We start from the raw sequence: 142,879 nt of genomic DNA, 5'->3' as shown, positions 1-142,879 counted from the left end.
TCCCCACCTCTCCTCCTCAAGGTACGTGCTCCAAGTCTTGGCCCTGGAGGGGGCCTCCAGATGCACACTCCCTGTGGCCGTGGACTTCTCATGTTTTCAGAACAAACATGCCACAGCCCACAGAGAGGCAGAAGGGTTATGTACAGACCCATGCAGATAGAGACGTCAGCAATGAGGGGTCCTGTGCCACTTAATGATCTGGACCCCAGGATCCGTCCAAGACGTGCTTACTGGGACACAGCCCCTCCCCTGGCCAACCCTGACCTAGTTCCTCTGGGCCTCTTCCCACCAGACCTCAGCCTTGGGTTTCAAGGTCCATCAGCAAAGCCAGGTGCAGCAAGAGCCCATGGAGAGGGGCTGCCCCAGAAGAGCCCTTTATATCTGATCAAGTCCCTCATCCCCCTCCCCATGTGCTGCCGGATGCCCCCAGCGAGTCCTGGTGGGGTGGTTTGGCCAAATGCCTGTCACCCTGATGTCTCGTTAGTGATTTCCCATCTGCTGATCCCAGCTCCTTGGATGCAAACCCCACTTGCCCAGCCAGTTGGTGCAGACATGGAGTAAACTCTGCTTTTAACACTCTGACTGCACCTGGCTCTGCAAATGCCATGATGCTTTTGTTCAGAAGCCTGGAGGCTCAGGGGTTTGAAAAAGTCCTCTGCCCCCAGCTGGGTGCCCGATGCTTCAGCTCAGACTGGACTCTAACTCCCCTAGAGTTGGTGCAGGCTCCAGGCTAGGGGCAGGACCCTGCCGCAGGCACCAGCTGTCTGTGCACCCCACTTTTACCCCAGCTGACTATACATTCAGAGTCTCACAACCCCCAGGCTGAGACATTTGCCTAGACAACCCTCAGAACTGGGGAAGACAGTGTCCTTGCGATTCCAGGAGCAGGTGCTGGGAGCCTGAGCACCGAGCCTCTGTCCTGTGGCTGGGGAGCACCACCAACCTGCAAGCTCTGAGCTGCTCAGGTCCTACAAGCTTGCACTGCTGGCAACACTGGGAAATCGCTGTGTGTGGTGATGGACTGTGGGGCAGGTCCGGCCCTCAGCCTGGGACTGGCCTTCCCTGCAGTGGTGGGGACCTTGGGCATCTCATCACATACTGCAGGCTTGCTCTCACTCAGGAAATCACCAGGCTCCCAAGGCCGTGCACCTGGAACCAGGGCTGGGACCACAGGTGGCTCACCTCGCAGGGCCTGGGAGAGGCTGGTGAAGGTGGATCGGGAGCACTAATCCTTCCCCTCCTCCAGTTTGTTCTCCCCCTCCCTCCTTTCATGATGCTTTTTAAAAGTCAACTGCCCCAGTTGAGAGGTGAACCGAAATGGATTTATGGAAACTTTTTAGTGGGCCACTAGTTTAATTCAGCATGGTCTGAAACAGTTTGTGAGAATTTAAACTGCCTTAATAGAGAAGAAATCTCCAGAAAAGTGGGGTGTCCCAGCCCCTTGCTTTACACACATGAAATGGAGATAACAGTAGTCTTGCCTCACTGTCATGGGCTGAGCTTTGTTCCCAAATCCACATGCGGAAGCCCTGGCCCCCAGACCCCAGAACATGACTGGGTTTGGGGATAGGGTTTTGGCAGGCATGATAAGGTACAGTGAAGTCATGTGGCTGTTCCCTAATCCCATGTGACTGGGTCCTCAAAAGAGGAGATGAGGACACAGACGCACAGAGAGACGACCACATGAGGACACGAGAGACATGTCTACACGCCCAGGAGAGGCCTTAGGAGGTCCTACTCTGCCACACTGAGACCCGGGCGTCCAGGCCCAGGACTGCTCAGTGCCTGTGGTTTAAGCTACTGGGCAGCAGCGCTTTGTTAAGGCAGCCTGTAAAATAATAGGAAATAGGTAACATTGATGTCTGCCCACCCCATTCCTAGCACAGAGCTCCTGAGTGCCTTGGAATTTCCTGGGTGAAAGGGGCATCTTTTGTTCTAATGAGGTGACTCTGGGTGGGCTCCTGGCTGGGCTGGTCACCAAGAAGACCCTGATTAGAAACTTGGAAATTTCCACCCTGTCCCATCCTCTAGGAAGGGGAGAAGGGCTGGGGATGCAGTTAGTGATGGATGGTGCCTGTGTGAAGAAGCCTCCATGAAATCCCTGAAATGCAGGTTTGCAGAGCTTCCAACCAGTGAGCATGTCCAGGCCCCAGAAGGTGGTACACACAGCTCCCTGGACAGGAGTGCCTGCACGCAAGGCCTTTCTGTTCTCTCCCTGTGTGTCTCTTCACGTTGTTCATTCACACCCTTTAAAATATCCTTCATAATAAAACCAGTAATAGCAGGTCCACTGTTTTCCTGGGTTCTCTGAACTTCTCTAGCAAATTATTGAACCGACTTGGGGGGGTCTCATGGGAGCCCCAGATTTGTAGCTGAGTTGGACAGAAGCTGTGGGTAACTGGGGGGCCCACTCGTTGCATTTGGCATCTGAAGGGGGAGGTCTTGTGGGACTGAGCCCTTCACCCCTGCTGTCAGTGCTGACCCCTGGTAGGCGGTGTTGGAATGAATGAAGTTGCAGGACACCCAGCTGGTGTGGGGGGTCAGGGTGGGGAATGTGCATACCTGTGTCTGGAGTGTGTTTAAACAAAGGATACACAGTGGGCTGTCCCTCCTGCAGCCCAAGCAGACAAGTACTAACAGGCCAGGTGAGCCACGTGGCGTGCTGCTTGCCCTCTGCACATCATGCTGCTACAGGTGGTGCCACTGGCCCTTCTCTAAGAGACAGTGACAGGGCAGTGACGAGGTCCCGAGTGGTTGGTAAGCACCACCATGTGAAGGCAGGTCGCAAGGGAGTCCTGACATCCAGTCTTGCCCCAGACATGGGGGTAGAGAGCCAGCTGCCTCTCTATCAAGAAGGATCAGAGGGCAGAAGCTTCAGCGAGGCTGACTTTGTTCCCCTCTAAGAACACTTTCTGATAAATAGGGATGCTCTTGAGAAGCGCCCGGGTGGGGTGGTGCCCCCTTGAAAGAGGATTCAGCAGAATTTTGTGACCATCCAGACAGCAGGCTGTAGGGAGGGCTCTGCAGCAGTGTGGGTCCTGCATTCCATGTGGACATTGTCACCTGAGGGCCTGTGATGTTACACCCACAGCCCTCCCTTCGCTCTGAGCAGACTTGGAGGTGCGGCTCACAGCAGCTCATGTCACAGGAGATCATAGAGTTTTTGAGGACATGTTATATTTCTATATGCGTTCAACTTATTTTTGTTCTCTCCTTTGGCCCTCAGGGGTTTTTTCAGGTTCAGTATTACATATACTTTTAATCTGTAAGTTTTCCTGACAGCCACAAGCTCCCTGGATTCCATGAACACTAAAGGACTTGCCTGCAACGCCATGCCCCGCACTTAAAGGTTTCCTTTGTTTCTGGGTCCTTCCTCTGGGTGGCATTCTTCCTGAAGGAAGAATACATGAGCTCACATTTTAATGTGATTAAAGCAGCGCAATGCTGCTGGCAGTTTCTTTGAGTCAAGACTAGAAGGAGTCTCAGTAAAAAGTGGATGTGAGTGAGGGTTTTGTGCTTTGAGTTTTGGCCATTGATGAGCTGGTTGGTATTTTCTGAGCCTGTCCATGTCATTATGGCTCATCCCACCCCTTCCTAGCAACCTAAATGGGAAACTTGTCTCCTGTTTCCCATCTCCCATTTTACCTTGAATTTCCTCTCCTCTGAGCGAGGATGTTGGTCATCGATCCTCAACTGTGGGCAGAACTCTTAGGTCTGCAAGGTGGCCTGGCGGCTTTGGCAGAGTGAACAGACCAGCAGCAATATTCCGGGGACCTGGTCCTGCCCATTTCCTTCCTTTCTGGCCCACTTCTGTGATTTACAGGCTATTAATCATGTGTCTCCATATCAATGTGATTTATTCTGAGTCTATCCAGGCATGCTCGGCTACTTAGGTCACTTCTTTTGTTATTCGCAGACCTTCTCTCCAAAATGCAAATAAAACCTTCCCAAATTTCTCCCCATCCCCACACATGCTGCCTTTCCTCCTGTGTTTAAGGAGGAGGGTATACATTTATAGCTTTGCTTGTCTATTTTCTCTGCTGCTTTATCGATATGTCATCACACCAGCAAATCATCAATGTATTGATCAAATGACTACTTCTTTATGTAACACGGAAAATCAGTCCATGCCTCTATCATTACTGTTCTTTCTCAAAAATGTTTTTGGTCATCTCATTTACTTATGTCTCCATAAGCTTTCAGAAGGCCTTGCCCACAGCTCAAAAAAAAAAGTATCTCATTGTAATTTTCTTTGAAAATTCATTAAACTTTCACAAGAAACATATCCATAGAACTCATGTGGGAAAGATGGTTGATATATTGGATTATGTTGGGGCAGCTGGCTAGCCATATTAGAAAGCTGGGATCCTTGCTTACTCACATCAAAATAAATTTCATAAGGATAAAGTTTCAAGTGTGAAAAAATCAAACAAAACTGAAAAGTGGGTGGAGCTCTGGTTCTGCCTGTGTCTCCCACTGTGTCCCACTGTGACAGGACCTGGGCTGAGCACCTGGGGCAGGGACATGAGACCCTGAGAAGCAGATGATGGTGGGTGAATTGGGGACTGGACAAGAGTCTGAAGTACCATCAAGCCAGGGTTAGGGTCCTGGTCTCTCCTGCCTCTGTGTAGACCCAGGAATGGGCACCATTGTGCAGAGAGCCTCAAGGAAGCCCTGAAGCTCTGGCTCAGAGAGCAAGAAAAGACAGAGCAGTGGAGGGATATTCCTCTTTTCTCTGCTGGCCCATGTTTGAGACCCCAGTAAGTCCCCCAACAGCAGAGGCAGTGCTGGGGATGGCAGCAGGCATCCAGGTGACTAAAATGCTGAGGAGGAAACTTCTTCCTGACAGGAGCAGCTGACAGCCAGGAGGACAGGGCAAACTCCTCCTGTTTCTTGTCTCTTGGTGGCCTTCCACCACTTGGCCCTGCTGTAGGTGCTGTCCCAGAAGGCACAGTGTGGAGCAGGGTAGGCAGGGCAGGCAGGGCACCAGGGCCAATGAAAGGACCCACAGGGATCAGAAAATGCAGGGAGATCATGGGAAAGAGGGAGGAAGCCATACAACTGATTGTGAGCTTCATGAACCTCTGACTCCAAGCAACACTTGAAGAATTTGAGGCCTGAGTGAGAGGCTACACCACCATCAGGCCACATGTGCCCCTGGATGGCACCCAGGGGGCATATCTGGACAGGGCTGCAGAGGCTTGGAAGATAGAGTAGATCTGAGATCACAACTCACAGATGGTGGGTTGGAACTTGCAGCCTGAGTTTGACCTAACCCCACACATTCAGAGTATAACCCCAAATTACTCAGCACCCAAAGAACCAGAAAATCATCAGTTTGCCTAGGAAAAGACAATCAACAGAAGTCAATGCCACGAGGACAGTAATGATAGGATTATCAAAAACTTTAAAGCTATCATTATAAGAGTGCTCTATGAAGTAACAGCAAACACTCTTAAAACAAATGGAAGGATTGAAAGCCTTGGAAAATTAATAGTAAATATGGAGAAGACCTAAACGGAAAGTGTAAACCTCAAAAATACAATGGCCAAAACAAAAGAGTACACTGGCAGCAGTGTGTAGACAGAGGAGCCAGTCTCTGACACTAAAGAAGAAAGGACTGAACAGGAATGCCATGCCACGCCATGGTGACTTGTGGAGCAAGGCTGCAAGGTCTGGTGTTGGTGTTGTGGGGCTCCCAGAGGCAGGAAGAAAGAGAGTGGAGCAGAAAATAGATATGAAGACTTCAGGGCTGAAAACTCCCCAAAGTTGACAAAAGACTTCAACTTACAGATTTAAGAAGCAAATCTTGTCTTACTCCAGATGTTAAAAGGAACCCCTCAATATGTTGCCATAAAGTGTTAGATGATCATTTTACATGGATTATTCTTTACTATGTCCAGTAATTCCTTTAATCTATTACTCGCTTCATCAAATTTTTAAAAATTAGGGATGGATATTGAATTTTATTTCTGTTACTTGTTTTGAATGGACTCAGGTACATGGAACACAATTCCAAATATTCTTCATCTTTAAAAGATAAAGTGATTCTTTTTATCTCAATGGGAGGGGAAAGAAGGAAGAAATGAGATGTAGGTGGGATAGGGAAGGGGACTATATTTCCAGGAACAATTTTTTTTTTACAAGTTCAGGTACAATTTTATTATTTTTTAAAAGGAGAAGGTATCAACAAATAGGGTCAAGAGCTGTATTTATGTCACAAAGCTTACTTTACAAATGAGTTTTCTTATCCATGTATAATTATATAGAGACTATTATAGTTAGGTCACTGAAATGGAGTATTTACTCAAGTAACTAATGAAAATTCAAAAGTATGTATATGTCTAGTTTTATTTGTTTGGTTTTGTGTGTATCATATTCCATTTTTGTATTGAACTATAGTGTTCCTAGAGTATAAGGATGGATAATCAAAAAAAAATAAAAGCTTGACACTTGGAAGATTGATTTACATGAGAGGTTTAACATTGGCTTTTTATAGATTCCATAAGATACCCCTTTCTGATAATGACTAGATAAATGATGAAAAGTGTCAGTTAAGGTATATGATTTTACTTCGTGCCATAAAATATTTAGCTATAATAAAGAGAGATAATATAAACTCTTCTCAGTGTGTTATGGTAAATTAAATTAAATATTTAATTGTAGTAATTGTGTAAATGTGTCTATTAATGTGTTTGTAGGAGATACTTTCAGGAACTATAATCAGTCAAACTTCTGCAGATCAAATCTACATAGCTGAACAATCACATCCTTTATTTCAACAGTGAATTCAAATGATACACAATCTTTTTACAAATACTTCCAAGAGATAAAATTTTAGGGACCAAGATTTTGCTACACTATCACTTGATTTGGTGGACAGTGTAGCTTTTAAACATTTTCTAATTCTTCCCTCTTTTGTGTGTTTACTTGTTTTTTGTGTCAACTCCTGGTGTCTCTGAAAGGACGAGTGTCAAGGGTCAAATGCTGAGTGGTTCCTGCACTTATCATTTCCCCCACTTATATCATTTTGGTATTGTTGGTTTTTATCTTAGTTACTTGAAAATCTATATAAATGAGCTTCCTTCCTTAACTGTCCTTTCATGTCTGTGGCAAGAATAACTTTTCCCCCATATTGAGAAGGAAATGTTAGAGTTTATATGGCTGTGTGTATAATAAAAATGTCAAAAAACACATTTCTCAAGTTAGTTTCATATTTTACAACCACCCATCTATGTTTTAATGGTCATTTGGCTGTCTGGAATCAGTATCTCAGCCCATTTGAAAATGTTTAGGCCTCGGTAAAATTGCTCTGCTGTTCTTCCTCAAATGGTTCAAATGGAGCAATCATTGTCAAGGTGATCTGGGACCTTGCTACAGTGCAGATTCTGGTTCTGGAGGTCTGGAACAGCTCCAAAATTTGAATTTCTTATAACTCCTCCACATGATGCTGATGCTCCTAGTCTGCTGACCATGATTTTGGTAGTGGAGCTACAGCCAAATGATTCATACACTTACACTTAGTTTCATGGCATTGTTACTGGTGAACCCTTACTGGATTCTAGTACTTCAGCTCTGGGACTCATTACTCTTAAATGACTGATTTCTGGTCTTCAGGAAGAGGGCTGAAAGTCAAGCTCAGCACCGGGCCAGCTCCCAGGGCCGCGGGCGCAGCAGGCGTGGACTGTAGCCCGGCGCCGAGGACCCAAACTCCTGGTCCGCCTCAGAGCCAGGCCAGCCAACCCACCGGCCTCGAAGCAACGCCCCGCAGACCCAGGCTCCCGGCTCACTCCGGTGCCGCACAGGCCCAGGCCATCAAACATCCAGGCCAACTACGAGGCCCCGGATGCAGGCTGACTCCTGGGATCCCAGGTTCCACATCCACCCAGCCAGGTGGCTCCGGTCTCCAGGAACAATTTTGAAAAAATTTCTCATGATAAGCTTTGTGCATAAGCTTGGTAAAGTCCATCTACCTACTGCTAAGAGCACATATGAGAAAATAGGCAAGAAATGGACATTTTCCTTTTGAAAAGTTTTGAAACCAAAGAACAACTTATATGACAATCTGTAAAGAATTGAAGTAATTGAAAATCCTTTCATAAAAATGATTAAGTTGCATAACCTGCATATTCTTACAAATTCAAAAGGTAATAAGTAATAAGCAATATTAGCCATCATGTCTAGTTGTTTCTCTGCCAACTATTTTTAGTGCAGGTACAAGTTAGGCACATTCCAAAAATAACCCCAGAGGAAAAGCATAACTCTGGAAAGTTCGGTATATGGTGCAAGAGAAGGCTGACAGCAGGGACGAGCCCTTCATCAGACCAGTGTGCCTGCCTTGACTTTACTGCTCCTCTGCTGTCCACAGTGGGTGAGGGAGGACAAATGTGGTGAGCTCACCTGAGTGCTGGATTGCACTGATCAGGTCACCCCCCACACCGCTCCTGGGAGAGCTAGGTGGGTCAGTCCTGGCCCCTGGGCCAGGGCCTGCAGGGGGATGTGCTGTGCCTTAATCAGCTGGGGCGGCCACAGCAGAACCACAGACTGGGGCTTAAACACAGACCGTGTTCCTCAGGGCTCTGCAGGCCAGACATCTGAGATCAGCGTGCTGGCAGGGGCAGGCTCTTCCTGGCTTGCCGAGGACTACCTTCTCATATGCTCACAGGGCAGGGAGCGAGCGAACTCTGTTCGCCTCCTCTTCTTGTAAGGGCACCAATCCCAGCATGGGAGCCCACCCACTATCCCTGCTGACCCTGGTCACCTCCCAAAGGCCCCATTTCTTAAGATACTATATGCTATTAGGGTTTAACATACAAATTCAGTCCATAACGCAGTACAAGCCCGGATAAAGTTCCATGGGAGTATGGGGGTTGCCTGCACCTCTGAGCCCGGCACTGGGGCACCTGGATACCTGCCCAAGGTGCTGCAGTCTCTACTGTGTACCTGGACTTGTCAGAGGGCTGGCCTCTGTGTGCCCACAGGCTTCTTTATAGCTCCGCCATCCTTGTGGGGGCCCTATTGTACCTGGTGAGACCTTTAGTCAAATAATCCAGACCTGGAACCCACTGGCTAAGTCTGTGGTCATGCCACATGGACACCAGTAGTTGGTTAGATTCCTAGGCTGCCAGAGCAAGCGGCCAAGGCTTGGTGGCTAACAGAAGCATGCTCTCTCACAGACTCTGAGGCCACAAGTGTGGCATCAAGGTGAGGGCAGGGCCACTGCAGGGCCTCTGCAGTCCCTCCTGCCTCTTCTCTTGGCTAGCGCTTCCAGGCATCCCTGGGCTTGGGACAGTGTTTCTCCTGTCTCTGCCTCTGTCTTCACATGGCCTCTGCCTGTGTCTCTAAGTGTCCTCTCTTCTTCTTATAAGTGTAATAGAAGCAGGCAAACCTGGGTCCACTCCCCTGACATGCAGCAAAGCCAAACCCTGACATCAGGATATAGGAAAACAAAGTCAGTATTTATGACAGGGCACCAAGCAAGGACTTGGTGACCCTGGACATGAGCCATCTGTTCTCCTTGCTTGGCACCCTGATTTTGTTTGGTTCAGTGACAAATGGACACCAGTTCTTGGATTTGGGGCCCACCCTAAATCCAGGGTGGCCTCATTTTGAGAACCTTAGCTAATTATATCTGCAAAGACCCTGTTTCCAAACATGGTCCTGTTCTGAGGTTGGACACGGATTCTGGGGGACACCATCAGACTGGCTGCTCAGTGTGGAACATCAGCCATGGTGGCACCCTTTCTTACCCCTTTTCCTCAGGCTTCTGTCTGCCTGGCTTGCTAGCTGGGCACCGGTCAGGAGTCCTGGCATCCAGGCGTCAGGGTTCGTGTGCCCCTTTCCCCACCAGTCTGTCTCCCCTCTTCCAGCTCTGCCAGGAAGGATTGCAGCATCTTCCTGGGCCTGAGCCACCCTGCCAGGGGCCTCTTGGCCCATTTGCTACCTGAGCACTATTCCTGCAAAGAGGCCCTTGAGCTGATCTTGGGTCCCAGGAGGGAGGGAGGGAGGGTCTGTGGGAGCCAGTGTGCCGTACTGAAGTCATGTCTGGGAAGAGGCCACATGGCCTCAGGAGCACTCAGGAAGCTCACCTGCCAGACAGTGGAAGCTGGATTTTTCTGAGAAGCCCTGTGGAGGCATGGTCCCTGACAGCGGTGTGTGAGCAGCAGGTGCAGCGGGAGGCCTGAGGGTGATGAGGGAATGTGGGCTCATGGAGCAGGGTGTGAGTCCACCAGCCAGGTTACTGGCTGTCCTGGCTGTCTCCACATTCCCTGTGGGGGTGGTGGTAGCCCCCCAGCTCTGTACCTCAGCCAGGTGAGACCCTGAGGGGTCCTGCAGGTTAGAACCCCCGTGACAGGACTACTGTCCCCATGAGTCCTGCTCAGGCCTGCCCCCACAAGGGTGTTCACCCCGAGAGTACAGCCAGAAAGCTTCCTACACGGGACCTCACCTCCGAGACCACTTCTGGGTGGGCCAGCAGGCCTGCAGCAGGGCCTGGCCATGATGCCTTCTCCCGGCCAGGTCCTGGGGACTGAACCAGCATTGGTGGAACATGAATCACCCAGCAAGTGGAAAGGATGGGGCTGCTATCTCTTGGGGGAGCTCTGGGAGGGCAGCTGGATATCTGTGGTGGAGCCCAGGAGGAGGGGAGACCCCTCCGCATTAGCTGAGAGTGAAGCACCATGGGTCAGTGCTTCTCCTTCCAGGTTGCAACAGCCACCCGTTTCCTTTGTTCACCATGGTTTGCAAAATGGAGGCAGGAGACGGCTGAGTGTACCAGGAAGCTGTTAGACTGCATGCAGGTGGTCACAGATCAGAGACCAAGGAAAGCAAGCACAAAATGCAACGTGGGGTGTCAGAAACGACACACTTAATTGCTCCAGAAAGTGCTGTAAGCATCAGAACTATATTTGGACTCGAATGGCTTATTGGCAAAATATTGCTGTAGATGCTGAGGGGGCTGAGTTGGGGGGCCTGCTTGCTCAGGTTCCAGAGACTCTGAGTTTGATGCAATGTAAGTTTTGCAAAATATAACATTTTTTTAAAAGGTTTTGAGCTATAGTATGAGCCATTTATGGTTGTGAGGACTGCATTTTTCTTTTCAAAAGGAGTACTTTCTAATGACTGGAAAAATAGACATGGTTTCTGGAAGCCAGCAAAGGAAAACACTGTTGCCCACACTCCATGCCATTATTTAATTTACCCTTCACACTGAAACCCAAAAATTAAATAATTTTCCTTCTCCTTTCAAAATAAATCAGGCATCACAGAGAGCCAGTGAAGAAAATTGATTCCATCATGGCTAATGAGAATAAAACACTGCACTTGAGAGCCATAGGATTTTCAAGGCTCAATTGCAAACATCTTGAAGGATATTGCAGTTAATGCCCTCTTCTCTGAGAGTTCCCAATCACTCTCCAAGCACAGCCCTCAGACTTTACTTCCTGACCCCAAGACTGGCCACAGTCAGCTGGACTGCAGAGCAATACATGACAAAACTAAATTTTGGTTTTCTCTGCTGTGTTTAGGGAGAGGAGGCCAGAAGAAACCAGGCAACAATCTTACAAAATGGAAATGTTTATTCTGGGCTGTGTGGTCCTTCCTGGCCTAGCTTGTACTTGGAGAAGCAATGATTCAGATCAGAGGTTCCCAGATGCCACAGGACACAGAGGGTGAGTCTCTGGGCTTATCCCCAGGTTTCTGATTCAGCAGACCCAGGGTGCGGCCCTAGAATTGGTATTTCTAGTAATTTTCCTGCTGTTCCTGGTCTGGGGACCACAGCTTAGACATATTTGATGAAGCTTCCATTCAAACATGGCAGTAAACATGATTAGCACAACAGTGTGTCTGGAGCAGGGTACATGCCAGGAGGGAATGGAGAGATAAAGAAGTCAGAACCTAACATAGAGAAAAGTGGAAATGGGGGGGGCCCCAGAGTGGGTGTAAGAGCAAGCTGCCCTCAGATGCTTCTGGCAACTAAGAAAGTACTAAAACAAAGGAAGACAAAGCTTTTTCCTTTCATTTTCTTTTCTACTATGTTTCCTCCTGGAAGTTTATAGTTTTACATTTTATATTAAGCCTGTGATCTATTTTGAACTAATTTTTATAAGGTGTGCGGTGTGAGACAAGTCCAGGCTCACATTTTTGCCTGGATGGGCGCCACTCCAGCAGCATTTGCGATTTATTGAAAGCCCTCTCCTGCCTCCATTGGACTGCCTTTACATCTTTCTCAGGAATGACTAGCTGTCTGGAGTGAGTCTATTTCTAGCTCACTAACCTCCGAGTCTGTCTCTGCTGATACCCTAGTTTTCATTACCATAGCTGATCAGGTAGAGGGATTCCTCTCACTCTATTCTGCTCTATTAAAGCTGTTTGATCTACTCCAGTTTTCTTTGCCTTTCCATGTAAATTTTAGAATAGTCTTGTGCAAATCTGCAAAATCTCTTGCTTGGGTTTGAATACAAGTGCAGGAAACCTGTGTATCAATTTGGGAAGGAAGAGCATCTGCACCGTAGCAGGGTTGCCAGCCCAAAATGCTGGAGGTCTCCCCATTTACTCAGATCACCTTTCAAAAGCATGCTGTTTTCAACATACATGTTCTGCACATGTTTTGTTATATTTATACACAAATACCTCATTTATTGAGCAATTATAAGCAGGGTTGCAGTTTTGATTTTTCTTTCCTTGTGTTTGCAGAAAGAATACAATCTATTTTGCATATTCATCTTGCATCCTATGACCTGGTTGAACTCACTTATTAGTTCTAGAAGTTCTTCCGTGTGGAATCATTGGGATTTCCTAGACAGACAACCATGCCATCTGCAAATAAGGACAGGTTTATTTCTTCTGTTCCAATTTCTTTGCCTTCTCCTTCCCTTTTGCACTGGGTGGAGCACAGGTGGGAAACTGACCCCCTGACTTGGTTTCCACCTTAGGGGATTGTTCCTTATTTCACCAGGTACAATGGGTTTTGGCTGAAGGTTTCCTTGAGTCCTTATCAGGTTCAGGAAGCTCCCCTCTTCCTAGCTGTGTGCGGTTTTTTTCTTTTTTTTGAGTTTTTATCAGGAGTATTGAATGTTATCAAATGCTTTTTCTGCATCAATGTATATTATCTTGCGGTTTTTGTTCAAAAGCTTATTAACATGGTGATTGTATTGATTGATCTCTTGAATACTGAACCATCCCTGGAAGCCTGAATTTAACACTACTTGGTCACAGTGTATATGTCTTAAACTGTAAATGCTAGTATTTGATAATATTTTGTTAATACTTTGTCAAGGATTTTTGCATCTGTACCCATGAGGGTTATTGGTTCATTTTTTGTTTTTCACACAGTGTTCATCTGATTTTGGTATCTGAGCAATTCTGACCTCATAATAGAAACTGGGAAGAGTTTATCTTATTCCTTCTTCAAAACCCAAATCCCATGTCGCTTCGTCAGGGAAGCCTGACTCAGCTGGTCCGTTTTGCAGACTTCTAAGAGTATGAGGACTGGCATGTGTCTCCACCATGTTAATTGAGCCCCTCTGGGAAACGGTCAGGCCATCGCTGAGAGAGCAATGAGCTTCTGCATGCAGTTTGAGAATGGGCTGGCACACCTGATTTTAAACTGGTTTGGCCCCAGGGCAACCCTGGGCTCAGCGCCTGGTCAGGATGAGGTCGGGGTGCCGTGTGGTCATTGGTCCTGTCTGAGTGCTGCAAAGGGGACCTTCCCGGCAGAGGAGGGCTGGCGAAGGAGAGAAGGAGCAGACTGGGGCTCTAAGGAGTGCAGTCCTTGGCCTGCTGTCTTGGGTCCCCAGCTCTGGCCACTGTTGGCCACCCTGGGAAGTCCACCAGGCAGAGGCTGGACCTGCTGGGCTTGACTGGAGTTGGAGGTGTTCCAAGAAGGGGTGCTCTGTCATAGGTGGGGGGACTCTGCCCAGGGAGAACCTGCTCACCACACCGTAGAGGCTCTTGGTGTCCCAGGAAGGTGGGCTGTGAGGTGGCTGCAGGCCTGTGGGCTGAGGACGAGGCTGGCCTGGCTCTCAGACTGTCTGCCGGTCTTCTCCATCATTTGGGAAACCTCGACAGCTCTTCAGAGGGTATTTGGGGCTCACTTTAGGGAACAAATCCCTCTTCATTGTAACTTCCAGAGACCATCTCATAAGCAGACTTGCTCAGGCCCATGTTCTGGGCTGTAGGTAGTTTTCCCTTTAGTATAAGTAAGGATTCTCATTCTACCTTTTATTTATGTGTTGTTCACAAAGCCCTGCCTCAGTGAGGCAGGTTTAATGATTGCTCCACTTTCCAGCTGAGGCTTAGGAGAGATGACAGACCAAGCTATGAATCGTTGCTGAGAATGTCAGAGTGGGGCATGGGGCACTGGGACTTTCCAAGCCACAAGCAGAATTCTGTGTTATAACCAGGGGTTCAGACAAATATCAACACTGGAGTTCAGGGGCTATTAACTCAAAGTGCTAATTCCTGGACTCCAAATTACTCTGCCTGATTCCCCAGGCAGCTGGGGCCCCGAGAGCCCACAGAGCCAACCCAGTCAGTCACCCAGCACAGGTGTGTAACCAGGCGGTCATCTCTGCGCTGGTGTCCAGGGAACGGCGGTGAGGCCAAGGACACGTGTATGTGCTGCACTCCACTGGCACCTGCAGTGACAGGATGGGAGCCGGGGTCAGCCTCTCGCCCACCCCAGGGGAATGGTGGGTAAATGCAGTGGAGGCTCCATCGCCATCTGCGCACAGGGCTCCGGGCTGCACCTGCCCCTAGAGGGATGGGCAACTGCAATTCTTGCCCTTGGGGGTCTCCCTGCCTTGTGGAATGTGGACATTGCTCCCCTGTGGGAGCAGTCCAGTAGGAAGGTGTACAGAGAATATTAAAGGAGTATTTACTGAGTTCTGAGCACCTCCCTGGTGCCAGGAGTAAAACTCAGTTCCTCCTGACAGCCTTGAGATAGGCTACTATGACTCCCACTTTAAAGATGGACAAACAGGCCCAGAGAGGTCAGTCAGCTTGCTCAAGGTCATTCAGCTTTAAGAGTTGAAGGAGGACCTTGGACCTTGGAAGTTATAAGTACTTTGGGAGCAGAGTTTGGTGGCTTTGAGCTGGGGCCAGAGGACAGTGCTCGCTTCACCAGGGCAGGAGGCTTATCATGGGTAGGACTTCCCAAGGCCGAGTTTATGAGCGACAGCTGGAAGGCTGAGCTGGCATGCCCAGGAGCAAGGCACTTCCAGGAACTAAGCCCCTCGTGCTGGCTGGGCCTGGGCCTGGGGCTGGGGCAGTGGGAGGTCAGACCCAAAGGCAGGGGGAGCCCAGAGTACCTGAGACCCCTTGGATCTGCACAGAGGGTATTAGGAAGCCCTGGGCAGTGTTAAAGACGGAGAGACACACTCAATTTCCATTCAGGAAATTCAGCTTGGCCGGCATGGAGGAGGAAAGAGGAGAGAGGCCACGCAGGACACTGCTGTGAGCTGGCACCTGTGAGAGGCGACTAGGAGGCTCTGGTGGGGAGGAGAGGAGTGGGTGTGGGCAGGAGCTTCTGGGGTGAGAGCACAGATAAGTAGATCTACCAAACTAAGACCAAAAGCCCAAAACAAAAAACAAGAGCAGAAAAACCACAGCAAGGATAAAGCAGGGTGACTTTAAAGAGAAACGCAGTGGGGATTTCCATTCTGCCCAGACTGAGCTTGCGATGGTTTGGCCCTAACCAGGTGGAGGCCTTAGATGGGGGCGGAGGTGCCACGGAGAGGGCTGCAGCTCTTGTCATCCTGCTGCGGATTTGTTCCATGTTTCTGGTGATCCCTCTATGAAGACCTAGGAAATAGACACAGGAATGAACAGACCAGGACAGAAGCCATAGATCTGGTCACCTGGTTCTGGGGTGTGGGCTCCAGGAGGAGTGGCAGTGACGTCTCTCACACTCTAGACATGGCTGCATTATCTGGGCACTGGGAGCCCCAGGGTGGGGGCTGTTGTGGTGGGACGGCCAGGCTGTCATTTTATTGCTTGAAGCTGGTCTGGGATGTGCAGGGGGCTATCGGGACATTAGCCCCGAAGGACCTGGTGACTAACTGGTGTCAAGAGGGAAGCCAGGCAGTATTGCCTCTGGTGGGTGTGAAGCAGTGAACAGATGTCTCATCTGCTTCCAGCCATAGAACACACAGGCTCGGAGTGGCCTTCTACCTTAGAACAGGATATATCAGGGCCCTTGAGATCATGTAGTTTCAAACAGACATTGGAAAACAGAAATAGATCATTGGTTTCAAAGTAAAGTCTTGCTAAAATAGCCATTACTTTTGGGCAAGTATTATCTGGGGTGAAAGGGAGCCTGTGGGGTGCTGGAAATGCCCAATATCTTGATTGGTTGGTAGTTATGAGGGCTTACAGATCAGTAAGAATTAGTCCAATGTATTCTCAACGTCTGCATGTTTTACTGTATTCAAGCTGTTATTGGGCAGAATTGAAATTTACATATTGAAGTCCTAATCCCAAACCTCCTAATGTGACCTTATCTGGAAGGAGAATTGCTTGATGCACATGTAATTAGTTAATATGAGATCATCCTGGAGTATGTGGCCCTTAATCCAGTAGGACTGGCCTTCATATTGAAAGGGAAAATTTGGGCACAGATATCTACACAGGGAGCATAGTGCCACGTCAAGACTGGAGGGACACTGTCACAAGCCTGGGCACCCAGCAGCTGGAGAGAGGCCTGAAACAGAGCCCTCCACTCCCCAAATCCTCAGGGGGACCAGCCCAGCTCACACCTTGATCTCAGACATCCAGCCTCCAGACCGTGAGAGCATAAAGGTCTGTTGTTTAAGCCACCCAGCCTGCGGCACTTTATTATGTCACCCTAGCAGACTAATGAGTAATACAATTAGCAGACAATGAGTAATACACATTAAAAGAAAAAAGGAGGAAAAAGCATGTTCATCTCAATTGACACAGAAGGGCATTTGACAAGCCCAACACCCATTCATGATAAAAACACTCAAAAAACTAGGAATAAAAGGAAACTTCCTGAGTATGATAAAGGACACCGATGACAAACCCACAGAGGACGTCACACTTCATGGTGGAAGGCTGTTGCTTTGCTAAGATCAGGAACAGGATACGACATAAGCTGTCTCCACTTTTGTTCAACACTGTGCTGCAGGTTCTAACCAAGACAATAGGCAAGAAAGAAACAAATATACCCGGATCAGCAAGAAAGAAGTAAAACTCTCTTTGTAGGTGAAGTGATCTTGTATATAGATAATCCTAAGGAAAGAATTCATAAAATCAAGTCAACAGGGCTAATTACAAGTTGGGCGAGTTCACAGGATACAAGATCAGCATACACAAATCAGTTTAAATAAATGGCTATATCCCATGTCTGTGGATTGGAAATCATAATATTAAGATGACAATACTCCCTAAATTATCTACATATTTGATGTAATCCCTAGTAAAATTCCAATGGTCATTCTTTGTTATTGCAGAAATTGACAAACTTATCTGAAAGTTTGCATGGAAATGCAAGGAACCCAACTATCCCATATAATCTTGAAAAAGAAGAAAAAGTTGCAAGACTTACATTTTGATTTCAAAAACTCAAAGCTGCAGTAATCAGGGCAGTGTGGTACTGGCACAGAGTTAGGCATACAGCTCAGGGGACTAGAATCAGAGTCTGGAGATAAACACTCACAATATGACCAGCTGATTTCTGCAACCATGTCAAGGCAATCCCATGGAGGAAGGACAGTCTTTTCAACAAAGGGTGCCAGAAGGACTGGATGTCCACAGGCAGAAGAATGAATTTGGAGCCTTACCTCATACATCATACACAAAAATCAAATTAAGTATCTTTGATGTAGAGTTTAAACTGTAAAACTTTTAGAATAAAACACAGATGTAAATATTTGTGGTGTTGAATTAAGCAATAGTTTCTTAGTTATAACAGCTACAGCACAAGCAATCAAAGAAAAAATAGGTAATTTGGACCAAATCAAAAGTAAAACTTATATGCCTAAAAGGACATTATTAAGAGAGTAAAAAGAAAATCCACAGAATGGGAGAAATTATTTGCAAATCAAATATCTGATCATTGTCTAACATGCAGAATATGTAAAAAGCTCTTAATACTCAACAATTAAAAAAAAACAACTAAAAAAGATTTAAATTGACATTTCTCCAAAGAATGTACACAAATGGCTAATAAGCCCATGCAAAGATGCTCAGCAACATCAGCCATCAGGGAAATGCAAATCAATACCCCAGTGAGATGCCACCCCTCACTCACTAGAATGGATATAATACAAAAAGACAGATAATTGCAGTTGTTGATGAAGGTATGGAGAAACTGAAACCCTTGTTTATTGCTGGTGGGAATGCGGAATGGTGAACTCACTTTGGAAAACACTTAGGCCATCTCCCGCAAAGTCAAACCAGAGAACTCTGCCTTTCCATTCCCAGTTATATACCCAAGAGAATGGAAAACTAGGTGGACACAAGAAGTCATACAAAAATCATCACAGCTTTATCCATAGTAGCCCACCCACGTGTCCATCAACAGATAGATAACGGAAATGTTATATCCAGATGATGGAATATTATTTAGGCATTAAAAGAAATGAGGTTCAGACACATGCTACAGTAGGGGTGAATTTTGGAAATCTTCTGCAAAATGAAGGAAACCAGATACAAAAGGCCACATAATATATGATTAAATTTCTTTGAAATGCCCATAACAGGCAAATCCTTAGAAAGTAGATTGCTTATTGCTAGGTGCTGGGAGTGAGAGCAGATAGGTGCTGGGTTTTTCTTTGGGGTGATGAAAATATTGTGGAATTAGATAGTGGTGATTGTACAGCCTTGCAAATATATGAAAAATCACTCAGTTGTAAAGTGGTGAATTTTATGGTATGAATTATATCTCAAAGTAAAGACAAAGTTTAATTAACAGATACATAGCAAACCAGAAAACTATTTGCAGCACTATTTGTTAATGTTTTAACAAAAATTAATATCCTTAAAATATACAAAAATCTATTGAAATCCAACTGAAAATACTGCTAGAGAAATCAGTAAAGGACACAAAAGGACAGCCAACCACCTCACATAAAACAAAAAAGAAATGTAATGGACAAGAAATAGAAGGGTGTCTGTCTCACTGGGAAATTGGTTTAAATGAAAAGGGGATACACTGAAGATATTCTTACAGTTCTCTGTGTTTATTACATTTTCTGCACTGTGTATTCATTTTCTATTTTTGAATCAGAAAACTTAGTTTAAAAGACACACAATGGTAAGCTAAGGACTTGGGGCCTCAGATCAGGAGCTGAAGTGTCAGCCAGAGGGAGGGGCTTGGATTTGCCCATTTCGTGGAGGACACTGCCTGTCAGGTGCTTGGCGGAGGAGGATCCTTTCAACCTTATAATAGTTTACTAACCTGCATTCATAGAGGGAGAACTGAGGCTCTGAATTCATGGATGCAACTAACCAAGGCCACACAGCTGATGACCAGAAAAGCCCCGGGAATGCAGATCACCAGTTCGCGTGCTGCTTCTGCCCCAGGAAGCCCCAGGAACTCTTCCCTTAGTGCCCACAATACAATCCTGGAAATGGAGATCCTCAGCAGCAGCCCTGTGTCCAGCTGTCACAGAAGCACCTGGGCTGAGGGGAGGGTCTCATCCCCAGGCTGCTGGAGGAAGGTCTCAGGTGTAGCGGGATGGAGCTCATCACTCCACCAGGAAGTGAAGGCGAAGATGGGGACTGCAGCCCATCAGTGGGGGAGCCCAGGAGAGCTTGGGGAGGAGAGGCCTTGCCTCAGAACCCAGGAAGGTTGGGCAGAGGACCCAGGGCATCCACACCAGCCGGGAGCAGTAGGAAGCAGACATGGTACATGGTACTGCAGCCAAGGTTGAGATGGCAAGGAGACAGCCAATGTGCAGCAGCTGGGCTTCCAGGGGGTGGGAGAACCCTGGCGGTGGGTGGGGGGTATGGCTTCTGGAGAACCCTGCTCCTTAGGATATGTGTGCACGCACGTGTGCATGTATGTGATCTGTGTGTGTGTGCATGCCTGTGGGGAATATGTGTGCATGTGCACATTTGTGTGCCTGTGTGTGTGCATGTATGTCTGCCTGCCTGCATGTGTGTGTTCATGTGTATGTGTGTGTGTATGCCTGTCACAGAAGCACCTGGGCCAAGGGAAGGCCTGCATTGGGTGTGTGTGCTTGTATGGGTATGCATGCATGTACCTGTGTGTGCATGTGTGTCCCCATGTGTATATCTGTGTATGTGTGTGTATGCATGCACCAGTCAGAATGTGCATGAGGGGGTGGTGTGTGTCACTGCCAGCCCCACAGGGGAACATGGGTCTCTCCTGTCTAGGTAGCCAGGGCCATTCTGCTCCTCTGAGCCTCAACTTCCTGACCCCAAAGTGGAGCCCACAGTCTGTCTTCCTGGAATGACTGATTGTGAATCTCTGGGTCAGGGGGCCACCCGAAAGGTGCTTTCCCAGTGAAGGACCCACAGAGCCCCTTCTTGGCACTACGGGCTCTGCCCCGGAGGCAGGTCCTCTTTGTACTGCCAGCGCAGACAGGCTGAGCACACAGGGTACCACCCCAGCACTGGGCTTCTCAGTTCTCCAGATTAAAAAGGGGCCAGTGCAGGGGTGAGAGCCAGGACCTGGATGGAGCAGGGCTGCTGGGTGGATCCCAGGTTCCTGCTGCGGGATCGTGGGCCAGCTCTGTGCCTCGGTGTCCCCACCTTCCCCTACCTCCAGCATCACTGTGAGGATTACAGGAGCTAAGATACATCAATGCTTACAGCAAGGCCTGGCACACAGTGAGGGCTCTAAATACCAGCCACTTATTTATACTTCCTGTAAGAAATACGGAAATGGGCATAGAAACTGCATCTTCAGGACATGGAGCTAATGCGTTGAGCCACAATGAATGCACACTTTTGGCTTTTACTTTAACACAAGTGCTTGAGGTCCCTTGTGGGACTAATAATTTCATGACTCTGGAGGCACTGAGGGCTTTTTGTCTTTATATGAAGGTACCAAGCAGGCATTATGGGGGGCGTGGTGCTAAAATGCCACTGAAACCCCATGCATCCTGGGTCTCTTCACAGTTAAAGCTCAATGAAATTAATCATCAGTCTTACAGTGACCACAGGCACTTAGCCAACAGGAAGACTCTTCCTCCTGTTTTCAAGTCCAGCTGTGCTGGTTTACGAGTGTAAATTAGAGTCCTTTGATGGATGCAGGCATGTGGACTGGGTCAGCACGGTGAAGGTTCTGGGCTTGATTTGCTGGCGACCCACTCAGAGTGAGAGTAAGCACAGGCACCACCTGGAACTTTAAACGGAAGGTTTCTGCTTCTATACTGAGGTAGATAGATATGGAACAGATTGTGTTGGTCAAATAAAATTGTCAATTTCTATTCCTGTCGTGATACTAGAAAATGCAAATCTTAATGACTTAAAAGCATGTTTCCAGTTTTTCAATCAGATTTTAGTCTTTTTACTCTAATAATCTGAAGGAGGAAACAGAGAAGTTTGGGTCCTTTGGGCAGAAAGACATGTTCTTAGGCAGTACCTCCTAACGAATGCAGCAGGGCCCAGACCAGCCAGCACCCGTGGGGCCCTGTGAAGCGTGAACATTCTCCAGACCTACTAACCCAGAAGCTGGGAGGGGGGGTCAGAGCAGCCCTCCAGGGGATTCCCATGCCACTGAATTACAGCACAGAATGTGGGGTGGTACTCCCAACTGCATAATTTGGCAAAATGCACACACACATATACACACATGCACAAACATAGTTTGAGGCTCTCTCTGTGATTTCAGAAAAAGCGGTAAGCAGATTCTGTCTGAATGACAGACAGCTTGAACTTCTCTGCAGCTCAGTTTCTTTTCCTGACCTTACAAAATAGGATTAAAAAAAAATGTGTATGTTCATACCTAAACAATGCATAACTTCAATTTGCTTGTTTTCAAGTTTTATGCCAATAGTATCGTTTTTCCAAGTCACACTTATTGTTGTGTGCAACTCTGATGTGTTTACTGTTGTTTCATGATATTTCATTGTGTGGCTGTGTCCCAAGTTATTTTTTCCTTCTTCTGTAATTGGACCCAGGTTGTTACCTATGTTCTGTTATTGCAGACACTAGCTCTGAACTTTTCATTCTCGTCTTTGGTGCATATGTACAAGACCCTCTCCAGGCTTTTAAACCCTAGGAGGGCCAGTTCTGGGTCACAGGGCATGTGAACATTTAAGTGTACAAGACAACATCACATTGTCTCCTGGACTTAATTGGACTGACTCTCTTGCTGCTTCTGTGCTGTGCTCCTGTCCATGCTTTGGTGTTTGCCACCTGAGATGTTGGACAGTTTTCAAAGTGATTTCCAACAGGAGTGTGGTCATCTTTCCTTCCTTTTCCAGCGCTTAAGCTTTTAGGTTTTAGGACTTATTTGCCAATCATGTGTGTCTATGCTTTTTCCCCATTTTCAGGGCACAGGTCTTTTCCTGGTATGTGGGAAAAGATCTTTCTCTTCATTTTACCTTTTTAAATATTTATGGTGTCCTTGATGAAAAGAAACTTTAAATTCTGGTGTTATCATATTTATTCAGTGAGCTCTTGCTTTGGTATCTTGTTGAAGTAATCCCTCCCTGCCTCAAGGTCATAATGGGAATGTCCTGAATTTTCTTAAAAAAGAAGTAAAAAAGGGATAAAGATGACATTGCCCTTCATTTTTGTCCTATTCGTGAAAACGGGAGTGTTGGGTGGTGTGAAGTAAGGATCCAGTTTCCTATTTCCTAGCCTTAGGTATAGAATGTCAGTCATTTTCCCAGAAAATGAACATTGAGTGTTGAGTTTTCTTACCATGAACATGGTATATCTTTCCATTACTCTGGTTCTCCTTGGCAATTTCCATAAAGTTTCATAGTTTAGTTCCTCATTTGTTAGATTAATTCCCAGGTGACTTATAATTTTTGCTGTTATAAACATGGTTACTTGGAAAGATCCTGTCTCTGTTTCAGGGGCATAAATCTGCTGTTAAGTGTTGATCTTGACCTTATAGCCAGTCATACTGTTAAATACCTCTTGCTTCTAACAATTTAGGCATAGATTTTTCTGATTTTTCTATGTAGAATATTGCATAACATTCAGATAATAATAGTTTGGCTTCTTACAGTTTTCCAGTACTTAAGCTTCTCGGTTTTTAGAGTTGTATGTTATTTATTATACTTTGCATGGATTTTTAGTAAATTATGAATATAAGGTGTAAGAGTGGGATACCTTGTCTTATTACTGATTTATAAAGAAAATATTTCTAAGTTTTTATCATAAAAAATAATGTTTTCTGAAGATTTTTGATAGACACATTGTCAGGTTGAGAAGTTTCCTTCCATTTGCACTTAATTAGATTGATCATGAATGTGTGATGGATTTTACCAAATGCTTACTGAATCAATTAGGGTGATAATGTGCTTTACCCCTTATTAATCTATTAATTTGGAGAATGATTTTTCTAGTGCCAACAAAATATAGTAGCTCATAAAAGAAACTGGAGTTCTCTCTCTTTTTCTATTCTCTGAGAGAGGTTGTATGATTCTGGGAAGATCTACTCCTCAAAATTTTGGTAGAGTTGAACACAAAATCCCCTGGGCCTGCTGTGTACTTAATTAACTACTGGCCTAATTTTTCTTTCTTTTTTTTCCCAATTTAATTTTTTCAATTTTGGTGTCATTAATCTACAAATACATGAGGAACATTATGTTTACTAGACTCCCTCCATCACCAAGTCCCACCCACATACCCCATTACAGTCTCTGTCCATCAGTGTAGTAAGATGTTATAGAGTCACTACTTGTCTTCTCTGTGTTGTACAGCCCTTCCCATGCCCCCCCACATTATACATGCTAATCATAATGCCCCCTTTCTCCCCGCCTTATCCCTCCCTTCCCACCCATCCTCCCCAGTTCCTTTCTCTTTGGTAACTGTTAGTCCATTCTTGGGTTCTGTGAGTCCACTGCTGTTTTGCTCCTTCAGTTTTTTCTTTGTTCTTATACTCCACAGATGAATGAAATCATTTGATACTTGTCTTTCTCCGCCTGGCATATTTCACTGAGCATAACACCCTCTAGCTCCACCCATGTTGTTGCAAATGGTAGGATTTGTTTTCTTCTTTTGGCTGAATAATATTCCATTGTGTATATGTACCACATCTTCTTTATCCATTCATCTACTGATGGACACTTAGGTTGCTTCCAATTCTTGACTATTGTAAATAGTGCTGTGATAAACATAGGGGTGCATCTGTCTTTTCCAAACTGGGCTGCTGCATTCTTAGGGTAAATTCCTAGAAATGGAATTCTTGGGTCAAATGGTATTTCTATTTTTAGTTTTTTGAGGAACCTCCATACTGCTTTCCACAATGGTTGAACTAATTTACACTCCCACCAGCAGTGTAGGAGGGTTCCCCTTTCTCCACAACCTTGCCAACATGTGTTGTTGTTTATCTTTTGGATGGTGGTGATTCTTACTGGTATGAGGTGATATCTCATTGTGGTTTTAATTTGCATTTCTCTGATGACTAGCAATGTGGAGCATCTTTTAATGTGTCTGCTGGCCATCTGAATTTCTTCTTTGAAGAAGTCTCTGTTCAGCTCCTCTGACCATTTTTTTATTGGATTATTTGCTTTTTGTTTGTTCAGATGTGTGAGCTCTTTATATATTTTGGATGTCAACCCTTTACCGGATCTGTCATTTACGAATATATTCTCCCATACTGTAGGATGCCTTTTTGTTCTATTGGTGGTGTCCTTTGCTGTACAGAAGATTTTCAGCTTGATATAGTGCCACTTGGTCATTTTTGCTTTTGTTTTCCTTGCCAGGGAGATATGCTCATGAAGAAGTTGTTCATGTTTATGTCAAAGAGATTTTTGCCTATGTTTTTTTCTGAGAGTTTCATGGTTTTGTGACTTACATTCAGGTCTTTGATCCATTTTGAATTTACTTTTGTGTATGGGGTTAGACAATGATCCAGTTTCATTCTCTTACATGTAGCTGTCCAGTTTTGCCACCACCAGCTGTTGAAGAGGCTGTCATTTCCCCATTGTATGTCCATGGCTCTTTTATTGTATATGAATTTACCATATGTGTTTGGGTTAATATCTGGACTCTCTATCCTGTTCCACTGGTCTGTGGGTCTGTTCTTGTGCCAGTACAAAATTGTCTTGATTATTGTGGCTTTGTAGTAGAGTTTGAAGTTGAGAAGTGAGATCCCCCCTGCTTTATTCTTCCTTCTCAGGATTGCTTTGGCTATTTGGGATCTTTTGTGGTTCCATATGAATTTTAAAACTATTTGTTCCAGTTCATTGAATAATGCTGTTGGTATTTTGTTAGGGATTGCATTGAATCTGTAGATTGCTTTAGGCAGGATGGTCATTTTGACCATATTAATTCTTCCTAGCCAAAAGCATGGGATGAGTTTCCATTTGTTAGTATCCTCTTTAATTTCTCTTAAGAGTGTTTTGTAGTTTTCAGGATATAGGTCTTTCACTTCCTTGGTTAGGTTTATTCCTAGGTATTTTATTCTTTTTGATGCAATTGTGAATGGAATTGTTTTCCTGATTTCTCTTTCTGCTAGTTCATCATTAGTGTATAGGAAAGCAACAGATTTCTGTGTATTAATCTTGTATCGTGCAACTTTGATGAATTCAGATATTTCTTCTAGTAGTTTTGGAGTGGAGTCTTTAGGGTTTTCTATGTACAATATCATGTCATCAGAAAATAGTGACAGTTTGACTTCTTCTTTACCAATCTGGATGCCTTGTATTTCTTAGTTTTGTCTATTTGCTGTGGCTAGGACCTCCAGTACTATGTTGAATAACAGTGGGGAGAGTGGGCATCCCTGTCTTGTTCCCGATCTCAGAGGAAAAGCTTTCAGCTTCTCACTGTTCAGTATGATGTTGGCTGTGGGTTTATCATATATGGCCTTTATTATGTTGAGGTACTTGCCTTCTATACCCATTTTCTTGAGAGTTTTTATCATGAATGGATGTTGAATTTTGTCGAATGCTTTTTCAGCATCTATGGAGATGATCATGTGGTTTTTGTCCTTTTTGTTGATGTGGTGGATGATGTTGATGGATTTTAGAATTTTGTACCATCCTTGCATCCCTGAAATGAATCCCACTTGATCATGGTATGATCTTATTGATGTATTTTTGAATTCGGTTTGCTAATATTTTGTTGAGTATTTTTGCATCTATGTTCATCAGGGATATTGGTCTGTAATTTTATTTTTTGGTGGGGTCTTTGCATGGTTTTGGTATTAGTGGCCTAACTCTTTTAAAAGACACTACTGGAAATTTTCATTTCCTCTTGTGATTTTATCCCTAATTTATACTTTTCCAGGATCAATTTATACATGCTTTCAGATACAGTGGCACAAATTTATTAATGCTATCATCTTAATTTTCTTTAAATTGCCATTTCTTTTACATTCCTAATATTATACTTAGGACAATCCATCTCTACAAAGGATTGTCAATTTTCATTAATCTTTTTAAAGAATCCATTTGGTTTTGTTGATTCTTATGTGCCGGGAGCCATGCTACTCAGGCTGTGTAGCAAAGCTCAAGCTGGAAGAAGACCCCCACAAAGCAGGGGCCTTCGCAGCTGGCTCCCCCTATTACCCACCTTGATTTTGCTTTTTCTATTATACTATTGGCTTCACTTTTACCTGCATTTTTGCTAAGGGTTAACTAACCTTTGCTAAGCAGTGTGGAAAGGATGAAAACATAAGTTTCTCAGGAGCTTTCCAGGACAGTGCTCCTGAAGAATGGAACACGCAGGGGCCAAATGGCAATCTTGGCATAAAGTACCAAAACCTACTGTTAGTTAGTCAAACATTGACCACCCCATTTCCACTGAGAATGCCCCCCTTGTTTACAATGCTAGTGAAAGTAGTGATGGAAAGTTTTCTAGAAAGAGAGTTATGAGAGAATGTTGAATGGAATAACCCTGTTGACACTTAATTAAATATCTCATGTTTTCTTCCCTCTACTACTTCTATAGTTTTTTTTCTTCTTTCTTAATTACAGCCATTTACTAAACTTGGTGCCTTATATGTGAGATTACCAAATACCATAATTTTCCAGGAAGTAAAGATACCTCAAAACAAGTGCTGGGCATAGAAGCCACGGAGCATAAATCTGCAAAGAAGTGAAAAACTAACCTTTTCAAAGAATACTACTTCTCTCTCACTTACCAGCTTTACATCTCCATGTATGGCCCTGTAAGATGGCTGGTTAGCCAGAGACGGGTAAGATTCCTCAAGGGAGGAACAACCTAAGACAGGCACAGTCGCAGGGGGGCCATCAGGTGAGAAAATGGGGGTAACAGAGGTGAGGCTTAGAACCTCATCCCCCCAGTTTTGAGAGAAATTGTCTACACCCATGGATGTTTCGTTGCCCTTGTTCAGCTTGGATTAATACCTAGTCTATAGGCACAGACCTGATCATCTACACTTGCCTTCTTACAGCAGTAAATCATGCTTTCTATCTGTATCTTGCATCTACCTACCACTTCAGCATTTTATTAGAAATGTAAAGGAGAAATATGAGATTCATATATAAAGTATAAAAATCAAATGAATAATCATACATCATATTTGACTTGATTGTTTATAGTTTAAGGTTTGTAGTTAAAACAGAAACAGTTTCTATGATATGAATACTCTTGCATTGTTCACCATGTAAGAACTTGTTTAGTCCCTGCAGTAGTGGAGTCATGGAGACCTATGTAGCATATGTCAGAGAGATTTTGGTATCCACACAAACGAAAGAGAAATGTAGATAAGAAGGGGAAATGTAGTTTGCTGCCTACTGTCCCCTGTAAAGGGGTGTATAATGAAGATATGAGTTTATGATTTTAGATTGATTATAAATTTATTAAAGCTGCTAAGAATATTTTTGTGGGAAAGAATCCTAGCTAACTGTGGCACTAGGTGACCTGTATTTCACCCTGAGCTGATAGACTCCATAGTCGCTGCTACATACAGCACGCTCCTATGGTCACATGCACTACTTAGAAACTGCGTTGCATAGAAACATAAAACACAATAGAGTCCATGTTGATAGGAAAAGTTTGGTCAAGGAATAGAAAAACAATCACCTGTCTAACACTTGACCAACCTTGAATAGATTAGAAAGAAAAAGAAAAGAAAAAAGCTTGCCTATACTTATTAATCAACTGTCTATACTGATTAATCATCAGAATAATAAAAAATAATCATATCCTTGTGCAAAATGGTATAAATAAAGCTGTCATCGTCACTTTGTTGAGAGACCACCTCCAACTGACTCCGTGTCCTGTCTCTCCACACGCTGACTCCATCCTGCACCTTCAGGCATCCCACCCCTAGGCTGGAGCTGGACTCCTGCACTTATGTTTGAATATTCATTTTATATTTATTGTAGACTTTACTCACAATATCTTCATATGATACTTGAGTTTATTCTATAGGTCTTTATCAAACCTCTTACCTTGGGTTCTTAGCTTTTTATTTTCAGTCTCTCTTCTTCCTATTGAAGTATCTGGGGCTATAAAATGTCACCTTAAATACTGTGCCCATTGTATCTCTGGAATTTGATAATGTAGTATTTTTATATTGTCCATTTTTAATAACTTATAATTTTTCTGTTATTATTTCACTTTGAGTCATGAGTTTTTAGACATTTAAGAACATTTTAACAATATTTTTCTATTCACACATATTTTAATTTTATTGTAGCTGGATGCCTGGTCTATATGGATCCCTGGTCTACATGGGTCTTTGGGTCTATATGGGTCTTTGGGATGTTTGCAATTTGATCTAGTACTGAATTTTTGTAAATGTTGCTTATGTTCCTAGAAGAATATATGCTGAATAAAACAAGTTTGTTAATGGTGGTGTTCAAATTTCATTTATCTTCACTAACTTTTTGTCAGCTTGGTCTATTAACAATTGAAAGAGGTAGGTTGAAATCAACCCCTCTGATGATGTTTGTCAATTTCTTCTTGTAGTTCTACCAATTCTTGAAGTATATATTTGGGGTCCATTTTTTGCATGCAGGTTTAGAATTATTATATTGTGTGGACTCAGTGTTTGTGTCCTCCCCTAAATTCATATGTTTAAATCTCACCCATGAGGTCATTGCATTAGAAGATGGGCCTTTGGGAGGTGTTTAGGTCCTGAGGTGATTAGGTATGGGAGTTCAGAGTCCTAGTAAGGCCCCAGAGAGTCAGTTTGGTGATTCCCACAATGTGAGGGCACACAAGATGAGAAGAGTGTCTGCAGAACCTGCTGTGTTGGTTCTTGACCTTGGGCATCCTGGCTCAGACATGAGAACTAGTGTCTGCAGTCCTTGTGCTTTGCTGCTGCAGGCTAAGCTGACCCTATTTCCTGATAATGGAAGCTGCTGCCATCATGTTGTGATCTTCTCTGCCCTTGGTACACTTTCTATATTGAAGATTGTCCTGCTTGGTGTTGACGGAGTTGCCCCACCTTCTCTGGCCAGTGTTGGCGTCCTTTCCTGTTTTCTGACCCTCAGCTCTGCATGTCTCTACTCATTAGCTATTGTGCATATAAATTGCTCAGCTTTGTTCATATGCCTCATGTCTGTCTTTGCCGCTGCCACACGGTCCTGTTGTCGGGCAGCTGCATCTGGGGAGGTCTTCCCCTGTGCACTAGGTGAAACCTCAACCTGGATGGGCGGGGGGGTTCTTGACTCTTATCACAAAGAATTTTCAAACAGTTCAGATGAATGTAGGTAAGAAAGGAATTCATTAAAGAGAAAGTAGTAGTGGATGGCAACAGCTGTGCAGGCAGTAGAGCGCAAGGAAGAACAGAGGGAGGAAAGGGAATCTTTTCTGAACTCCTGGTCAGCATAGGGAAGATCCCTCATCAACTCCTGAAGTGAGGGTCACATGGTGTCCAGTGCTTGCTTGAATCTGCATGGTGTGGGTACTAAGCCCCTACCGCTCCAGTATTTGGAGGAGCTGCAGAGCACTGGATGGTGAGATTATGTTCTGAGAACTTCCCAAGGCAAAGAAAGGATATTTTCAGGCAAGCTACTAAAGAGCATGACTGAGTCCTGTCCAGGTCACCCATGCTATGGAAACTTGCAAGCCCAAACCAGAGATCTCAGTAGCCATTTCCTACTTGTCTGAAGTAGGACACAGAGAGAAGACTTGTGATTAAGTCTAGAAAATTGAATGAAATAGTGAAGTAACAAATATGCTGGGAAAAGGGTCTCTTATTAACCTCCCAAGGGGCTTGGAAGAGCACAGAGACAAAACACACTAAGTTGAGCAGCAAGAAGTCTTTATTTAAGCAAAGTATACACTCAGAGAATGGGGAGTGTGGGCAGCCTCAGAGATGAAGCATACTTAAAGGTTTATAATTCTGTCTTTTAAGGCTTTCAAGGATGGGGCAAAGGAAAGGGGCAGGGGTAGGCTTGACATGTAGTTTTGTGATGTCTGTCTCTGATGAGAGATGTTATATCATCACCCAGACTCTGTCCTGTAGATAGTCTATAAGGTAAACTTAACACAAGGAATTTCTAGATTCTGCTCTTCTCCAAGATAGTGGTTACACTGAAGCAGGGGGGACACATCATTTAGGACTGTTGGCTCTGCTTTAACATACAGTTGGTTATTGGTTGCTTACCATAAAATATGTTAGGAATCTTACTGTCCAACTCCCTGGTTTTTAAAATGGAATCTTAACCTTAAGATGGAGTCCCTCATGTTCTTACTATACTATTTATATCTCAACATTTATTCTTCATAGGCTGGAAAAATTAACCATGCTACTTGTCCCAAGTCCCTATTCTACCTCAGTTCCAATCATTTTCCTGGGTTCCTTCTTTTCCTCCTGGAGCACGTCCTCAGAAGTGCCATCATTATAGGAACAAGGTAGAATTCTCTTGGTCTTTCATTTCCAGGAAATGTCTTGATTTTACCCTTTTTCATGACTGTTTATTCTGCAAATCACAGAGTTCTAGGTTTAAAGGTTTTTTCTTTTCAGTCCTTCAAAATTGTAATCCCCCTTTTTCATTGCTCTTGGAAAAGTCTGTGCTCTGGGACCCGCAGTTCTCTGTAACAGCCGATTTTCCCTCTGGCTGCTTTTAAGACACCGTGTTTGCAACAGCCTCTAATGCCTGCTCACCATTGTAAACACAACTTTAATTCCTTCAATAATATATTCTTCCCCAGTTCATCCCCTATATATGATCATTACAACCTCTCCGGTCCTGGAGGGTCTAATCTATGTTTTTCTTGCACTGTCACTCTAATTTACCTCCTGGCATCTGGGCTGAACTTCTTTCTTCTCTCTTCCTTTTTCTAACATTTGATATGAAAACTTTCAAATGTGGAAAAGTGGAAAGCATTTTATTTGATTGAACACTTGGCAAATGCTGTGGCCATGGCATTCCACCCTGGAAGACTCAGCTGCCAGGTCCGGAGCTCAGGGTACTCCCACCTGCCATCATGACACCCTCTTCTTGCCAACCATCCACAAAGTGATTCCCACATGTCACTGAGACTCAGGCTTCTCTGCATTTCCCCCACTGTCCCCACAGGCTCTTCTATGGAATTTTCAAAACTGAGATCCAATCAAGGTCCATGTATTGCAATTGATTATGAGTCTCTTTTGCTCTAGAATAGTTCTCAGACCTTTTTCTAGAAAAGCTTTTCCTCTCACATGGTTTCCCACATGGGGTAGTCCAGGCAGGCTCTAATGACCCCTGCACCACTGAATGCCATCTGGGTCTGAGGTGACTCAGGGTTGTCTCTTTCTTCCAGCCATCTTGAGGAAGAAAGGTAAAGTGGAAGACAGCCCCTCCTCTGAAGGCAGCAGCTCAGGTGCTCTGCCCCTGCCCTTCAGGGCAATTGTGGGGGTCTCCCCAGCACTCCCACAGTGGTCAGATCACCCCACCTTCACCGAAGGGAGGGACCAGACCGTCAGAGCTCCCCTGAGGGAAGTGGCCTGGTGAGGTCTCACCTGGATTGGTGGAGCACTTGTTCTGGAAAGGGGTCAAGGTGGACACTAGAGCACGGGTGTGTGCAAGGCCAGGAGCTGAGCTCCCTGGGCTTTCACAAAGTGAACCTTGTCCCCACCCCAGGAACGCCTGCCAAAATCACTGTGTAGTACTCTGGAGTGCCTGGCCTGCCCGGCGTGCTTACAGGTGTAGGTGTGAGCACAGGTGTGCATGCAGGTATGGGCACAGGTGTGCGGGCAGATGTGCATGCAGGCATAGGCAGAGGTGTGTATGCAGGTGTGGGTACAGGGCTGCACACTGCCGTCCACAGGGACCGGGTCACACCTGTTGCACCCACAAGCTGTTCTGGTACTGCAGGCTCACGGCATGCATCCTGCTTTCAGTGCCCTCTGGGGACACTGGCGCCCCCTGGAATTGTGTGTCTTTCTTCCATGGTGACTTTCTATCATGCCACTGCTTCTTCCTGGGAGCTTTAATCAGGGTGTGATTGTTAAGACTCTACTCCCTGCCTGCAGGTAAGAGAAAACAGGACTGTCTGTGGAGAGAAGATAGGCTTGCTGGCAGTGCCCAGACCAAAGATAATGTGCAGGCAGCCATGCATTATCCGGACTCCCCCATAGAGCCCGAAGCCCTCCTTATGTGCCTTCCTGCCGGGCACCATCTCCATCCAGCAGGCCGAGAGGGGCACTCAACAATCGGGAACCAGACAAATGCAAGAACTGTTTTGTTGCTCTCTTGTTTATAAGTCTGTTTCACCGCAAAAGAGATTTATTACAATTGACACTTTCCTTTGGCCAAAGGCCTTCGCTCTGTGTTATGATTATTCATTGGTCCTCACACCAAACCTGTAATGTGTTAGATTTCAATTAAACCTCATAATATTAAAATCATATTTCTGATTATAAAACTTGGTCATAAAAATTTTGCAGGGCGGCAGAGGGGCGGAAGATGGCGGCGTGAGTAGAGCAGCGGAAATCTCCTCCCAAAACCACATATATATATGAAAATATAACAAAGACAACCCTTCCTAGAATAAAGACCAGAGGACACAGGACAATATCCAGACCACATCCGCACCTGAGAGAACCCAGCGCCTCGCGAAGGGGGTAAGATACAAGCCCCGGCACCGCGGGAGCCGAGCGCCCCTCCCCCCAGCTCCCGGCGGGAGAAGAGCAGGCAGAGCGGGAGGGAGACGGAGCCCAGGACTGCCGAACACCCAGCCCCCACCATCCGGGCCAGAGTGCAGGGCCCTCGATACTAGGGAAACAGGGCAGCAAGAACAGTGAGCGGGCACTGGAGGCTGGGCGCCAGAGGACATAAGAAAAGCGCACGACCATTTTATTTTTGCTTTTTTGCTGTTTTGTTTTGGCGAGCGCTTTTTGGAAGTCTTAAAGGGATAGGGACCCCAATACTAGGGAAACAGGGCAGAAAGACCGGTTAGCAGAGGCCTGAGGCTGGCACCGGAGAATAAAGAAAAACGAACAACCACCTTTTTTTTTTTTTCTTAATTGAAAACTTTTTTTTTTAATTAAAAAAATTATTTTTTCTTTTTTTTTTTTTGGTGGTCGTTGTTTTGTTTTGGCGGGTGCTTTTTGGAAGTCTTAAAGGGGCAGGGCGGGTCACTTAATCCAAAGGTAGGGAATCCGGGATCTCTGGGCACCCTAACCCCTGGGCTGCAGGGAGCAGGGAGGCCCCTTACGGAGATAAATAGCCTCCCAGCAGCTCCTGCTCCAGCGCGACTCCACCATCTTGGAGTAGCTGCCCGAGCCAGGCCACGCCCACAACTCCATAGCAGCCGGGCAGGAAGCAGAAACCCTGTCTGCGCGCAGCTGCGCAGCACAAGCCACTAGAGGCCGCTGTTCTCCCAGGAGAGGAGGGCCACAAACCAACAAGAAAGGAAGTCCTTCCAGCCGTCACTCGTCCCAGATCTGCAAACTATTCCTATCACCATGAAAAGGCAAAGCTACAGGCAGACAAAGATCACAGAGACAACACCAGAGAAGGAGACAGACCTAACCAGTCTTCCTGAAAAAGAATTCAAAATAAGAATCATAAACATGCTGACAGAGATGCAGAGAAATATGCAAGAGAAATGGGATGAAGTCCGGAAGGAGATCACAGATGCCAGAAAGGAGATCGCAGAAATGAAACAAACTCTGGAAGGGTTTATAAGCAGAATGGATAGAATGCAAGAGGCCATTGATGGAATTGAAATCAGAGAACAGGAACGCATAGAAGCTGACATAGAGAGAGATAAAAGGATCTCTAGGAATGAAACAATATTAAGAGAACTGTGTGACCAATCCAAAAGGAACAATATCCGTATTATAGGGGTCCCAGAAGAAGAAGAGAGAGGAAAAGAGATGGAAAATATCTTAGAAGAAATAATTGCTGAAAACTTCCCCACACTGGGGGAGGAAGTAATCGAACAGACCACGGAAATACACAGAACCCCCAACAGAAAGGATCCAAGAAGGGCAACACCAAGACACATAATAATTAAAATGGCAAAGATCAAGGACAAGGAAAGAGTGTTAAAGGCAGCTAGAGAGAAAAAGGTCACCTATAAAGGGAAACCCATCAGGCTAACGTCAGATTTCTCAACAGAAACCCTACAGGCCAGAAGAGAATGGCATGATATATTTAATACAATGAAACAGAAGGGCCTTGAACCAAGGATACTGTATCCAGCACGACTATCATTCAAATATGATGGTGGGATTAAACAATTCCCAGACAAACAAAAGCTGAGGGAATTTGCTTTCCACAAACCACCTCTACAGAACATCTTACAGGGACTGCTCTAGATGGGAGCACTCCTAGAAAGAGCACAGCACAAAACACCCAACATATGAGGAATCGAGGAGGAGGAACAAGAAGGGAGAGAAGAAAAGAATCTCCAGACAGTGTATATAACAGCTCAATAAGTGAGCTAAGTTAGGCAGTAAGATACTAAAGAGGCTAACCTTGAACCTTTGGTAACCACGAATTTAAAGCCTGCAATGGCAATAAGTACATATCTTTCAATAGTCACCCTAAATGTTAATGGGTTGAATGCACCAATCAAAAGACACAGAGTAACAGAATGGATAAAAAAGCAAGACCCATCTATATGCTGCTTACAAGAAACTCACCTCAAACCCAAAGACATGTACAGACTAAAAGTCAAGGGATGGAAAAACATATTTCAAGCAAACAACAGTGAGAAGAAAGCAGGGGTTGCAGTACTAATATCAGACAAAATAGACATCAAAACAAAGAAAGTAACAAGAGATAAAGAAGGACACTACATAATGATAAAGGGCTCAGTCAAACAAGAGGATATAACCATTCTAAATATATATGCACCCAACACAGGAGCACCAGCATATGTGAAACAAATACTAACAGAACTAAAGGGGGAAATAGACTGCAATGCATTCATTCTAGGAGACTTCAACACACCACTCACCCCAAAGGATAGATCCACTGGGCAGAAAATAAGTAAGGACACGGAAGCACTGAACAACACAGTAGAGCAGATGGACCTAATAGACATCTATAGAACTCTACATCCAAAAGCAGCGAGATATACATTCTTCTCAAGTGCACATGGAACATTCTCCAGAATAGACCACATACTAGGCCACAAAAAGAGCCTCAGAAAATTCCAAAAGATTGAAATCCTACCAAACAAATTTTCAGACCACAAAGGCATAAAACTAGAAATAAACTGTACAAAGAAAGCAAAGAGGCTCACAAACACATGGAGGCTTAACAACACGCTCCTAAATAATCAATGGATCAATGACCAAATCAAAATGGAGATCCAGCAATATATGGAAACAAATGACAACAACAACACTAAGCCCCAACTTCTGTGGGACACAGCAAAAGCAGTCTTAAGAGGAAAGTATATAGCAATCCAAGCATATTTAAAAAAGGAAGAGCAATCCCAAATGAATGGTCTAATGTCACAATTATCAAAATTGGAAAAAGAAGAACAGATGAGGCCTAAGGTCAGCAGAAGGAGGGACATAATAAAGATCAGAGAAGAAATAAATAAAATTGAGAAGAATAAAACTATAGCAAAAATCAATGAAACCAAGAGCTGGTTCTTTGAGAAAATAAACAAAATAGATAAGCCTCTAGCCAGACTTATTAAGAAGAAAAGAGAGTCAACACAAATCAACAGTATCAGAAACGAGAAAGGAAAAATCACAACGGACCCCACAGAAATACAAAGAATTATTGGAGAATACTATGAAAACCTATATGCTAACAAGCTGGGAAACCTAGGAGAAATGGACAACTTCCTAGAAAAATATAACCTTCCAAGATTGACCCAGGAAGAAACAGAAAATCTAAACAGACCAATTACCAGCAACGAAATTGAAGCGGTAATCCAAAAACTACCAAAGAACAAAACCCCCGGGCCAGATGGATTTACCTCAGAATTTTATCAGACATACAGGGAAGACATAATACCCATTCTCCTTAAAGTTTTCCAGAAAATAGAGGAGGAGGGGATACTCCCAAACTCATTCTATGAAGCTAACATCACCCTAATACCAAAACCAGGCAAAGACCCCACCAAAAAAGAAAACTACAGACCAATATCCCTGATGAACGTAGATGCAAAAATACTCAACAAAATATTAGCAAACCGAATTCAAAAATACATCAAAAGGATCATACACCATGACCAAGTGGGATTCAACTCAGGGATGCAAGGATGGTAGAACATTCGAAAGTCCATCAACATCATCCACCACATCAAAAAAAAGAAAGACAAAAACCACATGATCATCTCCATAGATGCTGAAAAAGCATTTGACAAAGTTCAACATCCATTCATGTTAAAAACTCTCAGCAAAATGGGAATAGAGGGCAAGTACCTCAACATAATAAAGGCCATCTATGATAAACCCACAGCCAACATTATATTGAACAGTGAGAAGCTGAAAGCATTTCCTCTGAGATCGGGAACTAGACAGGGATGCCCACTCTCTCCACTGTTATTTAACATAGTACTGGAGGTCCTAGCCACGGCAATCAGACAAAATAAAGAAATACAAGGAATCCAGATTGGTAAAGAAGAAGTTAAACTGTCACTATTTGCAGATGACATGATACTGTACATAAAAAACCCTAAAGACTCCACCCCAAAACTACTAGAACTGATATCGGAATACAGCAAAGTTGCAGGATACAAAATCAACACACAGAAATCTGTGGCTTTCCTATATACTAACAATGAACCAACAGAAAGAGAAATCAGGAAAACAACTCCATTCACAATTGCATCAAAAAAAATAAAATACCTAGGAATAAACCTAACCAAAGAAGTGAAAGACTTATACTCTGAAAACTACAAGTCACTCTTAAGAGAAATTAAAGGGGACACTAACAGATGGAAACTCATCCCATGCTCGTGGCTAGGAAGAATTAATATCGTCAAAATGGCCATCCTGCCCAAAGCAGTATATAGATTTGATGCAATCCCTATGAACCTACCAGCAACATTCTTCAATGAACTGGAACAAATAATTCAAAAATTCATATGGAAACACCAAAGACCCCGAATAGCCAAAGCAATCCTGAGAAAGAAGAATAAAGTAAGGGGGATCTCACTCCCCAACTTCAAGCTCTACTATAAAGCCATAGTAATCAAGACAATTTGGTACTGGCACAAGAGCAGAGCCACAGACCAATGGAACAGACTAGAGAATCCAGACATTAACCCAGACATATATGGTCAATTAATATTTGATAAAGGAGCCATGGACATACAATGGTGAAATGACAGTCTCTTCAACAGGTGGTGCTGGCAAAACTGGACAGCTACATGTAGGAGAATGAAACTGGACCATTGTCTAACCCCATATACAAAAGTAAACTCAAAATGGATCAAAGACCTGAATGTAAGCCATGAAACCATTGAACTCTTGGAAGAAAACATAGGCACAAACCTCTTAGACATAAACATGAGTGACCTCTTCTTGAACATATCTCCCCGGGCAAGGAAAACAACAGCAAAAATGAGTAAGTGGGACTATATTAAGGTGAAAAGCTTCTGTACAGCAAAAGACACCATCAATAGAACAAGAAGGATCCCTACAGTATGGGAGAATATATTTGAAAATGACACATCCGATAAAGGCTTGACGTCCAGAATATATAAAGAGCTCACACGCCTCAACAAACAAAAAACAAATAACCCAATTAAAAAATGGGCAGAGGAACTGAACAGACAGTTCTCCAAAAAAGAAATACAGATGGCCAACAGACACATGAAAAGATGCTCCACATCGCTAATTATCAGAGAAATGCAAATTAAAACTGCAATGTGGTATCACCTCACACCAGTAAGGATGGCTGCCATCCAAAAGACAAACAACAACAAATGTTGGCGAGGCTGTGGAGAAAGGGGAACCCTCCTACACTGCTGGTGGGAATGTAAGTTAGTTCAACCATTGTGGAAAGCAGTATGGAGGTACATCAAAATGCTCAAAACAGACTTACCATTTGACCCAGGAATTCCACTCCTAGGAATTTACCCTAAGAACGCAGCAATCAAGTTTGAGAAAGACAGATGCACCCCTATGTTTATTGCAGCACTATTTACAATAGCCAAGAATTGGAAGCAACCTAAATGTCCATCAATAGATGAATGGATAAAGAAGATGTGGTACATATACACAATGGAATACTACTCAGCCATAAGAAAAGGGCAAATCCAATCATTTGCAGCAACATGGATGGAGCTGGAGGGTATTATGCTCAGTGAAACAAGCCAAGCGGAGAAAGAGAAATACCAAATGATTTCACTTATCTGTGGAATATAAGAACAAAGGAAAAACTGAAGGAACAAAACAGCAGCAGAATCACAGAACTCAAGAATGGACTAACAGGGAGCAAAGGGAAAGGGACTGGGGAGGATGGGTGGGTAGGGAGGGATAAGGGGGGGAGAAGTAGCGGGGTATTAAGATTAACATGCAAGGGGGGGTAGGAGAAAAGGGAGGGCTGTACAACACAGAGAAGGCAAGTAGTGATTCTACAACATTTTGCTATGCTGATGGACAGTGACTGTAAAGGGGTTTATAGGGGAGACCTGGTATAGGGGAGAGCCTAGTAAACATAATATTCGTCATGTAAGTGTAGATTAGTGATACCAAAAACAAAGCAAAAAAAAAAAGGGCAGTTCCTGTGTGGTAACCTCCAACGAGTTCTACACAAGGGTATAAAGGGCATATAAAAGTGTAGGCAAAGGGTCTGTTTGTGTTTATACAGAGGATCAAAGCCTAATTGGGCTACCCCGAAAATGAACTAAGATACGATATGAAAAAGAACTTCCAACATCTGCACTCTCTGGAAGACTCATGCCAGAAGATGATCATCAAAAAACCCCAACAAAGATCCACGCACTGCTATAGCTGTAGATGCACTCATCCCACCAGTTCCTGGACTTGCCATGGGAATGAGGAAGGAGATATCTAAGCTGGCCTGTGCATACAGTAAAACAACAAATTTGACTGGATCTATACTGTTGGAACTCAACCAAGAATTTGGAGAAGTGCAAATTGTAGCACTCCAAAGTCTTACAACTACAGACTATTTACTGTTAAAAGAACATATGGCATGTGAACAGTCCCCAGGAATGGGTTGTTTTAATTTGTCTGATTTCTTTCAGACTGTTCAAGTTCAGTTGGACAATATCCACCATATCATAGATAAGTTTTCACAAATGCCTAAGGTGCCTAACTGGTTTTCTTGGTTTCAGTGGAGATGGCTGGTAATTACAGATACGCTTTGGTTATGTAACTCTACTCCTATTATGTTAATGTGTGTGTGCAATTTAAGTAGTAGCTTAAAACCTATACATGCTGAAGTGACTCTACAAGAAGATATGTGAAAGAAATAATCAATCTTCCCATGTTTTCTTCCGCCTGCTACTTCTATAGCTTTTCTTCTTCCTTCCTAATTACAACCCTTAAATAGAATTCGTGCCTCATATCAAATTTACCGAGTATCATAATTCTTCCAAGTGGTAAAGATACCTCAAGACAAATGCTGGGCATAGAAGCCACAGGGCATAAATATGCAAAGAAGTAAAAAGCTAACCTTTTCAAACAATAAGGCTTCCCTCTCACTTACCAACTTCACATTTCCCTGTATGGCCCCGGAAGATGACCGGTTAGCCAGAGACGGGTAAGATTCCTCAAGGGAGGAACAACCTAAGACAGGCACAGTCGCAGGGGGGCCATCAGGTGAGAAATTGGGGATCAACAGAGGAGAGGCTTAGAACCTCACCCCCCCGTTCTGAGAGAAATCTTCTGCATACGTGGTTGTTTTATTGCCCTGGTCTAACTTGGATTAACACATAGTCTACAGGCACACACCTGATCATCTACATTTGCTCTCTTACAACACTAAACTCTGTTTTCTACCTTTATCTCGTATCTACCTACTTCAGCATTTTATTAAAAATAATAATAATAGAGAAATGTGGTATCCACATATAAGTCAAGTTTAAAAATCAAATGAGTATTCATATTTGAACTGACTGTGTATAGTTCATAATGCATGAACAAAACCGAAAGCTTCTGTGATGACTGCCCTTGCACTGTTCACCATGTAACTTATTCACTATGTAAGAATTTGTTCTCCATGTAAGAACTTGTTTGTTATGCATCAGAAGATTGGAGACTGACGAAAATTAGGCTTGGGGTGGATTAATGATTGTGCTTTGAATATTGACCCCCCTATACAGAAATTTATTGTGGTTAACAACTATTTGATCAATAAATATGAGAGAAGCCCTCACAAAATATATATATACATATATATATATATAAACACACTTCCAATTGTAAAATAAATAAGTAACCGGGATGTAATGTATAGCATAAGGAATATAGTCAAAATATTGTAACAACCTGGTATGGTGATACCTGGTACCTAGAATTATCATGTATATAAATGTTGAATCACTGTGTTGTACACCTGAAACTAATGTAATGCAATACTGTTGTCAAATACCCTTCAATAATAAAAAAATAAATAAATAAAAGCAAATAAACTAAAAAAAAAACAAAAACCAAACAAAACAAAAAAAACAAAACAAAACAAAAAAAACCGAAATGAGTATTCATATTTGAACTGACTGTTTATAGTTCATAATGCATGAGCAAAACCGAAAGTTTCTGTGATGACTGCCCTTGTACTGTTCACTATGTAACTTATTCATTATGTAAGAATTTGTTCTCCATGTAAGAACTTGTTTGTTATGCCTCAGAAGATTGGAGACTGACGAAAATTAGGCTTGGGGTGGATTAATGATTGTGCATTGAGCATTGACTCCCCTATACAGAATTTTATTGTCGTTAACAACCATTTGATCAATAAATATGAGAGATGCCCTCACAGAAAAAAAAAAAAAAAAGGACAGACTTCCAATGGTAAAATAAATAAGTAACCGGGATGTAATGTAAAGCATAAGGAAAATAGTCAAGATATTGTAACAGCCTGGTAGGGTGATAGCTGGAACCTAGAATTATGTATATAAATGTTTTACCACTGTGTTGTACACTTGAAACTAATGTAATGTAATACTGTGCGTCAACTACCCTTCAATAAAAAATAATTATTTAAAAAAAAAAAAAATTTTGCAGGGCACAAAAACATGTATAGAAGGGGAAAAAGCATCCTTGCCCTCATGTACCAGAGACACAGGGACCTCTGGTTTATTGTACTTTTTCAGTTCTGGGTACTACCCGACCCTGTTCCTAGGTCCTCGCTGTGCTTGGTGAGGTGACCCTGATGCGTGGCCCAGAGCTGGGCACCCTGGACCACAGATTCTCAGTGGCCTCAGTGCTCTGAAGCACTGGACCCTCAGCCCATGAGGCTCAGTGAACTGCAACCTCGTGAGTGAGCTTGATGGGAGCCAGCAAGGGTCAGAGGGTGGGAAGTGGAGAGTAAGAAGTGGCGTTTGCACAGGAGGCCGCAAGGCAGGGACATGGAGGAAGCCGGTAATTGCCACTCAAGACCATAAAAGTCTCCTGGGCTGCTGTAAAAAGAACCAGGCCTGAGGCGTGTTTCACAATGGAAATGTGGCCTCTCACATCTGGAGGCCAGGGTTGGAATCGAGGTGCCACAAGGTCGGGCCCTCTGAACCCTGGAGGGTCTTCCTCTCTCCTCCCTCCTTGGTGCTGGCTGGCTGTGGCAGTCCTGGGCTTGTGGCAGCCTTGCTCCAGCTGTGCACACACCCTCCATGGCTTCTTCCCTCCATCCACATCCTCCCCTTTTGGAGGACATCAGCTTTGGATTGGGGCCAGCTGAAATGCAGGATGATGGCATCTCAAGACACTTGACCGATTGCAAAGATGTTATTTGCACATACAACCATGTTCTGAGGTTCCAGGTGGACATGAGTTCCAGGGGGCCATTCAGCCTACCACAAAGATAGATGTTGAAGGGGATATGGCACGGGGTCAGGGGGAGAGCTTACTCCTTCCATGAAGAGCACTGAGTTGGTCTTAACTGTACATGTGTTTTGTCTTACCAGCATCCCAACCTTACCAGTTGACCTATTTCCAATGGGGTGCTAAGCTGTGTCTCCCCAACACCCCCTGCCTTCAGGGTGGACGTAGGACCCAAGATCCAGGGCTGGCTGATCATTGACCACAGCCATTTTCCCAGGCATAGGCTCCTGCCAGGTGAATGCTGAGAAGGAGGCCTTCCCCCTTTGAGGAAAGGCAGGTCAGGGACCGGTGGGCTATCTTTGCTGCACATGGACATGGCTGAGCTGAGAATGACCCAAGGCACAGGGGCGTCTCTCCTGAGGGAGAACATGATTGGCCCCCAGGACACATCAGAGATTTGGGTGAGCCGACCCACTCTGGCTGCCAGTCCTTGTTGCAGCTGGAAAGTTTCTGCTGACGCAACAGCAGCGGGTGACTCTCTCCTGAGCAGAGAGGCATGGAGAGGGCCCGGCCATGCAGGGGACAGCAGCGGACAGATACAGAACTCCTGAAGGAGGTGGGGTTGCCAGGTGTGAGGGGTGGGGTGGGGACTGGAGAGCCCGGAGCCCTCCTGCCACATGGGCCCTGGACATACGTGGTCCAGTAAGTGGAAAGCCCGCCCTAAGCTGGAGGGGGCTCTTGCATTTCAAATGTGTTACAGACACAGTGTTTCTTTCCTCAGAGTTTCCTCAGGGTGTGTGAGCTGTGCACACACACTTTGGGGCACTCTGGGGCAATGGGAAGTGTCTCCTTTAGAGTAAGTATGGGAGGAACTCGTGTGCATTCAGGGTTCCCTGCACGGAGGTGCTATCTGAGGACGCAGCAGACTGTGGTCCCTGCGGGAGCCTGGCAGCCAGCGAGGCGGAGGCAGCGCTCAGGAGAAACTGTTAGGGTGGGATCCAGGGGACTGGATGCAGACGGGGTGTGGGTGTGGGAATGTGGGCGGCAGTGGGTTCCCTGAGCCCGGGAAGACCCTGCGGCAGGAAGGTGCCAGCAGGCTCTGTGCCCGCCTCCCAGTCAGCTCTCCTGCCGCGGCCCCTCCCTTCAGTGGATGCAAGTGTATTTTAAACCCTTGTGTGGTTTTGGTTTCCCTTTAATCCCAGATGGCCTTTTTAGCCCCTGGTTCCTATATTTAACCTATTTAATGAGATTTCTTTTCCAGTAATTCCTGAAACTGGTAATCTCTAATTGGGTCAAATTCTCTACCCACAAGCCAGTGAGTCTATTTTTAGCAAATCCGCAGGCTGCAGCTTCCCTGCCTTTCAGGCTCAGCTGTCGGAGCCGACTTTCTGCACAGCTCCGAGCAGACCTTACTTTCCATATACTCCCATTGGTACCTTCTGGGGTGAGCCTGGGGCTCCAGATCTCCCTGCCTCCCCCCGCCTCCCCCCATCTTCAGCCTGACCCCTAGGATGCTTTACACAAATGCATTTAATCCCTGTCAGCGTGGATATAACCAGGGTCAACATACATAGCCCACTTTAGGGGGGGCCCCACCTCTCCTGTCTCCTGTCCCTGTTGTGGACGGACCACCCAAACAGAAGTGCTTCAGGAGCCCTGAGGACCCCCAACATTACAAGGCACTCCATGGGGACTCCAGTCCTTGTCCTCATCCAGCCTGGGGGCCCCACCCCACCTCAGGACACATGGCACTTCTTTCTGCCAATGCCACCTGGGGGGTGTGGAGGGAGTGTATCCATCTAACCATCACCGTCCCATGGCAGAGCTGACTGCTTGGATGCTGCCACGTCCCCAACATGTCCCTGCCATTCCCCTCTGTGACTGGGGTGGGCCTTCATCACCTCTGTGCCTCCGAAGATGGCCCTCAGTGCCCTGTATGTGGGCTCCTGCCTGAGGCCCTGATGGAAGCACACACGTGTCCATCAGGCAGGGCTGGGAGTGGCTGCCAGGAAGAGGCCAGCCCGTGCCTGGTGTGGGCACGAGTCTCAGGCCCTCATGGGGACCCATGGTCAGGAAAGCCAAGCGGGTCCTTAGGGCAGAGCACTGGGAGAGGAAGCAGGTGCCCTGGACCCTGCCCCAACCCTGCTTCCCAGTCTCCACTTCCCAGAGATTGCCACCGAGCCTCTTCTGGAAGGTTCCTCCCTCCCACCCTCCCAGAAACACTGGAGAAGACAGTGGCCTGCTCACTTCCCCCAACCTGAACTCTGGATGGAGGCCATTCCTATCCTAAAACTTCTTCCCACTGACAGACCCAGGCTGGTTTGGGCCCAGGACAAGGGTTGTCCTTCTTGGGCCTTTCAGCCCAGCTTCCCAGTCCACTGACTCCACATGACCACACAGCATCCTGAGAGGCTCACCGACAAGTGCTTGGAGTTACAGCTGTGCCTGAGTGTGCCCTTGGGTGACACTCAGCAGGGCGAAGGGCCTGGGCACCAGTACTCCCCTCTCCCAGAATCCTGGCTGCATGGCCAAGGATGGCTGTTCCTTGAAGATACACCCAGGCAAGCACACTGGTGAAGACCAGCACCATTTGTGGTGTCACTCGTCTTCCTGGGGTGACCAGGCACAAGGGAAACCCCATCCAGGGAAATGGCTCAGCAGCACCCCCCTCCCTGAGAGAGTGCTATGTCCTCTGCAGTGCAGCACAAACCAGAACCGCAAAGTCCTGCGTGAGAGTGATGCCCCTGCCCGGGAACATTGTGCAGGGCCTGGGAGCCTGGAAAGGACAGCCACGTTCTCAAACACAGCATGCAAACCATGGCCACTGCCTGGCAGGGGTTCATCCCCCTCAGGAATTACCCAAGCATGCCTGTCCGGAATTGAATTTCTTCTGAATTTAATAGAAAAAAATTGGAATTTAGAGAAATGGGAGTGGGATGCACTTACTTTGATGTCCCCTTGAAAGAGGTGTGTTTGCATCAGGGATGAAGGCCTCATTTACAATACCTCATGGGTGGGTGGTGGGTGGGTGCTGGTTAGCACTATGTCCACCTGAGACATCACTGGCTTGAGTTTGCTCTTGGTTCCTGCTGTCTGGCCTGTGCCCCAGATTTTGGGGTGGTGCTCTCCTAGCTTTTGGATTAAGGTTGTGTGCTGGAGTTCTCTGTCCCTTTCTGAATGCAGTCCTAAGTAGGTCTCTTTGACCATCTGTAATTGTCTTCCACACATGGTGGGCCCACACATCCTGAACAAGTTCACCAAGAAATTTCTGAGAAGAGCTTGGGAAGTGTGTCCGTGGCGTGTGTCAGGCTCACTCCAGTTGAGCTGCCCTGGTGACAGGAGCAGACTGAGCCCCTGTCACCAGCTTCAGGGTTCACTGATTTAATGGCTAATCCAGCCCTTTGTGTGCTCACTGGACCACCTGGAAATGGCCTTGACCACGTTAACCTCTCTGGATGCAGAAACACTCATCTAGAAATCAAATCTCTGGCCAAAGGCTGAGGACCTCAGTGAGCTCTCCCTGGTAAAGCTGGCTTGGAGCAGTTATGATGGCTGTCATGGTCTCTGTCCAGAGTGCCTGAAATCCATCCATTTAGCTCAGGAAGTGTGTGTTGGTTGCCTATTCCTGTAAGCACAGAACTGACTTACTAGAGGCAAAATGGTCTTCACTTTGTGCTTTTGAAATGTGGGCTCTGTGCACTTGGGCCCCTGTAAACCACGGCTATTACCTCCCCCATCCAAGGAAGAGATGAGGCAGAGAGGTTGAGAACCCGCCTGAAGTCACACAGTTGGCAGGAAGGGGTGCTGGGACACCAGGCTGGCAATGTGACTGGCCACACTCTTGGCCGTGACACCACACAGCCCCCTGTGGTGGCTGGGACCCTGGACCCATCCACACTGTTCCCACCCACGGTCCAGGGCAGTTCATTCAGTTTTTAGCCTTCAGAGTTGTGAAGCTCAAATGCAAAGATAGAGAGATTTGACAAGTCAGTGAGATGTCCGGTGCTGTTACGGTAGCAGAAAGAGCAGCATTTCTGTCCCAGGTAGGGAGGGACTGTGAGCTCCCAGCAAACAGATGGTCCAAAGTTATCACACATATTTTTACTGAGAGGAAGGTGCCTGTTTGGTTACAAGGCGGTAAGCAAATGCTAGACCCTCAGACCAGCAGGACCCAACGTCACCACAATGGTGCCGTCTACCTGCCCACTTCTGATGGGAGGCAGTGCTGCCAGGAGCTGGATTTCCTGTTGTGGCCTGTGTAGTCTCTTTGCTATTGTAGCACTGAACATCATCCCCAGGACAGGGCATGAGCCTGGAGCACAGGTCAGCTGGATGGCTGTAACACAGCCCCACAGATGATGGCTTGAACCACACACTTTTATTTCCCACAGTCTTGGGGCTGGAGGTCAGAGGTCAGGGGTGGACAGGGCCACACTCTCTCTAAAGGTGCTGGGGAGCCATGCCCGACCTTTCCCCAGCTTCTGGCAGAGGCTTGGCTTCAGGTAGTGTCATTGCAATCTTCACGGTGTCCTCCCTGTGTGTCCCCGAATGTCCTATGTACTGGGACACCAGTCATATTGGATCAGCACCCACCCTGCTCCAGTACAGCTTTACCTTAATTACATCCACAACTACCTTATTCCCAGATAAGGTCACATTCTGAGGTTCTGGGGGTTAGGACTTCTGTATATGAATTCTGGGGAACACAAGTCAGCTGCTCACACCCCAGAGAACATGGGGTTTGCGTTTGTCACCATCTCTCGGATAACTGCCTGTCTCCTGTGGCTGCAAGCTGCCCAACTGAGGCCTGGCCCCTTCCACAGGAAGAATGAGGCACAGGAGGACAAGCCACCCCCATCCGGGGTTGGAGCAGGGAGGCCAGGCACACACAGGTGTCTGCAGGTCTCTGATTCTCTGCCAACAAAACAAGGGCGAATGAGCCTCCTTTCATGATGCCATGGGGAGCAAACAGGGTGATGGGCATGGCGGGTGACCAGTGAGCCAAGCCCTGAAGGCCCTGGTGTGCTGTGGGGGCCAGCATGTATGAAAGCATGCAAAGGGCATCGGACTGTGCCTGAACATCTGACCATCAACCGTGATAGAATCATTGAAAGCTCTTTGCAGAGCAGGTGGTCCTGGTCCTGCCTATTATTAACTTAGGGGGTGGGGGAAGGGTATCCCTGATTTGTGAACTCTGCCTCCAGATCTCTCTGTCACACCTTCATTCTCAAGTAGGTTGATCAATTTTTGGATATTTAAATAAATGCTTCCCTTTCATAAAGTCATTAGGACATAAGAATATATCACACTATTTAACAAGAGAATCTAATATTGATACTTAATATTTGGAAGGTCCTATAGACTCTTCTACCATCTGGGGACAGACAGGCAACCAAGTGATGAAGATGGCACTTTGCTGTCACATCCTCTCAGAGGGGACGGAGACAAATGACCAGATGACCAGAGAGAGTGGTGGGTATCAGGCGATTAGGGACTGAGGAGGGTGGCAGTCTGTAAGGCTTCACAAAGCACTTGCTGATGTGACCTGTCGGGGACAGGGAGTGAGAAGGGCTCCTGGCCAGGCACACTGTGAGGTGCCATCTCTGCAACTATCACAGCTGATGTGTGACCACTTTGGGGCTTTCTATATGCCTCAACGAATACAGTTCCAGAAAAACTTGGAACACACCTCACATTCTAATACTTAAAACCATATAAACTCCAGGCCCACTGGGATCCCTGGAGAACCTCTGAAATAGACTGAAGCTTGGGCCATGCCCACTGAATCCAGGTGTCTGGATGTGGCCAGAATGGACCTGCTGGGAGGCTAGCCTGCTGTTCTCTGCAATGTTGGGACCTCTAGGTCTCAGTCCATCCCTGTGGAGGGGAGAAGAGAAGCAGCCAGGACCATGGAGGGGTCAGGGGTTCTGCTGAGAGTCCTCACTGCTCTGCACTTGTCTTGGAGCCACTGCCATCCTGGATCTTGGGTGTAAAGGGGAACAGAGGCAGTGACCTTGGGGCTATCATGAGCACCAGAGGAGGCGATGCAGGTGAAGGTACAAAGCCCCTGCCACCGGAGTGAACGAGTGTCTGGGTGGGACTGCACATGTGAGCAAGACAGTCCCCGTATTTTACCTGCTGGAAAAAAGCACATGGCCATCACTTCCCCTTCCAGTTACCTCTGAGGGCAACCTGCAGGGCCCCTTTCGCCCCCCAACTCAACCCCACACCAACAGCCTCACACCTGATTTCCCTGGACGCTGCACCTCCAGGATTCTCACCTAGCTCCCTGGGCACCCAGGAGGTGTGGTCCCCAGGTCCCAAGGCCGGACTTGCTGGGCTCCTGCCTGTGGGGGCTCAGCCACTGGCCAAGGCTGCACAGGGAGGAGACCGCGTGTAGAGGAGGTGCGCGGCAGGCGGCCACCTTCCCCACCTCCCCACCTCCCCGGTTCCCCCGCTTCGCCTCATCAGGGCTCTGACCTCGGGCCACTTTACAACAGAGGGGCCTGGTTTCATCGAGGGGTATGCCTTTGGCAGGATTAAGCTTCCTCTCCCACGGGGAATAGTGTAGCATTTCAGCATTTTATCGCCCCGCGAGGCGGCCCACGAGACCGCACAGGGCATTGCACGGCGCGTCAGCGGGTAAAGTAAGGCGCTGGGGTATGGTGGGCGGGAGCGCGGGCTGCGGCGTCGGGGCACGCGCGTGGGCCTGCGCGTGGGTCGTGCGCGCCCAGCCGGCGGCTTCGGGCTTGGCTGTCGCAGCGCGGTCGCTGGAGCACCGCGGCCGGGGCTCGGGCGGCGCCAGTGCGCAGGCGCGCAAGGTGGGGGGAACGCGCTTGGGGCGCGCGCTTGGGGCAGCCGGCGCCCTAACTCTGCCCGCGCCCCCGGCGCCTCGCCGCCCGCCCGCCCGGCGCCCCAGCCGCCGCCGCATGGCGCTGAGATGGCGGGGGCGCCGCGCGGCCGAGGCGGCGGCGGAGGCGGCGGCGGCGGCGGAGGCGGAGGCGGCGCGGGCGAGCCCGGGGGCGCCGAGCGGGCGGCGGGGCCGGGCGGCCGGCGCGGGCTGCGGGCGTGCGACGAGGAGTTCGCGTGCCCCGAGCTGGAGGCGCTGTTCCGCGGCTACACGCTGCGGCTGGAGCAGGCGGCCACGCTGAAGGCGCTGGCCGTGCTCAGCCTGCTGGCGGGCGCGTTGGCACTGGCCGAGTTCATGGGCGCACCGGGGCCCGCGGCCGGCCTCGCCAAAGGCTCGCATCCCGTTCACTGCGTACTCTTCCTGGCGCTGCTTGTGGTCACCAACGTCCGCTCGCTGCAGGTGCCCCAGCTGCAGCAGGTCGGCCAGCTGGCGCTGCTCTTCAGCTTCACCTTCGCGCTGCTCTGCTGCCCCTTCGCGCTCGGCGGCCCCGCCGGGATCCACGCCTGGGCAGCTGCGGGACCGGTGGCCGCCGACCAGGGCGTTTGGCAGCTCCTTCTGGTCACCTTCGTGTCCTATGCCCTGCTGCCCGTGCGCAGCCTGCTGGCCATCGGCTTCGGGTTCGTGGTGGCCGCCTCACACTTGCTGGTCACGGCCACCTTGGTCCCTGCCAAGCGCCCACGTCTCTGGAGGACGGTAAGTGCCATGGCGCGCCCCCCACCAGGTCCGGGACACACTGCCAGGGAGGTAATGGGAAGGCTGGGAGCCGGGCGCATATCTGTGGTGTGGGCAGTTGGGGAAACTGAGGCCCGGAATGGCGGGGGCGTTCAAGGTCACTCAGCGAGTTGGGGACGTAGTGACGGCTGGCACCTTGGGCCCGGACTCTGTTACGAGTTACAGCCCACAAAGCGCCTCTGGGTGTGGAGTGTGGAGATGGGAGACGGGCGTAAAGGAGGGGAGGATCGGCCCAAGGTCAGGCAGTCGGTGAGCCTCCAGCGGAGCCTGGGACAGGTTCGCAGCTCTGGTCGCATGCATCCCAGCAAGAGGGACGGAAGGAGGCGAGGAGAGCGGCCCCAGGCTGGCGGGGTTCCTTGCCGACTGTGGGCACAGTCCGGGGTCCTCTCCCGTGCGCCTGGAGCGCAAGCCGGTTCACAGAGGTCCCCGGGGGGGGTGGGTGGAGGAGAGCACTTTGGCCCTTCCATTCTTCCTGGCGCCCCATTGTGGACCCTTTTGGGGTCCAGAAGTGCAGGACTTGCCAAGGTCGCCCAAGGCTCTGGTTCCTGCTACCCAAGTCTGTCGCGGCCCTAACTTTGTCACTGTCTTCAGGCCAGGCAGGCGGGAGGGACGCTAGGAGGATGAGGAGGCTTTGTCGCTCCCCTCCGGGGTCCGGAGAATGGAGCAGTTTTCTGTGCGCCGCGGAGCTTTCAGAGCGTCTCTGTGAATCCGAGCCCATCCGCTCTTGGCCCTGAAAGAGCGTATTGTTTCTGCCTCTGGCTGCATTTTGGCAGGAGGGTGGTGGGAATCTGATGCAGGGGCATCTAGGCAGAGAGGGCTTGGCAGATGGAGAAGATGAGGAGGCTGGGGTCAGGAGGGGAAGCTGGACTGGGACAGCTTTGGGAGGAACAACTGGGAGGGGGTGGAGGGTCAGACATCTGGGGCCTGGGGGAGACCAAGGGCTCATACCCAAGGACTGAGGGAGGTGCCCCATGGTGATGCCAGGCTGCACGTGGTCAGAGGGGCGTGGGACACACACAGTGGACACAATTCTGAGGCTCACTTTAGGGCTTAGAGAAGCCAGCACCTGCTGGGGGTGGAGGAGGGAGCAGGTGGGGGTGGGGCTGTAGGGGTGCTGAAGAGAGGAAGAGACTGGATGGAGCCTCAGATAAAGGCAGAGAAAAGGGAAGGGGTCAGAGGGCTGCTTGCCAGTAGGAGAGGGGAAGAGAAGGAGGAGAGGGTTAGGGGAGGAAAAGAAGGGGGCGGATAGAATAAAAGGGGGAGGCAAGTGAAGGAAGGGGGAAGGGATAAAAGGGAGAGAGTAGAGGTAGAAGGAGGGACAGCAGAGGAACGGGGAGATCCTTGGGGACGGTTCTCCTACAGGCCACCTGTGGGCAGCAGACTGGACTTCCTCAGGGGATACCTCTCCCACAGCCACAAACCTCCCACCTGTTGTGTCAGCTCAGTTCCCTTCCGCACGTGCAGCAGCGCTGGCCAAGCTGGGGCAGGGGCCACGCTGAGTTCCTACGCACCAAAGACACAGCTGGCTCAGTGAAATTCTGTACGATTGTCTCCTTACAGCCTCCAGGCCTTCATTTTAGAGGATTAACAGGGAGAGGGGAGTCCGTAGAGATGCCTCAGGCCCAGAGAGCTCTGTGGCCTCAATAAGATGAGACCCTGCATTCCCGGAGAGGGGGGCATCCTGGGAGCACAGAATCTCAGGGAGAAGACATTGGGGCTTTGTCGCCACTGGTTGTGACTCCCAGGACCATGCTGACCTCACCCTCCCGAGCCTCAGTTTCCCCACTCATATAAATCACAGCTCCCCTGCAGGCCACGGTGAAGTTGGAGAGTTCATATTGGAAAAGCCAGTGATGGAAGCTTCCTGCCACTTCTAGAAGATGTACCTTCTTTAGAATGTCTGTATTCAAATCACCAAGTCCATGTGAGTGGTAGCAAGGAACAAGGTAGGGGACTGGACAGTGCCCCTCCCAGCTAAAAAATTCCAGCTAAAAAATTCTGGGAGTCTGGAATCTGTCCTTCATGAGCTCAGCAACTTGGGACCTGAGGCAGTGAGGAAGTCGGCACCCATTTACCAAGCCTGCCCCTGGCTTCCTGCTGCCTTCCCTTCCCTCACCTCCTGCAGTACAGTCGCTGGGGTGGCAAAAGCCCTGCAGGATGCGGGGCAGAGGCCCAGAGAGGGCTGGGTGAGGGGACAGCCTCGCAGGGTGTTTGCTTTGCTGCACGCTCAGCATGTCCTATGGGACCAAGTGCTCGGGGACGCAGACCTGCGACCACGTGTGGGCCCTTGGCCTCTGCTCCCGCAGGGAGACTCGGGGTCTCCTGGGTCAGTCCTGTGCCACCCTGGTGTGCAGGGCCTCTGGGGCTGCAGCCATGTGCTTTGGGTTTCTGTAGAACCAGACCTGCCCAGAGGCTGGGAGCCTGAGAGCAGGGAGCCAGGTGCAGGATTGCATGGTTGAAATTGGGCCCTTCCTGGGAGGAAGGATGTGCCACTGCCTCCTCCAGGGCAGAGAGCCCTTAGGAAAAATGGCCGGTTCCCACTGGGCCAGACTGGGCTCCTCCCCTCACCCCGCTGTAGCCCACTGGCTGTACCTGAACTACGTGGTAATTCATTTTTACTGAGCTTGGTGACTTGTCAGAATTGAAGGCATAGCGGACACGGAGGCCTGCGCAGAGACAGCAGCAGTGGGAGGCCAGGCTGGGTGGACTGGAGAGTGTGGGGGTGGTGAGCACAGCACCGTGGGGGCCCTGGGGTAGGGGTGGGGAGGGGGAGTTGGGAGGGAGAACTCCAGGCACCAACTTGCAGAGCCTAGAGGGGTGAGGCCTGGGGAGGAGTAACCATGCTGGGGACTGCCCTGGTGGGGAAGTGGAGTCAGGGCTGCGAATGCCAAGGCCACTGCCTAGGAGTGCTGGCTGTGGAGAGGAGGGGAATCTCTGGAGAAGGGCTGCTGGCTCAGAATGCTCCCCAGGAGACCCCTGTGCCTGCCCCTCGGTGTCTTGGGTGTGGCTTCTGACACCAGCTTCTCCTCATAGACCCAGATGCTTCCAGACCTGGCTGGGTCAGACCTGCAGTGTTTGAAGCAGCGAGGGCCCCCTGCAGCATGCAGAATGGCTCTCCTGTTTGTTTCCCTCCCTGGGCCAGGACTTCACTTGCCCATATGCTGGGTGTGGGCAGGAAGAGCAGTGTGGCAGTCCAGCCCGCTGTTCCCATAGGCTACAAGTGCCAGGTTTGCCCTGAGAGGCTGAGCCAAGCAGGCAAAAACCCCTCCCTGCCACTAGTGCTGGCTACCTGACCCCTCGTGTCCCCCTTCACACACACTCAGCACACATGCTTTCACACCCACATGTACCCCCATGTACATGCATGCATCCTCAACCTCACACACACTGACTGCACAGACCTACGTTCATCCACGCTCCCTGAAGCAGTATTGCCAGGGTCTCCCCTGGGGACACTGGGGCCCAGAGCTACAGCTCTGTCACTGTGGGCCACCGCAGGGGCTGGCCCATTACGTGGGGCCTGACCCCAGGCTTCACCTGGATGGAGAGGCCTGAGGGGAGGCCAGGCAGGTGGGACTGTGAGCCATGGGACCGAGAGGCAAGTGCCAGCACCCTGACTTCTGCTGCTCTGTGTGTGCAGTCCAGGTGGGGCCAGCCGTGCTTCCTCAGCCTCACAACGTGTGGAGCTGGCACCGCCTCCTCCCTCCGCAGCAGAGCACACCTCACTGCCATATCCCCATTCCTCTGGGCCTTGCACTCTCTGCATCCTCCTCTGTCCCCTTGGACACTGAACCCTGTCTTCCTGGGCTGGAGGGTGACAGCGTCTGCCTGAACCTGAGCTGCAGGTGTTTACGCTGCCCCCATCATGTGAGTGAATACCCTAATGCCTGCCAGCTCTGAACCCAGCAGGACAAAATCAGTGTCAGGGGAGAAGCACGTGGCTAGAAACCCCTTGCCCCTCGACTCTTCTGAGCTCTTGTGGAAACAGAGTGCTGACTGGTGGAGCCACGTCATCACCTCAGAGTCACCAGGGCTGGCCGCCTGGTTGTCACAGTGAAGCCCTGCCCCGTGTGTCGTGCCTGCTCAGGCTACGCCACTGCCCACTGCCCACAAGCTGCTACCCAGCCTGAGCCAGGGCAGCTTCCACAGAGCCAGCTGGGACCTGTGCCCAGCCCCGCCCCCTCCAGGGCCTCCCCCAGCTGCCCCTCTGGAGCTGGGCCTCTCCCTAACCCTGGGCACTGGCACCAGCCCTGCCCCCATGTTGGCATGTTTTGGGCTCCAGCCCTGCCCCCACACTGCCCTTCCCCCATCAAAGGGCCTCCTCTCCTGATGTCCCTGTGGCCCCAGCTCCCCTCTGGCTGCATCCCCAGCCCTGTCCCTGCTGCCCTGTACCCCAAGCCTGGCTCCTTAACCACGCCGGCCCCTCCCAGCTGGACCTCCTTCCGTTCCCCTCCTGGCTGGGCCCTTTGACCTGTTTGCTCACCTGCTGCATCCACCTGCTCTTGCTGACCCACGCTGTTTGATGGGTGCTGGAACAGGGAGGCAGACAGATGGGTCTGGCTGTGTGAAGGTGGGGAGCAGTGATCCACAGGCAGCCTCCACCTCCCTGGCTGGACACGCTTTCACAGCCTCTGGTTGTTGGCCAGAGCTCAGCTAGCCTACGTTCCTGCTTTCACACCCTCTGCTGCCCATTCCTTCACGCACCCATGGCCTGGCTGCTCCCTGGGCCCCAGGGGTGTCCACTGCCACCTCCAGGCCTCCAGATCCATGTCAATTCCAGTTCCTGGAATCTGTGACCCCAGCCTGCTCATCTGCCTGGGTGGTTCCCTGGGTCCCTTCCCCACAGCCTGGTCCATTTCCATCCTCCCTGCAGGCCAGCTAGCTCTGACTTTAAGCACCTGGAGTCGCCCACATCAGGGCCACAGAAGTTAGAGTGACCAGAAATGGGCCCTGGTGGGTAAGGGGGAAATGTCCTGGTATGGGGCAAGTGTTTGCTTCCCCCATCCCCATGGTCCTGTGGGCCTCCCTCTGCTGCCTCAGGACCCTGGACTGTCCATGCGCTGAAGGCAAGCCCTTGGGTGGGTCTGGTGGAGGTGCTAGGGGGAATGGTGGGAACAAGACTCCTGCCCTCCAGGAAGTTCCCACCCATGGGGAGACCCCAGGCAAGTGCTTGGACCACAGCCTGTGCCTGGGGGAGTCACTGTGATCTTTAGAGGCATGTGAGGGGGGCAGGGCTGATGGAAGGCTCAGGGTGGTTTTCTGAGGACAGTGCGTGCTCCAGCCAAGATCCCAAACTTCTGGGGTCAAGGGGCTCTTGGGTGTAGGGGAGCAGTGTGCAGAGGCCTTGGGGCTGCAGGCCACTGGGGCATTTCCCTTTCTTCTGAAAGCATTGTCGACTTCTAAGCAGAGGAGGGGTCTGATCATGTTCCTGTTTGTGGGGCAGTGGAGAGCTACCCTGAGAAAAGGCCTCCCTCCAGCTGGGCCCTGCAGGGAGATGTCTGCTTGCCCCTGTCCCCCCTACTCAGAGCTGGTGACCTGCCCTTTGCATGACCCTGGTGGCTTTTGGTGGCTCTTGGGTGATGGTTCCTGGTGGCCCACATCTCTCAGGTCCCCAGGGCCAGGCTCAGCACCAGGGTTGATGGGTAACTTGCACTGTGTTTGTGGAGCCTTGGAGTCTTGGAGCCCAGAACCATCCTGGAGCACCTCCTGACTCTGACGGGGGTGGTGGGCTCTCATGCTTCAGATTCCTGCCTGGCTGTGGGGCCTTGGGCTGGGGGCTGCCTCATGACTCAGTTTCCTCTGGGGTCACTTCATGCTTTTGTAGAAGCAGCTGTGTCCTTGGGTGCTATTCCTGCCCCCTCAGCACAGGCCAGCGCTCAGACAAATGAGTGTCACCAGCTGCTGCCACTGGGTGCTCGTAGCCTGGGACCTGTGGTTTTCTCTGACTCTGTGAAACTGTGTCTGGCCTCCAACAAACATTGGAAGAGATACCCGGATGCCTGTGGCAGACTGTCTGTCTGACTGAGTGTTCTCTGGAAGTGTTCTGTCACCTCCTGCTAGCCATGCTGGTGGAGCCCTCCCTGCAGCAAGGCCCAGCCTGGGTCCCCAGCAGTGGCAGCCAGACAGAGGCCTGTGTGTGTGTATGTGTGTGTGTGTGTGTGTGTGGAGGTGCCTCCTTGGGCCAGGACTTCACTTGCCCATATGCTGGGTGTGGGCAGGAAGAGCAGTGTGGCAGTCCAGCCAGCTGTTCCCACTGGCTACAAGTGCCAGGTTTGCCCTGAGAGGCTGAGCCAAGCAGGCAAAAACCCCTCCCTGCCACTAGTGCTGGCTACCTGACCCCTCGTGTCCCCCTTCACACACACTCAGCACACATGCTTTCACACCCACATGTACCCCCATGTACATGCATGCATCCTCAACCTCACACACACTGACTGCACAGACCTACATTCATCCACGCTCCCTGAAGCAGTATTGCCAGGGTCTCCCCTGGGGACACTGGGGCCCAGAGCTACAGCTCTGTCACTGTGGGCCACCGCAGGGGCTGGCCCACTACGTGAGGCTGGACCCCAGGCTTCACCTGGATGGAGAGGCCTGAGGGGAGGCCAGGCAGGTGGGACTGTGAGCCATGGGACCGAGAGGCAAGTGCCAGCACCCTGACTTCTGCTGCTCTGTGTGTGCAGTCCAGGTGGGGCCAGCCGTGCTTCCTCAGCCTCACAACGTGTGGAGCTGGCACCGCCTCCTCCCTCTGCAGCAGAGCACACCTCACTGCCATATCCCCATTCCTCTGGGCCTTGCACTCTCTGCATCCTCCTCTGTCCCCTTGGACACTGAACCCTGTCTTCCTGGGCTGGAGGGTGACAGCGTCTGCCTGAACCTGGGCTTCAGGTGTTCATGCTGCCTCCAGCTCTGGGCTGGGAGGAAAACGTCCTCAATCTTCCCATTACTCCTGGGGGACTGTGCAGAGCATGGACACAGCTCTCTGCATGGGGCCTCTGTGTGTACACACGTGTGCATGAACGTGGGCATGCACATTTGTGTGTGTGCGCATGCCAGTGAGTATGTGTGTGTGTGTGTAGGTGTGTGCATGAGTGAGTCCATGCTCTGCAAAGGAGGAAGCCCAAGCTTGTGGGTACATTCCTAGTCTGAAGGCAGCTTTCTATTTTGACGCTAACATACAGAGCAGCGCAAACAGGGCCTGGCTTCCTTTGCTGAAGTAGCCTTACCCTGAGCTGTGCCTGGGACCCGGCCCTCCTGCCTGACCCTGACTGTATCCTCAGGTCAGCCCTCCTGCTTGACCTCTTGCCCCCAGAACGTGCAGCCATCCCCCTACTGCCCTTTGCCTGTGAGAATCTGTGCTCTTCTGAGGGTCCCAGCCACATCTGCACTGGCAGCCTCATGCTACATCTGAGTGAGGATATCTGCTCTGTGCCATTCTGCCACAGCTGGGAACACGTGGTCACAAGCATTCTGGGTGGTCACCAGGGGCCTTGAGTTGAGCCACACTGGTGGCCTCTGAAATCACTGATGTGTGTTTCTTGGATCCGAAATGGTTGTTTGCTCAAACACCACACACTCTGCTGCGTGAGTGATCTTCTTGGTTTAGGATTTTGGGATAACCTTGGATAGTTACTCTAAAGCAAATCTTCACCTGCAGAGAACACAAATGGTGCTGACCATGTCCCTAGGGGGACCCTGTGGGGTGGGACCCATTTCAAAGTACAGTTTTGTTGAAATGGGTGGTGATGTGAGGGCCTCTTAGTGGCTAGAGTCAGCATCCAGGTGTCTACAGGTGGATGGAGGTGTTGACACATTGCTAGTGCTGGGGATGGATGGGGAGGTCCTGGGCCTGGCTTGCTTGCAGGCAGCCATTCATGAGCAGGCAGGGTGACCCTCAGCCCAGCACATGCCTAGAATGATGATACCTAGGGGACATTGGAAACACCACGGGTGACTGCCTGGAGCGCCCTGAGAATCTTCCTCTGAGGGAGGTGACTGTAGCCTAAATGGCCCTGAGCCTCAGGGTGATGGAGGCTGAAACAGGAGCCCACAAGAGCCCATCAGAATATTTTCTTAAATATATAACTTGTTTTTATGTTATTTTAATTATGGAAACCCCAGCATACACTGGAGGAGAGCTGAGTGTGGTGATTCCAGTCCCAGCACCATGATTGACCCTTGGCCCTTGTTTCACACGATGCCAATCCTAAAACACTCCTATTAATTTGACAACAGAGAGCTAACAGGCAATTGCATTGATTGGAGAAGACAGCCTCAGTGTAAATAAGGGCCTAAAGCCCCGGGAGGGCCTGCAGAGCCATGCTCCTGTCCCACGCTCCTGTCCCATGCTCCTGTCCCTGCTCATAGTTCTATTCCCCACTGAGAGACCCTGGACTGGAGGCAGTCTGGGTAGCAGGATGAAAATGAGAGTGAGTTCAGTGGAGAGCTTCACTCAACAGGCGATCTTGAGTGCCTCAGGACTGGGGCAGGAGGATGAAGTGAGGAGACCCTAGCAGCAGAGGCAGAGTGAGTAGCCGGGATAGGTGGGACCTACCTGCTGCAGCGGACACCTGGATGGCCGATGACCAGGGCCCCGGGCATCTCTGCTCTCTGCATCCGTCCTTCTGAGGAGCCAAGGAATGCAGGTATCCACTATGGGGTAGAGGTTGGCAGCCTGCTCAGCAGACAGAAGGCTGATTAGCTAGCCTGCCCATGAGCACCTGTCCCCAGGTAAATCCATCCCCTTCCTTGAATCACCTCCCGAGGGCTGTCTGCTGAGGTCTGCAGGGCAGGGTTTGAACCATCACCACCCCTCCTGGCAGCACAGGAGACCTGAGAACCTTTCCCCACTGTCCTGGGCATGGGTGCTGCCCTGCTCTCAGCTTGAGATCTGCACCTCTGAGCCAGCTCTCATGGAGCTGCAGCAGGACTGTCAGTCGGACTTGCTGCTGGCTCAGTGTGCCATGCAGAGACTACACATTTCCTGTCCTCTGATTTCCATTCTTCCAAATTGGGTTGGATGAAGATTGAAAATTCTGTGGGCTTCTTTTCTGTGGCAGGGATGCTCTTTGGTGTGATGGCTCCCAGAGCTTTGGTCCATCACAGTGAGGCTGACTTCCTCACCAGAGACTGCTGGTCCTTCACCACATTCCATAATCATTACTGCTTCACATGTGCCCTGAATAGTTCAAGAAGTGATGGTGTGGTCCTAACACAAGGACAGAGAGCTCTGTGCCATTCCCACTGTGCAGTAATTGATGTGTAACCTTTGACAAATCACTCCACCCACCCTGGCCTCAGTTTCCACCTGTGAAATGGTCTTATCTGAGGCAGACATGCAAGACTGGGCTGATGGGAAACAGGGCACTTAGCTAGAGCTCTTGCCCACATGTGCACCTCCCAAAAGCTCTAAGACATAGGTATTCGACTGTCACCCTCAAGGTCCCATGAGGTCCCTAGGACTCCTGGATCCACCTGACCTGTCCAAGGCCAGGAGCCTCTACCAGCCCAGCCAGGGATGGACACAGGTCCATAATGCAGGTCTTGTGTTTGAGTGGGTGGATGAGTGGATGGATGGGTGACTGGGTTATTGGATGGCTGGTGGATGGGTAGATGGTTGGGTGGATGAGTGGGTGAGTTGGTAGATGGATGGTTGGTTGGATAAATGACTTGGACAGAGAAAGTGTAGGTATATTTCTACAAACTTGATTAAAGCGCCTAAAATTCTTATCATTGAAGGAGGTAATGTTATACTGAAACACTTTCTTTTGTTTTCTGCATTTATTAGAAAATGGCAGGGAGGAAGGAATGGGGGGTTTAATCCTGTTTTAGTACAATGCAGCAAAGATGTTCTGTTTGCTTGTGGTCCTGGGGCAGTGGACAGAGGTGGCTTTGAACTGGGCCTCTGGCCTCATGGTCTGATGGTGCAGTGACTTAATCGCTGGCTGGGACTTGCTGGTAGACCACACTGAAGTTCGAGCTTGGCCAGATGGCTCGACTTTGTTCACCAGCCAGCGAGAGCTGACCCGCACTCAGGGCCCCAGTCTCAGGTCCACCATTCTGGAGATGTGGGGTGGGAGGGGCCCAGCACTGAGCACGGAGACCAGCAGAGTGTGGTCATGCCCTCATTGCTCCAGCCTATGGCCTGGGCACCTGGGGTCAGGCACACTGTCAGGGTGCATTTGTGCTGACCCTGTTCCTCCCCTGAGGAAGGGCCTTGGGGTGCTGTTGGGGGACCAGAAGAGACCTCAGGTGTCCACAGCCCCTGTGTGCCAACAGGCTCAGGGATCTTCCTGGGTCATCCTTGTGGCTCACGAAAGAAGTCTGGTGGTGCAGGTGGAATTCAGCTTCTCCTCTGTCTTCCTGGCTTGCAGTAGGGGAGCAGATTGCCAGTGCCTGGCAGGGAAGAGGGCTTGTTCCTGGGGCTGCAAGACCTGGTCCGTGTGTGCACGTGTCTGTGTGCCTGCTCGAGAAGCCATATTGTTTCTGACATTAGGGCACAGTGGTGTCTTGCCTCTATAGATGGTGCAAAAGCTAGGGCCATTCCCCACCTGCCCACCTGACATGGGTGTAAAGGTGGAAACAGGCTTCAAAGACGCAAACTGGGGAGATGGGTCACAGTGCATCCTGCGCTTTCCAGCAAGTAACCAGGTTGGGCGTCTCTACCCATGTGCCCTCAGTTATTCATTCAACGAACATGGGGGCACCTGCCACATGAGAGGCTCCATCTCAGACTCTGGGTCCATCTGTGGGCAGACAGCAGGTGGGAAGGCAGTGAACGAGTGAGCCAGAGAGTGTTTGGAAGACAGTAAGGATGACTACAAACAACAAAGCAGAAAGGCGTAGAGAGAACTGGTTCACAGGGATCCCTGAGGCACAGGCAAGGGTTTCTGGATTTTAGACACGTGGCACAGCCAGCTGTTCTGAGAGGGTGAGTTTTGAGCAGAGCCCCTGGACGTCGGGTGTGAGCCAGGTGCTGTGTGGGAAAAAGGTCCCGGAGCCAAACAGTCCAGGCTGGAGGTCATGAGGCAGACAGGGCGTTAGGTGCTCCAGCCCAGGCCACAGAGGGTTTGGGGCCCAGGAAGACTCTGGGCCAAAGGTCTAGAGCAAAAATGTCCCCATAGGACCCCAGGGCTGCTCTGAGCAGGTGCAGGAAGCCTGGAGGGGTGGAGGCACAGGTTAGGGCAGTGGGAGTGGCCAGGAGGGTTTGCCACTGCAGGAAATGGGCCATGGCCAGAGAGGTTTCTGGGGGCCTGGTTGGCTGTTGGGGAGCATTGGGGGTGGTTGGGGTCCCACTGGCCTGTCCCATACAGGGTTGAGGAGACAGCCAGCTGGGGAAGCACAGGGGTCTGGGCAAGGCCAAGCCAAAGGTGTTGATTTGGGGTCTGTGGCACAGGGATGGGGTCCACCTTGAGTGTGGGTGAGATCCCAGGAGCAGGTAGGGAGAGCGGGAGAGGGATCCAGGGTGAAGCCAGGGCCAGCGGAAGTTGGGGAAAGGCCTGGCTGGGGGGCTGGTGGCCCCTGAGGGTGGGCTGGGCACTGGGGCCTGAATGCAGGCTTAGGATGAGGGGTGGCCTTGACCTGGTCATAGGCAGATGCCCAGGGCACTTGGGGAGGGCAGGCAGGTGGGGGGAGTCCCGCGGGCGAGTGGAGTCTTTTCAGGACTTTTGCTGGAGAGGGGAGAAGGATGCACATGGCAGGGGAGGAGTCATAGAAGGAGCGTACTTTTCTGTGAGCATGCGTTGGTCTGCTGCCCAGGACGATGGGATAGAGGGCAGGTCCCTGTTGGAGGTGAGAGGGGCCCTTCTGTGGGCAGTGGGGTAGGTCCCTGAGGGGCAGGAACCACGGATGATAGCCTCATGGCACTGTGCTCACAGTGCGGGGTTGTGCACTTGGGAGAGGGCTCAGCAGGCCAGGCCTGTGTGTGGAGATGGCCACCCAGGTGGGCCTCAGTTTCCCTGGGGTCTCATGATGGCTGGAGTAAAGGGGAGGTAGGTGTGGGGTAGCCTGGTCTGCCCCCATTTGCTTTTGATGTCTCCCTTGACAAACTGTCCAGCTTTCCCAGTATGTCCCTTGTGCATCCCACCCCTCAGCCCGTGCCCCCCACCCCCCACCCCTGCCTCAGCCTTCTGGTGGATGCCTGCTTTTCCCCATTCTGCTCTGGGCCTCCTGAGGCCTTACTTTCTGGTAAAGCCATGTCTGCGGTCCATGAGTGGGACTTGCAGCATCCTGGCCCCTCACTTGGGCCCTTGTCGTCCACCCCACTGAGGACAGTGACTGCAGAGATCCCCACCACAGGGCCGACAGAGGCTGCAGGGGTGCCGGTGGGGAGGGCATCTCCAGAGGGGGCCTCTGTTACCAGTTCTATGTGTACAAAACATTAAGTGGAGGCTGGGAGTAGGCAGGTAGAGGCCAAATTGGTTATATGTCTGCTGGGAAAACACAAGCTTTAGCTCCCAGTTGTTTGAACTCCTAAAAACATGCCCACCACTGTGCCTTTGGGCATTTTAAACATGCTCAGTAGATGTTTCAATATTGACTGTACAGAACTGCAGGGTGGTGGCTCATATATGCCCGTCTTCCTCCTGCCATCAGGCAAGTGCCTTTGCAAACAGATTGGCATGAGCTGATCCCCAAATAGCAGATGGCCTGTGAAAGGACAGAAAGTCCACCTGACCGCCAGGACAGCAAAGATCCCTGGGCATGGCCAGTGCTGGCCACCATGGCCCCTGAGGCCAGTACAGAACACAGCGCTCCAGCCCTGTGCCTGGTTCAGGTATAGAGTGCACCAGCTCGGGGAGATCGCCCAGATGTAGAGGAACTGAAATGGCCTGTGTTACACAGAGATGACCAGGACCACGTGAAGGTGACCAGGGCCACATGGAAATGATTAGGGTCACAGTGGCCACCATTTTTGTAGTACTTGTGGCCTGTCCCTCTCTCTGGATGGCACACTACTGTTTCAGATATCTGTCCTCCTGAGGGATGTGTGTCTGAGGCAGTCACACCCCCCTGGAGCTGGCAGGCAGAGTGCCACATCCCCTCCACCAGCCTTAATCTGTCCCCTCCAGGCCTCCACTCCATAAGGCTGTGGCCCCTGCTGGGTCTCTGCTCTGCAGCCTGCCCCCTAGTCCATGTGCAGGTGCCACTGGCTGTGGCCACTTGACCTCTTGGTGTGCCCTGTCCTTGTCCTGTGGCTTGTCCTGTTAGGGCAGCACTGTGCCAGCACCTGCCTGGGCCACTGCCCACCTGCCTCTGTGTTGGTTTTCCCTGTGTAATGTGAGCATAGCATTCCTGGGTGGCGAGTGTTTGTGGTGGATCTAGGAGGGGCAGTGACCAAGGGATCTGCAGGAGATGCCTGAGTTTAGTTAGACAGAAATCCTCCATTTCTGCAGTCACTTTGTAAGCCTTATGAACACAGCAGCCCCACAGGGAGGCTGGTGGGGGGCCTGGGGCCCTGGGGGACCTGCCACAGTCCTACCAGCCCAGGAGAAGCACCCCTATCCAGCTCTGGGTCTTGTGGCCATTGAAGGAAGAGGCGGGATGGCTGTGGGGGCCCAGTGGGCTCGGGGGTTGACTCCTGGGTTTGCCACGACACACAGTATCACAAGTGAGTCCCCGGGGGTTGGCAGGGCTTGAGTTCAGGCTAGTGAGGGCAGGAGGCCATGATGGCTGCCTTTCTCAGACTCCCTCTTTTAACTCCATGTCCAGTGGGTCCGAGCCTCCCATGGGGCCTCTGCGGGCACCCCGGGTGGCCCCCCTCATCTGTAGCAGCAGAGTGAAGGCAGGTGAGCGGGCCACATGTGTGGCCCTGGCATAGTTCTTCACCTTCACACACACGTGCCCGGTGCCCACCTCATGCCCAGCACCGCCCTTCCCTCCTCCTCTGTTTCAATCAGCCCTCCTTTGCTGCTGCTGTCCGGAGCATTGCACCATAGCCTAGTGGGAGTGACTGTCTTCTTGTTTGAGTTTTCTAGGTGTGATGAGGTCCCAGAGCTGCAATAACAAAGCACGCAGACAGGGCGGCTTGATCCACAGACACTAATTCCTCCCCATCCTGGACCTGGATGTCTGAGGTCACGGTGTGGCAGGCTGGGTCCCTCTGAGGCCTCTCCTGGGCTTGTAGACGCCGTCCTCCTGTGTCCTCATGTGGTCGACCCTCTGTCCTGATTGCTTCTTACAAGGCAGCGGATCACATGGGATCCAGGCCACCCTATGACCTCATTGTACCTTAATCCCCTCATTAAAGGCCCATCTCCAACCATGGTCACTGTGAGGTGCTGGGGGTTAGGGCTTCTGCCTGAGCTCTGGGGGACACACTGGCATAGTTGCATACTGCTCCAATGCGTGTAAGCTTACAGCGCCAGCAGCCCCCACAGGGCGAGTGGCGTGCCCGTTGCCCTGGCTCATGGCCTCATGAGGCCGCTCTGCCCTGTGGGTCTGGCCAGCAAGTGTGGCGGCCCTGGATGGAGGTCGCTTCATAAGCTGGGTGTGGAGGGTGCCGGGAGCCCGACCAGCCAGGGCCCGTGCACACTGCACTGTGCACTGTTCTTTCCCTTCCAGCTCTGTGCCAACGCCCTGCTCTTCCTCAGCGTGAACATGTACGGGGTCTTCGTGAGGATCCTGGCCGAGCGCTCCCAGAGGAAGGCCTTCCTGCAGGCCCGGAGCTGCATTGAGGACCGGCTGAGGCTGGAGGATGAGAACGAGAAGCAGGTGGACATGGCAGGGATCTCACTGCAGGGCTGGGGGGCACAGAGCAGGGGTCACGGCAGGGAGGGGAGGCACTGAGTGGGGAGCATGGAACAGGGAGGGGGAGCACAGACAGGGAGGGGTCACCAAAGGGGGAGCAGGGAGCATGGGGCAGGACGACAGGACACTGACGTGGGAGCAGGGGGCATGGGGTGGGTGGGTGGAGCTCAGAGCGGGAAGGGGGACACAGAGAAGCATTTGCTCCCCACAGGCTGAACAACTGTGTTGCTGCAGTCTGCCTCAGCTGTCTTCTCAGGAGTGCAGACATCTTGCTGCTCTCCTGGGTGTGGGGAAGTTTTCCAAACCAAGCCGTGCTCTGTTATATCTTTATAAGTAATAACCTGCTTCACTTGGTTCTCCCAGTGGGTCCTGGGGCGTTGCATAATGGAGGGCTGCTCAGAATGCAGATTCTGTGGCCTGCCCAGCCCCTTGGCGGGAAGGTTAGAGTGGGCCGGGCTGTTGGGGTTCTGGTGCACACCCCCAGTCTCACATCTGATTGGCTTCCTCCGTGCCTCCTCTCCCTTCCCCTCCCTCTCCCTTCCCTCCCCTCCCCCTCCCCTTCCCTTCTCCCCTCCCCCCTCCCCTCACCCTCCCTCCTCTCCTCTCCCTTCTCCCCTCTCCCCTCCACCCCTTTCCTATTCATGAGGAACTGGTCCCTCCTGTTTTCAGATGCCCCTTTCCAGTGACTAAGGCAGAAGGCCCTTTGCGTGTCTCTGTGCAGCAGTGTGTTCTGACCTTGCACATTCATGAGCTGACTTCCCTGGGGGTTTGAGCAGTTCACCGGAAAGGCTGACCCTCCTCAGAAGGGATCCCATGTCCCCCATACCTGTTCCCCTAGCTTTGCTTTCCTTTCCTTTATGTAACTATTCAATCTTTCATCTTTCCAAACGTATCCATCATTTTCCTTGGTGGCTTCACTGTGGCTTCAAAGCCGAGCAGGTGTTCTGGAACATGAGAAGTCTGGGGATGGGACATTTCCGTGAGTTTGCCTGGTAGTGCGAGTGGGCAGGTCTCTTCGACCTGCTGCATTTTCTGTTGGAGCCTGTGGCTGACAGCTGCCCTGGGTACCTTATGACCTGCACTCTCTGTCCACAACACCTCTCTCTGGGGTGAAAGAGGACCTTTGGGGCCCACATGGGCTCCCCAGCACTGGGGGCCTCTTGGTCAATCCAGGCTGCCCAGGACCACCCAGCAGGCAGCTGTGCCCAGCACCTCTGGGTTGGCATGAGCACTGCAGCCCCTGAGTGCAGGCGAGGGACATCCGACCATATGCCTTCTGATCTGTCTGTGTTTTAGTGTTTCAACTCACCTCAACAAAGAATCCAGTTCAGTAGCTGCTTCTAGAGTCTTCTCCAGGCCTTTACCCAGGAAGGTGTGTGAGGGGATAGTGACAGATGCACCCTGCTTCTAGAAAGGGGTGCCAGGGCATGCACCCCAGTTCTGAGAAGGGTATTGCATGTATCCCAGTTCTGGGAGGGGTTGCTGGCCAGGCTGGGCCGAGAGGGGCCGGGAGTGGGGTCCTTGAGGGAGGCTGAGAGGGGAAGAGTGGGAGCAGAGAAGCCAGTCAGGGGGTGTTTAGTGGTGGAAGGGCACCATTTGATTGTGTGACCTCAGCTGGAAGGAGGGGAGCAGGGAAAGGGATTTGCATACAGTGGCAAGTGTTTGCATGAAGCAGGTGTTTTACTTGAGAGACCAGGAAACATCTTCTCCCAGGTATGTGCCTACGGTCAGGCTGGTGGTGTGGCCACCACAGGCCGGCCAGAGACTGCAGGCAGGAGGGCTCTGAGAGGCAAGCGCTCAAGGCTAGGACCTGTTTCCAGCCCAGCTGCTGCACCATTTTGTTCCCGACAGGAGTCAGCAGGTGGAGCCTGCCCCGGGATCCAGGCAGTGGTGTGGGTGGACACTCCAATCCTTCTCCATGTTCACAGACTTCGTACCAAAACTATTCGGCTCAGGTCCATCAGTTACTGTTTGATGCAGGGTGTGTGTCACCTCAAACCTCAGGGGCCATCCAAGACTGCCCGCCTCAGATGGGGATGACAAGGAGCCACTTGCCCGCCAGCAGCAGGGCATGCTGGGAGCTGGGCCTATAATCTCCGAGGCCGCCTGTGGAGACGGGACGCCTGCTCCAGGAATCCGCAGACTCCCTCCCCTCCTAAACTGCAGAGTTGAGGGCCTGCCAGTGCCCGAGGTACCTTTAAAAGGAAGTACAGCTGCTTTGGCTGCAACATCTGAGTCATTATTGCCTCCTGACTGCCCACTGCTGTCCAGCCTTAAAGAGCAACGTCTCCTCCTCCCAGGTTTGTTTTCACAAGTGGGAACATTGGACTGATTGTCCATCCTCAGAACTAGTGGGTCTGGGAAAGGATGGGCAGGAGCCTGTCCACACTTTCTGGACTTCTGGAAGGTTCTCTGCTATACTTTGCAGAAGCTACCTGAGTTGTCAATGTCCCTGAGGCTGACCCCTTTGAGTGGGGCTTGGATGTGCTGAAGCTGCCCCTCCTCCTGCCAGCTCAAGACAAACAATGGCCTGCACAGGGCCGGCCTGACCCTGTTCATCCCACAGAGTTGGGCAGAACGAAAGTGCTGGACCCAAAGTCATTTTTGTCTGAGTCGTTAGATCCTCAAAACTACTTTCAGGCCTCTGAAGTTAAGCACGTAAGAACTTTAGAGCATTTTATACCCCCAGGGCCGGCTTGGAGGATTTAAGGGACTCGGAAGGGATAATGAAGTAAGTGACAAAGTAGTGGAGGCCGAGCAGGGACAGTGGAGGCCGAAGCCCACACCCCCCACCCGGACCAGCAAGGCCCACGTCCTCCCTCTGCGTCTTTCATGTCCTCAGCCATAAAAAGGCTCATGCAGAAGTTTTGGGTTCATGGATCCCAATACTGTGAAGGGCTGTGGACAGTCTTCTAACAGGCTCTTTCAGTTTCAGAACAAAAATGTCACAAGTTGGTTCTTTGAAACAGAAAAGCCTTGGAGAGACTGATCAAGAGAAACAGCAGCACAAATGAGGAGCACTGGAGACGAGAGCTGGTGAAGCGGTCAGAGGGATGTTCTAAGAACGATTTTATACCAGAATATTTGAAAACCCAGACAAAATGCACAAATGCCTAGAAAAGTGTCATCTACTGAAACTAATTCAAGGAGAAAAAGAAAACCTGAAAAATCTCATGACCGTTAAAATGCTGACTCAGCAACAAAAGGCTGAGCAAGAAGTGATTGTGGCTGGAGGTTGTGCCCACGAGGCACACAACTCCCAGAAGGCTGAGTCCCATCTGCTTGTCCACGTGAACGAAACTCCTCCTGTGTGCAGGCAAGCACAGGAGAACCTCATAGAGCTCAGAAATGCAAGTCACCCACAGGCCTGCCTCTGTCCTGTGTTCCTGAGGCAACCGCCCCAGCCCCTTTGCTTCTGGCTGCCGAGTGGGTTGGGACACCCAGTGGTCTGTTTGGTAGCTCAGCAGCGCAGCTGGTAATGCATGCTCCAGGGAGGTCAGGGGAGCACCTCCCTGTTGTGTTGCCCACAGGTGCCACGACACATGGAAGCAGAGTCAAGGCCTTGGCACTCAGCCCCAGGCCCTGACAACACCCTGGCTCCAAATCAGATATTCTGACTTGGGTGGTGGTGTTGGCTCGGCAGTGCATGGCGACTGCCTCCCAGTCCATGCAGAGCCAGCTCTTCTTTCCAGGCTTGAATGTGGGATGCCTACCTACTATCTATCATCCATCTATCAAATATCTTTTACCGTTGAGCTTTGAGAGTTGTTTATATATTCTAGATACTAGTTCTTTGGCAGGTATGTAGTTTGCAAACATTTCTTCCCAGTCTGTGGCTTGTCTTTTTATCCTTTTAACAAGGTCTTTTTCAGAGCAAATGTTCTTAATTTTGATGCAGTTCAGTCTGTCAGCTTGCCCCTTCATCGTGCTTTTGTTGTTAAGTCTGAGAACTCTGCCTGTTGCTAGATCCCAAAAATTTTTCTTTATTTTTTTCTAAAAGTTTTATAGTTTTATTATTCCCATTTAAATGTATGATTTTTTAAATTTGCAATATAACACTATCTTGATTATTACGGCTGTATAAAATATATTGAAATCAGGTAGAGGGATTCTTCCCACTTTGTTATTCTTTTACAAAAAGACTTTTGTTATCATTGTTTCTTTGCCTGTCTATGGAAGTTTTAGAATAATATATGTGGCCTATATCTACTGAAGAATTTGCAAAGATTTTGATAGCATTTGTGTTACCTGCCTGTAATTTGGGGGAGAATTGACATCTTTACTGTATTGAGTCTTCCAGTTCATGAACATGGTATGTCTCCCCATTTATTTAGGTCTTTGAGCTCTTTAGTCAGTATTTTGTATTTCTCAACATGTTAATAAGTCCTATACTTGTTTGGTAGGTTTACACCTATGTATTCCATTTCTTAAGTGATTGCAAATGATACTATATTTTCAATACTATTGTCCTTGTGTTCATTGCTAGTATATAGAAATTCAGCTAATTTTTGTATTTTAATCTTGTATCCTGCAATCTTCTATACTCAACTATTTGTGCTAGAAGGTGTTTTTAGGGGAATGGTAGTGTTTTGTTTTGTTTTTATTTGGTATTGTTTTGCTTTGGCTTGGTTTTGTAGAGTCCTTTGTATTTCTTATGTGGACCATCATGTTATCTACAAATAAGTACAGTATTATTTCTTCCTTTCCAATCTGTGTGCTTTTTATTTCCTTTTCTTACCTTATTACACTGATTGGACCTTCTAGTGCCATGTTGCATCAGAGTGATGAGAGCAGATATCCTCATCTTGCTGCTGGTAAAAAGTGTTCAGCATTACACTATTAAGTGTAAATGTTAGCTGTAGGCTTTTTCTGGATGCTCTTTATCAAGATGATGATGTTACCTTGTCTTCTTATTTCTGTAGAGTTTTCATCATGAATGAATGATGAATTTGAATTTTTGCCAATTCTTTTTCTGTATCAATTGCTATGTGATTTTTATTCTTTATCCTGTTAATAAGTGTATACATGACTAATGTTTCAGTACTGAACTAGCATTACATTCCCCTAATTAAATTTGGGTTAAGCATTGTTATGTATTGCTGATATGCCAATATTGTGTTATGAGTTTTTGCATCTATATTCTTCAGGGACATTAGTCTGTAGTTTTTCTCTTTGTTTTTGACTTTAGTGTCCCATACTATTTACTTTATATAATGAATTAGAATGTGTTCTCTATCTTCTATTCTCTGGAAGATTTTGTGTAGAATTGGTGTTACTTCTTCCCTAAGTGGTTGGTAGACATACTGGGAACTAGAGATTTTTTTAATACGAGTTTTAAAATCAAGGATTCAATTTCTTTAATAGATATACAGCTATTCAAATACTTTATTCATAGTATTTGTTTCATACAGGGTGAATTATAGTTTGTGCATTTTGAGAAATTGGTCAGTTTCTTCTCAATCATCAAATTTATCTGTGAAGAGTTGTTACTCTTTATCCTTTTGATGTCTGCAAGGTATGTAGTGATATTTCATTTCATCCTGATTTTGTTCTTTTGTGTCACCTCTCTCTGTATTTTGTTGGTTTTACTGGAGGTTTGTAAATTTTATTGATATATGTAAAGTACCACGTTTTTGTTTCATTTATTTCTTCTTTTTTTCTGTTTCCAGTTTCATCGATTTCTTCTCATATTTAATTGTTTTATTCCTTGCTCTGATTTTGTTTTATTTTGTTCTTCTTTTACTAGTTTCTTTAGATGGAAGCTTAGATTATTTAGACTTTTCTCTTTTTTAATATAAGCATGTAATCTTACAAATTTCCCTTTCAGAACTGGATGCTGTAAATCTTGCAATGTTGTATTTTCAGTTTCATTCATTTTTATGTATTTAAAAAATTTATCTGTGATATCCTTTTTACTCATGGATTGTTTAGAAGTATTTTGCTTAAAATCCTGATATTTGGAAAAATTCTCTATTGTTTTCTGCTATTGATTTCTAGCTTGAGTACATTATTGTCAGAAACTGTAGTCTTATTATTTGAATTCTCTTAAATATGTTGAAGTTTGTTTTATGATCCTAGATATGGCCTATCTTAGTATATGTTCTGTGGGTACTTGAAAAGAATCTTCTGTATTTCTTCAATAGGGTATTCCATAAATGTTGATTAGATACTCTTGGTTGATGGTGTTCTTGAGTTATTATATATCTTTGCTAATTTTTGTCTGGTTTTTTTTATCACTTACTGATAGGATATTTAAGTTTTCAACTATAATTGTGGATTTGTCTATTTCTTCTTTTGGTCTTATCAGTTTTGATACACATAGTCTGCAGCAATTTTGTTGGGTACACATGCATTGAATATTGCTCTGTCTTCTTGGTGGATGGGCACTTTTATCCTTATGTAATGTCCCTTTCTTATATTCTTTTCCCTTTGAAGTCTAGTTTGTTTCCTAATGATATAGGCACACCCATTCTCTTTGGATTAATGTTTGCATGATATTTTTTCCATCCTTTTCTTTTCAACCTGCTGATATTATATTTTAAATGAGTTTCCTGGTAACACCATATAGTTGGGTCATTCTTTTTTATCTACTCTCCTAATCTCTGTCTTTTAGTTTGTGTATTTAGAATATTTATATTTTATGTAATTTTTGTTAGAGCATAGGTCTGTCATTTAAATTTTTGTTTTCTGTTTGTTCTTTGTTTTTTTTCCTGTCTTCCTGTGTGTTAGTTGAACATTTTAGAATTTAATTTTGATTTATTACTGTACCCTTTAGTGTATTTTTTTGTATAGCTTTTTTAGTGGTTGCTCTAGATTTACATTATATATAGAAAACATCACATTCTATTGTGGCTGACATTTTTCTTAAGTTTTAAAACAATTTTTGCATTGAGGTACATAAAATAAAATGCATAGATCTTAGTGTATAGCTTGATGATTTTGACATGTGTATATATATATGCTAACCATTAGTTACACGATACCAAACATTTTTGCTAATTTTTTCCCTTCACCTATTTCATCCATCCCCGACCCTCCTTCATTATGGCAGCCACCAGTCTGTTCTGTTTATTTCTGTTTTGTTTTTTGATTTCATATGTAAGTGAAATCATAGGGTATTTTTGTCTTTGACTTATTTCATTTAGCGTAATGTCCTCTAAGTGCATCCATGTTGTCACAAATGGCAAGAGCTCATTCTTTTATGGCTAATATTCCGTTGGATATATGTATCACATCTTTTTTACCTATTCATCTATCAGTGGGCACTTAGTTTGCTTCCAGAACTTGACGATTGTAAATCATGCTGTGATAAACATAAGGGGATGCATATATCTTTTCACACTAGTGATTTTGTTTTCTTTTGGTAAATTCCCAGAAGTGGAATTGCTGGGTTGCATAGTATTTCTTTTTTTAGTTTTTTTTGAGAACCCTCCATAATATTTTCCATAGTGGCCACACCAATTTGCAATCCCACCAGCAGTGTATGAGAGTTCCTTTTTCTCCACATCCATGCCAACACTTGCTATTTCTTTTCTTGTTGATAATAGCCACCCTGATTGAAATGATGTGACATCTCCATGTGGTTTTGATTTGCATGATTAGTGATGTGGAGCATCTTTGCATGTGTCTACTGGCCATCTGTATGTCTTCTTTAAAAAGTTGTTTATCCTCTGCCCATTTATAAACTGGATTGTTTGTTTTTTAGTGTTGAGTTGTATTGTTGTCAACATTTTACCAGATGGAATGAAGTGTAGAAATCTCACCTTTATCTATGTCACCCAACTTCATTGATGACAAAGTTGTCTTAAATATATCTTCCCAATACATTTAGAGCCACATCAGGCAGTGTTATAATTTTTGCTTCAACCATTAAATGATGGAGAAAGAAAATCTACTGTATTTATGCACATTTTCACTCTTAGCATGCATTTTCTTGTTTCCTGATGTTTAAAGATTCTTTCTTTTCTCCTTTTATTTCTGTTTAGAAGACTTCCTTTAGCCATTATTTTAGGGCAGGTCTGCTGATAGCTTCTCTTCATCTGAGAATGTCTTGATTTTCCTTCATTCTTGAAGGGTTCTGGGTTGACAGTTCTTTTCTCTTAGCATTTGAAAATATTGTGCCACTTTTTCGAGGCCCTCATGGTTTCTGACGAGAAATCTCCTGTGATTCAAGTGACCTTTCCTCTGTATAGATGAGGTATTGTTACTCTCTCACTACTGTCAAGGCTTGTTTTTTGTCTTTATTTCTCTAAAGTTTGACTGTGTTGTGTCTGAGTGTACATTTATTTGGTTTGTCCTCTTTGGGAATTTCTCAGTGTCCTGAATGAGTAGGTTTATGTCGTTCATCAAATTTGGGGGATATGACCTGTTATTTTTCAGAATATTTTTTAGCCACTTTTTTTCTCCTCTTCTGTGACTCCATAGACATGAATGTTAGATCTTTCATAATAGTACCACAGATCCCTGTGGCTATTACTTTTTTCTAGTCTTTTTTGTCTGTTCTTCAGTTTGGGCAATTTCTATTCTTCTGCCTTCAATTTACTATGATTTCCTTTATGCTCTTCATTCTGCTGTTGAGCTCACCTATTTAGCTTGTTATTATATATATGTATTTTTTTTTCAGTTTTAATTTCCATCTGATTCTCCTTATATTTTACATTTTATTTTTGGAGTTTCTATTTTTCCAGTTTTTTTCAAGTGTGTTTATGGTTGTTCATTGAATCATTCTTATGATGGATGCTTTAAAATGTCATTAGTTATTCTAATTATTCCGTTTTCTTGGGGTTATCTGTCATCCAGGGTCCTTGGGTGGAGGCTGCAGCCCAGGGTCCCCAGGTGGAGGCCACAGCTTGCTCAGGGAGAGCTATTCTGGGGGCATTTGGAGAATATTGGTGGGGAGGGAAGGTGTGAGATGGACTTTGGGGGAAGCACAGTCTCTTCTGTGATTTGACTTAGTGCTTTGTTGTGTAGGTGAGAGATTTGAAAGATGTGGGACACAGAATGCTGTGCCTTGAGGAATAGGGATGAGGTGCTGGAAGGTGTGAAATAAGAGGGGCCTTTGTGGTGCAGCGAGGGCCTGTTTGTCCCTTTAGCACACCCTCCTAAGGAGGCTCTTGTGATTATTGCCCTGTTGGATGGGACAGAAATGAGACAGAGCTTAACTGAGTGCCCCAAAGCAGCAGAGATAGTATGTGAGGCCAGGCAGCCATCCTGAGGACACCGTAGCTCTCCTTTTTCCCAGAGACCCTCCATGCAAGACACTCAGGGTGAAAATGTCACCTGCCAAGCTCCTAGACCTGGCTTAATGGCCAATGGGGCTCAGGGATGTAGATGACCCATGCCTCTGAGACTGTCCAGGATGGAGCATCAGGCTGCCCAGTGTGTTCTTGGGATCTTTCCTTCTATGCTGTTTAGCTGCTTCTCTTTTCCCATCTTGTATCTCAGGCTCTGGAAGCTTCATGTTACTGACGATGCTCTTGGTTCATCAGTGTGGTGGCCCAAGTTCCTTCCGTCTCTGGTACAGCTGGCTACCTGCAGATGACCCCTTTCCCTGAGCCAGGGCTCAGGCCTGGTCCTCCAAGTCCCTCTTGTAAAGAAGGGACCAACATCCTAGCACTCCGGCCTCCACACCCTGGGCCATGGGGCATTTCTGTTCCTGGGTCTGCCCTCACACATTCACCCTGAATACTTCTGTATCTGCACAGGTCTTAGAATGTCCTCCTCTCCCCATGTGACTTAATGCTGAGAGTGGTCATGGGCCATTGCGCTCTTGAGGTGTCCCTCCTCTGTGTCAGAGTCCATTGAACTGGGATTTGCATGGGTGGCCCTCAGGGCACATGGCCCAGGCCACAGGCTCCAGAGCCAGGACTGTGGCAACTCTCATCTGGCATCAGGCAGACCTGGGCCTCCCTCTCAAAGGTTTATATGGAAAATATATGGGAAGACTTCCCAAGTGCATTTAATATATTCTTCCATCCTAAATTTAGCCACGTGAAGTGCCACTTATAATCTAGAGGAAAGGGGTAAAGCCCCTACACCTCACCCCAGGCTTCTGTGGCCCTTTCCAAGAGTCTGTTAGCTTTTGGGGTCTGAGCAGCTCTTGTCAGGGATCTGAGCAAGCTGTTGCTCCCATTGTCCTCCTGAGGATGTCACACGGGATTGTGGCTGCTCCTGGTAAGGGATCTGGCCTTAGTCACTTCCGAGAGGACCCATGCTTCGGATGGTCTCTGTGCCCCAGGAAATCCTGCTCTGGCCTGGGAGATGCCAGGTGCCGTGTGACTCCTGCTAAGCTCCTCCACTGAGCAGGACAGGCCATGGCTAAAGGGCTTGGGGCTGCTGGAGGGAGCAGAGTAAGGGAGAGGCTTTTGCTCTCCCACCCTGTGTTTTCCCTCATAGTAGGATGTCTTACCTGACTGCATGTGAGAATTAAACTCTGTTCTTTTGTTTTCTTTCCAGAGCAGGGTGGGAGGCAGTGTGAGGGTCACTGAGGGAGGGTGGGCCTCAGACACAGGCATGTCCAGCTGGACAGGGGCCAGTGGATGAGGTCACGGAAGGGTCCTGGGAGGAGTAGAAGCAGAATTCAGAGGAGGAAAACAAGGCCCAGGAAGGACACTGGACTCCCAAGGGTGGCAGGCTTCTCTAGAGAAGCCCAGATATTTATTCCAACCTCTGGTGGAAAGAAACCTCTGACTCCTGAAGATTAGAGAGAAATCAGAAGGCAAGACCATGAGCAAATGCCATGTCCTCTGATCTGCTTATCTCTGTGGGAACAAGGGCACCCTCTGTTCCAGGGCCAGAGCTTTCACAGCCCCCCTTGAGGCCCCTCTTGGGACTGTGTTGTGAGGACCGAGGCCTGACTGGCCTGGTTGAAGACAGGAGCACCCCCTCCCCATGACCTCACTGCTCAGTGGGGCTGGGGTGCACGAGTGGTAGGACAGGGAATGGGCAAGGGGTGTTGCATCTGGCTGGGTGCTCCAGAGGAGATGCCCAGAGGTCTGGGAGTAACTTACCTGTGCAGTGACAGTCCAGGTGTGGGTACAACCCCTCAGAGCCTTGGAATGGGCACGGTCTGTAGAATAGGACCCCATGCTGGACACATATAAGAAGAGTCTGCAGCCTCTCATGCAGGGGAGCTTCTGAATGCCAGCTTCACTGGGGTGTACCGAGGACATGCAGGGAGGGCACTGCCCTATCACAGGGCCTGTTTCTCCTGTCCAGGAGCGGCTGCTCATGAGCCTCCTGCCCCGGAACGTTGCCATGGAGATGAAGGAGGACTTCCTGAAACCCCCTGAGAGAATTTTCCACAAGATTTACATCCAGCGGCATGACAACGTAAGGTAAGGCTGGTGTTGGCTTGGCAGTGGTGGGCCCCAGATAGTAGTGAGAGGTGATGGAGGTGGAGGTGATAGCAGAGATGGAAGTGATGGAGGAGCTGGAAGGTGATGGAGGATGTGGGAATAATGGAGGTGAAGGTAGAGGTAATGGAGATGGAAGTGATGGAGGAGGTGGGAGGTGATGGAGAAGGTGGAAGTAATAGAGATGGAGGTGATGGGAGAGGTGAAGGTGTTAGAGGTGGAGGTGTTGGAGGAAATGGAGCTAATGGAGGAGGAGGGAAGCAATGGAGGAGGTGGGAGGAATGGGCAAAAAGATGAGATGTGATGGAAAATGTGGAGGTGATGGAGGAGGTCAGGGTTAATGGGTGGAGGTAGGAGGTGACGGTGGAAGTGGTAGATCATGGGCAGGTGTTGGTGAAGGGCCCCAGTTTGAGTGTAGTAGCAACAGGTGTGGGTTGGGAAGCTCAGGTGAGCACCTGCTGGGCAGGGAAAGGTGTGTATGTGAGCCGATCTGGTTAGCCACTGTCAGGTGAGTGCACTTATTCCCACTGTCATGCCTTCAGTAGGGAACAGTGTTGTCCTTCAGAGGATGTTGAAGCTGAGTGGGGTGAAGGCCCAGTGTGTGAGGCCAGCATTTGAGCCCAGGCAGGTTGAAACTCTCCACTGGACACTTGGTTCTGTTTAGTATCATCACACTCCTATGATCTATGGGCACTGTCACCCCCACTTATAGGAGAGGAAATTGAGTTCAGCAAAGCAAAGCATGTGCAGGACTCTGGACAGTGGGTGGTGGGGCTGAGGCAGTGGCATCAGTCAATGCTGACATCTGCCTAGACTTTTTCCATTCACCCCCTGCCTTTCCTTAGTGGGTAAGTACATGACACAGCAACCCAACCCTTTGCAAAGAAGACCAGCAGAACAATCCAGTAAGTGCCTTGTGGGGAGAGAGACAGAGTATCTGCACATACATAGCTTGCAAGGTATCAGACATCATGGGCCACCTGGGGTAGCAGGTGGAGGTGGGTGCAGGGCATGGGTGCCCAAGTACCTTTCTCTCCCTCTCTTCCAACCTGGAAAACAAACACAGATGTGAGAGTCACCACTTTTGCTGCTGAAAAGTCTCCATACATGTCCTCTGGTGGGCACCTTATTCTCAGAATCTGGTGGGTCAGTATCTGGCTGCAGAGGTGACAGCTCTGAGGTAAGATAGGGAGCTGTGGCTTCCTGTCACCAATAGTGCCAGCTCCACCCTAGCCCCTTGGGATGCCCTCCAACAGTTGTCTTTCTACAGCCCAGGTATGAACATCTCATTGTCCTCCTTGCAATCCTTGTTAGAATCCTTCAGTGGTTCCCCATCTCCAGGATTAATGTTCAAACCCAGTACACCATTCACAACTCAGCAGGCTGATGCCATCAGGAATGGTGGGGTAAGGCCATCTGAAAATCCTCTGCTCCATAAAAGCAATGATAACAATTGCAAAAATTACCACAGTCAACATTTTCAGAACACAGGAAATTAACCATAGTCTTACAAGAATCTGGAAATATTTATTTAAGAAAAGCAGCTGAAACCTTGGTAATAACAGTGAGCTTTGTGGATTTCTGACTTGCCTTATTACATCCTTCTATTCCCTCAGCTCCATGATAGCTTTGAAAACCCACAGATGCAATCACAGTGAAAACCTGCAGCCTGGCAGCAACTGGAGGGGACAGAACAGGGTTGGTGCTCTTTCAGAGCCCTGTTATCAAAGAACCATCATTTGACTGGAAATTTCCTGGAAAACCCCACTCACAGGCTTGTCTTTATGTGACCTGACTCAGTGGTTGGTGCAAACAGCTTGTGCTCTGGGATGTTTGTTGAAAACAATCAGTGGCAATTGTTTAACATCATAGGTGCCTTAGGCTATGACAACAGTTGAGGCAAACAGCAACGTAATAAAAAAAACATAAAGGAACACTTGAGGAATGAGATGTCTATCTGCTGCTCTGAAAGGCTCTGGGAATATTTCTGGGAATCAGAAGATCATGCACAAGTGTAGGTCTGTGTACATGCTCAGGAAAGACCTGAGAAGGCCCTAATCACTCATCTCTGCTGACCTTAAGTCTCTGTGCAAGCAGGATGTACAAGCTAAGGCAGAGTCATAATCTGCCTGGCTGAGTGCTGAAGGCACTGTAACACTTAGAGATTATTATAAATCATTTTGAGCAGATTTGAGCTCTTATTAGGTGCAAGATACTAGTTTAAGTGCTTCATGGTTGTTGGCCCCATTTACCCTCCTGACCCAGAGAGTGGGCTCAAGTCTTGTTCTCATTGTATGAAAGAAAGGACTGGCATGAGGAAGTGTTAGATAAGTTGCCTTGGCTCCTGCTGCCATGTGTGGTAGAGCCGGACAGTCCCACTGAAGTCCACACCCCAAACCCTGCTCCCCTCCTGTCCTTTCTATGTTGGCTCCCGAGAGCTTCTGGCCCTGCAGACTTGTGCTCTGGTGCCCACTGTGTGCACCCGTGTTCCAGCCTGTCTACATCTCTTGGCTTTTGACTGTCATTAACATTATGTTACTTCTCACCCACCTTAGGTATATATGTGCTATGTGTTCTTCTGAATCCTCCCTTCCTGTCCTCTTTCCCTCCTCCCTCTCCTCTTTCTCTCCCTCATTCCTTCTTTTCTTGTTTGGATAATTCTTGGGTGGGCTCCAGACCCCACTCCATCTTGGCTGCATCAACAACCTTGGTGACCAGCCTTTCTGCAGAATTCTGGGTTTCTCATACCATTGCTTCACCATGCTAACTAAAACCACTCTGTTGATGTGTCTGTCCCTCCCTGTTGCCAACCTTCTTCTCCTGCATGTGAGCTCTGAGGAGGGGCACCTGGCATATAAGAGACCCTCCAAGCATCTTCCCTCTGCGACAGAGGGCCTTCGGGGGAGGACTCTCACCACAGGTCGTCAAGGAGGACAGGCTGGCAGAGCTCAGGGCATTCCTAGACTGGGCTGACAGTGCCCAGTTAGTGTTTATGGAGCTCAGTGATGACCAGACACTGAGAAGTCAATGGATAGAGAAAGGTACATGAATGAGAAATTTATATAGAGCAGAGATGGGAGAAAAAAAAACGGTAGCTTCTCAGAGATGGAAATATGTTTGAATTTCATACAAAAACAGAAGAAAAAAACTCTCTTGCAGTTCTTTTTCTCAACTTCTGCTATCAGTCAGTGACACTTCTGATACCCTAAACACCCGGTTTCACCCATTCATTCATATCACCCATCCCGCTGCTCTGTTAGATGCTGTGAGGTGTACATGTTGGGGTCTGCATCCTCAAGCAACTCCCAGCTTCATGGGGAACCCTGTCCAGCAGTTATGGGATTATAAGAAGTCCTGAGACTCTTGGCGAGTGTTTTCTGCTCATGCGCAGGTCATGGTTGATGTGGTGGGGTGAGGGCCTTATCAGAGGAACTTCTTTGGGGGTGCCCACTTTCTGCCTGCAAGAGTGCTCCCCACTTTCTGCATATGATGCCGATTCCATCCTTCTGACCCCAGGTATTATTGAAAATGCAGATCTGCTTATGACAGCATCAGGACTCAAGTCAACACAATCATGTTAAACTTGTCTGGAGAGGTCCCCATTCTCTCCCAAATGCATGGCCTGGGGCTCTTTGCTCTTCTCCACAACTTGCCTCTGTCCTTCTGTGTCCCATGTTTAAGACCTGTAGCATCTGAGTCCAGGAACATGGCTGCCCTTGGTGGGTAGAGACGATGTTGTTTAGACTGGCCACATTCTTTAAATGGATGCCTGCATACAGAGGCTTCGACCCAGGAGTGGAATATCTGGCATCCCCTCTGCACAGCCCAGTCATCCACTAGGAGGTTCTGACAATGCCCAGGCCCTGGGGCACCTGCCGGCAGGAGGGGCAGAGATGGTGCAGAGGGCCGCTCACTTCCAAAACACACTCCACTTCTGCTCATGTGCCACCAGCCACAGCCCTATCTTGGGGCTATCCTGGGAAGAGAGGGCAGGTCTAGGGGACACTGAGCTGCCCCTCATGTGCTGGAGAGGTCGCAGGAGCCCTGTGTGACTCCTCTCTGACCACGTGGGAGTCCTGTGGCTCCTCCCAGCCTCAGTCAGGTCACCTGTAAAATGGGAACAAGACCTTCATTTGCAGCCTGCTTTTAGGGATGAGCAGTCCTTGTTCTAAGGTGGCTGGTAAGGTGAATGCCCTAGGGCGGTGGTTTGCCTGGGGCCCGGGCCCTGTCCGCCTGTGCAGAAAGGCAGCCCAGCCCTTGCTCTTGCAGCATCCTGTTTGCCGACATCGTGGGCTTCACGGGCCTGGCATCGCAGTGCACGGCCCAGGAGCTGGTGAAACTCCTCAACGAGCTCTTTGGCAAGTTCGATGAATTGGCCACGGTAAGTGCAGCCCCAGTTTGCTGTTTGGGCAGCTTCTGGAGTAGCTGCATGCCTGGTGCAGCCGTGTGGAGATGTGACCAGATGGGGTGCCTAGAGGCTGCCCTGTGTGGCTGTGTCACCCATCACTCAGCCCCATTCCCTGGTTCGCACCCTGGGCCCAGAGGTATCTTTACCAGATGAAAAATGGCTTACCCAGCACAGCCATGCACCTGGTAATGTTCCTGGCCACATGGACGGATCTGCCTGAGGCCTCCCTGCTGCCTTCTGCCACCTTCTGCCCCCATGGCCGGCTTCAGTGGAGGGCTCTGTGGAGCTGTTCTGAGCTGGCTGTCACTCTGGGCCCCGTCACCTGGACTTGAAACTTGCCAATTGGGGCATGGGTGATGTCTCGTGCCAGGCCACCTGTGTAAGGTGGGCTGAGACCTGGAGTTTTAAGCCTTCCTTGGATGAACAGGTCACATCTAAGCCCTGCAGATGTCAAGCCCAGGTGGTTCCAAAGGCCTCAGCTGGTAGCACATGAGCCACTGATTGCCTGTGTTTCCTTGGTCCCCGACACCCACCTTCCCTGCCCTATAAGCACATGGGGGGAAATGTGAGCCTACAGCCAAGGTCATGTGCCTGTCCAGCCTACCCCAAGGTGGATGCAGAGTGGCCCTGAGTGGGTGGTTGTCAGGGGTGGGAGGGGGTGGCACACTGCCCAGAGTGGGAACCTTTTTCAGAGAAGGTGGCAGGTAAAGGGCTTAGAAGATAGGGTGGATGTCCCTTCAGTGAGGGAGGTTGAGGAGAGGCCCTTGGTCAGACCTGGCTTATGCAGAGGCCCGGAGTGGTGAGGATGTCCCAGGTGTGTGCAGGGCTAGGTGGGGAGCACATGCAGGCTACAGACTGGGGCCGGCCCCTGGGCAGGGCACAGAGCACCCAGCCCCTATACCGGCCTGGGATCTGCCCATAGAGCGGGTGGGGCCATGCTGGGCTGAGGCCGGCCAGGTTGGGTGTACCTGGCAGTAGTTTAGGGGATCAATAGCAAGGGGGCCACTTGGCAGCCTACTGCAGACCCCTGGATCAGTAAAGGGAGACCAAGGCAGGATGGGAGGGTAGTGTGCGGGACTGTGTATGCTGCTTGCCAGGAGATTGCTTGTAGGTTGTTGGGGGGTCTCATATGTCCAGTTGGGGTGTTGCTCCTTGCTCCTGGATGGAACCCTTTCCTCTGTAGCTCTGCACTGGTGACCTGGGCCAGCCTGTGGCAGGACCACATTTGGGAAAGGCTGCTTCACTTTCCCTGAGTAGGAGGGTGGGAGGCTGGCTGTCCATGTGGGATGGGGCTCCTGCCCCAATGCCCTGGCGGCCTTTGACCAGATGGTCACTAGCTTGGTTCCCCTCACCTTCCTGGGAGAGGCCTCCCAGGTCTTCCTTCCCATTAGACAGACACCCCTGGTTTGGGGGAACCACAAGGAAGGCAGAAGGGCATGTGGGTCATGCCCGCATGTGGCTCGCTGTCATGGTGGGGCTCCAGTGCCTTTTGCATTGGGGTCAGAATGTGTGTTCTGCCTGGGTACCTGGCAGCTGAGGGCTGTTGTGGGGTGGCTTGGAGCTTTCCTATACCTGCTCCTTCCTCCCACCTCATCAGGAGGAAGCTTCTGGATGAGGGTCTCACTGGGTCACCAGGGCCTTCTGTCTGAGCATGGGCTGTGCCCTTTGCCCATCATTGAGTCTGTCTTCCATGGGGCCAGCATCATGGTCTGAGGGTTTGGGGCCACATTTGGTCAGTGACATGTGGTAAGGGGTGCACCAGCCCAGCTGCCTGCTGCCCCGGGACCCCTGCTCCTTCTGTACACCTGCTGCCTGTCCCCCAGCAAGGCTCCTGTCTCAGATGGTGTGTTCTCACCTCCACAAGCACAGCCTGGGCCTTGTCCCTTGAGGGAACTGCTCAGCTGCTCAAAACTAAATTCTTTCTTTGATCACTTTGTCTTTGTTGCTTTTGTGCACTGCTGCTGTGTAGTTTGTAAATACAGCTTGAGTCCTGTTCTGAGGAGCATGTGGGCATTTTCCTCATATGTGCTTGTCTCATGTCTGAGTGCCATATGCAGCATTTGGTGACCCCAGGGGTGCAGGCTGAAGATCACACAGCTGCAGTCCAAATGCACACAGGTCCCTGCCAGGCAGCTAGACAAACACAGGGCAGGGCATGTTTGCCTGTCTCCATAGCAGCTGTCAGCTTATTTACCCCTTACCCACGTGTGTGGCCAGGTGTGTGTGATAGTTTTGACCTTTCCCCCACTTACTGGACCCATTTTAGATTTGCATTCTCTGATGTCCATGTGTATTTGGGAAACTGGCTGCATCTCCTCTGAATTGATGGAGAAACACTGTCGTGGGCTCTGTCTTGCTCACCACCTCCCACAGGGGTCACGGCTCTTCTGTGGGGGTTCAGGTTTCTTAGCCGGAAAGTGGACTGGCTGGATAAAGCAGACATCCCTCTAGCTGGTTCCAGGAGGCTGTGGACTGGGAAGAGTTCCTGGTGGGCCAGCTGTGGAGATGAGCCTATCCCGGCCAGGCCCCCTGAACAGGTCCTGGCCTTGCAGTCCTCAGGTGACAGGGAGATGAGAGTACAGTCCTAGACCCAGAAAATCCGCCTAGCAAGAGCTTGTTGCTTTGTTGTAAGTTCTCAGCTCCAGCGTGGCCTTTGCCTGGCACGTGATGGAGATGCCAGGCAGTGCAGGTGGCGGGCTGGGCAAGGTGGCTCATTCACACACATGTCATTGGGCCATTAGGGAGTGTGGACAAGCATTCCTGTGAGGTGCACTGAGTCTGATGAGGGGCTTCTGCCTGAGGGGGGAATGCAGTGTGCAGTGCAAGCCGTGGCCCTGACCCTCCAGGCTGCTTCCTTGTCCAGGAGGAGCAGTTACTCAGCAGCTGTGGCCGGGCTCCTTCTCAGCCCATGTGCTCCAGGCAGAGGGAGGGCCAGGCATGGCTCCAGGGGGCAGGGGCAGCACCTCACCTGTGGGCAGAGGAGGTGCCGGTGGCCCCTTGCAGCACTGCGGAGCAGGCAAGTGTTTGTGGATGCTTCATCCCCCAGAAGCAGCGACGTGCCCCTGCTGTGTCCTAGTGACGGATGCAGCATGAACACATCAGGCAGAGGGCTTTAGAGTCTGTTCTCTGGAAACTTGACACATGCACAAAGGTTGGGAGTGAGTAACCCCCAGGCACGCATAAGCTGTCTCAACCACAGCCACCTCAGCGTGACGGGCAGTCAGGTTTGGTCACTGTCCTCTCCTCCCCTGGCTGTAGATCAGAGCTCCGCGTCCTTATGTCCTCTGTGAGCAGCTGTCCTGTTGCCACACTTCAGGCACCGTGGCACCCGCACGGCACGCACCAGGGGGACCACAGGCCCAGCGCTGATGACTCCCACTCTGGGCTGCTGTCTGCGCCTCGGCCACTGCACAGCTGTCAGAACGTTAGTGAGCTGGTCGCTGGGTCGTGCCTGCAGCGGGTTATTCACACAGACTGAGGCCGCTGCAGGAGCTTCATCACTCAGACCCCGAGATGAGGGGCACACCAGATTGTGAGGAGGTGGCAGGGGCTGGGCGGGGGCTAATGTGGCCCGGGTTCTGGGGCTCCTGGTTTGCCTGGGTCGGGCCTGGGTTTGGGTCGGGTGGTGGCCTGCTGTGAGCTCCCAGATGAGGTGGGCAGGGGCTCTGGGGAGGCACAGGATGGGCTGTTTCCTGCCTCCAGGAATCAGCAGCCCTGGGAGAAGTTCAAATCATCTCAGAACACAGCAAATGGAAACAGCAGGGCACACATCACCCAGGGGTGTGGGAGGTGGTTTTGTTTTGTTTTTCCTCTTTGACCAGACAATGCACAATCAGCGTGGATGTGCCAGGTGATCACATCACCTTGCCCGGGGGCAGGCTCCTGAGCCCAGCCTCACAGGCCCTGAATTCCCAGTGGTGTCCCTGTGTTGCTCCCAGTGCACCCAGGCTGGCCTCCTTCCCCAGTTCGGGGACCAAGTGTCCCACGGTGTCTATAGAATGTGTCTGGTGCCTGCGATGCCAAGGGTGTTGCAGCAGTCGCCTGGAGAGAGAGGCCTGCTGGCATTTCCCTTGGGTTTGCTGGATGGTGCTTTTCTAATCCTGCCGTTTCCTCAGCATTTATAGGCGGGTGGATCTTTAAAAAAGATTGTTACTCATTAGCTAATCAGTTATCCTCAAAATAACTCATTCGTTTACCACTTTTCAAAATAAGGAATCAGTGCCCCCAAGCTGTCCAGGCAGGTGATGCTGGACAGTCCTCTTGCCTGTTTCTTTTTTGGATGTTACTATGACCTCACAGATTTTTAAAAATGTGACAAGTTTTGGTGCATTCCCGTTTTTTCTTCTTTTTGATGATCAAACTTCCCATCCTGGGAGCTGACCAGGTTGTTTCCTGCTGCCTTTTGATGTGGCTGTCACCTCTGAGCGCATCTTTAGGGACAGCGAGATGCTCCTGTCTCGAGACAGGCTCAGTGTTTTCTGAAGACCTAGTTTATTTCAGTGGGAAGGGGTTTTTCCAGCCCATAGTCTGGGATGTCACAGTTCTGGGCCTTTACAGAAGACAAAGACAGGAGGTATTTCTTAAAGAAGAAGGTAAATTCTGAGTTTATGTTGTTATTTTCAATTCAGTTAACTGTACCCCTTTGATTTGTATATTTGTTTTTCTTTTCCTCAATACCAGAAATCCTAAAGACACTCATACAGTTTACTTGCTTCATCCTTTTGCCTGTTCAGAATAACATTGCCAACATTATCATGCATAATAAGACCACTGAATGCAGTTCAATATTTTTCCAGTCGTTTCTTCAGTTATCTTGCCCTTGGATTGCATTCCACTGGATATACTAGTCAAATGATGTTTTCACCTCTTTGGAGAAATTCTGTTCCTGCCACTAGGGTGCTTATGGTGAGATTTATTGCATCTTGGGTTGGATTTATAGGCATCACTGTTTTCAATTTAATTTTCTTTTTAAGAACATGATCTGTTTGCCTGTTGTCTGTGGTGCAGACCTCGAGGTGAGATACCTGAAGAGGGCTGCCCGGCCTGCTGTCTCCCTTGAGGCGTTGGCACCTTCTCGTGGTTTGGGGTTGTTCCCTCCACTGTTGCTTTAGAAGGATACCAGGAGCAAGTGCTCCTGTGACTGCTGCTGGCGAGCATTTCCTGAAGGGGCACAGAGACGTCTCCGGGCCTGTCTGAGCTTGTCCAGCCAGTCCCCACTGCAGGACGCAGGTCTGCCACTCCCTCAGGTCCAGCTCTGTGGCCCCTCCCCAAGGGCAGGAGCTCCAGGAGAAAGGGTCCTGGTCTCTCCTGTCGGCTGGTGCCTCCACAGCCCTTATCGCAGGGGCTGGTGCGCGTGGGCACCGTAGGAGAAGGGCTGGTGGAGAACGAGGTCGAATAAGTGGCTGTTCTTCTTACCTTCTAGCGAAACCACTATTTGTATTTTGGTGCCTTTATTTTCAGCTTTATGTGAACACAGCAGGTTGTACATTCGCAGTCATGATGTGGAGATGGCTGCACAGAAATAAAATTTTATTAAAGTGCTTCTGTTTTCTCACTGATAGGAAGACACCCAATCTTACAAGGTTTCTCTGATAAATTCTGAGTTTGGGTTTTGGATGTAGTCACCAGGGCATAAAGTGGATCGATTCAAGCCCTCCTTCTGCCCATGCCCTGCCCCTGGGTGCCACCAGTCCCGGAAGCATACCTGCCTCTCCAGAACCAGGATCCATGTGTCGGCCGCTGGCCTTGCGGACTCCGCCAATTTGGAGCTGGCCTTGGTGGGGACGTGGGCCCTTTGGGTTCTGGGATAGCAGTGGCTCTTCCTGATCTCACTGAGTTCTCTGCTTCTGTGAGGCTTGGGGAGGGGCTGGGCAGGCAGGGGCCACAAGGTTCCCTGCCATCTGAGGCCCTTCCCACGGCTGCCTGCTCAGGCAGTGCCAGTGGTGTCCAGAGATTGTCTGTGGGGCTGCACACCACATGCGGGATGCCAAGTGTGAGGCCCTCCTGCATGGATCGTCCTGCAGCCGTTTGAGCGCTCCGAGACTGCAGCCCACTGCTTCCATTCCGTCTGTCTTTCCTCCCTTCCTCTTGTCGCAGAAGCAGCTGTTGAGGCCTCCCGGACACTCAGCAGCTCTGGCACTGGCTTTCAGGGAAAGTCTTGACAATCTGAAACCACAGTTGATGAAAATCAACTCTTTTGGTCGCAAGCTTGCTAACAAAAGCGAGGACATCTGAGATTTAAGAAAATAAGAGTGTTAGCATCTTCCCTCCCGACTTGCCCCAGCTGTCACCTACCTGGCTGTGTGAGGTCTGAAGCTGTCTGCTCGCTCACACATACCTGCCTGTGTAGCGACAGACTTGCTGGGGCCTCACAGAGATGAGCAGATGGCCCCTAGGAGGAGATCCTGATGGACCACAGGTCAGGAGCTCCCTGCAGAGGGTCTGTCCCCAGGAGGGGCCCCGCATGGCCCCTCGCCTCCTCCCTGGGCCCTGCACCTAGCTCCCTGTCCATGAGGGGCCTGTGGGGCTCTGGACAGAGCAGACTGGTGTGCTAGGCTTTCTGAGGGTCTTCCTGATGGGCAGAAGTATCTGCTTGCCTCCTGCCTTCAACTGCCTGACTTGACTCTGCATGCGGAGGAGCCCCAGGGTGGGAGGAGCCCAACAGATTTCTGCATGGGGGCTCCATCCCTTCTGATTTGGAGCAGCAGCATGGACCATCTCTCAGGAGAGTGGTGGGGTCACTGTAGCAGTGGGGGGCATGTGGACAGTGAGAGCTGAGGGTTCTCAGCCCCATGCACTTGCGTTAATAGCAGAAAGCCTGTAGCATCAGCTCGCTTGTAAGAAGCTAAAGATTGGAACCGAACGTAAGCTGTAGAATGTGTTCTCTGAATGGGGCCTGTGGGCTCTGGGCTTTGTGAGACCATCTCGGGGGTCCATGAGGCCATCACCGTCTAAGGATGACAACCATCCAAGGCTGGCTCCTGAGACCGACCTCCTTCCAGGTGTCCTGGGGGCCAGGTGCAGGGAGGGGTACATAGTAGAGCAACGAACCCTTGTTGCCTGAGAAGACAAGACGTTGGAGATGCACAAAAGGGAAACCATGACATGCCTCTCGATAATGGTTTTTATTTTGGGGAACTTAAGTTTCTGTAAATACATTACCTGTGCCAATGTTAATAGATTTGCTGTGGTTATCTTTAAATGTGTTAATACATTTTCAAGTTGCTCAGCTGTAGCTTCTCAGGTGGTAATATCCATAGCTCTTACCCACATACAGGGGAGAGTTTTATGAGGTCCTTCAACTATTTTAAGAGGGCAAAGGGGTGCTTTACCAAGGGTCCTAGAGCTACTGACTTAATGCTGTCCTTGGAACACACGCAGTTGCAGCCGTGGTCACAGCTGAGATCGTGGACTAGCCCGTGCTGGCAGCAGCGGGCTTGGTGTTCTTACTCCATCCCCAGTGTGACAGGGAGGTGGTGCTGACAGTCCTTCATTGACTAAATGTGCGAGTGGCCATTCATGGTGTTGGATGCCTTCTGAGGTGTCTCTTGATAGGGAATGCCTTGGGGAGAGCAGCTCCCTTGTCCCGTGGACCTGCATCAGGCCAAAGGCTGCAGGGACACCAGGAGAGTGTGGTCTGCCCTTCCCAGGCTGGTGTGGGGGGGTCCAGCATGTTCCAGAAGGATCGTCACATGGTGATCTGTGGCAGTGGCCAGGATGGCACTGTACTGCCCTTTTGGGAGAGCGACCCCTCGGTAGAGAACTGGCCCCCTGTCTGGGTAGGTTCCCGGCCTCGGAGGGTCAAATGGGCTAGGTGAACTGAGGAATGGGTGGGGAGGGTGCCCTTCCTAGGGACAGGACTGATATAGGTATGTGGGAGGTGTGGGGACCCCAAGGCCACCCTGTCACAGCCACTGGGCTCACCCTGGCAAATGCTCTCACCACTGGGCCCCAGGTCAGGCATGGGGTCCCGGTGTGAGTTGTGCCACCTGCTCTGGCGTCACCAGTGTCTGGGGTGGTGAAGAGGCAGGTGTGCAGCCAGGCATGTCACTAATGTGCCATCCTCCCTGTCACCCAGGAGAACCACTGCCGTCGCATCAAGATCCTGGGCGACTGCTACTACTGTGTGTCAGGTCTGACGCAGCCCAAGGCCGACCATGCCCACTGCTGTGTGGAGATGGGCCTGGACATGATTGACACCATCACGTGAGTGCCGGTCCTGGGTGCCCAGCCCTTCCATCCAAGGGTGGGTCACTGGCACCAGGCCGCAGGGAACCAAGGTCACCTGGGAACCTGGTGGGGAAGCCCTGCTGCTCTGTGAGCTGTGCCTCTGTAACCCCTCCTGCGGGCTGGGCTCACCTCACTTAGTGGTAATCTCAGGTCTTGCCAGGTGAGTGTCAGTCATGCAGAAAGCAATGACCATGATAGCTCACCTATACAGGACTTCAGGGCACTTTCAGGGGAAGAGGGCAGCTCAAACGTAGCTGGGTCTCCAGGAAAGGAGCCGCAGGTGCTTGTCTTCATGTGGGAAGGTGACCAGGCCTCAGGAGCTTGAGCGGAGAGGGTTAGAGAGAGCAGGTCTATGTCCCTGGGGGGCTGCGGGCCTGACCTGCCCACTTCTCAGCTGGCCTCGCCTAGTCACAGTCTTCGTCAGGGCCCAGGGGAGCTAAGGGGCCTTCCACCTGGTAGGAAGGTGTGGTGCTGGAGGCTGAGCCAATGGGTGGAGCAATTGCAATAGCACTGACCAATGGTATGATGCTGCGAGGTGGGGTCTGGAGGGGCTGCTCCACACTCGGAGCAGAGAGGCAAGAGCACAAGAATCGTATGCGGAAGACATGATGGAGATGGCATAAAGTAACCAGAAGGTTCTGGAGGCGCCTGTAACAGTGGGAGCAGGACAGTCCTTGCCAGCTGTACCCCTAAAGGCTGTGTGAAGGCTGGGCATTCAGGAAAGAGGCAGCAGCAGGCCAGTGTACCCAGCCTGGTCCCCACTTGTCAGAGAGACGCCAGCAAGGCAGACGGGGTTCTCCAGCATGCACAATGGCCTTGCTGAGAGAACAGAAGCCAGGGGTCTGCTAGGCCGAGAGCCTACGGGTCTGGGCTGTGATCCAGGATCCTTGTGGATCCATCAGGCCCCAGATTTAGCTGCTCTCTAATGGGCTGGGGGCTCTGATGCCAAGCAGGCAGACAAGCCCCTGGATTCCTGACTCCTCATCCTTCAGGGTGCCTCTGTTTCCTCAAGTTCTTGAGTTTCTCTGCTCTAAAGTGAACACTCAGCTGTTGTAAAGATTAAGTGGATCTAAGTTTAAGTGGGCTGGCACAGAGGTCCCTGGGTCCCCAACCACCAGGAGCATCAATTCATCCACTGCTCGGAAACGGGAGCCATTCAGCGGTGAGAGAGCCAGCGGCTCCCCTACATGGTGTCCAAAGCATCATGATTTCTAATGCTTGCAGAACAGGGGTCCACCTCACACAGGAAAGCCTTGTCTGTCACAGGACTTAGCAAATCATGAAATTGACCACCAGGTGAGACACCGTTTTGCCAGAGACTTAATCCCATGTGATTTTGCTCATGGTCTAGGCATTTTAGGTTTGCTGCACTGACTGAAGGAGCAGATGGCACAAACCCTTCCTTCCTGGACCCAGCTTTGACCTGGTGAGGCCAGCTGGTGTGTGCTGGGCCATCGATGTTCCCAGCCTGGAGCAACCCAAGCCTGGGGGTGCAATTGGAAGGGGTGGCCAATTGGGAGAAACCATTTCTGACCATTCTGGAGGCCTGGCCCCCTCTCACGTCTCTGTTCTTGGCAAATGCATTTGGGTGAGGCTGTTCTCAATTCCTTTAGACATGACTGTCCAGTTAAGTGCACATCCTGGCACCAGACTGAGAGATTTGAACCTGCTGGAGGGGGTGCCAGATGGAGAGTGTCCAGGCTGTGGTTTCGGTGGGAGGCTGGCAGCGGTGCTGCACGTCGGGAGCCAGACTACCTGCGTGAGCTCATGTGGGCCCCAGACCTGCCTGGAACCTTTGTCCTTCCAGGGCTGTGGAAGTCAACATGCGAAACATGCACACAGATACTGTTTGCTTATTGACATTCCCAAAACTCATTTCCTTTTGTGAATTTCAGGAAAAAAAAGTTTTTTTTAACTTACTTTTTTATTCCAGTGCTTCTAAATGAAGATTGGCAAATGACTGAAAAAAAGTTAAAATTGAAAAAAAGCACATTCATACTGTAGAAAACTAAATAGGCATTAGAAACAGCCAAACCCCAGCTAACTTTTATGATGAATCTGTGGCATGCATACTTCCAAGGCTGTCAGAGCTGACTGTGCACTAGGACACCTGGCTTATTTGACAAGGGTCTGGCCTCTGCATGGAGGCCAGAGAGGCTGGGGTCCAGCCTGGCCGGCAGGCAGGCAGCACCTTGACAGACCTGTAGGGCCCCCACCCTTGCTCAGGCTGTTGGGCTCTTCCTGGTGGCATTCTGGCAGTGCCACCTCTTTCACTGAGCAGGATGGTCTTTGCCCACAGCCTAGCCAGCCACAGACAGCCCTTCTCCCCTATTCTCCTCGCCAGCCCCTGAGAAGTCACCGCCTGATGTCTTGTCCCCGTCCTATCTATGTCTTCCCTGATGAAGACCACAAATCTCTATTCTATTGTGATTTGAAGCCTCTCATCTTCTTTTAATCTTTTTTAATTAAGATATTTTATGGGCTCTGGGCACCACCATGTCTTTGCTGGGCCACGTGGCTGTGTGGCAGTCAGGGTGTGGAACCCAGCAGTGTCTTCTGACGTATGCTGACACAGCTGTTGTACAAGGATCAGAGTGACCAAAGCCCAGAAGGGATTGGTGTGGGTTTACTGTTTGAGGATCTGGGAGGGCTTCCAGGGCACAACTTCTGGGCTGGGCCCTTGTTGCACTTGGAACAATGTGGGAACGTGGGTACCCCCCAGTCTTAAAGCAGAGGGAAATTTTGCTGTGAGCTCACAGCCTGCCTCCATGTGGCTGCTACATGGGGTGGGTGTGGTGGGCAGGGGGACTGGCTCTCAGGAGGGACCCAGAGCGGCTGGCCCAAGGATAGCAGCCGTGCAATCCCCCTTCCCTCCTCCATGGAGCCACCATGTCCCCAGCCCCTGCCCAGCCTCCAACCCCATCTTGGCACAGGGCTTTGCTGCTGACCCAGTGACATGCCAGCCATCGGGCCAGCTGAGACTGTCTGGGGAGCCGCTGTGGCTGAGCCCTCGCTGCCCCACTCCTGCATGCCTCCTGGCACTCCTGTACCCTGAGACACACCTCTCTGGCCTCTATTGCTTCCTCAGGATGTGTTTTAGACCTTTTAAAAATAAAATAGCACCTGCCCTTTGAGGAAAAGTAGGAAATACAGAAAAATAGCATCAAAGGGGTCGCATTGCCACTGTGCCACCCCCTGCTCGGCAGTGCTTCATGTGCCTCCTGCCAGCCACTTGAGGAGAGGGTCAGAGTTGGAGAACCGTGCATGGTGCCCTGCTTCCCACAGCACCACATGGCCCGTCATCCTCCGAGGAGCTTCTGCCGGTGCTGGATTGCACTGCACTGTGCCCTTGCACAGCACCCCCTCATTGCACCCCCTTTACTGAGCCACCCGCCCTGGCAGTCTCTCTGAGGAGGCCTTGGGGATTCCTGCCGTTTCAAGGTCCTCAGCCTGGCTGGGGCCCAGAGCCTGCGGTGGCCTGCCCACATCATCTCGGCTGTGGGTTTGCCGGGACCCTGGCTCTGCAGTCTGGTTTCCCAGTCCACACTTTGTCTTGTTTATCCACCAGTTTACATCCCATAAAATCTGCCTATTGTGCAGGTCAGGTTTTTGGAGCTGCGAGCCTGCCCACAGGTGTGTCTGGAGCCCACCCTCTCGGTCCCAGAGAGTAGGGTCACCTGGCCCTTCCCAGGCTCCTGGGCCTGTGGAGAATGTCAGTTCCTGGTGGGTTTTCAGCCGGCCTCTGGCCAGCAAGCAGGCACGAACCCCTTGATGGGGTCAGCAGGACACAGAGCAGGATAAGGGTCCTGGGATTGGGGGCCTGGGTTCGCTTGCCTTTGGCAAGGGGACGAAGGGAGATGGAGACACCCCATGAGATGCACAGTGGCTGGGATCAGGGGCCTGACCTGGAGCCACCCTGTGCCCCCAGGCCACAGCTCTGGGATGGCCTGAGCAGGTCAGGGCCTCCTGTCTGTTGGGAGGCCTGTGCCTGGCCCTGCAGTGGGACCCCACAGCCTGGCCCCACTCTACGCCCATGCTTGTGTTTGTTTCAGGTCAGTGGCCGAGGCCACTGAGGTGGACCTGAACATGCGTGTGGGGCTGCACACCGGCAGGGTTCTCTGTGGGGTCCTGGGCCTGCGCAAGTGGCAATATGACGTATGGTCTAACGACGTGACCCTGGCCAATGTCATGGAGGCCGCTGGCCTGCCGGGGTAAGTGGGGTGAAGTAGCCTGCTGTGACCTCAGGGGCACCTGGTTCTAATTTGACCGTCCAAGTGGGAAGCCCAGACTTGCCCCAGCAACATGGGAGGGGCCTGCTGTGGCTTTAGAACCCATGAGGGCAGGCGCGCTTCTCTGGTCCTCTTGGTGCGCGACCTCCAATGTGGCTAGTGCCCTCTGCCGGTCTTGTTTTTCTTTAAACCAGTCTGAAGTCAAGGTGTGATATTCTATAAAAATCAACACGAGAACCAACAAGAGCTCTGACCTCTGCTCAGCAGGGGCAGCAGGGACATGAATGCAGGAAGGGGCCCAAAGTGCACACACCTCCAAGCAGATGGGTGTGGGGTGATGCAGGCTGCATGTGGTCCCTGTGCTCACACTGTCACTGCCTGTGCACCACACACCTCTCTGGCCCCCTGCCCATGGCTCGCAGCACTCCTGTGCAGTGTCCTTCTCAGCGAGGGCCCTCCCCACCCTGGCTCTCCTTCTCCCTTCTTCCCAGGTGACCCATGCATGTGACAAGGGAACCCGATGGCTCTTCCATGACTGGCCCATAGGCAGGGTGCCTCTGCCACTACCTGCAGGGCCTCAGCCTTGGACACGGAGCAGATGTGGGTTTGCCTTGATCCAGTGACCATGCCTTTGTTCCAGATCTACCTGCCTTTTGCAGGAAGGTCCACATCACCAAGACAACCCTGGCATGCTTGAATGGTGACTACGAGGTGGAGCCGGGATGTGGGCATGAGAGGAACAGCTTTCTGAGGGCCAATAGCATTGAGACCTTCTTCATCGTGCCTTCACACCGGCGGAAGGTGGGCCTGGACCCTGTGCAGAGCCTGTTTCCCCCCAGTGTGGGCTCTGCACAGATGGGGGTGTCCCTCTGACTTGTGTCCTGGGCCTGGCCTTGCAGATGTGGGAGGCAGAGGGGAGGGGCTGACACTCCTTGGGTGGGGGTGCACCCTCACTGCCACCCCTCCCTGGGCACCACTGCCTCTCCTGACAAACAGGCTTGAACCTGCTGCAGGGGTCAGGGATGTGGTGCATGGTAGACTGTGAGGCACTGTGACCATCCTGTGTGGGGCATTCGAGGTCCCTCTGCCCAGGGAAAGTAATCTGAACACAATGGAGGGTGACCTAGCCACTTCCGGGGCTTAGTCAAGGGGCGTGGGGCTCAGATGAGGGGTGCAGAGCTCAGGTGAGGGCCAGGGCTCAGATAAGGGGTGCAGGGCTCAGGTAAGGGGATTCGTGCTCAGGTGAGGGTCACAGGCTCAGGTCAGGGGTCAGGGATCAGGTGAAGGATTGGGGCATGGATGGCCTCAGTACTTATTCAGAATGCATGCAGGTTGGATACAAGGGAGAGCTCCTGGTTTGCTGTCCTGGTGGGTCCATGGTCCGGCACTTTCAGGCCCTAGGATGCAGGGGCCCATGTGACTTGGAGACCCTGGGTGGGAGTGTCCCAGGGCAGCACAGGCTAGGCACAGCCTGCTCGCACCTGAAGAGATGACTGGGGCAGAGGTGCAGCCAGGAGTGTGCCTGGAGCAGGGTGGGTGAGGGCTTAGGCCTAGACCCCAGGAGAGTGGGTCTCCCTGGGCTGTGGGAGTAGGGTGGGCTGAGGAGGGAGGCTGGGAGCCGGCCTTCTCATGAATCACAGAGTCCAGGGTGGAGGTTGAGGGTGAGTGGGGTAAGGTGGGTGCACGAACAACTCTCCTGGAGAAGTTTGGGGTGAGAGGAGAGAGAACAGTGAAAGGCAGAAGGGATGTCTTAGGGTTTAAGGAGGAAAGACTTGAGGGTCTTTGTGGGAGCCCTGAAAGTGGGGGATGGAGTGGGCAGGAGGGCTGAGGGGGTCAGTGGCATCATCAGCCAGGGGCTGACCCAGCTGGGTCATGGCTAAGCTTCCAGGTCCGTCCCCACCCCAGGCCCAAATCTGCCTCCGCTCTACCTCGGGATTCGCACCTGGCCCTGGTGTTCAGAGGCAGGCACAGCTGAGAGCTGGAGTGTCGGTGCCAGGCTGCTGGTTCTGTCCCCTTCTGTCTGGCCCTGAGCAAATGGCCTCCACCTCCCTGCGCACCACATGCTCCTGCCTCAAGGCAGGGCGCTCACGGTTTCTGCCACGTTGATGCAGATTTTCCCAGGGCTGATTCTCTCGGACATAAAACCAGCCAAGAGGATGAAGTTCAAGACCGTGTGCTACCTGCTCGTGCAGCTCATGCACTGCCGCAAGATGTTCAAGGCGGAGATCCCCTTCTCCAACGTCATGACCTGTGAGGACGACGACAAGGTAGGCTTCGCCGCCCACCGCCCCTCACTCTGGGGCCAGACCGGCCCGGGGCTTGGGGAGCAGCTCAGAGCCAGGCTGCTCTTGCTTTCCCACAAAGCCGTCTTTACTATCTGGTATCGTTTCTGCACCCCAGTGCCCCTGCCTTCATGGGTACAGACACACACGCCGAGAGCCCCCAACCTTGTCTAAGTCTGTCTCAGGAAGTGCATGCGCCTCAGGGGTCTGTGAGCCTCTGTCTGGGCCCTGCCACCCCGCGAGCTCGCACCCCACCTCCATGGGGACATGCCCTGGTTGGGCTCCCACCTCTGCATCAGCAGCCACTCTTCCTTGAAGTCCCTCTGGTTGATGGCACATGGCTCCAGTACCTGCCAGGCCTCACCTGGGAGTTCTGCAGGTGGCCCAGGTGCCAGGATTTTCCATCTTCTTGGGTTGGTCAGAGTTGCCATCAGAGGTCCTAGGCTTCTCCTGGGGTTGGGTGGGAGGGTCTGGTGAGTGTCTGGAGGTGGGAGGAGTCGGTGGGGGGGTGGTCTGCAGCACCCACTTCAACTGCTTGGGCCTTGTGTCTTTAACCCTGGGCCAGAGACCCCATCCTGCAGGGAAAGATCCCTGCATCTGTGGCAGGAGGGCCATGTCCTGGAGCCAGGGTGAAGCCAGGTGCCACAAGACCTGCAGGAGCTTTGAGCTGTACCATCCTGTTCTTGGCCTCTGGGACCTAGAGGCTGTTTCCTGATGCCTTGCTTTGCATCTGCTCTGTTGGTGACCGACTCCTGTCTCCCGACTGCGCAGCTGACTCCATCACTACTGTTTTCTCTTCCTCTGTGGGTTTTGTGCCTTTAAAAGGAATTTCCTCACTGCAGTTTTAGAGGCTTTCCAGGAAGAAGCAAAATTCTGCTAACTCTTGCTTGTGGGGCTTATTGCCGCCGTATTTTTTGCAGTTTTGATTGTGAGCTCATATACACGAGAACTTTGTCTAGAAACTCCTTAAGGGCCCTGGTGATGGTGAATTCCATCAAATGGGCCTTCCCGCTGCCAGGCGTTCAGCTGAGTGCCCAGCTTGTGGTGTCTGTGTCCCAGGTAGCAGGAACTGGCCTGGGAGGCCAGGTGTGTGCACAGGTGTTCCCTCTTTAGCATCCCTGGAGCAAGGTCTGCCCTGGGGGGTGTTTGCCGATGGGCTCTCTTGGGGCATGGGGCTTTGGTCTCACTGCCCACCTTGTCAGGCCCTGGGTTTTCTGGAATTGCCCCACAGAAGGGAAGGCCTCATAAACATGTCCTTGTGTTATTAAATATCTCTTGAAAATATAATTCCTGAATCCTTGTAAAGATTTCCAGCCTGAGGAGAAACCATGTACTTATTCAGCCTCTGTTGGTAAATATTATTTTTCCTTTCTGTTTTTTTTTTGTCAAAGTAAATATTTCACAGAATTTTTGCTAATGAAAGTATGTTTACAACTCTAATCATTTTGTGAAGTGAAATTCTGTGGGTCAAATATCTGCACAAGCCGCTGTGTTGCTGCTGAGAGTCAGGGGTGCCAGCCTCACCTGTAACAGCAGGTGGGCCTGCTTCCCTGCCTGGCCGGTGTGGGGACATGTTCTCACCTAGGCTACCATGCTGACAGCAGATTCACCCCTCCTAGAATGTCCCAGTTCTCTGCTACCCTTTCTGTAAATGATGCTTTTGTCCTTCTCATCATATTTAAAAATATTTGAGCATATGTATTTTTAGAAATAGAAGTAACACATACACACAATACAAAAATCATATCCTCCACACTATTTACCATTTTGTATTACCTTCCAGAAAATCTGCCATGTGCCAGAAGGTCAGTGCAGATAGGAGCTCACACCTGTGTCCCCTCACTGAGAGGCCTGGGAGACCTGGAGGTGGGAGCACAGCCCAGCTGTTCAGTGTGGCCCAGCGGCCTCAGTGTCCAGTGCCACGTTGGTGCCCAGGGCCTTTACTTAATGGGGTTTTTGCAGTCCTGGCTCTGATGCTGAGAACATTGTTTTTATGTATATATTGGTGAACTTTCCAAGGATAGCTAAGGGTAACCTTTTGGTACTGAAATTACTGGACTAAATAATGTATTTCAGTTCTCGATGCCTGTTGCCAAATTGTCCCCTCGGTGTTTGCTCAGCTCGCTCTTGTGACAGACTCCTGAATGCTTGCCACCTGGCTGCCCAGCCAGGCCCCTGAGCACCAGGTCCCCCACTTCTGTAGGCACGGATACTCACCAGGCTGGGTCCGAGCTTGGATAACTCACTTCTCAGGCCCAAGAAAGAATTGTGGCCTTTGAACAGTGTCCAGCATGAGCTTGGGGTGTTGCCTGGGCCACCCCCACGATGCCATGCCCCATGGCCCAGCTGAAGAGATTAGTGTCCTCAGCAATCCATCCCTTCCTCTTGCACATCTTTGGCTCAGCCTTATGCTGACCTTCGCTGGCCAGATTCTGGAAAGTTCCTGTAGGGGCTTCTGCTCCTTGCTACCTGACAGCCCTTGTCCTTGAAGTAGATTAAACCCAGAGATGTCAGCTATGACAATTCGACCAATGCACCAAATTACCAGAGTCCCAGGAATCAGGGGGCATTGGTCAGTCCTGAGCTGTTCACTGTGAAAGGTATGATGGCACCATCGCACACACATCACAATTTTGAAGAAATGGACAAATTCTAAGTAAAACTCAAAACAGCAAAACCAGCCAGGGAGAAATGGAAATCTGAGCACCCCTTTGTCTATTAGGAGCTTGAATCTGTTCTTACAATGCTTCCCATAAAGGGAGCTCCCAGCCGCATGGCGCTGACCTGGGTGCCAGTCCCTGAAGGAGGAATAATGCCCCTGGACCACCTCAGCCATGGGCCAGGCCTGACAAGGACACCCTTGGGTCTTGCTGCCCATGACCTTGGGGGAGAAACCCTCTGCCAAAGGTTCAAACACTGGCTTCCTTGTGACTATGAGGGGAGAAAGCCCTGTGCTGGCCTCTTCAGACCCTGGGCTGGCAGGCAGAGGCTGCTCCTCAGTCACTCAGCCTGGACCCCCGAGACCCAGGAGTGGTGGCATGTGTCTGCACTTGCCTCTGGCTGACCTGCACGAGTGCCAGCTCAGTCTCAGAGCTGTGATGTCAAGCGCTGCTGTTTTAATGTTTACAGATGTGCCAGGCCCTGGGAGAAAGGATGCACAGGCGCACAGGCGAGCATGTTAACTACAGGGGACTTCCGGCTCACAGGCCCCTCTTGCTCCTGGTTGCAGGTCCTCTGGTGCTGACTTTCAGGCCCAGGGAGGCAGGAAATGGGATCCTGTAACCTGGAAAATACACCTTCACAGCTGCTGTTGGCATAGGGAAAAGTTTGCAGGGATGTCCTGCAAAATATCAGTGATTGATCTCCAAGGAGAGCTTGTAGATGCTTAGGTTTTTTTCTCTATTTTCTCTATTGAACATTTGTACAGCTTTCTGGAGGTAGAGTTACATACCTCCAGTCACACACATGTAACACTAGGTCATCAAGCAGCCTGTGCAGACAGGTTCAGGTAACCTTACCCGTTTCCCTGTGGAGGCATCTTATGGAACTACAGTGGGCTAGCCAAGCTAGGGAACGGACGTGGGTGTGTGGTGTGTATGTGATTTTGTGCCATTTCATCACATGGGAGCTTCATGTAAGCACCAGCACCTGTGGATACAGAACATGTCTGTCACTGCCAAGGCTTTCCTCCTGCTGTGGCCACACTGCCTCCTCCCCGCAACCAAACCTAAGCCCTGGCTCTGCTGATCTATTCTCCATCCCCACCACTTTGTGGCTTAAGGATCCTGTATAAATGGAATCATGTGGTATGTGACCTGTTGAACCTGACTTTTTCTTGAGTCCTCAAATCCTTGGGTCCTTCCAGCTTGTGGCCTGTGTCAATAGCTCCTTCCTTTACCCTGCTGACTTGGTGTTCCGTGGTTTGGATGGACCATCATTTGCTTAACAACTCACCTGTTGAGGGACATTTTGGTTGTTTCTAGTCTTTACTATTACAAATGAAATTGCTATAAACATTCATGATCTGAGGTACGTGTGGACATAAATGTTTATTTTCTGGGATAGCTACCCAGGTGTGCCATTGTCGGCTCATGTTTGGTCTTTCAAAGAAACTGTCAAACTAGTTTCCAGAATGACTACCATTTCATATTTCCACCAGCAATGTGTGAGATCACTAGTTTCTCTGCATCCTCACCAGCACTGGAACTGTCACTAATCTAAAAAAAAAACTTCTTTAGCTGTTCTAATAAGTGCAATGTTGATACTGTATGATTTTATGTTGTATTTCCCTGATGGCTAATCATTTGCACATCTTTTTGAGTGCTTAATTTCTTCTATATTTTCTCTTCTTTTTCAGTGAATGTCTCTTTGTGTCTTTTGTCTGCTTTCTAATTGGATTACTTGATGTTTTCATACTGTTGACTTTTTAGAGTTCTTAACAAATTCTAGATTTTTCAGAGATGTGGTTTGCAAATATTTTCTCCTGGTCTGTAGTTGTCTCTTCATCCTCTGAGCAGAGTCTTTCACAGGACAGATGTTTTTAATTTTGAAGATGTCCCTTTTATTGATTTTTTCCTTTTGTAAACTGTATTTTTGGTGTCATCTCCAAGAATCTTTATGTGTTCCAAATCCAAAAGATTTTCACTTTTTCTTCTAACAGTTTATGCTGTTATATGTTTTACAGTTAAACCTATGATCCATTTTCAGTTAATGTTTTTGCTTGTGGATGTCCAGTTGTTCCCAGCATCATTTGCTGAAAAGCTCTCCTTCTGTTGAATTGCTTTTGCATTTCTGTCAAAAACCAGTTGGCTATACTTGTATGAGGCTATTTCTGGGCCCTCTATTTTGTTCTACAGACCTATGTGTCTGTCTGTCTGGAGCACCATACTGTTTGATTAATGTAGGTAATGTTAAGTCATTAAAAAACTGGGGAGAGTGATTCCTCTTACTTTATTCTTTTTAAGAAAAACAAGCTATTCTAGTCTATTTGCCTTTCCACTTACTATTTAGAATAAGCTTATCTATAAAAAATGTCCTACTAAGATTTTGATAGTAATTATGTTAAACCTGTGTGCATCAATATGGGGATAATTGACATCTTAACTATAATGTGTCTTCTCATCCATGAGGATGGTATGTCTCTCAATTTATTGTGATCTTCTTTGATTTCTTTCATCAGCATTACATAGTTTTCATCATATTAGTTCTGTACATGTTTTGTTAGATTTACACATAGTGTTTTATTTTTTCAGTGATTATAAATGGTACTAAATTTTAATTTCCATCTTCACATGTCCATTGCTAGTGTAAAGAAATACTATTGATTTTTTAAAAATTTTGTATCCTGTGATAATATTTCTTCTAGAATTTATGCCAACACTTAGAATTTTCTATGTAGACCATGATGTCATTTGCAAATAAGGATAGTTTCATTATATTTGTTTTCAATCTGCTTGCCTCTTATTTCCTTTTCTTGCCTTATTGCACAGGCTGGGGTTTCTAGTACTATGTTGTATAGGAGGGTGAGGCAAACATCCTTGCTTTACTCCAGATCATAGAGGAAGAGCATTCAATCTTTTATGAGTAAGTATAAGGTTAGCTATAGATGTTCTGTAGATGTTCTTCATCAAGTTGGGGAAGTTCTCCATTCCTAGGTTCTTATCATTTTATCATGAATGCATATTGACTTTTGTCAAATGCTTTTTCTGTATCAACTGATAAAACCATGGGATTGTCCATATGATGGTTAGTATGGTATTAATGTGGTGAATTGAACTGGTGTTCAAGTATTTAGATAGCCTTACATCTCTAGAAACGGTCATAGTGTACACTTATATTTGCTAATATTTTGTTAAGGATCTTTGTGTCAATATTCATGAGGGATGTGACTTGTAGTTTCCGTTTTTGTCCTGTCTTGGTTTGATTTTAGTATCTGGATAATATTGACTATATAAATTGAGTTGTGAAGTGTTTACTCCTCTTCTATTTTCTGGAAGAGATTGGTAGAAATTAATTATTATTTCTCTGTCAGGTAGAATTCTCTAGTGAAACCATCTGTGTCTGGAGATTACTTTTTCAGGAATTTACAGTTACGAATTCAAATTCTTCAGTAATCATGAGACTATTCTAATTCTTCCATGCTGTGTGAGTTATGGTAGTTTGTGTATTTTGAGGAGCAATCTTTGATCAAGGTTGTCAGATTTATGTGTGTACTGTTTTCATAGTATTTCCTTATCATCCTTTTGGTGTCTGCAGGGTTGGTAGTGAAATAACATTTCATTCTTGAATTCATTAGTGTCTTTCTCTCTTTTCCTTTGTCATGCTCACTTTGTCACTTTTAATGATATTTTCAAAGAATCCATTTTTGTTTCATTGTTCTGTGCTGGGCACCATCCCTTCACTGCATGCAAATGGGGTCCTGAAACTCTCCACAGTGCCAGTACATAGGTGTTGTGCGATGGAACCCCCGCACTGATGATGAGCTAACTCCTGGGATGTCACTGCCAGCAGGCAGTGGAGACATGATTAAATCTCAGATTCCCATGTTGGGCCTCCAGACTCTGCAATGGATAAAGAGACAGACCAGAAGAAGTGTGCAAGGTCTTCTGTCCCAAAGTGGAGAATTTGACAATGTACCTTTCTTTCCATGATGCTTGCAGCGGAGAGCATTGAGAACAGCCTCAGAAAAACTCAGAAACCGCTTGTCTTTCTCTACAAACGTCGTCTACACCACCCCGGGCACTCGCGTGAACAGGTACATCGGCCGCCTCCTAGAAGCTCGCCAGACAGAGCTGGAGATGGCAGACCTGAACTTCTTCAGCCTGAAGTACAAGCAGGCTGAGCGAGAGCGAAAGGTAATTGACTGGGCGTTAGGCGCAGCCAGGATCCTGGAGGCACTGTAGATGTGGCCACGTGCTGCGGGGCCCCTCAGCAGCCCAGTGCCCTGGGGAGACCCTGAGACATGGCCAGCAGCCCCTGACAGGCCTCTTTGTTCCCAGTACCACCAGCTTCAGGACGAGTACTTTACCAGCGCTGTCGTGCTCGCCCTCATCCTGGCAGCCTCGTTTGGCCTCGTCTACCTGCTGATAATCCCACAGTAAGTGTTGCTCCATGTCCATCAGTTGGACCAAAAGGTCACTGGGATTTCCTCTCCCTCTCAGGTCCATCTCTCCTTGGTGCCTAGCAGCTGGGCAGATGAGAGCCTCACACCCACTTACCCAGGTCACTAGGTTAGCAAGCGATGGCATGTGGGGGATGTCTCACTCTCAGTTTTTAACTTTTAATTTGCCCAGTTCTAAGACACCATGTAACTTCAGTGTCCCCATCCACACAACATGACCACTGACTGCAGGACAACTTTTGAAGGAGAAAATGCACATTGGTTTCTACACACATGTCATTCTCAGAAACATTAGAATGAGAAAAAATGGCCTCTGGAAATGAAGAAAATTATAATAATTTAAAATAATTCAAAGTGAGTTTGGCAGGTTTTTTTGTGTTTTGTTTTGTTATTCTGGGAAGACCCCAGAATATCTCCAGACATTCCACTTTCTTAATTAGCCGCTGCAGTGGAGTACGCCTCCCTTGAGTCTCCAGAAACCTAGGGAAGCTACCCCACTCCGCAGACGTGGTGAACAGGGTGAGCACCCAAAGGCCTGGTGTGGGGAGGAAGCTTTTCTAGAGGAGCCTAGGAAGAGGGCAGTGTCAGCAGCCAGGCTGCAGCCCTTCCTGAAGGACAGAAGGTTTCCTGAAAGTTCACAGGACTGCAGAGAGCAGGCAGGTGGATGTTGGGGTGGACATGAGAAGGGCCCCGCCCTGGAAGTGGGTAGGGGACCTGGTGGGGTAGAACTGGGTGATTCCTAGGTATCTTTCAGGCACACTTCACCCACCCACAGTGACAGCACAACTTCTGTCCTAGGAGTGTGGCTGTCCTGCTCCTGCTGGTGTTCTGCATCTGCTTCCTGGTGTCCTGTGTCCTGTATCTGCACATCACCCGGATCCAGGTATGTATGTGGTGTGTCCTGTGCTGGCACATCACCTGCTCCAGGTACGTGTGTGGTATGTCTTGTATCTGCACATTCCTGGACAGGTACATTTGTAGTGTGTCCTGCACCTGCCTATCACCTGGACAGGTACATGTGTGGTGCATCCTGTACTTGCACATCACTTGGATAGGTACATTCGTGGTATGTCCTGCACCTGCACATCACCTGCTTCAGGTACATGTGTGGTGTGTCCTGTACCTGCACATCACCTGGACAGGTGCATACATGGTATGTCCTATACCTGCACATCACCTGGACAGGTGCATGCATGTGTGGCCTCTGACTGCCCTCTAGGCAGGACAGGTGGGCAGTGGAGGAAGTTCATGCCCTTGCCCTCCTGGCAGGTAGAAAAAGTTCCTATATAGCAGGAGTTCATTAAGCCCATCGTGTGCAGGGTGCTGTTCAGAGTATTGGGAGAGTGCCCCATGGACACAGGGTTAGGTGATTAATAGGGGACAAAAAAAATGAGCACCAGCTCTTCCACTGCTGTTTCTGAATCTTGAAAAGTTAAATCTGGTTTTATTAACTTCGCTATTCATGGGTTGCTTCTTGATTTTTTTAAATTAAAAAAAAATGTTATTTATTCAAACCATATTTCCAGCCTCCGATGTGCCAGAGTCACATTCGGTTTGGCAAGCTGAGATTTCCCGTTTCAAAAAAGGTTGCTTTATTCACATAATTTCAATGGAAAGTGTGACAAGAGGACACTAATTTCTGAAGCCTTCCACTCCCACCCGCAGTGCTGGGACTTAGTGCCAGGGGACACCCTTCTCCTGGCAGAGGCCTCCGGATGCAGAGTGGGAGGAGCACCTGGGTCCTGGTAGGACGTGGCCTCGGTTCATGGGCCACACACAGCAGTTCTGAGTCTAACCTGTGGCTGTCATGTCATTGGCAGCCCTGCTCTCACTGAGTGTCCACCTGGGGTGTGTACAGGAGACTAGGGAGTGGATGGCAGGGTCAGCGCACAAGCCCCAGGAGGAAGGCAGACGTGAGTGGGCTCAGCTGCACACGTGGGTGGGTTGGGTCCTCGAGGCATCCCTGATGTCACCTGTGCAGGGCACTGTCCTGATGGGCAGAAGGCACCACTGCCAAGGCATTGGGCAGCTGTGGCAGCTCTGTGGCCACCCAGAACCTTCACCATCTTAACTGGCTCCCCCATTGCTGGGACCTGCTGGCTGCTCTGTCCCCTCTGTGACGTGGGGATGAGGGTTGGGGCTGGTGGCATGCAGTACTTGGAGGTGGCACACAGAGGCTCCACTGAAGTGTCTGAGAACCAGAGAAGCTGGATAAGCAGAGGGTGGGGGCGGGGCAAATCCCAGGATCCTAGAGGCCAGGAGGTGGGCAATGTGGGGCTGAAGGGGGCAGAGCAGGGTCAGCTGGACACGGGGACTCTGCAGAGGCCGTACCCAAACCCAGGGCATTTCTGGGGTGAGGCCCTGGACAGGTGCATGGTGGCTGGCTGACCCAGGTGGGCCAGAGGAGGCACAGTGAGGGGTGCCAGGGGTGTAGGTGCTGGACTGTCCCTGGAAATCTGCAGGTTTGGGTGCACCTCACTCTCTGGGGCTCCATGCTCCACAGGGCTTGCTGATTCCTGGGGATGTGAGTGTGTGTGGCCTGATGGTGCCAGTGGGCCTCAGACAAGCCCCTTGTTCTTCCCACTCAGGTCTGGTGCTAATGGAGCATTTCAGCCTCATTTTCCACCTGCCTCCCTGGAGTTAGAACCCGCTGTCCCCATCACACACTGTGGTCCTCTGAGTGAAGGCAGAGGGAAGAAGGTGTGCAGGTCCCACCTTGGGCTTCTTCTCTGCTGCTGCCCAAGCAGGGCCTGGCCTGGGGACAGAAGAGGGGCCCCAAGACCCCAGAGTCACCTGCAGGAGGTGGTAGAGTCAGAGAGGTTTGCAGGAGCTTTTAGACTCGGGTTTAAACTAGACGGCTTTGAACAACAGTGACTGAAGAGTTAGAAAACCTTGGGGCTGGAGCCTCAGCAGCTCAGAGGACAGCCACCCGGGGACAAACCCAGGCTCCTGCTGCCCCTGCCCGCTGCTCCAGCCCTTGTGTCAGCCTTGTCGCTCCCTGAAGTTGATTATTTGGCATAATAAGGAGTAAGTATTAAACTTCCAGCTGCGGCTCACTTGGGGCAGTGAAGTCATTTTTGTGAGAAGGAAGGAATAGGGACTAATGGGAGTACCAGCCCACATCAGTTGTAGGCAGGGTCTCCAGGAAGTCGGTCTTGTGTGTCTGTGGGCCACGGGGCACACTTCTCACTTGGATGCTGGACAAGCCTCCAAGCACCGGCCCCTCGTCCAGCTCCTGTGGCCCCCAACCTCACCAGGTCCAGCACACAGCCAGGAGTGTGGTGGCAGGCAGAGGTGAACATAGGGTCATCTGCCCAACGGCACCCACACCAGACCTGGGCGGCCAGCCCACTGTGCCCACTGTAGTTCTTGCCCATGCTGTGTCCTGGCCACCACGTGCTCTGCTGCCAGCTTCTCTTCTCTGTGGGACACAGGTGTCTCCTGGCCCTGCATCTCCAGCTGTTTTTTGAGCTTCCTGGACACTCACCTGGCCATGCCTTGGGACTTTGTCAAACAGCGTCCCTGCCATTTGCAGCCAGGCCACGTGTGACTGACTGTGGGTCACATTCCAGGGGAATTTCTCCCTATTTGTGTCAGATCAGCTATCATTTTTCTGTATTATGAGAAACTGTTTTTCATACCCTTTTTTTTTGGTCTATGGAGATATATATGTTTACATATATATATATATATATAAAATATATATGTGTTATATACATATACATATGTATATAATATATATGTAATACATATTATTACATATTATATATGTGTGTGTGTATGTGTGTGTGTGTATATATATATATATATCTCCTTGATAAAGAACTGATAAGCATTACGCAAATTAACTGCAAAAAAGTAGGCCACAGTCTTAAAAACAGGACCACTGCCTGTAAGTCGTGCATCCCTCCTCCTCTAGGAAGTCAGTAGCGAGCTCCAGCCCCATGCTGGGCCTCATGATCACCATTACTCCACCTTCAGCAAGACATTTGAACTCCTGTGGATTTGCTCAAATATATTTGTAGGGTTAGATATTTATCGCCAAGTGAAGAGGATCGTAACACCCAGGGGCTGGCAGGCAGGGCCCCTGCACCGGGGTACCGTTGGCGACCTCGTATTTTGTGAGTAAAAGAATAGCTGGCTCAAAAGGTCCTAAGGGAAAGGAATTTGTTGGTCCACATTTCTTGGAACCCCAGAGGCAGGAAGGGCCCACGGTTGGTTGTACCCAGTGATGGCATTCTCCACTGGTCTGCCTCTCCCTGGTCCTCCCAACTGTGTGGGCATCCTCAGCCCCAGGCCGGCCTTCTGTGGGGTGGCCCAGAGACGTCAGCAGGTCCCCGCATGTCCACCCAGCATGTCCAGGGTGGGAGGATGCCTCTCTGGCATCTCACACAAAAGGACCTGGATGCTTCCTTCTCTGTGGCCTCCCTCCCATGTGGACAAGATCCTTGCAGGGACTGGCTTTCCACTGTTGTGGGGCTGACTTCCGTCTCTGACGGTTGGAACTCTGCAGGGCGGGAGAGGAGGGGATGGGTGTGATGCAGCGGCCATGGCCATTTGGGCACACTGTCTCCAGCCTGCCCCACTGCTGGGCCCAAGCCACCCCCACCTTGGGTTTGTTATGGCAGCACTACACTTCCACCCTCTGTCTTCTCTTTCTGTCCTTGCCTGACAAGTGATTGCAGCTCTGGAAGTCAGAGGTCAGGCTCCACCAGCTGGCTTCTGGCTCCGGGCACCATGGGGCTAAAGTGAAGGTGCTGTGGGCTTTGTCGGGGGTTCTGGGGAGAAGCCCACTTTCAGGTTCCTTCAGGCTGCTGTGGGCAGAATCCAGTTCTGGGCAGTTGTAGGACTGTTAGTCCCAGTGCCCAGTGGCTGCTCTCCCATCTTGTACGTGGTCTGCTCCAGCTCCACACCAGCCACAGCATGTGGAGTCCTTCCAGGTCTTGCCCTGCAGCCTTTACAGGTCTGGAGTGGATGAACTGTATCTTCCATCATCCTCTCTTGAGTAACGCACAGTCAGGTGATCAGGAAACAAGTCACATCTGCAAACCTCTTTGACTTGGGACACCGTGTGATGGCAGAGGCAGTGCCTCATCATGGTCATTGGCCCAGGAACTAGGAGAAGTCCTAGGGACTCTTTAACGCCCATCACAAGTATGCCAGGTACACACTAGTTTCATTGCTTTTTATTTTTCTATACATTTATAACCAACAGTTAGAGAGGTTTTTATGTTTTGACAAAAGGTTTTAAGGATCCTGGATTTCAGTTTGCACAGTCATTTGCAGGACCATGCAAAGCCAGGACCGCCTGTGTTGCATGCTGGTTTAGCACATCATTGAATCTTGGAGGACACTACCCCAGCCCCGCCAGACACTGCCATTCATTTGGCACCATGACTGTCTTCACAAGCCCTTTCTGTGTTCTGTGACACCATCTGGTTCAGGATGGCCGGGCTGGGATACAGCCAGTGAATTACATCAGCATACACCCACTGCCACGTTCACTTGCCGAATTGGGGAGGACAGGTGCTCTGCGTGTCTGCGGTGAGGGGCTTTCAGGTGCCTCTGGGTGGGGACGGCAAATCCATGTGCGCAGTACTTCTCCCCATGGGTGCTGCCCTTCCTGTGATGGGCGTGTTTCAATGTGGCCAACTGGCCACTGACCACAAGAGTGAGAGAGGCAGGGCTTGGCTGCCTGCGTGGGGCTGTGCCATGACTCTGGCCAGGATGGACGACATCTCCCAGATGTCCCCTGAGTCTCCCATTTGGGAAGGGTGCCATGCCAGGGGTTCAGTGCTGGTCTCTGAGGGGCCATGGCCTCTGGGCCTCTGAGTGGGTGCCTGTAGCCAGGTTGGCCATGGTGAGTGGAGTTCAAGTCGCTGAGCCTATGATCACCTCCATCTCTGCCACCGTGACCACTTTGTTCACGAGCCCTTTAGGCAGTGACGAGGTGGCTGGGGAAACAGGCTGACTGAGCTCCCAGAAAAGGCTGCCCTGTCCACTGGTTATCAGTCTCCTCTGGGCATTCCCACAGGACACAGGTATCACCATGTTTTCCATCACTTGGAGGTCTTCCATGTAGCTGTGCCCCAGACCTCCTTGTCATTAGTGTCCTGTCATGCTGCTTCCAGGCTTCTGACTGTCCAGCAAGCCACTGTTGAAGCCCTCAAGTTGGTCTGCAATCTCTTGTTGGGCTCATGTCCCCCCAGGACAGTGAGTGGCCCAGTGCAGTGCCAAGAATCCTGCCCCTGGGAGGGTTTCTCTCATGCTGTCCTTCAGGGGGCCTGGGAGGGGCCAAGCAGAGCCACTGTCCACTATGGGTGGGCCTCCACATAGTGCATACCTTCTGTAAACCTGCCTGTGCCTCCCCTTCCTCAGATCAATGGATGCTAGGGCAGCCTCCCGAGGCCTCAGGTGTGACTGGGAGAGAGGGGCAGCATGGAGTGTTGGACCATGGCCTCTGGGCCTCCTCATGTAACTTCCTGTGCCTCCAAGGCCTGCTTGGCCTGATCTTGTAGCTGCTGCATCTACCTCTGTGGCTCCTGGGCCAGGGGACACCCAGCCCATGGTGGCAGCTCAGTTGGTCCATGACCAGGTGCTCGTCTCTCCAGGAGCCAATTGCAGGACCGGAGCCATTTCTCTGCAGATGAGTAGTTTTCTCAGAGAATGACAGGGTCTTGTCCGAACCCTTCTTCACTGCCTGAGCTGCAGTTCATGGATCAGGACACTGGGGTCTCTGGGGGCTCCTGCCCACCTCCGAGCCCCTGCAGCAGTGGGAGTGGGTGGCACAGCCTGAGGAAGGCTGTGGTCTTTGCCTTTGATGTTGCAGCTCCAAATCCCAGGGCAGGCGGCATGTTGAGTAGAGGAGCAGGTACAAACCAGGACCCACAACCCCTGCTCACCTGGTGGGGCCCTGAGGCTAGCACACAGCTGGCAGGGGGTCAGGAACCCTAAAGCAGGGCTCTCAGGACAGGGGTCCTGAGTTACAAAGAGCCACAGCATCCCTTCATCCCACTGGCCCACACTACACCCCTGACCGTGCGTGCCCAGCCCGGTGAGGCAGCCTGCTGATGGTCACACAGACGGGCCCTTGGAGGCCAGTGGGGTCAGCGGCCCTGAAGCCAGGGTTTTGTGAGATCAGGTACTCGGGTGACATTCTTTGTGCTGTCGGCAGGACGGGAGGGAATCGGTGCCTGGGGGAAGCCATGTGCCCTCTCTGCTGGGAGAGACTGCAGCACACTTCCCGGCTGCCTCCGGGGGCAGGTGTCACATGAAATGAGGGGATGCCCAAGAAACCGCAAACACTGCGCCCCAGCTGTGAGCTCCCACCGGCACTCTCACCTCCAGGGGCTGTGATGATGGTACTGAACAAATGAATCTGTGACTCATAGGGGCCACCTACAGAGAGTACCGTGTGAGCAGTTGCAGCTTGCCGTTGATGCTGAGGTTCTTGTTTGCGGAGTTGAAGAATGAACTTAGCAAACAGTCAAGGTAGGAGAGCCAGGGAGACTTTTATTGAAAGATCAAGTGAGAGGACAGACAGAGCTCCTGGCTCACGCCAGGAGGGGACAAGAGAGCCCGGGGTGGTGCGCTGTCTAGGGGATTTATAGGCGGTTGAGAGACAAACAGCTAGGGATGCAGACCCACCAAATGGTCTCTAAACGTTTATTTTTAAGGAGACACTAAGTTTCTTATCAGGTTTCCAGACTATTTTGCAGAGTTAACATAAGAAATTTACTGCTTTGATCCTTTCTCAGAGTAACAGTTTTTTGGTTTGGGAGTGTATCAGTCAAGGCTGCTTGTCTTGCTTTCAAGGTGAGCTGAGTTACTGACTTGATTAGGGCTAGAGGAGGAAAAGCAGCATCTGGGTAAAGTTGAAGATAAACTGGGCTTTTAGCAGGCTAAAGTAAATTTTACAATAGCTTTATTTAATTGATACAAACAAGACATGGGCTATGCTGAGGCATTTTCTTATCTGGGGGATGTTCAAACATTCCAGGCCAGGTTATTCCTGGCTTTTTAGTTTTACCTAATCTTCATTGAAGAATGCTTATTTGCCTAGTTTGATATTTTATTTTAGAGAATTAATGTGACTCTCTCTTTGCTTAATTGTTTAATATGGAGTTTTGGTAGGGGTCTTCTTCTAGAGGCCCTCACCCTACTCTGACTACACCCACGGTCCCTGTCTCACCGTGTTTGGTGTCCAGAGAGGAGATGGACTGAGAGAATTCACGAGTGTGGGTTGTGTCCCTGGATGCAAATTTGCCTAAGGAACCCACTGCTGTTTGCCTGTTTGCAACAAAAATGAGAATGGTGGGTCTAACCTGGTAGGCTGCATGTGATTCTGTGCCTCTGAGCTTCACTCTGCTGCTGGCCCTTCCAGGCAGCCCCTGCCAGCATTCCAGGCCTTGGCTCTGGACAGCCTCCCTCTGCAACCTCCACCCACCCAGGGCTGGCCTTGCCCAGCCTTGGCCAGCGGCCCTCCGGTCACCACCTGCTGGAGGGCCTTTTGTCCCGTTCTCACCTCTGCTGCAGCACCAGGGGCTGGGTCCCATTCCTGGCAGTGCCTGGGGCTCCTGAAGGCCACCTGGCCAGGAGCACTAACCCCGTGTTTGCTGAGTTAGGGAGCCTTGTGTCCTCATGTGACTGGGGGTGAGAATCCCATTGCCATATCCATGGTCTCATCCAGGGGCTATAAAGAGACAAGGTAGGGAGAAAAGTGGCATAAAACGATGAAACAGTAGGGCCTGTTGCACCACAGGAGAGCTCTTCTCTTCTCTCTAAGAGGACCCTGGGTGCCCAGTGTTCTGGAGCAATGCAGCAATATGGGGTCAGGAGCATCAAGCAAATCCGCAACCCCCGCTACCTGAGCTAGACACCCTCTGTGTCCTGGTGCGTGGACTGAGTGAGGCTGGCTGCTGGTGTCCCCTGCAGGGCAGGGCAGTGGCCATCGTGACTGACAGGTGGGAGGGCAAGAGGCACAGCCATGTGGGTGGCCCAGCGCAGTCTCCATGTTGTCTGGAAGGTTCCCGCAACCTCAAATTTAGCTTTCCTTGCAAATTTCAGGAGTGTGCATCTAAAAAGAACTCACTTTTATTCACTAAATCGCTTGCTGAATATCGCAAATTGTATTCAAAATAAATAGACTTAAGATAAAATTTCTAGCAACTTAAAAAATCATAAAAAACCTGTGTTTAGAAAATGATAACATTTATTTAAATGTTATTTAATATTTATATAAAAGAAGACACAAGTAAATGGAAGTTCTTACCATTTCTGAGATAGGAGGTTTTGATATTATAAAAATGTCCAGTTAATCCTTTCAGTTAATTTCGGTGCCACAGTCACAATGTGGTGGGGGGATGGTGGGAGGTGTGCTCTTTTTCATAAAAGGCATCAGGTTTTTTTCTTTTATTTTGCCAACTTTTTCACCCGGGAGTTTAAATATAAGAAAACAGCCAGGAAATCTGTGTGCAGAATGAATAGTGGCCAAGAATCTAGCGTATTCCGGTTGCTGTGCACTTTCTGCACCTGGATTATTTACTGTGGACATGAATCACTTCATAACAAGTGGCTATTTTCAAAATGCTGTATCATTGTTCAGTGTTTTCCAGGGTGCCTGACCATTCAGATCCGCACCGTCTTGTGTATTTTCATTGTGGTCTTAATCTACTCTGTGGCCCAAGGATATGTGGTGAGCATCTCTGCCTGGCAGAAGGGTTATGCATGGCAAAAGCAGTGAGGTGGGGGGGAACAGGAGCTCAGAGACGGCCTGGGAGGGGCCGTGCACCCAGCGGAGGACCTGCTATCCCCTCCTGGTAAAGGGAGACTCGGCCTCTTCACAGTGTACAGGGGACACAAGAAACAGGATGGAGGTGGGAGGGAGGAACAGGCTGTAGACGAGAGGCAGCATCAGTGGAAGATGGGAGGGAGGACTAGGAGACTAGGAAGGAGGTAGTTAGGAGCAGCAGAGTGGAAGGGGAGGAACAGGGTGGTGTGGAGGGAGCAACAGCCTGGGGTAGGTGCCTTGAGCAAGATGGTGGGGCTTGTGGCCCCTGCCCCCATCCTGGGCTCCTGCTCCGGGCTCTCCATGGAGGATCCTTGAAGGGTGTGCGTAGGTTGAGGGTGGAGGCCCACTATGCTCTTGGTGGGTGGGTCCGAGGGGAGGCTGCAGGGGGCTGGGGAACAGGGCCAGCTACATTTTCTTAACGGGACCTTCTACCCGCTCCAGGTGGGCTGCCTGCCCTGGGCCTGGAGCTCCAGTCCCAATGGGTCCCTGGTGGTCCTGACATCCAGGGGCTGGAGTCCGGCGCTACCCACCATGGCCTGCGAGTCTGCGCCTCATGCCCTGCTCTGTGGACTCGTGGGCACCCTCCCGCTAGCCATATTCTTGCGGGTCTCCTCCTTGCCAAAGATGATCCTGCTGTGCGTGCTCACCACATCCTACATCCTGGTCTTGGAGCTCAGTGGGTACACCCAGGCTGTGGGGTAGGTACACATTCCCCCAATGGAACGGTGGAGGCGGGAGGCCCATGCCTGGAGCCCTGTGTGCTGGTGTGTCATTAAGAAGCTTGTCACTCTGGTGGCTTCTCCATTTCCGCATTTGGGCCTGAATTCCTGCCCAGCCTCAGGTTTCCTGGTCAGATGTGGCCGTGGCCTGGGCCAGCTGTCCAGGAGGCACTCTGGGCAGGTGTCATGTTCTTGGCACTGATGGGGTTTCTCCTTCATCATCCCAGGGGTGGTGCCGTGTCCAGGCGCAGCTTTGAGCCGATCATGGCCATCCTGCTGTTCTCATGCACGCTGGCCCTGCACGCCCGGCAGGTGGATGTCAAGCTGCGGCTGGACTACCTCTGGGCGGCACAGGTGAGATGGGCCCTCTCTGCCTGGGGGGTGTGTGGCAACGAAGCCCCTAGGAGTGGGTGTCCGGGTGGCACTGCGCAGGTAGAAGAGGCCTGTGCCAGAGAAGAGGATGAAGGGGCCTATGGGAAGGCAGTGCCTGGGGTCTGGGGAGTCTGACAAGCCGTCTGAGGGTCAGTTGGTGATTTTGCCCATTGACAAGGGCATCCCAGCAGAGGGGCATTGGTGCAGAGGGACTTAGCCTTCACTGGGTGGGTGTGACAGAGGGTCTCTTCAGGGCCACGGAAAATGCCAAATCTCACACAGCCCACCTGTCGGCCTGCAGGTAGGGCAGGTGTTTTTAACTTGTATGCTGGGGAGTTCTGACAGAGGACTGATGGGCATGGAACATGGTGCTGGTCTCAGCCCTGGCCTCAGGGAAAGGTGGGGCCCCTAGAGGTTTGTGCAGTGCACCTGCCATATGGCCACACGGTGGGGGTCCCTCTTTGGGCCCAGCTCAGGCCTCAGTGTTGGTGTCTCTGCTCCATGTCCCCAGCCTTTGGGCCACAAGGCCTTTGACTTTCTGATGGATTCAAAGGATGCCAGGTTCAAACTCCATCTGCACAGCTTGCAAACTTTTTGACCCTGGGCAAGTGGCTTCTCCTTGGTTTCCTCATCTGCAGGTGGGTGGAGGCTGGCAGTAGATGGTGGCCAATGACTATCAGCTGAGAGGTGTCTTGTTCTCATACATCAGGAAGCAGCTCTTTGCTGTTGGAGGCATTTATATCTATTTGATGCTCACAGAGCCCTGCCCAGGAGCAGGGCTACAGCTGGGACAGTACATGGAGGTGCATTGCTCAGGGCCAGGCAGCCATTGGGTGGCTGAGCAGGGATTCCTGGGGTCAGAACAGTGTTTGAGGCAGGTGGACGCATCCCCATGCCAGGAGCACTTGCTTGCAGCTGGCAACCCAGTCCTGGGGTCAGGACTGCGCAGAGGCACACCCAGAAACCACACTGGCCAGCCATCCAGGTGCCCTGTGGACAGTTGGGCTGACACATGAGATTTTCCATCACAGGATAAATTGCAGTCCCTTCTGACCCAGTCACTGCAGGCCTGGCACACAGTAGGCCGGCCCTGGCTCCCTCCAGGTGCTCCATCTGCACAGCAAGAGGCAAAAGGCAAAGGCCACTCAGGTGCAACTGTTGTTTCCTTTAATTGAATGAACTCAGAAAAGAGATGCCAGCTGGGCGGGCTCCTGTCAGCACACCCGGGCAGCGTGTACCTTGGAGCCATGAGAATCGTTCAGTGAGTGGGGTGTGTGTGTCTGTATGCTAGGCATGCACACACATGGATGTGCCGGCAGAGAAGCACCGTTTGCTTATTTTTTTTTACGTAAACCTCCTGAGCTGTGACTCACTGGGGGAAGCCCTGCAGTCTAGCAGTTCTCACTGTTCAGAGTTATGTGACTTTTACCATCACTCAAGAGCATTTACATGGCCTGAAGAGCCCTGTGCCCATTAGTAGCCACCCCAGTTCTCCCACCCTTGACCCTAAGCAGCTGCTGGTCCACCTTCTGTCCTGTGGATTTGCCTCTGTTGTCATCTTCCAACCTGCCATGCAAGCCGGGGGAGCCCCAAGCCAGGCCTGGCCGGTCTTCACTCCACACCTGGGCTGTGGATTCTGGGTGGGTGGGCAGGGGCTGCTGAGATCTGAGCCCTTGGTCCCCTCTCTGTGGGCAGGGTGGGCTGTCTGGACCACTCCGACCCAGATCCCCATGGCAGACGTGGGGCTCAGGTGCAGACATGCATGTGGGAACCTGATGCCAGCTGGTTCCCCGGAGGTACCAGGGCTGCCACTATCACAGTGCACGAGAGCCTGGCCACAGAACTGTGAGCTCATTGCAAGTGCCCAGCCAGGGGTCTGGGGAGAGCCTGTGCTCCTCTGAGCATCCATGATGCTCAAGAAACTGGGGAGCATGAGGTGCTGGTGTTGATGGAAGGGAACAAGGTGCATGGGGAAGGGCACCATCAGCAGAGGTGTGCGGGAGGCAGTCAGGGTCAGAACCCAAAAGGCAGAGGCCAGGCTTCTCTGTGGGTAGGGCTGACCCGTGGCCCCAAGCAAGCATGGAAGGATCCCACCCCAGTGTCGGAAAGGTGGCTGGCAGAGGAGGTGATGGAGCTGAGGGGCAGCTGGGAGGACCCATGGGGGAGTGCCCACACAGTCACGGGCCACCAGCAACATGCCGTGGAAGTGGCCCAGAGGAGCCCTAATCCCCCTGACCATTGGCAAGGGGGCTGAGACAGAGGTGGGAGTGTTCCCAGCACATGTCACAGTCTGAGCAGAGGACAGAGGGAACGCTCCAGTTGGGTGAGGTCCCGAGAGCTGTTGATGTGTGGACATCTGAAATATGGGTGGGCATAGGGCATCACAGTGCAGTGTCCCCATGCCAGCTCAGGGCTGGGGGAGCAGTCCCCAGAACATGAGACAGAAAGGGCTAGAGCCAGGATTCCTTTGGACCAAGGGACACAGCCAGCCTGCAGTGACCATGCTGGGGGACCCAGCCACATACCCAAGCTCCTGCTGGCACTCTCCTCTGCCTGAGCCACCCAGAGCAGGTGGTGTGGGGCCTGTTGGCAGAGTCTCCTGGGAGGCCCATGGCAGGGCAGATGCCAGGGAGAGGCCCGCACAGGTGGTTCCTGAAGAGACGCCTGGTGGCTAAGTTTGCTGAATCCCTGCCAGGTGAGGGACAGCAGCCACTCAATGGCTTGGAGGGTTGTGCCGAGGAACTTGTCCTGTCTGGCTCCAGCTGGCTAACTGGGGTGACCAGGCTGGTCAGTCCCTGAGATGTGGCCACCCCGCCATCAGTAAGCCCCTCTGGTTTAAGGCCTTTCGGTTCTGAATCGCTACCCAGAGCCTGAAAAGAGTGGCCTCAGGGTAAGCCAGGAGGAGCCCACCGTGGGGCATGTGCAGACCCAGTTTCCAGCTTGCCAACCAGGCACTGGCCCTGCCTCTCATTCACAGAGCAGGCCAGGCCCTGGCTTCTGGCTCTTCGGCTGGGACCCCGGGAGGCATGTTCTCGCCTCTGGGCTGGCAAGGGCTCTTCCTGGCCGTGGCGTCCCTTTGGTGTTTAGCACGGTGGCTGACCCTGCCCTGGGATGCTCTGCTGATGACACCCCTGGCCACACCCGCCAGGCAGACCAGGAGAGAACCTCCAGGCATCACGCGGAGTGTTTTCCAAACGGAGCACAGTGACATGTTTTTCCAAGGATGCAAAAAAGGCCATCTCACTTTCCCATAAACCCAGCAACACAGGAAATTCCTAGACTTTGCCCTTTGGATATTTAAGTAGGTCACACAGACATCAGAGAGCATCAAACTGTTGCAAAATTGCCAAAGATTTGGTGGGTTAATTATTTACTGGTGCCAGCTGGTCATATAAACCTACATAAGTAGATAGGCTTTTCCCTCGTGACGATGCCCTCAACCTCCTTATCTGTAGCCACGGGAGTGCTTTTGCTCCAGTGCAGCTGTTCTATTTGGACTCAGTAGTTAATCATGATGGCAATTTTAATTTTAATTTTAATAAGATGAGCACTTTTGGGAAGGAGGCCTGGATGTGGGGCTTCCAGGGTGTCTGGCTTCCAGGCCTTGCGAGGTGTCTGTCCTCAGTGTCTGGAGACTGCTGAAAGAAGCCAGTGTGTCAGTCTCAGATGGTCCCAGCACAGTGACAGTAGTGTTGCAGTGAGACAGTCCCCGGGATGGTGACACCAGCCTTTAGGGACGATACCCAACTGAGTCTTGGAGGTTGAGGGTCTGGCCTTGGGGAGGTGGGGAAGGCTGGCTGGGGGCAAGCATGCACCTCTGCAAGGTGGTTCTTTAGGAGGTCTGCTTATGTGGTGCGGGGTGTTCAGAAACCAAATCAGTAACTCATCCTCCTAGGGCACACCTGCCCTTGGTTGTGTCACAGCACCAACTTTATATATCATGGGACTGCATTTTGCTGACGTGGTAGGAATATTTGCACCTCTATTCAGAATGATACTGTTCTGTAGTTTTGTTTTCTTACAACATCTAGCCCAGACGAGGCATTGCTCCTGGGGGAAGGCAGCCCACACAAAATGAGTGGGGAAGCAGCCTGCCCCTCTCAGGTTTCTGGAGGAGTTCTTACAGAATTGGTATTTTTCTCCCTCAAATGTTTGGTGATGTGAAACCCTGTGGGACTGGGTTTTTCTGTATATATGTGTGTGCTTGCTTATAGAGGGGAAAGTTTTAACTAAAACTCAATTTCTCCAATAGATAAAGTGCTATTCAGGTTGTCTCTCTCTTTTTTTTTTTTGAGGTAGTTTTGGAAGTTTTTGTTTTCCTCTGAGAATTATTGATTTTACTGACACACAATTATTCAAACCTTCCTTTGCTAACCCATTAATATTTATAGAATTTGTCATGGTGCCTCCCCCTCTTCCCTTCCTGGTGTGGGAATCTGCAGTCTGATCAGTCTGACTGGAGGGTTAGCCATTGTGCTGATCTCAAGAAATAGCTTTTGGTTTTGCTGATTTTTCTCTATGACTTTTGAGTTTCTGTTTCATGGAATTCACTCTGATTTTGATTATGTATTTTCTTCTGATTACTTTGGGTTTAGTTTACTCTTATTTTCTAGCTTGTTAAGGTAATTTGAGAGAGACCTTTCCTCTCCCCTAGCATAGCTTTTAAGTGTCTCCTAAGTGCTGTTTTAGCTGAGTCCTACACATTTTGATTATTCACGGTTTCATTTTCATTTCGTTTGAAGAACTTTCTAATTTTCTCTTTGATTCCTCCTTTAGACTCAAAGACATGAAGAATTACATTCTTTTGTTGAGGAATCCCCCGAGATCTTTCTGTTGTTGACTTCTGATTAGCTGTACCCGGGGCAGAGGAGATGCCTCATATGACTTGAATCCTTTTAAATTTCTTGAGAATTGCAGTACCATCTGTTCTGTGCGCCCTTGAAAAGAACATACATCCTGTGGTGTGGGAGGGTGTTTGTGAGTGTCAGTGAAGTCCAGTGGGCTGACAGACAGTGCTCTTCAGGCCACCGGTACTGACTTCCTGCCAGACACTGTCAGTTTTTGAGGGAATGATGTTGGAGTCTGCAGCCATCACTGCACCAAACTTTGGGCAGGTCTGCCAGTTTTTGCTCATGTATTCTGGTGATTTTCTGTGTCTGTGGGTGATTAATTCTTTCCATTCTTGCATGTCTGAAAAAGTCTTTATTTTGCCTTCATGGTTGAGAGAGATTTTTGCTGGGCATAGGATTCTAGGTTGATGATCTTTCTTCCTTTCAGAATGGCAAATATTTGTATCCTTTTTTTGTGACCCAGATAAGTTACTTGGCAGCACTTTGAGCCTTCAGCATCTTGCCTTTAACCTGTGTTAGGAAGAACCAGAGGAACATTTATTCCAGGACTAATTTTGCCCACTATTGATGCCCTGTGGATCATAAGGTTTTCTATTCTTGCTGTATTCTTGAAGAGGAGCTGTTCTCATCTTTGAGTGGGCTGTGGGTTTCCCCATCTCCCTGGCCTGTGCTGATCAATATTTAATATCTGGTACCTCTCCAGGCTCCAGGGGCCTCTCATCTCCTGCACCTGTGAGCTGTGGCTGCCTCAGCTTCTCCCTCAACTTTGTTTGCACCCCAGGATACTGCTGGTACCCCCAGCCCCTCTTGTGCTGGGCCCTCTCTCACCTGCATCTCTCACGGACATGGTCTTTTACTGCCCTGTGTCCAGTGATTGTAAAGTTGATGTTTTCTGTGTCTTGTCTGGTTTTTCCATTGCTTCTAGATGCAATTTCTATGACACCTTCTTGTCCAGAAACAGATCTTCACAGGGTCGTTTAACTCTTCAACCTGGTTGGTGGGTACTTTTTCCATATAACAGGCAGGGCGAGGGCTGGAGTAAGTGCCAGAGATTGGAACTGGCTGGAGAACTCACACATACTGAGTCTTACTGATGTCACACACACCATCCCTCGGAAACCTGCTCTTGTCAGATCAGGGGAGGTCAGGAGGGGAGTGGCATAGGATGGGTGCCGAATCCATGCTGGGTGCTGGGAAAACAGCCGCAAGTCTACCTCATTCCACAGCTGCCAGGATTTCCCATGAACCCATGAGTGGGGCTTTTCGGATGGACCTAGGGTAGGAGGGCTCAGAATATCTTCTGTGTAGAAAAGCACCAGTGGTCTGGGAGCTGCCATCTGCCTGCAGCACAGACCCTGTGCAGCATGAGGAGCACCACACCACCGAGTGGTACCCAAGGAGGAGGATGTCCTCCCGACCCTGAGCACACCGTTCACTTGTAAGCCCTTGGCTCACTTGCAGGCTAAAGAGCTTCCATCCTACCAGTGAGGCACCTGTGTCTTCCTCCCAAGTATAGCAATTGCCACCTCACTTCCTTCCTTGTTCAAAAAGAGACCAAAACATTGCTAGACCCAGGAAAACGGGGCCTCTTCCTTCAAGGCATCTGTGACTGCAGACCCCTCTGGCCCCAGTGTCACTGGATTTCTCTATTGAGGGGCATGCATGCTTTCCATTTTGCTGTGTCTGTGTGTAGTGAAAATTCCTGATTTTTGCAACAGCTTTTATTGCATTTACAATCACACTGACGCGTGAGTTTGAGCAGTTAGTGGCTGTGTGGCATGATGCAGCCACCTTTGCCAGGCCAGTGGTGTAGCAACATGGCAGCTCCTGTTTGCCAAATGCCACTCGGGCCAGACCCCAGCCTCCAGAGAGACCCTCCCCTCCATGTCTGGTCACCCCACAGTGGGAGTGTGTGCCTGTGTCCTCCCCGCCCATCTGGGGCTGTGCTCCCGCCCCAGGCTCCACTGCCTCTCAAAGGTGGGTCAGCACAGACCCTGCCCATGAGCTGTTTCTGGACAGGAAGCTCTGTGTGGAGAGTGCCCGCGTGCCAATCTTCATGCTCGGCTGATGCTGTCGTGCAGAGTGCTCGATGCCCAGGTGACAGTGAATTATCAAAGGAACACAATGTGGGGTGATTCAGTCCCAAGTTAGAGACTGAGTTCTGCCCACCTGGGGGCTGCTGTCCCTGTCTCAGGTGCTCTCAGTGATTGCCCAGAAGGAGGTGGTTCTCAGAGCCAGGGTGCCCCCAGAGAGGGGTGCAGGCATCCTAGAAGGCATGCAAGTCAGTTCTCTGGGGTTTTGGAAGGAGACATCTGTGATAGCTTATGTGGCAGCTGACTGGCCCTGGGTGCCCACATGCTTGCCCAAACGTGATTCCAGATGTGTCTGTGAATGAGACAGCATTTGAGTCAGTGGGCTGAGTGAAGCAGATGGCCTCCCTAGCGTGGAGGACCTCATGATTGTTGAGGGCCTGAATAGGAGGGGTCCAGCCCCCACCCACCTGCCTGGCTGGTGAGCTGGGACATCTATGTTCTGCCCTTGGCTGCCCTGATTCTCAGACCTTTGGGCTTGAGCTGTGTTACACCCCAGATATCTGAACTCCCAGATATCAGAGAAGAGGCAGGGGACTTCTCAGCCTCCACAACCACAAGAGGTGATTCCTCTTAGTAATGGTCTTCCTGCGTGTCTGTACTGTCCTGCCATCTTTGCTCTGGAGAACCCTAACACCACATCAGGGAGCATTCTGAAATTTAAGAAACACACTTCCCTAAAATTGGAAGATGCCACTTCCAGGACGGAGGCAGGGGTGTCACTTCCCAGGCAGCATGAGGCCAGTGCCGACATCATGTGGTTGTTCGTTTTGAGTGAGCACATCTTTGATTCCAGGCACTGAGTGACCTCTGCCGGTTTGCTTGGTTACACTGAAACTCGGCCGCACTTGGGGGTCACCATCAGAGCCCCCGGTCCTTCACCATCAGTGGTAAGAGAGTTATCTTGGGTTCTGCTCTGTTTACCAAAGGACAGCACTCCTGGGAGCTCTTCTGATATGCCACGTAGCCCACAGGTGCACCAGGTACACAGTCTCTGAGATGTCAGCTCCCTTATTTTGTCCCTTTAAGGCAGTAGTCAGATTTTTGACACGTAAGAAGTGAAACGCCTCCTGAAGGAACCTATGCAGAAGAGAGAACATTTTTAAGTTGGATGTTGGTTGTGTCTTTGTCACTTGACTGGAATAATGTGTGTCTCTAGGACAACCAATACTTAGTTTCCAGGAAAATCCTACAGAAAGAATACTTTAGTGTGTTTTCATCTTACGCACTGTGAAAAATAGGACAGTATAACTTCTGCTTTATTCATAAGAAGATGGACATTTATTAGTCAACTTTCAACAAAAACCTTTTCATCTGTGGGTGGATTCAAACTAAACAAGAATTTAGGACAGAAGCTACCCTGACAGGCCCTAAATCTAAGTGAATTCTGAGTAGATGTAAATAAACTGAACTGAGAACCAGAGCTTTCATCACAGAGTGACAGAGCAAGGCTCTTTTTAAAAGCCGCAGCATACTCAGAGGCATGGCTTTCATTTAAAATATTAACATCAATACTATTTTGGACAGAGCAAACATCTTTGTGCCATCCATAAATAAAACTGTTGTTTTAAAAGTATTATGTACTTCCTCTTTATCTCTTCCTTCAAAAAACTTTCTTTTGTGTCACTCGTGCACACGTGTCAGCCATGGGCAGGTACATGTCCTCCGTGAGGGGCCCGATTTCCTCCTGATGCTTTTCCTTCCTCAGCCCAGCTGCTGAGCCCCTCTGAACCTTGCCCACAGCCGCACCCCCTGCCTGTGGGCCTGCACTGCTCCCAGGTGGCCTGCAGCTTCTGGCTCCTCCTGCCCTCCCTGCTGCCTGACCATTGCTTTCAGGCAGGGTGAAGCCCACAGCTGGCAGCACTATGCACTCGAATGCCTATTCCTAGAACGTGCCCCAGAGGAGGCCGCCAGCCCGGCCTGGCATCCCCTCTGCTCAGGAGCATCTTCGTGGCTCCTGTGGCCTGAGACCTCTGCAAAATACCTTTGGGAATTGCCCCTTCTTGCCTTAACTCGTAGAATTCGTAGTGAAATCCAGGAGCATGTAGCTGACCAGTTTGCCTGATGCTGTCACAAGGATGCCACAAATAAGTGACACTTTCCCAGGCTTACTTGGCTCCACTTGCTCTCCTAACCCTTTGACCCAGAGGGGTGATGCCTCTCAAATTGGATATTTTACACTCATATAACATCAGGGAAAGAAGAGCCTGTCCACCAAGCTATGATGTGGACATGACCCAGGGTGCCCTGCCTCCAAGCCTGGCCCCTGACGGCCACGGGCATCAGCAATTCATCTCTGTACTGTTATTCCCCTTGGGGCTCTGGCTCTCCTGAATTCTGATGCCCACCTAGAGATATTCCCCAAGCTGATCCTTCACAGGTGGGGCTTTGAGCCAGGTGCCCAGGCTGGGGTGAGTGACCAATTCATCCATGGCTTTTGTTTCTGAAGCTGGCACGCAGGCACAGACTGCTAGAGGGATTTTGTTGGCCTCACCTCTTAAGCCCTCAGGGTGGCTGGGGGGCAGGCATCACTGTTGGTTTCTTTGGTCTCTGCAGGTCCCTTGACCAGGGACTTGGGCCGTGCCTGCCACCTGCTCAGCCATGTCCCCCTGGCAGGGTCCCCTAGCCTCATCCCCTGTTCCAGAGCATTGGTGCTCAGCCTGGCTCCTTGGTGCTGGTCTGTCCCACCCCCCAGGTCCCCAATGCTTCCTCCTTGTCCCCTGCTGGAGGTGGAGAGATTCTAGGGTCAGTAGGAGCCTGGGGAGGTGTGAGTCACCTGTGTGGGCATTGCTAGTGAGAGTGCTTGGGGGCACATCAGGGGCTGCCTGGGGCCAGTGTGACCTGGGAGTGGGCACATGTCTCAGAAAGACCTGATCTAGGCATTAGGTCCCCAGAAGGTGGCCAGGGCAGACCCTGGAAGTGGGGGGTGAAGCCCCCAATTGTCTGTCCTTTGAAAGTTCCAGCAGTTGGAGTGGTGACTTACCCAGAAATTGGTGGACCTTTTCAGTTCCTGTAATAGTGATCTAGTCACTGTCAGGTGGAGGTGGAGAAGAGCCCAGTGTAGTCCTTCAGCACAGCTGAAGTTCAATTTGGATGATTAGACAGAGGCATGTTCCAAAGAAATGATTCATAAGGCTGGTTAAAGGTGGTGAAGCAGACACTATTCAAGACCATCAGGACATGGCGGGGGAGAGTGCTGAATCCAGCAGGGGCAGATGAAGTTTACAGTCAAGGAGTAGGTGGGGTCAGAGAATGGAAAATTACTGAGGAAACATCAGGGGTGAGGGGTCCTGGCTAAATTTACCTAACAGGACTCATGCTGAAGGTAAGCCAGTGCGGTTAGACATTACCTGGGGGTGGAGGGAGTGAGGAACCCATCATATGCCCAGCTGGTCAGATGTTCAGATGATTGGATGCCCTGGTGATGAGATGCCCAGATGAGGAGGTATCCAGGTGATGAGATGTCCAGGTGGTTAGAGGTTCAGGTGACCAATGTCCAGGTGATTGATGTCTGGGTTATCACATGTCTGGTTGACTAGATGTCCAGGTAATCAGATGTATAGGTTGTTTGGATGTCAAGTTGATTGGATTTCTAGTGATGAAATATCTAGGTGATAAGATGTCCAGGTGATGAAATGTCCAGGTAATGAACAGTGTAGCTGGTGAAATATTCAGGTGATAAGATGCCTAGTTGGTGAGAAGTCCAAATGATCAGATATTCATATTATTGCATGTCTGGGTGATTGTATGTCCAGGTGATGAGATATCCAGCTTATCAGGTATCCAGGTGATCAAATGTGTAGGTTATTTGGATATCCAGGTGATCAGACATCCATGTGGTGAAATGTCAGTGTGATACAATGTCCAGGTGATGACATGTCCAGGTGGTGAGATGTCCAGGTAATCAGATGTCCAGGTGATGAGACGTTCAGGTAATCATATGTCCAGGTGACTGGATGTCCAGGTGATGAGATATATAGGTTGTTTGGATGTTCAGGTGATCAGATGTCTGGGTTATCACATATCTGGGTGATTAGATGTCTAGCTAATCAGATGTTGAGGTGATGGGATTGTATAAGTTATTTTGATGTCAAGTTGATCAGATGTCAAGGTCACTAGATAGCCAGGTGATAAGGTGTCCAGGTGGTGATATGTCTGGGTGATTAACAGTCCAAGTGATAAGATATCCAGGTGGTGAGATGTTTAGGTGATGCAATGTCCAGGTGGTGAGATGTCCAGGTCATCAGATCTTCAGGTGATTGGATGTCAGGGTGATCAGATGCATGGGTGAGGAGATGTCCAGGTGATGTGATGTCCAGGTGTGAGAGGTGAGGATTGGTCTTATAACTGACTTAGCAGGTTCTTGCTGAGACTGGATGACACTGAGGGGCAGAGGGTCCTGGGTCAGGGCAGGGTGGGAGGCTTGGGAGCAGGTGGACCCATCAGGAGAGCCTGGTCCTGTGGAGCATGGCAGCAGAGATGCAGGCAGTGACTAACACGGGCACCCCCACCAGGCAGAGGAGGAGCGAGAAGACATGGAGAAGGTGAAACTGGACAACAAGAGGATCCTGTTCAACCTGCTGCCAGCCCATGTTGCCCAGCACTTCCTCATGTCCAACCCCCGGAACATGGTGAGTGCAACTATGCACCACCTTGGCCTGGCCCAGCTGGATGCACCACTAGGCTGCTGTGATGGGAACAGGTCTGGGGCCTGAGACCCTACCAGAGTGACCCCATGCCATGACTTCTCTGCTAACCTGTCACAGTGTGGCTGCACTGAGGTTGAGTGGACTCTGGTACCCACCCAGAGGCAGACAGGTCAGGGCCTGGTGCCCTGTGCTCTGGGAGAGAGCATGGCACCTGTTGCCCCATGTGGGAGAGATGCTGCAGGAAGCCATGCTCAGAGATCTGGGTTGGCCAGAGCTTCCTAATTGCCATCCCTGCTGGAAGCAGCTCAGGGACCCCAGGTCAGGGTTCCTAGACACCCAGCCAAACACAAAATGGCAGGTCTGTGTTTGAGGCCCAGATGCTGAGGCTCGGCCTGGCCAGCTTTCCTGAGAGCGTCCAGGGCTCACCTTCTGGCTGGGCTCTAGCTGTGCAGGGCGCACTGTGCTCCCTACCTGCCGCCCACCGCATGCAGAACCTGGGCCTCCATGAGGGTCCTGGTCCCCTCAGAGCCCCTCCTCCTCAGTGTGGAGGCCTGAGCCTGTCTGGCCACTAACCCAGCCTTTGGCCCCCAGGACCTGTACTACCAGTCATACTCACAGGTGGGGGTCATGTTTGCCTCCATCCCTAACTTTGATGACTTCTACATCGAGCTGGATGGCAACAACATGGGTGTCGAGTGTCTGCGCCTCCTCAATGAGATCATTGCTGACTTTGATGAGGTAGGGGCCTCCCCATGCCTGGCTGGCATGCATTCTCTCCCCAAACCTGAGTTGTGCCCAGCAACGAGCACTCTCCCTATGCATGGATGGGAGATGCACATGCTTTTGTCTCTGTGGAAACCCAAACTGACTGGGACAATGAGGAAGGGTCTTTGCCATGGGATGAGGTGGGCACCAGGCTCTGGAGGGGCATGGGCACCTGTCACCTGTCCCTTACCTTGTCCCCTCCAGGATGGTGGATAGGCACCATTCATCTGCCAGTCCTGCTTCCCTCCACTGGGGCCCATTCTCCTCTGCCTGTTGACACTGATCATCTGCGGGGGGACTGAGATGCATTCCACAGGCCCCTCCCTGGATCCTCTTTGAAAAAGCCCTTGCAGAGCCCCCTTGGGTCTAGGCTTACTCAGTTTGGCCCCAGACTTTGCTTTGTGCCCACAACAGAGGAGGAGACACATTGCTTTCCAGAATGTGTTTTTCCATTCTGCACTTGCTGCTGGCGGTGGTGAATTGTCTTAAGTGTTGTGTAACATTTAGCAGTTTCATGTTTTAAACAAAGCTCATGGACAAAGACTTCTACAAGGACCTGGAGAAGATCAAGACCATTGGGAGCACCTACATGGCTGCTGTGGGGCTGGTGCCCACAGCCGGAACCAAGGTGAGCACTGCCTGCTCAGGGACTGGGTTCCTGCTCTACCCCAAACTGCTCTAGCACCTGGACAGGCTCCCTGCTCTCAGCCTCGGTCTGACCTCTGCATTGAATTAGGGCAGTGACCAGCTTTCTGCAGACACAGTTTCCTAGGAGTCAACACAGGCCACTCACAGGGCCTTCCTCCAGCCCTGCCCCCTGTCCTCTGGGCCCCTCCCCATCAGTCCTCCTTCTCCCCACTGGCCCCCTCTTTCCAATGGCCCCTCCCTGCTGGCTCCACCCCTATCCTGCCAGCCAGGTGCCACAGAATATTCATTCCCCTTTCCCAACACAGAATTATGTCCCCACGTTACCCCTAAAAAAGTCAGAGAGAGGAAAATGTTAAAAAAAAAAAGCAATGAATGGAAAACAGTTATAAATATGGGAGATACTAATCCAACTGTATCAATAATCCTTTAAATGTGAATAGTGAATACACCAATTAAAATACAGGGACTGACAGAGTGGTTAAGAAATCAATGCCCAATTAGATTTTTCTCAAGAAATGCAGTTTAAATATAAAGACACAGATGCACTAAAAACAAAGAATGTACAGAGATACCATGTTAGCACTAATAAAAAAATATTCAGGTAGGTATTCAACTTCAGACAAAGCAAACTTCAGATCAAGGAGAATTACCAGACAGAAATAAAGAGGAGCATGGCATAATGATGGGGTCAATTCTCCAAGAAGACATACAATCTTTAACGTATAATTGCACTTAGCAACAGAGTGTCAAAATATCAGGTAAAACCTAAGAAATGCAAAGAGAAGTAGCTGAATCCACTAGCACAGCTGGAGACCAGTGCCCTTCACCAGTAACTGGTAGATTTGACAGGCTGGAAATTCATATAAAGAATTTTCTCAGAACAGAATGGAATTAAACTAGAAATCTGTTGCTGGGAGATCATTGGGAAACAACAAAAATATTTGGAAATTAAGCAACACATCTTTTCTGAGTCAAAGAAAAAAACTTCAAGAGAAACTGTAAAAAATACTTTCAACTAAAAAGAATGAAAATACTATTTAGCAAAATGTATGGGATGTAGCAAAAGCAGCATGTAAAGGGAAATTTATATCATTGAATTCATATATTAGAAAAGAAGAATAATGGAAAATCAATAATCTGTCTCCAGAAACTGGAGAAAGTAAAGCAACACAAACTTAAAGCAGAGAAAAAAAAAATCGGAGTACAAACTAATGAAACAAAACAGTAATAAAGAAAACGAACAGTCAAAAGCTAGCTTTTGAAAAATCAATAAAATGTATAACCTCCTGCCAGGCTCACCAAGAAAAAGAAAACACAAGTTACCAATATTAGAAATAAAAGGGGCCACTGTAATGAACTAATGGACACTAAAAAGATAATAAAAGAATATTATGCACAACTCTAACCCCACAAATTTCATAACTTAGATGAGATGGAACAATTCTTTGAAAGACACAATCTACTAAAACTCAAACAAGAGGAAGTAAATAATCTTTATAGTATTATATCTATTAAATATTATCAATAATTAATAACTTTCCAAAGCAGAAAGCACTGGACAGAGATGGGCTCACTGGTGAATTCTACTAAACATTTAAAGAAGAAATTATGCCAATTATTTAAAATCTCTTCCAATGTATAGAAGTAGAGGAAATAATTCCTAACTCATTCTCTGGTATTACAATAATACCAAACCAGATAAAGAAACTAAAAGGAAGGAAAATTAGAGGCAATTACTCATGAATACAAATACATAAGCCTTCAACAAATATTATCCAGTTGAGTCCAACAACGTATGAGAAGAATTATACACTTGGATTTACTCAAGATATACAAGGCTGGTTCAACATATTAAAATGAATTGATGAAATGAACCATATCAAAAGAATAAAGAAAAGAAATCTTATTATTATATCAATTGATGCAGAAAAGTAATTGACAACATCCCATGCCGATTCCTTATTTAAAAAGAAAAGTCAGCAAACTCTAGAAATAAAGGGATGCTTCCTCAACTTGATAAAGAACATCTACAAAAAGCCTGTAGCTGAACATCTTAACATCATACTTAATGAGAAACAAATGCCTTCCCCCAAAGATCAGGAATAAGGCAAGAATGCCCTTTCTCACCAGTTGTATTCAACATCCATACTGAAAGTGCTAGCTAATGCAATAAGACAAGACAAGGAAATAAAATGTATACAGACTGGGAAGGAAGAAATAAAACTGTCTTTGTTCATAGATAACATTATTGTCTATGTAGAAAATAAAAATAATTGACAAAATAATTATAATAGGCAATTACAAGTTTGCAGGATACAAGACTGATACACAAAAGTCAACTGCTTTCCTATATACTAGCAATGAACAAAGTGGAATTTGAAATTGATAACACAATACCATTCACATTAGCCCTCCTTAAAAATTACATAGTAGGTGCAAATTTAGCAAAATATATATAATATCTCCATGAGGAAAACTATAAAGTTGATGAAAGAAACCAAAGAGGATCTGAGTAAGTGGAGTGATACTCAATGTTCCTGCATGGGAAGACTCAATATTGTTAGGATGTCAGTCATTTCCAGCTTGATCTGCAGATTTAATGCAGTCCCAAGCAAAAGTCCAACAGGTTATTTTGTGTTATTGACCCACCAATCCTAAGTCTGCATGGAGAAGCAGAAGACCCAGAGTAGTTATACAATATTGGAGGGTAAGAGCAAAGAAGTAGAACTGACACTATCTGACTTCACAGCTTCCTATTAAGCTACAGTAATCAAGACAGTGTGGTACTGGGGAAAGAGCAGACAGTAGATCAATGGAACAGAATAGAGAGCCCAGACATAAGCCCCCATAATATAGTCAACTGATCTTTGACAAAAGAGCAAAGGCAACATAATGGAACAAAGACCATCTTCAACAAATGAGGCTAGAACAACTGGACATCTATATATGTTTTTTTTTAATGAATCTAAATACAAACCTTACACTCTTCACAAAAATTAGTTCAACATGGATCATGGACCTAAATGTACAACACAAAACTATAAAACACCTAGAAGATAACTAGAGAAACCTAGGTGACCTTGGATTTGGTGATGAGCTTTTAGATACAACACCAAGACATGACCCATGAAAGAAAGCTGTGTTTGTCAAAACCCATAGAATGTACAACACATACATAGAGTGCACACTAACGCAAACTGTGGGCTTCAGTTAATCATAATGAGTTAGTGTAGGTTCATCAACAGTAACAAAAGTACCAGGCCCTAAAACAAGATGGCAATAATAGGGGAAGCTCTCCTGGGGGGTGGGGGGCATGCATATATTGGAACTCTCTGTACTATCTGCTCAGTTTTCCTGTAAAATTAAAACTGTGCTAAAAGAATCGTCAGTTAATTTTAAAAACAAAAGAGGTCCCCAACATTGAGGAGTAGTAAAATATCCCCCAAAACAAAAAAGAGAAACCTTGATACCATTTTTAAAATAAAAAAATTATTTCTTGTCATTGTTACACAAAAGAGAGGCTCTTTTAGCAGCACAATTCAAGGAGGGGTTCTCCTGTGAGGCAGTTGGACGGCTCCCTCTGGGTGACCTTGTTTTGTCATGTATGATGGGCTGAGACCATTGTCTGAGCAGGAGTTGGGATGTCTGGTCTCCCACTCTGGGGCTGCCCCCATGGCTGCAGAGGGCTTGGCCTGGGCTTAGATGGCCTTGGGTGCATCCAGGCTCTGCCCCTAGGAGCCTGTGTCTCTGCATCACCCACTGCCTGTGGAATGGGCTGAAGAAGCACCACGCCAGCTCTTGCTTACATCAGGGGGCTGCTGTGCTGTTGGGGTGGGATCTGGGCCCTGGTGCCCTGGAGTGAAGGCTGGGCCCCTCACCCATCACTCCGTCAACCTCCAAATGTAACCCACATGTGCTCACCTCCAGGCTAAGAAGTGCATCTCCTCCCACCTCAGCACGCTGGCGGACTTTGCCATTGAGATGTTTGATGTCCTGGATGAGATCAACTACCAGTCCTACAACGACTTTGTACTCCGTGTGGGTAAGTAGCCCGGCTGTTGTTCTCCATCCATGCACTGTTCCCACTCCTGCTTGGGGGCTACTTTAGGGTTCCATCATCTAGTAGCCTTAATGAAATTTGGGTGCTGGGTTTGAGCTTGGGGGTGAGCCCTGTCCCCAGGACCTGGAGCCCAGATGTACTCAGTCACATGCTCCGTTTGGCCTGGGCCTGGCCTGAGGGGCGTGCTGGTGGGCACGGTACCTGCTGTGCCCCATGCCTGTAACCAGGCCTCTCCATTTGGGCCACAGGCTCCCATCAGTAGATGAGGTGATGAGACAGGATCTGAGGGTCCTTCTGGGGAATGCTGTCCTCACTGTCCCATGGGGACCTGGCAGGTGAGCTGGCCTCTGTGCCACATGGCTGGTCACATAGGTGGGTGTTCGGGCTGGCAGGTTGGGGCCTCTCTAAGTACCCCCCCAACCACCCGGGAAGTGGTTCCTCTGGACAGAGCTCCCCTGGCTCACACCTCCAGTCATACCTCCCCACTTCCCACTCCACCCCGGCACCTGAGGTCAGGTTGGGGTTGAAGAGGCCATGGCTGAAACATTATTAATGCCCTTGGCTAAGCTCAGAAGTGTGGATTCTTGAATTCAAAATGGGAAGACATGATGTGGTGTCAGCTGGGACACAGTGTAGGGGTGAGCAGGGGCACCCAGGCCTTGTGGCATTCCCCGTGCCAGTCAACCCTGAGCCACAGAAAGGGAAAGGGCCTCTATTCGTCACCTCAGAGTGCCCCAAGATACTGTGAATACTTCTGGGCCCCACACCCTAACACACCTGAGGTGATACCCAGGGAAACAGGAGCTACCTTCTGGAAAAGGAGCCTCAGTGGGGACACTACAGTCCCACAGACTGAGAGTCCTGGAGACTGAGACCGCCTTCTGGGCAGCAGGACTCGGTGTGGGGCTGCTGTCCTAGGCGACGTCCCCTGTTGGGACCAGGACGGGCTGCCTGCAGGGTGATGTGCAGGCCCAGGCCTGGAGCCGCCTCTCCATGGTGCAGTGAGTCCCTGATTTAGGAAGAGGTTTGCTGGTGCCCTCAGGCATCCACAGCCCAAAAGGGGCAGCAGCTCCTTGGAAGCTTTCCCGATGACCAATAAGCACGCCACACTGTGGCTTTTCCAGGCATCAATGTTGGCCCCGTGGTGGCTGGGGTGATCGGGGCTCGCAGGCCACAGTATGACATCTGGGGAAACACAGTCAACGTCGCCAGTCGGATGGACAGCACTGGGGTCCAGGGCAGAATCCAGGTCAGTCACTCATAGTCCCCAGGGTGTGGGGGCTCCTGAAGGCAGTAGAAGCAGGGGTGAGCGGGCAGGACCAGGCCGGACAGCCCACATCCCACACCCTTCCTCCATGCCTGCCTCTTCCACAGCCATAGGGCAGTGTCTGTAGTCTGCAGGCAGGCCTAGGGCTGGATTGCCATTTGGTTTGCCCTGGGGCCCTTATGTGACCATGTGCAGAGCTGGGGGCACAGTGTGACGGTCCCAGTTGGCCTGGCGGCTCCAGACCCCTCCAGCATCCCCAGGACCCTGCCCACCTGCCTGCTGTCTTAGAAGGGAAGGGGCTTCCTTAGGGGCTTCCTTGGGTGCTGTGGGGCCTCCTGATCAGGAATCTGTGGGCAGCTCTCAGAGGATGACAGCTGGATGGCCATAAAACCCTTCAGAAGCCCTCCTAAGGCTTAGAAGACTAGCTTCTGGGTTCACGGCCTGTGGGGGTGCAGAAGCTGCCAGGGTCTCCCTTAGAACAAACGTGCAGCTTGAGCCCACTGGCCACCCTGCCTGAGCACTGCCAGCCTCCGGGGGCCTCAGGGGAAGGTGTCTATCCCTGTGTGGCTATGGCTGGCCTCTGGGGACCTATAGGGACAGGGTGAATGCAGAGTGATCTCTGAGTGTGGCTGGTCCCTCCTGCTGTGGCCTGGCCGTGAGTAATGGCTTGTCTGAGGCCTCCATGCCCAGCACCATGCCGCCCTATTAGCACACACTGCTTTGTGTGCCAGGGGAAAGTTAGTATCAAGGGTGAGATGCTGTTAAGTGCTGGTCCTCCCCCAGCACCACCAAGGGGCTTGTCCTCTGCAGACCTTCCAGATATGTGCATTCACCCAGGTTTTAAGAAAGGCACTGGGGTATAGTTCACCTTGTCACACTATCCCCTGCCCCATGCTGGTAGCCCCCACATCTGGGCCCACAGAGGCACCAGGGGCTCTGGCTGGTTGGTTTGAACCCCACCCACATGGAGGGGGTAGAAGCCTGTGTTGTTCTGACTGCAGGCAGCAGATCCCCCTCCAGCTGAGCGTCTGGGTTGACTGTGAGTGCGGAGACCTCTGGCCCAGAGATCCCATCCCACTCGCCTATGTCTGCAGCTGGAACTGGTTATATGCAGGCATCTGGCTGGTGTCCAGGGCACCCATGCCCAGCTCTGGGCAGTTTGGGCACTCCGTATGGTGAACTCTGCCTTCTTCTGCTCATCTGGGGCCAACAGGAGGTGGATCACAGGCTGGCCCCATTAGGGGCCTTCTATGTGCCCTGACTCTCTTTGTGGGTTCATAAACTTTGGGGACAGGCATGGTGGGTGAAGGAGGGAGTCTTCCTTGGGGTCCTGCCCCAAGGATCCCCTGCTGACTGAAAGTGGTGACCACCCCTCCTCTCAGGTGACTGAGGACGTCCACCGGCTGCTGTACAGGGGGGCGTACCGCTTCGTGTGCCGGGGGAAAGTCAGTGTCAAGGGCAAGGGCGAGATGCTGACCTACTTCCTGGAGGGCAGGATCGACGGGAACAACTCCCAAACCAGGGCCATCGACGCTGAGCGGAAGCTGTGTCCTTACGGAAGAGCCAGCCTCCAGTCCCGAGTGGCCATGGGCCGGCCCCCAGTGCCCTCTGCAGCTGGCCTCCCGGTCAGAGCTGGCCTAGGGGCTCTGCAGGGCTCAGGGCTTGCCCCCGCCACCCCCAGCCAGCACCTACCCCCTGGAACATCTGGAAAGGAGGCTTAGCGGAGCCCACGCTAGCCACTAGGGGCACAGGGCAGAATGCTCAGGGCCTTGGGGCTCAGGCAGGGACCAGCCCAGCCAGCAGAGCAGAGCCAGGGCCCAGGAGCCAGGATGGGGAAGGGGCTGTGCAACCATGACCCAAAGAAGCTGAGCAGTGACCCAGGTGAGGGAGAACCTGCCAACAGGATGCTGAGGCTCTCCTAGGAGCTGTGTCTGCTCTCGCCTCTCCTTGGCAGCAGAGGGGCAGCTGTCTGGGGCTGGCTGGATATGCCTAAGAATAGGAGCTTCAAAACATCCTCCAGGGCTGCAGGAGAGCCATGCAGGTCTGGCCCACAGATCGTGCCCTGAGTTGGAGCTGCATCAGCCCCATGGTGCTGGGTCCTGCACAGGCAGCTCCTGCAGGAGCCCCAAGTGGGAGTCAGGCCTGGCCAGGCAGGGCCTCAGGAGCTGGGGCCATGCCCTATCCTGGCTGGGTCTGAGGCAGGAGGACTGGACAGCATGCAGTGCAGCCCCATCTCACCACACAGATGGCAGTGATGCTGGCTTTCTTCAAGAATGGCGTTTTGCAGATAGCCAGAGGCTGGCCTGGCTTCTTGGGGGCCCTGCAGCCTCATCTCTCTCACAACCAGCATTATTCCCCCTCTGCCAGTGTTGCCCCCACCCTGCCTGTGGACATGGGCTCCCATTAGCCCTGGACCTTTCCCTTCTCCGCCCACAGTGGGTTGCTGGAGGGAAAAGAGGTGTAGGCACCATCTCTTACCAGCGCCACAGCAACTGGGGGCCTGTGTGTGGAGCAACAGCACAAGGCTGCATTGGTTTTGAAACCAGTGAATCTGACCATGAGAAAGCTTCCTGAGCAGCACACGTTGCTTCTCTGCCAGCACCAGCCCCTACGTGGTATTTCTAGTTTGTTTATGGCCGTCCAGCCAGTGTCCCTGCTTCTGTCTGCAGGGAGTGACCTCAGGCAACTCTGTGGCCGTCCAGGAATCACCCTCGTGGGCTTCTCTACAGTTACTTCACCACTGGAGAGCCAGGACATGCTGGGGGCACATGGAGGCCTCAGATCTCCACGGAGGGATGAGGCAGCTTGAAACTAGCCGGAAGGTTCTGGAAGGGCAAGTCCAGAGGGGGATGGATGTCCAGAGACCCAAGGCTGTGACACCCAGCCAGGAGGGTTCTGGGAACTGCATATGACCCAGCCTCACTCAAAGCCAGTAGGCCTGAGAGGCCCTACTCACTGATTCTCAGAGTTCCACCCCTATCTGGAGGTCCCCACTAAGGAGAGGAGCCAGAGATCACTCTGGACTGAGCCTGTGGGCACAGCTGGTGGTGTCCTGCACTGCCCCCACTGTGAGCATGTGACATGTGGCTTCCTATGCAGGCAGGCCCCACCCCTCCACCCCCAGCCAGATCACCGAGCAGGGCTCTGCTGTAGCTGAGGGAGGGACTCCTCATGGCAGGCAGCATGATCGGCTACCAGGTCCCATGTGGCTGGGCTAGCAATGCAGGACTCGGGACAGAGGTGGGCAGGTTGGGTGACCTCTCCTCCTGCAGTTGAGGAGCCTCCTCCTGAGAACCAGCTCCATGCAGGGCCAACAGTGGCCATCACCCTGCAGAGAAGGACTCAGTGACCTAATTCCATGCCCCTCCCCATTTAGGGACCGAGTCACCATAGGAGTGCCATCAGCATGTGGCTTGTGCTGGCTATGTGAACCCTGTCACCAGCCTGCTGGTCATAGCCAAGCTGCCACAAGGACAGTGCAGGGGGAGGGGACAGCACAATGGTCTGACCCTGTAACTCTGCGCTGTCACACAGCAAAGGGGGACTCTGCAGGTGGAATCAGGGGCACAGGCCTTAAGTTGGGGAGAGGGTTCTGAGCTATCCAGGAGGGCTCAGGGTGACCAGGGACTCCTTAGGAGTGGGTGAGGCAGGGTGGTCAGGACGATGCCAAGCATTAGGTCGTGGAAGTAAGGGGCCGTGGCCTCTGCCTGCAAGGAGGATGCTGTCATTCCCACAGCCAAGGCACAAATTCAGTGCTGGCCTCTGGGTGAGAGCTTGCCGGCCACACCAGACACCTGCGAGACTCTCAGAAGTTCGTCTGGCTCACGTCCAGTGAACTGTGAGCCCCACTGCCTACTTTGACAAGGCCAGCTGTTACAGAATGGCAGGAGGCCATCTGGGCCCCGACTGCAAGGGGATGGCCAGACGGCGGCCGTGAGAGCTGTTGGCATTGATGGCGATGCTCCTTCATCAGCAACTCCAGGCCCTCTCACTTCCCATGGACACAGGAGGCATTTAGCCATACATACCTTGGGGTCTGATGCACAATGACTTCCTTTTAATTCGTGATAAAATGTGTGATACTGCCTTATTTATTTGTCTTGTACAATACTCATGTGCAGATGTTAGAGACATTCGAGTAGGATTGTCTCCAAGTTATTTACTTTAAGATGCCCTGTAAATAGCACACCCGTTGCAGGTGCCGCTTGTTCACTCTACCAAAATGAGAAGAGCCCACTGCCCCCTTGTGAATGGCACACCGTAGCCAGATGTGTGATGTTACTAATGCCCTGCATCCCTGCTTGGCGAAGGTTTGGCACTTTGGAATAATCCCATGTTCCCTTGTTGACCCTTGCATGCCTCTTGTAGTCTAGAACACAGCCTCAGTTCCAAATGCTTCCATGGACTGCCAGCTCTGGGCTGGTCCACTCCACCGGGTTCTGTGTCCTGTAGGATGGCAGTCCCCACAGACCCAGCAACTGGAGCCTGTCTTCTTTATCAGCCTCCAAAGCCACCAGGGCTTCCAGACACCTTCTGTCACTGAAGCAATAACTCCAAACTGTAGAGACAAGTCTGTTCCAAAGCATGTGGGGAATTCAGACATAAGCCATGCTCACAAGCTGAGCAGTGTCATGGGGGCTGACAACCCCAGAGCCTCCAGCCCCTCCTGCAGACCCAGCTTGGGTACCTCACTTGGGGGCCTTGCTGTCACACCTTTGGTGTGGGGAGCAGATTGCCAGCTTTGGCCCAGATTAGATGTCCTCAGGGAGGGCACTCCAGGTCCGCACAGATCCCAGACTCTGGCTCTTGCATCTTGGTGCATGTGTAGGGTGCTGTCTGCGGGTAGCTCAGCCCTCTGGCCAGGATGCCTGTCTTCCATGGTTGATGTGTGGGCTCTGGCATGGATGGGAGCCAGCCAGCCTCAGAGACACCAGGCTGTTTCCCTCTGATAAGAACACCGTGGCATCGTCCCCACAGAGGCCTGGGAATAGTATTAAATCCCTGCTTTATGCTGCCCATCGAGGGAAGCATTGCTTGGCCTGTCAGCTTCGTGCCTGGGCTTTCCCCCAGGTGGGGGGACCCATCTCAGTTCCAGGGCATGCCCACCCTGCACGTGTGTTCCTATGATTCCCTGAGTATGGAACCTTGCTAGTCTCCACCTGTGTGGCAGGCCTGCCCATGACATGTGTGCATGGCAGGTGCCCTGTCAGTGCACCTGCGGGCAGGTGTGGTCACAGGGAAGGGCTGCTCACATGTGCTTGTGAGCTCTCTGATAAGGGTGGATAATTCTGAAGTGTGCAGACCTGTGAGTATATATAAAGTAATCCTCAGTGGCTCAATTTAAAAAACAGCAAAACTAAAAAAAAGCAAAAAAGTAGCCTCCTTAGAGGCAATTGGTTTCAAAATGTTTGGTTTGGTGACATAACTAAGGGGCAAGCCACAGCTAGCTGGAAGTTGGCTGGTGAGGAGGGGGTGCCTGGGCCCAGACAGCCTGCCTCCCCAGCTGAGATTTGCTTTGAAGGTTCCCACTGGAAGCTTTCATTTGAAGCCCTGGCTTCTGCAGCAAGTAGGTTGGGAAACATGTGGCCTTTCCTCACATAGTATCTTGAGGTTTACATTTGCCTTCATTAGTCATAGGCTGAGGGTGGATTTAAATCACATTCAGGAACTGCTGGGGTGGGTGAGGCCAGAACCTGAGGACCCCCTCCTGGAGGGTGGGGAACAGGGCAGAGGCCTGAGGTTGAACTCAGAGCATGGGGTTGGTCCCAGGCCTTTGCTGGCACCCAGCCCCTGGGAGCACTGATAGGCAGTCCCCCAGAGCGAGGTGGGCATCCATGATTCCGCCTACATCGATGGTACAGAAGTGGAAGGCAGGCCCTGTGCCTGGAGATTGTGTAGGTTGGGGGCGGGGGGCACCTTGGAGCAGCCAAGTGTGGGAATGTAAGGACTTAGAGAGCCACCAGGAGCGGATGGGATGAGGGCCCCTCAGCTAGTTGCCTTGGGCCCAGCTAGTGGCTAGAACCCCTCCCAAGAAATCCAGTCCTGTACCCGGCAGACAGTTGTGCACTCAGGGTCCAGGCCTCCTGGAGAAGGTGTCCAGTTTTCCTTGGTCTTCTTGTGTGCACACATGCTGGAGGCAAGTCCTGGGAGGCCTTGAGGAAATTTGCTACTTCAATGTCCAGTTCACGAAAATACACCTGATTTCAGGAGCCACATTTTGGGGCCAGACCTCCCTAAACAACTTAACTTCATGGTGATGACATAATTTGTATTTCCTAATTTCCCTGAAAATAGAACCCATCTGCTCCACATGGAATGTGTTCACTAAGATAAGGAATACATTAAGTCTCTTAGAGGCCACACTTAATTCAAGTCTGTGTGTGTATGTGCATGTGTGCATGTGTGTGCATACATAGCATAGCATAAACAAAATAGAAACTAGTTATTTGTTCCTGAGATTGAGATGGATTCATACAGGGAACAAAATTAACTTGGAATACAGTCAGATGACTGGCATTTGGTGAATCTGCCCCTGAATGCTCAGACTTGATTTCCCTTAGAAATCCTGACCATGGGAGTACTGGAAGGCATGGACAGAGACTGTCATTTCCCCCATGCAGTGCTTCTGTGTCCAGAAACTGCTGAGTGTAAGAAAGTCTCTTTTCTGGACTGATTGCACATCAGTGCTGAAGCCCAGGCACACAGATGGCCTTATCTGCTCTTGTTTGTGTAGTCATTTTATTTTAGCATTTATTTGGCTTTTGGTAAATGTGGAGGCCTCAGTCAGGCAAGAAAACAAGAGTAGGTGAGTGGCTTTTTGGGGTGTGGGCTAGAAAACACTTGGGCCTTCAGATTGCCATCCAGTGGAAGCCACCTATCATTGACCATTGTCTCCAGTAGGGCCCTCGTTCCTGGGTGCAATCATGTGGGCTCCCTGCACCTCACTTGCCATGGCATCTGCTGCCATCCTAACCATAGGGAGGGTGGAGCTGCTTTCCTGTCTAGGACACACCTCTGCGAGACTTCCCCCATGAGCACAGAGGAGGAAGCTGCACAGCGCAGAGCCGCAGGCAGGATTCACCCATCTGTCCCATCCCTGGTTCCCACTGTGTCCATGGCCCTGTGCTAAGAGTGAAATCACAGCATTGTGTCAGTTTGATGGAGCCCATGAGTGTGTGGGGGACCCTGGAGGGCTGGTCTGACCCATAGTCAGGTCCTGGATGTGCCTCTGCATGGCCGGGCCTCACCGAGACCTCACCTCTCTGTGAGAATGGTACGTCCTTTTGGCTAAACCTTGTCCCTCCTTCAACAGCTGATCCCACAGGGACACAAACTATTTAGCCTGAGAAACCCCTGTCTTGTCTCCATGTCTAGGGACCACTCTCTTCAGCAGGGAGGACAGCTGCCTTTCTGTCCTTTTCTTTCTCTTTTCATAAGGCCTCTCTGACATCAAATGGAGAACGGGGGCCCCCATACACCCTACACCTCAGCTCCCACCTCCTGCCCAGGAATTGCTGTGGGAGGCAGTCGGTTGAGTTTGCTGTCTCTGTACCATCTTCCTTCATGTAGAGCCACCCAGGGGCACTGTCACCTTGCTGACCTGGTGTGGACAGTCAGGGTTTCTTCCTGGGGCTTAGAGAATGTCCAACAGCAGACTTCCCTGATGGGGCTCAGATGGGCAGTGAGAAATTGGTAACCACAGTGTCCATGTCCCCACCCTCCCCAGGTCCTGGCTCCCGCAACACCTGTGGCTCAGACCTCAGATGGGCTGGTTTCGAAACCAGCTTGTGGTCACTGAGAATTTATGTTTAAACAGGGAGGATCTGGACTACCCCCAAAAAACCTGTCCACCTCTTTGGCTCACTGCTGATGTGCAGGATGGCCTGTAAGCAGAGCTGCTCAGCACACTCCCGAGGGTTTCATTCCCCTCAGCAGGCAGGGGGCTGTTGGCCCACCAGCAGCCAGAACTTGCTTCTTGCCTCCCACCAGCAAACCCCCTGCCCCAGCCCTGGGCCCCAGCATGAAGCACATGTCTCAGGGGACCATTCCCACATTCCGGGAATCCCAAGGAAGCCCACCACCACCTCTCGCACACACGGGAGGTGCCAACACACCCTGAGCAGCTGTCCTGGGGAGGCGCGCAGTTCTGCCTTCATCCCTGTAAAAGCTGGACACACAAGCCATTTGTACTTGGGCTCGCACACCATGAAATTCCTGCGTGAAACTTAGTTGAACCCGCAGCTTGTGCCAAGTGACAGGCTCACCCTGGGCCACTTGCCAGCAGGCTGCAGAGCACCCCTATGACACAGCGGATCCTGGCATCTGAGCTTGTGTCACTCTGGCACTAATTATGCAGTGACCCCCTGAGCCCAGAGCACCCCCACCCATTCACACTGACTGTACACTACCTTGCACATGCAGAGATAATGTACTGTTTATGACCATCTCCTAATGGTAGCTTCCATTCCCTTTTGGGATAAACCCAGAGCCGACACCTGGATTTCTTTACTCAGAAGAAAGATCATGTAAACTCCTAAACCCTCTGTGTTTGGCTGGATGTGGCTGGGTCCCTCCGTGGAGCACAGAGTGGGTGCAAGGGGGGATGTGCTCTCCCTTGAGGCTGCGTCCCTGGTTGTGGACGTGAGGTGGCTGTCAGAATGACAGCCCCGTGTCACTGGTAACTTCTCATGATAGATTTGTATCATCAATACGGGTCTATTTTTATGTCAACTGAACACTATAGAGAACCTTCCAGTCTTTTCCAAGATTGTTAAATTGAGACAAGTAATTGACTAATTTGTCCTATTTTTATTTAAAATAGTGAATGGACTGAAATGCTAACTGTGAATGTACATTTCTTAATTGCAACTTTTCTACTGTGTTTGCACTATACTTTCTGGGATCTTATTTAACAAAAATAAAGGAAAACATTGCTTGACTACACTCTGTAGCTGTTTGAATTGAAAAATGGATTGTGGGAATGTTTTAAAGATGTCAGCCCATCTGACTTACCTGGCAGGGGGAGGCTTCTAGCCACTTCCTGGGATCTCGTCCCCCATCATCCCAGGCTGCCGTGGGCTCTGCTGCTCTGCTCCTGAGAATCCCCACGGCGTGACAGGTGGAGCGGTGCCTGGATGCACTGCGGCTTGCAGCTCTCGCTGGTCAACAGGAGCCCAGGGAAGATGACCTGATAGTTTGCAGTTCCCCACAACCAGCCTCCCTTGGAATGAGTGTCCTGGTCACAGAGGGAGAGGGGCCTGGGTTCCTTGGTGTTGGGGCTAACCCAACATCCTCACTCTCGGCCTTTTCCACTGTTTCTTCTTCAATACTAAATTAATGAATTTTCCTAAATCACACTGTCTCTTAAGCTGTAGTTCCATTCTCCTCTGTCCCTTCAAAACTTTGGGAAAGAGCAGCAGCACCCCTCTCCAGGCTGCATCCCAGGACAGTGCAGCCCCTGCTGGGAGTCCTGAGTTGCCGACCTGCTCGGCCCATGTCCCCTCCATCCTCTCCAACCACCCGCACTCTACAGATGGAAGCTTTCCTCTAGGATGCGTTTGCCCTTGTTCTGCAGTCTGACACGCTCTCACCAGCCCTCTCACTCTAGATGACCCCCAAGACCCAGACACAGACAAGAGCTGTGCAGACATTATGGCCTGGCTGCCCCAGACCTGACAGCTACACCCAACCAGCCGATAGCATCACTTTCCACATGCACCTTGGACTTTGAAAAGCAAACACTGGCTACCTGGTGTCCCCGATAGGCCCCTGTAGCCTTCACCAATCACTCATCCCTCAGGCTGCAGGGCAGTGTTGTGTACAGGAAGCAGAGACTGAACCTCATGGCTGGACAGCCCTTGCAGAACCAAGTCAGCCCACCAGTGGCCATGATACCACCTGCATGCATCAGCTCACCTTCCTTGGCCACTAGGTGGGAGACACCCTGATAAATTGCTCAATATTCCTCCCTACCTAGCCAGCCCTGTGCCAACTGAGAGGGTCTATCCTCAATGGCTACAGCTGCTGGACTCTACCCACTTCTTGGGGTCACATGACCCTGCATGCAGCCTGGTCCTCCCATGAACCTACGTCTTCCTGTGACAATAAGACCCCCAAACCTATGAAGGCCTCCATCCTTCCAGACACCCCTCCCCTCTGCCAAAGAGCTACCCATGGCTCCCATGCAATAAGGTGGCCAAGTATCTTCACATCAGCATTCATGGAAGTGGAGAAATCACACATACACACAGAATTAGGATTTTCCCTAACACTTGGGAGACTGATTGTTAAATTCTGAACTGTGGAAATGAGAATTCCAACAAGAGCCAAGACCAGTTTGAAGAGGAATGAGATTTGCCTTCCTGAGTGTTGATACTGGTCCTAAAGTTCAGACAACCAGGAGCCCAGAAGTACACAGAGCATAGAAGAGCAGGTACAGATGGGGCAGAAAAGGAGCAACCTAGCAGAGGAGTCAGAGTCCCTGAAACCAGACCCCGCATCCCCCACTGCCACTCCTCTGGGGACAAGATCACAGGTGTGGGTGGGGATCTGGGTGCTTGTGGAGGAGCCCACCCTCCCTTGTGGATCCGGGGGCAGGAGTTTTGGCTGGAATTGTGTCCCTGAGAATAATGAGGACAATGGTCTCCCCCTGGGTGTGTGGCATGCTGCCAAGCAGAGGGGCCCATGAGGATTCCCCATCCTCTGCAGGAAACTCCATAGGAAGAAATTTTCTCAGGACACAACTCATCTGCATCCTGGGTCCCACATGCCTTGGTCTCCCATGCTGTGTCCTGATTGGTCAGGCTCACCCAAATGCCAAGAATGCCATCTGGGGACCATTTTTGAGTGCTTCTGTTAGGAAGGAAAGGACTCAGCTTGGTGTCACAGGGAAGTGAGATATAGTGAGATGAGAAACCAAAGTCAAGAAAGCAAAGTAAGTTTAATGCACTCTGCATAGAGTAACAGAGCAGGCCTGCCTAAGGTGAGACAGGCCCGGCTGCTCATTCTGTGGCTTCTTTTATGTGGTTTTGACGGCCAAGAAGTCCTTGATTGACAGCTCTTAGCTCTCTAGGCTCCTTCTGATTGGTGCAGTGAAGACATGGACTGTGCTATGCCTGTGCTTCTGATGTTTCTCATCTTGGGAGACCCTGGACATTTCTCGAGTCACTCTTGGACCCTGGGGTTTCATTGGATGAACTCTCTGAGTCATTTCTGACTCTCT

General features: G+C 50.2%; 1 protein-coding gene across 4 annotated transcripts; it reads left to right on the top strand.

The window, feature by feature from the left end:
- Nucleotides 1-49,253: 49,253 nt before the first annotated feature.
- On the top strand, nt 49,254-137,104 carry ADCY1 (adenylate cyclase 1). 4 transcript variants are annotated; one of them, XM_036918873.2, is made up of 20 exons: nt 49,254-50,039; nt 64,641-64,790; nt 76,044-76,162; nt 80,450-80,561; nt 88,666-88,793; nt 92,870-93,028; nt 93,706-93,847; nt 95,158-95,313; nt 101,988-102,182; nt 102,327-102,424; nt 103,247-103,331; nt 112,053-112,142; nt 112,680-112,936; nt 113,185-113,311; nt 124,784-124,900; nt 125,510-125,656; nt 126,213-126,311; nt 130,259-130,373; nt 131,516-131,640; nt 134,328-137,104. In XM_036918873.2, exons 1-20 carry the CDS (start codon nt 49,377-49,379, stop codon nt 134,568-134,570), a joined length of 3,327 nt encoding a protein of 1,108 aa, XP_036774768.2. In that variant the 5' UTR covers nt 49,254-49,376; the 3' UTR covers nt 134,571-137,104. The 4 variants fall into 4 exon arrangements, with proteins under 4 accessions (XP_036774768.2, XP_036774767.1, XP_057360350.1 ...); XM_036918872.2 differs by having other exon boundaries at nt 133,041-134,468; XM_057504367.1 differs by lacking the exons at nt 131,516-131,640; nt 134,328-137,104 and having other exon boundaries at nt 126,194-126,311; nt 130,259-130,374.
- Nucleotides 137,105-142,879: the final 5,775 nt, after the last annotated feature.

The sequence above is a fragment of the Manis pentadactyla genome, chromosome 7 (assembly GCF_030020395.1).
Source record: "Manis pentadactyla isolate mManPen7 chromosome 7, mManPen7.hap1, whole genome shotgun sequence".
NCBI lineage: Eukaryota > Metazoa > Chordata > Mammalia > Pholidota > Manidae > Manis > Manis pentadactyla.
This window is presented reverse-complemented; position numbering and strand designations above follow the sequence as displayed.

Coding starts and splice junctions, on each gene's coding strand:
- ADCY1 (XM_036918872.2), top strand. CDS start 49,377: ATGGCGGGGGCGCCGCGCGGCCGAGGCGGCGGCGGAGGCGGCGGCGGC. Junction 103,332..112,052: donor TGCACATCACCCGGATCCAG/GTATGTATGTGG, acceptor ATCATTGTTCAG/TGTTTTCCAGGGTGCCTGAC. Junction 125,657..126,212: donor TCATTGCTGACTTTGATGAG/GTAGGGGCCTCC, acceptor TTTTAAACAAAG/CTCATGGACAAAGACTTCTA.